We start from the raw sequence: 144,179 nt of genomic DNA, 5'->3' as shown, positions 1-144,179 counted from the left end.
CACTGGATGCAGTGGCAGCAGTGTGGAAGTGGCAGCAAGCCCTCCTGCCTGCAAGGCCTGGCAGCAGGCAAAAGGATCCTGCGGGGACCAGCCCTGCTGTGCTCCTCCAGCTGGGAAAGGAGTGGCCTGTGCTTCTAAAAGCTGTAAAAAGAGCTTTCCTGCCCATGCCAACTTGTGTGGTGTGTATTTGACAAGTCTGGGTAGCTGTGCTATTCCTGTACCCCAGGTCTACCAGGTGGTGCTACCAGTTCTCTAGTACAACTTAATTGGCTAGGCCGCTATCAAGGCCAAAATAACTGTGTGATGGGTTGAAATTAGAAATTCTGCTATCCTGGTGAATAACAGCCTTATGTGAACCTGCTGAGGTGGCACCAGCACCTGAGACCACTGGCACAGCACCTTTTCTTTGCTGAGCTGGTGTGAAGTCAGCTCTCAAGGGCTCGACAGTGCCAATCAGCAGAGGCCTCTAAGCTTGTGGGATCAGCTCTTTATTCACATGAAAGACCTGATGCCTTTGATTCAGTACTTCTTTCTTTCCAGGATGATGACAACAAAGCAAAGGTCTCTGTGATCTCACCTTCTCAGCAGCTTTCATGTGTGAGGTTGATACACAGAGAGCTGCCTCTCTGGCAGCTGTACTCAGTGGAAAGGGAGCAAAGAGGCACAGACTTGCCCAGAGTGGCACAGTAGAGGTGTTGCCAACTCCTCATGTTGCATTGTTTATTGCATTTAAAATCTTATTTTAGATTTCATTTTCAGACTCAGTTCTTGCTGTTCTGTGATAATCTGAGCTTTCATTTAAAAGAGAATCCAAAGATCCTGTAATGCAAAACTGGTGAAGAAAAATGACAAAATGTAAAGATAAAGGACTAGAAGAATCACAATACAAATAAGAACCTGTGTGATCTGAAGAACAAGTGTTCTTTTCTCCATTTCCTGACCTTATTGGAGAGGGGAGTCATAGTTTTAGCACTGTTGTTAGCAGAGATGGTGATGATTGTGCTTTGAAGTCCTCTAACATCCTGAAGGTGCTCTTGTTCATGTTCAGTTCTGAGGGTTGCCCTGGCCAACACTACAAGGGGACAATGATGTGCATGGAGGCACCCAAAGAAACTCAGAAACCAAGGACAGAAAGAACTCTCCTGACTTGTCAAATTTAGTCTTATTTTCTCACAGGCTTCTCCTTATGTAGATCACTGGAGGGGGTGAAAGGAACTGCATTAAAGTCATGCAGCTACTTTTTCCACCCCTTGTCCTCTGCAATTTCCCACACAATCCTGAGGCTGAACTGAAGTATCTCTGCTCTGCTTAAGAGTCTTCTACTGCCAACCTAGACATGCTTATGGCCACTTAAAACTGTCACTCTTTTACGCATCAGCACTATCTTCTTCTTTAAAAACTTGTTTTCTCCTCTCATCATTTATCCTTCTGGTTTATTTATCAAGGAACAATTGCACTCTGGCCCTGCCAAGACCATGCGCAGATCTTCCAGGCTTCTCTTTTCCCTAATCTCAGATGTACTGTTGACATCAGAATGATTTTTCACGAGGTAGAAAGTAGCAGGACATACTCCCATGGTGTATACAGCTGCTGGTGGCATACTTATTAGCTGACAGGCCAACATATTCATATTGGCTGTCCAGTGTGTTATTTACTCAACTACCAATTAGATATGGCAAGAGCAGCACCAAAACAAAAACAAAAACCAAGTCTCTATTTACTCACCTAACAGAGCAAAATAGCAAATGAAATAACCTGACTAGGATGAGATCTTCAGAAGTATTTAGAATTGATTAACCACATCCACCAAACCTCAGAATAAACTTCTTTGTCCAGTGTTGAACAAAGCCATCACTGCCTGCTCCTGGAAATGTGTGGAACATCAGTGATATCTAATTCCTGTTATAGCACAGCTCAGTCTTCTAGTCAGAAAATCAAAGGAAGAGACATTCCTTGAGAGACAAATTGCAAGACTTAAATTAAGATTATAATCTCAGGAATACTCAGAAACAGTAAAGTGGCTGTTGGTCTGTTTTACAGATCTCATTTAAAAATAAATGAATAAAAATCAAAAACACACATTCAGATTTGTCCATGCTGTAAAGTCAACTGCTTAATGAAGAGGAGTTATTTTTACTTTGCTTTACTTAGTAAACACTGAGAGACATTGCTACCCACATGCCGTTATCTTGTAAATGCTTACTGTTCAGACAGACAGACACCTGGAAGGACTGAGAAACAGACACAATTGTGTACTTACAATCTTAGGCTGAAAAAAATGAAATAAAACACATTGGTTTTGTTGCATGGTGAGGTCTAGCAGTCTTATGATATGGCATAAAATACCTCAAAAGACTATAGATTGAAACCTACAGGTAGAATTTCTGCTGAATTTCATTCTGTTGATATTAGATGGTACTTATTCAGACCAGGAATTAGGGTGAATAGCTATGTAAGGTGTACAGAGCAATGGAAATTACCATCTTTGTACAAGTACAAAAATTTACCATGTTTGATACAGGATTCTAAAGACTTTCCTTAACCTTTCCAGCCAGAGCAGAAATTCTTTTGCTGTTCTACTAAAGCATATAAAATAAAGTGAATTTAATGACTACATTTAAGATACTAATACCTACTAAAATTCTGGGAAAGCAGTGAATATGTTTTGTTTACATTCAATGTCAGACTCAATCCTGTTCAGATGAGTTGGATAACTGTGTTAAACAGTGGCTTGGAAGAGGAAGATGTTATGGTCTTTAAACCCATTATGAAACATCACTAATACCAATTTTGTATTGGTTTAAAATTAGAGACGTATAATGATAGCACTTCACAATAGTATGTGCAAGGTCACAACCATGTACCCTAGAAAACAAAATTGCTAAATATACAATGCAGATGAAATAGAGTATCTATTAATTTCTTCATGTTGCAGCATAGAGAAAGGAAAAGCTAAGTTTAATAAAGTTACAAACCCCATGATTTCTTAGAAATCATGGTCTGAATTCTGTCTCAGGAAATGACAAACCTACTACTCACCTACCATGAACAAAAATAAGAAACACCTGTTCTCTCTTTGTTCTTACTTAATTTACTTCCTCCCAGCCACTTCACTTCTTTGTCTTCGTTCTGAAGTCATGAGATGAGCTGTAGTGAGGTCCTTGTTGTCTTTTAACATTTATGGTTAAAGACATAGGTAAGTGAACACAGTTGTAAGAAACTGTTTTAACTTGCCTTTTTATTTAATTGTTGTTTTGTTCTTACTATTTTTTCATTATCTACCATAGCAGATATCTGCTAGAGGATACTTGCTTATGTGATTTTTTCGGTATTTACTACACTTGGTAATATGCCCATTTTTATTTCTCAGGTTATTTTTCTCTTACAAGAATATAAAGCCCAATCACTTAGGGAAACTTAACTTACTTTAATTTGAAACAAACAAACAGGGAAAGAAAAAAAAAAAACTTAATTTGATGACTCAAACTTCTTTTAACTCTTGAGTCAAACCATGTCATGCAGATTCTCTGTAATTCTTGGGGCAGGAAAATCAAAGTCCTATATTCCTGCAACTGAACGTGTTTCAGCTGGCAGACACATTAGTTTATTCTCCTGAAAAATCTATTCAAAACTATGAAATAAAAAAGGGGGAAATGTTCTGTCCACTGCTTGTCTGAGTTTTTGAAAAATAATTCAACATCAAATTTAGAATGAGTAACACTTCCTGTTATGATACAACTGGCTTAAGAAAAATGGAGCTAGTGTGTATCTGTTTGTCTTTTCTGTCTGGGGGGGGGGAGGGGGGGGGAACAATGCAAAAATCCCATTTTATTTGGATGCTTTTCTTTTTTTTAAAGAATATTCACACATCCTAGCAGTGCTCCTTGTGGTCATGTAAAAATCACTATAATTGTGTAAAACTATATATCCTCTAAGCAAGAAGAACAAAAGCTTCTATACGTGCTAAATATTGTTTCATTCAGGAAGTTGTTCTTATGTGTATGTTTCCACAACTATTATCAGTAGAACTGAACGGTAGCAGCAATATCCACAAGTTGTCTGATTTCCTTCCCACACTATCAAAGATTGAAAGAGCAGAGATGAAAACACTTGGGGAAATGCCTGTAACTATGACATAAATGACTTTCCAGCAAAGATTTAAGGAAGCTGCCTTTAATATATTGTTTATGGTATGTAGGAGGCACTCCTACCTGAAGCAGTCTGGTTGTGATAGATCTTTTAAGTGTTCCCTAGGTCTGGCCTCAGGATGCTCTTCAGAGGGTTATATTAAAGTCTTAGTTACAGTTGTGGAAGTATGAAGCTCCTCCATTGTTTCTAGGAATTTTTTTTAATTAGTTTTATTTTTTTTTCCCCTGCATTTGTGCTAATGCATCTGAAATCAGGCTGTAACAAATGTCTGTAAAAGTTTCAGTTCAAGCAGCTCAGGAAAATTCAGAGGGTAAAATCACATTTGAAATTATTACTCCTCTGGTATGTTTTCATTTTATAGGATTCCATGATTAATACATATTCTGTTGTGAGTTCTCTCCCAATGTTTGCTAGTGTGTGTTAAGTCATACCTGTGCAGGGGGAAGATTAATGAAAGGGCAGCTGCTAACCTCTGTGACAAGATGTTGGAGCCCCAGTTTCCAGCTCCTGTTCCTGTCTGGGAAAAGTCCTCTGAACATGTGTCACTTCCAACAGAAGTTCATGCTTGGTGAATGGTTTTAACATTGCTCAGCTCCCTTTTATGGCCTTATTTTGTCTAAATGTCATGGGTCAGTTTAAAGCATGTCCTGGTATAGGAATTGAGAGGAAGCAGTTGGCATGGCAGTTGGTTGGGAAAGGTATTAAACTGGATATCCAGATGTTTCCTTGATTAGGATCTCTAGACTGGTGTTCCCTTGGAGACTAGGAAGCAATGAAGAACTGAACTGATGTCTGCCCAGGCCACTGTTCTCCTCCAGAAAGCTTGTCCCATTCTTGTCACTGCTGCACACCCAGTTGCTTCTCCTGGGGCTCTGCTGAGGCAGAGCAGGACTGACCACAGAGCTACGTGCCCCCCCTATGAGTTCCTCTGCATGAGCTGAACGCAGCGACCTTGGTACAAAGGCTTTGTCAGAGCCTGCATACCTGTCCTGCAGGATCATCCCTGTCCTCCTCTGCAACTGCCACTGCTGTTGCCCTGCCGTGTCCTCCTCACAGAGAGCCTCTTGACTTCCTGGCTCAATAAAACAGCTCCTCTGTTAGTGGTCGGAAATGCTTTTGGGGAGGGGGGGGAAAAAAAGCCTTTGTATATCATTGGCTAGATAATTAGCAAGGCCAGATACTTAAGATGTCTTTAGGCAGGTGATGGGCCCTTAAGTGCTTGTGTTGGGCACTTTCATGCATAGCAAGTGGTAAATGCCAGGGAAATTAAATCACTCAAGATACACCCCAAGTGTGAGGGGAAAGAGTTGGATGGCAACTCTTGGATTTAATTGCCTCAGTTCAGCCCAAGTCTCTCTTGTATGTGATCATTTTTTTGAAGCGAGTAGTAGAAATTGCTTAAAGTCTTCAGCAGTGAAACCTGGCTCATTGGAAGCTTCCTGAAGGAAGAGGTTGAACCTCTTAAAAACTAAGTGTATGTTATAAATAATTGGATTACAGCTGGAAATCTTGGTGAGGTGAAAATAGTTTAGTACTCTCAAGGTAGAGATGACTTCTCTTTAAAACAAACAAAAATTTATAATCACTATTATTAATACGTAAGATAGGTGAAAATGAGTCAGTACACACCAAATCTTACTTGGTAGACCCATCTGCTGTGTGTTCATCAGATCTTGCTACCTCAGAGGGCCATGTTAACTCTTCAGTCTTCGTAGTTTCAAGGACAGAGGCTCTTTGTTCATTTGTTGTAGTGGTGGCTATAAAACCACAAGTTAAAAATACTTAACAGCCAACTAGCCTCTGCAGTGTAAACAGATGAGGTTTGAATATCCATTGTCCACAGCTTGTGCCATCATTTGTGTCAATCCAGAGTGATAGAAAAGAAAGTCAGAAGTGCAAGCTTAGAAACTATGCTAAGTTGTGTGTTATTCTGATTTTTAGTACTCAATACAAGGAAGTAGAACATCACTTTCTCCATAAAGCTCAAGAGAACAACTTACATAATGTGTGTTTTAAAAACAGAATAAAATAAAATACCTCTTCCACATCCAATAATGTTTTAGTTGGCTGCTGTTCTCCCTTCCTTCAGCTGGGAGTGATATAACTTAGTAGTAGGCACATGGGGCAAAGCGTGCTCTTCTTGACTTGCTAAGGACCACAGGACAGTTGGTGGCTCCCTCCTATATCTCATAACCAGCAAGATCCTGTGCAGGGTCATGAACACCCCTCACCCACAAAAGCTACTGTTAAAATCTGCTGGTTTTTTGTCCGTGGCTAATTCCTAGTTTGTGTTTCTCCTGAGTTGCTTACCCTTGTCTATTACTGCCTTGTTCTCTCCAGGCTTACAGGCCACCCACCCCAGCATGATACGCAGTCCTGCTGGTCCCACTCCCGTACAGTGTGCTGTTTTCTCTGTGCAGCCATGCGAGCACTGATGTGGCTACACAGCTGTTCATTTGCCTAATTTGCTAGCAAATGCTCAGGGGGACATTTCTTAATGTTCTGCATGTTGGTCACGATTGATTTATTAATTAACATAGAGGTGAGAATCAAGGATCTGTGTTTATTTTATCTGTATCTTCCACTAACATGCTTTTTCATTCACATAAATGACTGAAGCTGACCATTTCTTCATTCCTGTAAAACAGGAATGATAATACCTACAAAAGAGCTTGTCGTAAGCTTTGCTGAGCTCTTTAGCCTCCTCAGTAGGAGGCAGCACAGAAGCATATGGCCAACACACTATTTCTAAACAGTCCAGTTTAAAATTCTTGCAAACGCTCCTACTAGCCTGTGGTAGCTCACAGTCCCCTTCCAATGGTTCTGCCATCACTTTAAGACAGGTTGCAGCCAAGAGGGTTTTTTTTCTGGCCCTTCTTTCCCCAGACACCGTTCCCATATGCTTTGTGAAAACTCATGCTAGTGAAAACTAACCACTTTATTTGTATTTTTGAGGTTAATTTTCAGCTGAAGTTCCCTGAACTAACTGGCCACATGTTTTCATAACTGCTCATGCTCAGAGGAGCAGTGCAGTTGGAGTACACCTCTGAGTAGCAGCAGGGCTGCTCCTTTCAGTCATGGCATGTATTTATGTTGCCTAAAGTTTATTGGGAAACCTAAGTTTCAGCAATGCTCCTCCGGTAGTGGTAAGTAACATCAGTGAGCCCTTTGAGGCACGGAACTTCATGTTGTTTCAGTTAACCACATGCCTTAACACCAAACTTTTATCTGTGATGAAGGTTAGGGGTTACCTGAAAATCAGTGACTCACCATGTTCAGGACACAATGATTTGCAGAAATTGCAGAGTCAATCTTTTGCTGGTGAAGTGCTTAAGCTAGCAGAAGGGAAATACGCTCAGTTCATACTCTGACATGGTCACCTTTGTATCCAGGCCTGAGTAATGGCCTTTCAGGGGAGGAGCAAGCTTGGCACCTCATCCCTGTGCTCTGCATGAACTCATTAAGTGCTGTGGCTCAGCTGAGGTCTTCTGTAATTCCCAAGTGAACTGGAAGGTAATGGGGATATATATATTTGTGAAAACCATGGAGTTAAAGAACTTTTCTGGGATAGTGACAGACTTCACTTAACACCCTGGTGACATAGTAAAGTAAGTCAAACACAGCCTGAAGAATGTCTCACATAGTCTTCTCTACTGTTGAGGACCCCAATCCCAGATAACAGGGGTAATACATGCTAAATACTTGAGTCAGCATTGCTGGCTGCAGAAGTACAAGTCTCATATTAGCTCCAATTACACGAAGTAACATTTTTGTCATAAAATGTGAAAAGCATTACACTGTCTTTTTTATTACTGAACTACTTTATGTTTTCTTATTTTGATTTTGAAAAATATAAAACCCATCAGTAACAGGCAACATGCATCATAAAGTAATGCATCATTAAACACATGCAAATGTGAATAAAAAATTGTACAAATGTTAAGAAATTTCTGAAAATGAAATGGATATTTTGTTTTTAATAAGAAAGTGTCCAAATCCAAACAAGTTGTTAATGGACATTTTGAAATGAAGTAAGAGTAAGCCCTAAGGTTTTTTTCTTCCAAATGTGTCAAATAGTTCCCTTAAAGCATTTTGTCACAAAACACGTATCCTTTAGGTGCCTGTTTGTAAGTGTGGTGCCTGCTGCCTTTTGTTCAGCATTCGACTCTAAATACACCTATCTACAATAATCAGAGCCAGAAAGAGAAACAGGTCCATGTCTGATTTAAAAAAAACTATCGTGGTTGCCACTGCAGCTAAAACAGTTCCTGGGTAATGGTGGGTGTTTTTTCATAGTTAAGTGCATCCATTAGTCTGTATAAGGAACAGCTAAAGGCATTCAATTACATTGTTGAGGGACTAACCTTCTGTGACTGGGCTAATGTGGTGCTTGAATCAGAATTGATTTGGTTCAGGTCTTGGGGGGGGCGCCCCCCCCCGGTGTTGGGAGTAAAAACTACTAGAAGATGCCTCTCATAGCAACACTTGGTAGCTTTTTGTCAAACTTTAAATAAATGATACCTGACAGATCAATGTCCAGAGGATCCATAATGTTTCAAATAGTCATTAAAATAACCCCTGCTGCTGCTTCGGTTGTATCAGAGCAAGTCTGTAGTAACACTATCAAAATCACTGCTTATGAATTGTAGACAATTGAATTGGTCTTGGAGAATGCTTTTCCACTGTGCTGAGTGACTCTTCTAAAACTGCATGATTCCAGGTGACTAGTTTACTTCAAAGAATGTTTAAAAAACTGTCTTACTTTGTAGCTATAAAAGTACACGGATCTTTCTCAAACTTATTTTTGTAATTTATTATGTTTTCTGTACATATATGATAAAAAGAAAGTACAATCAATTTGAAGGTTATTTTAAAATTACATTTGGAAAAGGGTAAGATTTTCCTCTTTCTTTGGAATGATATAATCAGGTTAAGCTTTCATCCTGAATGAAGATATGACGATACTGGAGAGCCAGGTTGTACCACAGTTCTTAGTGTTGTTATTATTATTATTATTTTCTTGATGGTTTGCTTTAGGAAATAGAGTATCTCCTCTGGGAGCTTCAGATGGAAAGTGCTCTGATAGAAAAATACACTGAATCCTGTAGATGCTAGTTATTTGCACAGGTAAAATGGGTGGAGAGGTGAATCACTAGAGTAGCTGATCATAACTTTCTTTAACAAGTTATACATAAGGCACAGTTAGGGTTTCAGTCTTTTTTTTTTTTTTTCTTTTTTTTTTTTTTAAAGCAGCTTATTCAGCTGTGAAGATTTGGGGTTGCTGTTTAATTAGCTGTTTAGAATTGTACACTTTGCATAATCGTTATTTGACTAGGCTCCAAAAAAAAAAAAAAAAAGGAAGTGCAGTCTATTCGTTACTCAACTAAAACAATATAAAATGCGAATCATCCTTTCTGATTTCTTTTTGTTGCTTTGAATTTTTGAGAGAACGAATTATTCCAGGGAAAGATATTGTGACTTCTGCTTGATCAGTTATTGTTTCAGTCTTATGCATAGTCTCATCTTTAGGTAAAATGTCTTATAGGTACAAGACGGCATATTTCAAGTTCCTTTGACAGAAATAATTTATTTGACTTGAGACTCAGTGGTGAAAATAGTTGATGATAAATATATATATATATATATATTTTAAATCTCAGATGTGGAGAAACTCATACACATATATTAATTTCCCATACAGATACATAGACATGTATGTGGATGTATTTATGTATGTTAAAAACCTCTTTAAAATGTTTTGTACCAGTTATTTTTCACAGTATATTAGGACCTGAGCACCCTTGTAGAAATTCTTACTCTACATATTAGAACAGAAAATAAATAATATTTTCCAAAAGATTTAAATACATGAAAACCTTCTGTAGCTGATAACATAGCTGGCTTTGTATTATTAGCATTTCTCCCACATTCTCTAGGGCTCTGAAATGTGCCATTAAGATCAGTGGGACAGATCTCACAGTTCATTCTAAAATTCTCAGTCAGGCTATATCCAAAGGAAAAAGCATTCCTAACTATGAATGCTGACCAAAATGGCCAGAGACATGAGACAGGAGTTTCAAGATAATTCCTAGCAGAGCCCTTCTCCACCTGTCCTTCCACCTCAGGTCCCTCTTTGCACTCTCCTCCCTGTCTCTCTTTGGCCTGCCACATTCAGACTTGTGCAGTACCTCCTGCTTGGCTCTTGTCTCTTCCCAGGTGGGCAGTATTGGGATTTGGGCCCCATTGCCCTTTTGTTTCCCTCTTTGTAGGATATAAGGTACCAGAACATGCTGAGGATGTGGATAGAGAGGGGGATGTAGGGGTGGTACTGAGACACAAGCATTTACAGGTAGGACCTTTGTGAAGTTTGCAGCAGTATTCACAAATTCCTGTTTTGACTGTTGTCTACAGATATTGATGAAAAGCTCCTTTGACAACAAAGGCAGGAAGCTTTTAACATGAAAATGGTCAAACTTGTCACAATTCAAAGCAACTATGAGGCCTGGATAGAAACACAATGTAAACATTCCCAGGAGAAGCTTCTTGAGGCTTGTTGTGCGGAGCAAAGTTGGCACAGTGTCCCATTTGCAATGTTAAAAAAAAAAAAATCAAATAGTTTTTTGTTTGTTTTTTTTACACTATTTAAGTGACATTTTATTTGTTTTAAGAATTGGTTGCTGACGCACAAGACTTTTCTGTCCACTGAATCACATCAGATGAGCACTCTTTGTATAGTCACAAGTGTCTGCTTTGTAGGCTTGTTTTTGCAGTTGAAAAATCAATAATTAATTCATAGAGAAGATAAAGAGCTCAAGCCCATTATGAGATTACTGCCACTGTGAAGAATTTCAATTGTATTTATGTTAAAAGAGGAGGAGACTGAGAGCATTTGCTACTTTTAGTTTGGTCTACTACCTACTCTAGTTTTTTCTAAGCTGCCTATCACTGAGCTATCTTGGTAACTAAAAACTACTCACTTAAATGTTGTACTAAGTTATCTTGAAAGCAGTATTTACCTTAATGAGACTGAAGCTTGTTCTGATTATTATAAAAATGTTTTTTCAATAACTTTGTACCATAATTCCCACATGAACATTTAGCCCATGCGTTCATGAAGTAATGGTTATTGAGTAACTTACAGCTGAAAAATACAAATTACTAACTTGATCACTATCTAACTGATTACATTAGTTTATCTGCAGGAAGAGTCACTCTAAGGGGTGAGAATGTACAAGTGCTCAAAGTAAAATTAGCAAATGTATTAGGTTAAAGGGAAAGCAATCAATTTTGAATTACTTTACAAGTGATCATGTCTGAATTCTCAAGGTATTGTAGAAACAATGGAAGTAGGAAAAAATTGGCAAAATGTACTTATTTTTTCATTCATTTAAACCTCTTTTCCCTACCTCTTGCTGTCATCATAGCAGTTATTTTCTCTCAAAGCATAAGAAGCCCATGGTAATCCATAGCACTTGGTGTTTTGCTCAAGTGCAAAGAGGCTATCCAGAAAAATAATAATCTCCTGTTATGGTTAATCTACTGTGCATGTGAAAGACCACAGTTTCAGGCCTGGTATTTTCTGCAATAAGTTACTCTGACTGCATAGTCATCAGCAATCTCTGGGCTGTGTTTTCATTTACTGTTTCTTCAGAGAGAAATCTGATTCTCCTCTTCTCCTTCCTGCCTCGCACACAGATTGCTGCTGTGGTCGTGCTCTAACCCAGACTTGTAAAATGATCCAATTAAGACTGCTAAAAAGAGGTTTGACTTATTTTCTTAATTATTATTATTTTTTATTTGTTTTAAATTTGTGTTTCACAGACTAAATCCGAGCGCTATGTAGCTGTGGCTTGGTTTGCCCTGGGTTCAGCACAGACATGCTAATGACATCTGCAACACAGCCCTGATCGTAAACTCACTGCATGGTTCACACTCATGTTTAGGTCTGATCTGCAATATGTGGGGTCCAAAAGGACTGGAAGAAATGTTCATGTTAGGGCTCTATATGTGTTAAGAAACACAATGCAGGACAAATCTCTGAGACTATAACCACAGAACTGGTATGTTTGTTAAATCTGTTATTATGTTTCCCCTATAACTTCATAAATTTGCAACAGAAGCAGAAGTTTTAGAACTCTTCAACAATTGGTAGCACTTGGTTGCTTTTTAATGTACTGCAATTGCTTCTCTCCTGATTGCTGTTTTCAAAAAAAAAAAAAGTGTTTTTCAAAAAGAATGTAAGCTGAAAATAAAGCAAGACATGCACAGAACAAAATGTGAGAGGGAGAGTCATGGTTCCAAGGGAAAAGTTCACAGAGACTCTTTTCTTACCAAATCAGGTTGAAATGTCATGAGCCTGGAGGCCTTCTGGTTTCAGAACAAGGATGCAGAGTCAGGGCTGGTTCAAGAACACCACTGCATGAGGTTGAAGTCTGCATAGTAGGTGAGCCATTGTAGAAGTCCCTATGGAATCTTTCCAAGGCTTTAGTGTTTTTTTTTTTTTTTTTTTTTTTTTTTTCAATGAGCAAGTCTATTTTGCAAGTGCTATTCTTTTTTTCTCTTATGAATTACTGATGTTTAAAAATTGCGTGTGTTATGCACCTTTAACTTTCATGGTTTATTTTGTCAGTCAGCTTATGTATGGAGAAACATTATAATATTTAAAAATATGTTGAATTCTAATTCAAGAAGGCTTTTGATGCATGTAAAGTACTCACATTTGAAGCTCACTTCCCCACAAGTTCTACTGGGAGGAAAATTTGACTTCTCAAATATTCACCAAGTAATCTCAAAATAACTTAAACTCCTAGCAATGTAATATATTTTGAGTTAATGTTGATGAAAAATTGAAAGGAAATTCCATGAGAAGGAACTAGTTATGTTTTCTATAGGATTTTTCTCTCATTGCAGGCAATATAGTCTTATTCTTCCATTTGACTAAATATTTTGTGTTTAGATTTCTTTAGAATTTCTTTTAAAAATGGAAGTAAAACCATTGCTAGCTGGAAGGTTTACGAGTTGCATTTCTCTGGCTGCAGCATAAAAGACTTCAGGAGCATACGTCTCTGAAGAGCAAAGAATTTGTTGTAGTTCCTCAAATAATCATTTCAGAAATATGTGAATAGCATCGCTTTACTGCTTACTGAATCTTAGTCACTTGTGCTTAGGCTTTTGCAATAGCCACGTGAAAAAGAAAGGGTTATTTATTAAGAGCAGAACAGTTCCCTTTTAGTTCTGTAGCAATCATGTCTCTTTTTTTCCAGTCCATGGAAAGTGTTATCTCAGGCAGCTTTGTGCAGGAAGTTCTGTTTATCACTTCCTCACAGTTGCAGTTTGTCTAGGACTTAAATATATGATATCAGATTGCATCAAAATGTGGGCCTTTGTGTGCTTAACTCATCAAAGGAGTGGACCCTCAGGACTTGATATCACTTCGCTGCATATGCAGTCATGTAGCAAAACAAAGTCTATCTAAACAGGACAGAACTATTTCTGTTGGTAGTGTAGCAAAGCTAGCAGAATTGGTGTAGTTTCAGGTATCTGCACAGTTTCACTTCTTGTTTTTAAATTTATCACTTTTTAAAAAGTGACATGGTTTGCCTGTTTTTACTATGTAAACCATGATGAAAAACAAAATATTACTCGTACTACCGAAAAAAACAAAAACCAAACCCAACTGGGACTCACTATGTGTAAACTATTCTGATGCCTGCTTGCGTTACAAAAACACTAAAAAAATTGAATCTGTATGCTTTAGCCTGGTAGCTGTTATGAGCAAATCTGAAGTGATAGATAGTTATCTAGACAATCATGTGTTAAATAAGCTTAAGGTATGGTGTCCAAGACTGTAGTAAGTAAGATCAGCAGTTCTTGTAAGATGTTGGCTAGGGCTTATGAACCTGCTTTCCCACCTTTGTGGTGGTTTCTATTTTCTGTAACCTTGATAAAGGAGTTCCCTCTTCAGTATAACAGGCTGCATCGCCAGATGTTAGTCTTCGTGGGCAGCCACAGGAAGCCTATTCAAACTGTGCAGTAATACTTCTCCTCTGCGCTGACTCTGGTTTTCAATACGACCCTCTTCCATGCACCACACAGTATCTAACTTACCTGTATTGGTCCTTTTACTCAATACAAGCTGGTTTCATGGTGGCTGATAAATGTCCGTCCATTGCAGAGCCGAGACCCACTTGCCAGTCAGGGAAGCTGCAGCTTTGGGTGTATTTCTGCCCCTTCCCACGTGCTTCTGGTGCATGTTTTAACCACGTGACTGATGCAAAACTGAGAATAATAAGTTTATGCCAGTACCCGCCCTCAAATCCATGCTGTAACATGTTCTCTGTTTACTAAAATCTGCTAGTACTATTAAAAAAAATTATTCAGCGGTAAAATGTGTCTGTCTTGTCTCCTGGTGAAATAACGTGTTATTAATAGAACATGGCCAGAAACTGCTTGCATTTTTTTTCTCATTATTTTAACTGCTGTATGGGCCAATGAACAAGATTAAGAGATTACTCCAAATCCCATCAAACAACTCCTGGGGCAGCCAGTCAGTGCTGTGACCTGAGCAGAGCCCTCGAGCTGAAGGAAGGGGCCCCTGAGGCCAAACCTGTAGGGATGGATGACTGGAGCTTCTGGCAGACCGCTTCCTGTCAGTCCTTCAGAGAGATAAAATAATCCAGTTCTTATTCCACTGTTTTCCAGCCTGTCTTGGTATGCTAAGGAAACCCTGAGAGGCATTTTGTTGTGCCTTCCTGTTTGTCAGTTCCTGCCTCCCACCACATTTTCCACATGAGAGGTTGTATAGGCCCTACCAATCACTTATTAGAGCTAAGGAAAATTTTGAAAGGTATAGGACATACTGCTCTGTTATATTTTTGAACATTTTTCAGAGCTTTGTTGTGAACAAACTGTTGTTGCCAGCTGGAAAACAATAAATCTCTCAAAACTTATTAAAGAAGCTGAACTTTCCTCCCTTTCTCTTTCAGTTTGATTATATTCCAAAAGTGAAAGTTGGGAATCTACCTCAAAAATTGTCATGCTGCTACAACCTTTGAAAATAACAGTATTTTGCAGTAAGCAAATGCATGCTGTTACATTAGGAAGAATGATTCTGTTTTCACTGTGGTGGTGGTGGGAAACTGGCTTTTGTTAGTCAACTAAATAGTCAGTGCTCTGAATCAAGTTTATAGATACTAATCAGCCATATAGCATTTCAAATGTATGTATTTGTGCTGCAAAAACTGGAAGTTTTGCATAGTTCTGCTTTGTGGAACCTCACACCCCCCTTAAAATGCACTCAACTGCCTTTTTGGGAAGGGCGGTGGGTGAAATGGGTGAAAATGGGGTGTTAGCAGTTAGTGTCTAGATAGGGTTGATATTTTCTTGCTGTTTGTAACTATAGATGTTGTTCTTGTCTATAGCTATTTATATATTGTATATATGTACAAAATCTTAGATGTTCAAGTAGGTGATGGTACTGTACGTGCCACTGGAGATGCCTGACAGGTCCACCTCTCTTGACAGTCTGTGGCTTACGGATTCCAGGGAGCGTGAAAATTCTTATCACTTGAATGAAAAGATTCACTTTTCCAATTAAGGTGAGACTTTTAAATAGAATTATTTCTGTCCATTCTTTTTCTTTTTTCCCAGACCCCCACTCTTCACACACACATGTTGTGTCCCTGCTAAGGAAAACAAGTAACATGGTGTCACCTTTAAAGTTTTGCTTAAATCCAGCTAAAATCACCCAGGCTGAAGAACCACCAATTTAACAGTTTCTTGGCTTGGGGTTGCTCTAGGACTCCCAGGGATGCTAATGCATGTTAATTTAAACTTCTTATCAGCAGACTAGCAAGACCGTTCACACATTTTCCAGAGACACCACAGGATTTAGGCTGTTGTCCTAATTGCTATTGTTCAGGCTGCCAGCTATTATATTTACCACAAGCTGTTTTCATCTTGTTGGGAGCCTGGTGCTAAACTGAAAAACAACACCTACCTTGGCAAATTGTTGCCTTCTGGAAGGTGAAGCAATTACACTGTAGGATGCAGACAAGCTTCTATACAAAGTGTGTAAATTTTTGGCTGTGGTTTCAATAGGTGGTAAACCTGTTTTTAGGGGATCTTTTACCTGATTGGAAATGCAGGGCTCCATGACACAAAACACTACAAACAGTCTTTCTTCAAGTTATTACTGTTTTATTATTATTATTATTTGAAGGATAAACATAGGTGATTAGCCAAGATGTTTCTATGCCTGATCAGGTCTGAATTTATCCTGCCCTAAATTTATCCTGAATTTATCCTAGCCTAATATCCCTCCTGAATTTATCCTAGCCTAATAGTGGAACCACAGTCTCACTCTTCATGCCTGATTTACATTTATGATTCTGTCAGAGATGAGTTGCTCTATCCCATAGACGTTTTAATACCAGTCACACAGCCGTGATGATACCAGCCTGGAAAACTTTTCCAGGCAAGTATGAGCAAAGGAGAGAGATCGTTCTTCCTCTCTACAGTCCAAAAAAAAAAAGGGGGGGGGGGGGAGGAGGGGGGCAGCTACCTTAATCAGTGTCCAAATTTTCCTCTTTTAATGTGGTTTGGCATTAGATTATTTTTACTGTAACAGGTATCTGATGCTGAGAAGCACAGTCCCTCTCTTTGTTCTCTGCCATAGTTTCATGCCCCTTTTACTGCACGAGGAGCTGTGGTTGTCTGACCTGGTAATTAGACAGTTCAGAGAGTGTCAAACCGGAAGACGCATAGCACTATCAAGAAAAACAATTCATTTTCTTCCCTTGTCGTTCCTTGGTCCACTTTAGGGAAGGGCCAGGAAACTTGTGTCCTGGTCATCCAGTCCAAATTCTTGGGCAATAAGTTCTTCATAAAACTATGTTTAACCGTAAGATTGAACCTGTAAGTGTCTGACTTCTAAAATTGCTTTCTCTTTTCTATTTTTAGGTATAGTTATTAACCTGCATAATTTAAAGGAAATTCAGATCACATCACACATTTTTATACAAATATTGATTTGGTTTGAAAAAATATTTTAGAGACTTGTCCTCAATTTAAACCAAGGTTGAGGCTGTAAAGAAGTTTGATTAGTCTTGTATTTGTTTTATTTAAAAAAATAAAAAAAATCTGCTTCCTTTTTTGGTTGGAATACTTTCAGCCCCATCAGAATCTGGAAGTACCAGAAATAAACCAGAGGCACTCATTTCTGCAAAGGATGGGTGTTACTGCGTTGAAGGTTCTGAGCTGTGATTTGGGAAATCTGTAATCAGTTTTCTGCTTTACCTCTAGTTTAACATTGGGTAAACTATTTAATAAAATAAGTGTATGCTTCAATATCCCACCCGTGAAATAGTTGATATTTCTTTATTGAAGGCGGTAGCAGTACGTTCATTCATAGTTCTGTGTAGCTCAGAAGGTATGGTGATCATTTGAGTAATCTGTGAACACAGGTTCTTCCAGAGTAACAACAAAAAGCAGTCATGTTTAAATAAACACAGGATTTGTTTTTGTTTCCCAAATCAATATCTTGTTTTAACCTGCTGGAAACTTGTTTGTTTCTGGATACATATATTGTCCCAGTCCTCAAAAGCACTGGGTGTGTTACTCCTGACCTGCTAACGTGGAAAGTGATGTGTGGAATAGTCTGTCTTCAGTGGTGATTTTACAAGGAGCTACTGAAGGTTTACTCTTTTCATTAAGACATTCATATTATTATTATTATTATTCCCTTTGAGACCTACAAGTTAGCAGATTTTGTGCAATAAAGGTCGTGCTTTTATTTAGCAGTGTGGCTGACTGGGCAAGTGTGATTATGTATCATACATCTGGCTCTGTATTTCAGCAGGGAAGGAAGGATTTGACTCTGATCACTCCAAAGATATCCTGGCCCTGTGAATCAGTTTAGCATCTCACATGTTCAGTTCCTGGTGACCCATTCGGATTCTTCACCACATACAGAACTGTTATTACCAGATGCACAAGAGCAAGGTGTATTTGAGAGAGGGATTATGGCTCTATCTGAAGGGCAGCCACAGGTCTAATCAACTCCAGTTAACAATTTGAAGATTATGCTTGTTAGGCTAGGGAATGGTCAATCAATTCACTTGCCAGTTTTAAGTAAGGATTTTTCCTCTTTAGACCCTTTATGTATGAAAATGAGTAAGTGTAGCACAGGACCAGGTGTTGATGATTCTTCAATGTTACAAGAACCCTAATTGTGCATTGCATAAAGGCTACATCAAGTTCTGTGGTGCCCGTTATAGATAGTAAGTATGGATAAAAAGTTCATAACACATTATTCTTCTTCATCACTTGGCACTTGGAATGTGTTGCAAGATTTCAGGAGCCAAATTTTTGAAGGGGCTAAATAAGCATGCTAAATAAAACATTTAATACTGTATTTGGCATGCTTGCTGTTAGAGATGGAAACCATACAAATAAAGCTATTTGCAGCATAGTAGTCAACAAAATACTCTGTAAAAAAAAGCTTTGCAAGTAATTGGATTCACAGGAGAAAATTCATCGCAGCTGCCTGAGCAGCTGTCAGATGCCAGTTTAAAAAAGTGAAAACTTCACTTGTATCAATTATATTGCAGTTCTTTTATGTATTGGCTTCTTGATCGTGCTTAACAGAACTTCAGTCTTTTAAAATTATCCTTAAGGAAGTGACAGCTCGTTCTTAAGTAACTTTGTACTCACTGAAAGGCAGTCATTTTTCTTTGTTATTACACAAGTTGTCTTTTGAATCATAACTACTTACCTATGTAAATACATTATGGTGATACAGATACTTTGCTATTCTACTTTTAATTTTTTCCATGATACTTAGTTCTTTTATATTAAGTGGTCTTCAAAAAGACCATATACAACAAGAAAGAACATCTGAAGTTGAACTCAAAGGCATTTTCATTACAATATGTTTTAAGAATCAATGATTAATTACTTTGAACTTAAAGATATTTGGACATTAAAAATGTATTTTTTTTTTTTATTATATAAGCAGAAACTAGGAACTGCAATCATTTCTGGCTGCTTTGGAATTTCTAAGAAATCTGTCAGCTGAGTAAGAAGATGCTTACAGTGCTTGGCACATTTATAGTTCTTAAAAGAATGTTTGCCAAAGGCAGGTATGATAACCAGTTACTGTGTTGTTATGACATTGTATTTAATTGACACTAGGCTTTTGAAAACATGCAAGCTGTAGTTGGTTGTGATAAGATATATTATCTAGGCACAGTTGTCAAAATAGCTGCATTGGATTAACTAATGAATGTGTTTCTAAAACTGGATTCAATATTGAACATAGAACAGCTTTGAGTAGTTCAAAGTTAGCTGCACAGTTTTACAAAACTTGATAGTAATCCTGATCAGAGTAAATTCATGTCTTTATGTCTTGGTGAACTATGTATTTTGTTTATATTGGCCAGTTCTGTTCTTAAGGACTAATATAAAAAACGATGTCTATGCCCTGTATGTGTAAAATCTGATGTGTGAAAACACTTTTTTTATGGTAAAAGTTTCTGTTGGTAGCACGCATGTTCTTCACCTTAACCATAGTTTCAAAATCTTTTAGAGCTGTTTTGAGGGATTGAGGTAGAAGGCTGGTTGGTTGGTTTTGGTCTGGTTTTGGGGGAAAGATAGGGAGTGGTGTTCTCACATTGCAGTAGGTCTCTGTACTTCTAGCTTGTAAGTAGGATGCTTCTGACTCTCTAAAAACTATACACTCCTTTCTTTACAGCCTGTCCAGACCTCTAGGAATTGGGAGTGTCTAGTGACCTCTTACCTCTCAGCACTTTAAATATGAGTGACTAGGTGAATGGGTTAGCCTTGGTTAACTGCATAAATGTTGCAGGGAGAGATGACTAATTATAGCTATCTCTGAATTCTTGACACTTGTCAATGAGTGATTGACTAGATTGACTCTTAAATTAACCAGCAAATTCAATGGGGAATATCTCATCAGGTCTGCTTTACCGTGCCCTTAGCAGAAAGAAGATGCAAAGTGTAACAGCCTGAAAGATCTAATTGTTTTTTGTTATGCTTCATTATATTCAGTATAGGACTCTTTCTCCCTCCAGGAATGAGATACCAGCTGTGTCCCCTTGCACACCTCTGCTCAAGTATGATATTGAAGGTGTTTAAAATACGCACCTACCTTACCTGTAAGGGAGTTTAGCAGACTGCAATAGTTCTGGTCTTGTTTAAAAGAGGTCTGATTCATGTACATACCCTAACCTGGTTGCTAAAATCCACTCCTTCTAACCTGTGGAAAGTTGAACAGATTATTTCTTAACAACAGTTGCTTTAATGAATTTGAAAATGTGTACTTCTGTTTTTGGAGTTTGTGAATTAAGATTCTATGTACTGTGGCATATAGGGGGAAAGAATTATCCTGAAAAAAATGGAATCTGTAGTCATGACTTCATGGTTGCATCAATCATTGCTAGCATATCACTGATTCAGCTGTCATAAAACTAGGTAGACTTCTATTTTTATAAATATTATTATGCAAAAAAAAAGGGGGGGGGATTTTAAATAGGTAAGGAGTGGTACGGGCTATCAGATATATTACTAATGCAATCTGAATATTTTTCTCTAGAGCGTATTTCTGTATTTGTGAAATGCTTTGGATGAATTTTAACACTCATTCACCAGTTTTCAGAAATGTTGCTACATGTTTTTGGCAGAGAAGATTGTTGCTGCAGCCTAATATAGGTGGAGTTGTCACAAGAGATCATAAGGGGAGTGAAGATCAGAAATATGACATTTCTACTTTCCTAACCAGGCATTTCAGAATTTCATAGAAAGCTTCCATGTTGCCTTCCTGAGAAACTTAAGAATTAACAAGAACGAACCAAATTAGATCATTGGCTTACAAATGTGAATTTCACTGTCTCAAAATCTGTAAATTTGAATAAGGGAGAAGCAAATGAGATCATTTCCCAAAAGAAGGAAGGAATGATGAATGCTTTTATATTTACCTGGTGTCTTAATACTTATGAATTTGCATGTTAACTTTAGGGAATGTAAGAAGTGAGAATGCACACTTCTAAAGGCATCCAAAAGTTGTTCAGCAGCTTACTGGAAGTCACAAAAAATCAGAAGGCATTACATCATTGTTCCTCATGATAGAAATCAGAAGTGACCAATTTTTTTTTTTTTTCTCAATATGGAAAACAAGAACTTGTCCTCATGTACAAAATGAGAACTTCTAGGAAGAGACGCAACAGGAAGAACCACACAATTCCCAAGCTCTTCCCTGAGTCACCCCCTGCCCAGGCTTGGGGTTCTGCAGTGGTGGCCACTGTGGAGGCCTGGCTTCTCCAGCGGGAGAGCAAGAAGCTGCACTGCCACTGCTGCTCCACTTTCCCACTGCCTGCCTCACAGGCTTCTCTCTCTGCGATGAGGGGTTTTTAAATATAAGTGAGAAAAACTTTTGCATGACTGACTCTGCAGTGTTTTTGAGGGAGGAGAGCCCCATTGCTTTGTGCTGGGACCTTGTGAAAGCTCTTGACCTGGTAGGATAGTTAGGGCAAAGGGTTGTGAGGGTACATCCTCAGCAAATCCTCCCTGCATTGCCCTTTGGCAAATGGTGCCTGTCAGTGGGTTTCTATGGCCTTCAGATCTTTTGAAAACTTTGTTGTGATGGGGGCCAGTGGTCATGCTGCCATCTCAGGTGCAGTTTGGTCTCCAAGCCAGTCACAGCACCCATGGGTGGACACCCGTCTGGCTGCATCTGTATGGACAAAACCAGGGAGAGGGCATGTGGCAACAAAGTCTTTATTGTCTGTCATCTCTCAAAAGTGATTTGCCTGTAACAACCAGCCATCCTCGTTGCAATGCCTGGGCATATCTCAGGGCATGGCAGAGACCACCAGCTGGTTCCTATCCTGTTACACAACGGGTTTGTCTGGCCATGTGGATGGGAGCTGTGCTGTGCCATTTGCCCACATAGCCCCAGAAGAGGTTCCAGGCCTGCTGTGTGTAGCCAGGTATATAGGTGTAGCCTCTGATGTCTTAGAGGAATAGATGTCACTGTACTCTGACTGTGAAGTAAATAAAATGTACAAAAATAAGGTTCCAGAATTCAGTAGCTGAAAGCAGCAAATGTTAACCCAGTATCATTTGTCTCTTTAATTCCCTCTCCCCTCCCAAAAGGCATACTTACCTAAAGGATAGGTTGTGCTGAGAGGTGTGGCGTGCTCACCCTATCGGGAATTTGGCCTGCAAATGGTGCTGCAATGACCCCTGGAGCCAAGGAAAGAGAAGTGAAAGGCACAGCAAAAGTGCTCCCGAGCCCATCCCAAAGATGTTGACTACTACCTGTGGCATGGGGCTTTAAGAGACTCTAACCATAAGAAGCAGTGGGTTGTACCGAACTATTTAGAGTGGTTTAAAAATGCTTGTCATCTTGGAACCGGTAGGAATGATGAAGTAACAAGCAGGGAACCTGGGTCGGGTCAGTTATTTTTCTGGAAGATTAGGAATTGTTTGGGCTCTGACAAAACACATCACATTGTGAAGCATAAGCTTTCTTCAACTCTTCTTGAAGAGTTTCAGAAGAGTTGAATTCATCCCAGACCTTAGGGGTAATCCTGTCTCTGACTCCTTGCTAAGGTTGCTGTGCTTCAGTCCATTCACAAAAATAGTTCATCAACCTAATAATAAAAAAATGTAAGAGGCATTTTAGACACTAAACTGACCGGATATGAACTAGTTACTTAGGGGCCAAGGGATTTTTTTTTTCTTTACAAATTTTAATCCTATTGATGCTGAAGTGTTTTAAGCAGTACTGGTTAATGTCTTCTTTCTTCTTAGAACATTAAGTAGCAATATCCTTTTGTCTTCACCGCTTCCCCCCCTTCACTTCACGCATTATATTTACTGAGAACAGCTAGTAACAAGGCAGGCCTGGTGTCTGACCAATAAGATTTTTGAGCTGGTGATTCATTAGTGTGTATAAAAATAGCTAACCTTGTTTAAAGGCACTTCTTACACAAAAAGAAAGGGGTTGAATTACCATAGCTCATTCAAAGTGAAGATTAAACATCTTTACCAGGACAGTGCACTAATCCCATGAACCCTGTTTATGTTGAAATGTAGTGCTATTGGCAATAAACAGCAATTTGAGAAGTCATAACCCAAGAAAATCATTGTTAAGTGACTTTAGAGCTCCCTATAAATTTCCCCTTGATGACTTCATCAGTAGTGTTCAACAACAGAGTTAAATATTTGTATTAGGTGCTCCTGCCTTTAACAGACTCGTTAAAAAGATGGAATTCTTTGATTCAATCTCAAATAATTTTAGTTCTAATCTCTCTCAGACAAAGTCAGCTCTATAAATTGAGCTAAATGTATGTATTTTTTTTTTATTTTTTTTCTGAATAGAGACTTTACAGTGAAGCAATAAATTCAAACACTGGGAAAGTAAATGTAACTGAAGTGCCTTTAATGATGCTATTGTGTAGCTGTTATGGTTATAATCCCATTACACAGACCTTTACCTTGAAGGTTATAAATTCTTTGAGAAATTATTCTAATGGGAAAGGGCACTACTTGAAGCATTGTGTTAAAATACAAACAAATAAGGGAGGATTTCAGTTTGAAGAACCAAGATACACAAACTACCTTCTAATCTGTATTTCCTAAGAAAAAATGCAGTGGAATAACAATTAATGAGAGAAATCTATACTATAATGAGAGAAATCTATACTAAAATTATCCTTGGGATACAGTTCCAGGTGAATGAATGTTTGTGAGGATAAAAATGTAGTAACCCTCCCCAGGAGGGGTGCTGTTATTTGCATCACAGGCATGTCTGGAAATTGTCAGTTAGGATCAGGACCTCATTCTGCTCTACACCTACAAACTTGAGAAACAGTACCTGCATCGAGAATTATCAGTCTAGAAATCTGACCCCAAACCCAGTGAAGTCAAGGGGAGACTTTCCATTGATTTTAATTATTTGGTTCAGAAGCTAAGTAAGTGTTTCTAAGACAAAAATCAATATCGTCCCACAGTGGTAATGTTTTCATGTGTTTCTATTGATTCTTTTGTCATAGATTTCAGGATACCTTTGCACTGTCAAACATGCAAGGTTTTAACAAACTGATTTATTAACACAATTTGATTAACATCTGCAGTAGCAAGTATTTAGCAAATGTCAGCAAACAGAAGTTCACTAAAAGGGTCACCATAGAAAATGACTTGTTGCACAATGAGAGTCGAAATCTAACAGGAACTGCTTTTTTTCTTAAAACCAGTCTATGTCAGAACCCTACGTTATGGGTTCAGCATGACCTGTGTATTCAGAATTTTTTTTTCTTAACCAGCTAGTACATCAGGTCTAAGAAAAGCCTCACTTCCCCTGAAGGACTTTAACTTGCTTCCTTTCTGGACCATAGTTAAAAACAACAACATTTCCATGACAGTGTGGTTATAAAAAAGATGTCAAATTTCACAAATTAAATTGAACTTGCTCAGCTTGTCAGTTAAACTTTAATTCAATAGTGGATCTCCTTTTTAATAATTAAATGAAATACATCATTCTATTTCAGAAATACACTGCTGTATTTATAATTTTTGACTTACAAATGCTAGTCTTGGGATGTTGTTAGCAGGACTGCTTACCAGGGTAATAGTTACAGACATGGATTGTTCAGTTGACAGCCCTGTCATTTGGCTTTGTCACTTCTTAAAACCAATCAAAACACTTCAGTCATTTCTTGAGAATGTCTCTGAATTTTGGGCCTCTAATTCAACTTTATTTCAAAGTTATTTGAAAAATAAGCAGTTCGTACAAATTAAAAACTATGTAACAGTAGTCTAGTGGCATACAGCTTTCCTAGTACATGCCTATCATGTACTGTTTTAGTACTTCAAGCTCCTTCATGCAATATTTTTTCTTGTTCATGAATAGTAACAACAAAATTCCCAAGTGTAGAATATAATTTCCTTCCTTTTGGAGGATCTTGTTCCTGGAAGAAAATTTGAAGCATTTCTCAGAATTTTTCTGATCCAAGCCCAAAACTACAAGTTGCATCTGATATAGGCCAGGATGAGTCACATTCATTTGAGTTTTCCAAGTGTAAAGCTTAATTTGTTAATTGAATTTGTAATCATTTGTCACAAAACCTGTTACAATAACAATATCTCTAACTTTTCAATCAATCATAACAAAAATGCAGATATCAAGTAAATCTTATCAGGATCACTAAAATAATGGGATTTTTGTTTACAAGGTGTCGATTGGTTTTGGGAGCTTTGATAATGACTCCAGACAGTCAATAAATACGGAGACTTTCACGTTGCCAGTAGGAGCCGAACTAAACTATCTAATCTTTTTAAAATGACAGACAACACAATGAACTCTGAACTTAATCCCCTCCAAACACGAAGGAGACAGTTTAGTACTTAAAGTACTATTCAAACTCAAAACCTGCATTTAAAAAATCATTAAGTGTCTGACTTAAACACACAAAACCAGGGAATTCAGAGTTAAGGCTGCAGTAGCTCTGGGGTGGTTTTCCTTCCCATGGTGCCTGGGCAGCAGTCTGTGGTGGGCTGCAAGCTGCCAGTGGCTAGTACAAGGCAAGGAAAACACCTGTGTGCCTTTTGAAAGCAAATTTGTAATCAAAGTATTTTTATTTTGTAATCAAAAAAAAAAAAAAAAAAAAAAAAAAAACTTTAAGTTTCAGTTGACAAAATTCAAAATTTACCCAGTTGGGTTCGTAACCTCTGAAAAAAACACATGGCCTTTGGGAGAAAAAGGGAACCATAAATGCAAAGCTTATGTAGATGGGGGAGAGGGGTGGCAGGCCATGGCTAATGTAAAAGTCTTCCCACTTTCCTTGAGGCAGCATCTCCAGGCACTGCTACTCACTAAGAAAATTAATTATGGAAGACACATTTCTCCTTTACTGGAAATCTATGTAGCAAGTCAAGTTTTGTATTAGAAAGTGACACCCACCACAGTTAAACATTTCTCTAATGCCTGGTAATAGTTTAAAACAAACAAACAAACAAAAAAAACAAAACATAAAATTATGAATATACCATACATATAGAATCACCATTTATTTCACTTCAACTTTTTAAAAAACAAATATTATGCCCTGATTCTAGAACTGTATTTTCCACTAGTAATGAAGTAATAGGTGAGAAAATATAAGTAATCTTAATTAATTATTATCTATGCTAAGTCATATAATTGTTTGCCTTCTAATTTCTTTACCATCACTGCGTGCAGCGCAAATGTGAATTTGTCCAGTACTGGTGAATTTTTATTATTATATAATAATATATAATATTATATAATATCATATAATCATATATATATATTATAATCATTATTATACAATTAGTATTTGTTTTAAAATTGCATTTGTAGCTAATGAATGGAGGAATTAATGCCTACCAACATTTTCAATATGTTCCTCTTGCTGTCTAATGTAATGCCTGAATTGACAAATGCTTTGCTTTCACTCTTAGCATGGCCCACAAATCTTTTTCATCTTTCCTGGGTAAATGGAGATAAGGAGTTGTTATATCTCTGCATCTGTCATTAATTAATTTCACTGAATACATATTTTCTGAGATACATATAAAGGGAAAAATAACATTTAAATAATCATTTGGACTTAAAATAATAGTTTTCAGTTATCAAAATCTGTTTACAATGTTGAATGTAATTTGTCGCTCTACAGTTTTGTATATTTTATTTCTATATAGGTATCCTCAGTGTCACGGTAAGTCACAGTATTTACATGTGAATGGACTCGAATATTTTATGTTATTAACAACTGTTTCTCAAGTCAGGAATTTCTGAGGCTCCCGCTGTCTGCTTTTTGCCATGATTAATTAGTCAGGCTCATAATTCTTGTAGTGCTGGTTAGGCAGACTGTAGCTTCGTGTTGGTTAATCTGTCATTTGGATGAGCTATGTTATCAGGACAGCCAAAATCTTACGATGTATTTTTCTGAGAGATATGATGTCTGTGCTCTCATGATGAGATCAGCTGGCAGAGGTGAAAGTGTGTTTATTTGACATCACTGTCTGGTGCTTTAAACCTTTTTCTGAAGCCTATATTTACATTAATCACATGATCTATATCTTGATTTTAGGATCTCGTTATTTTAATTAACTTTGCTGACTTATCACAACATTTCAAGATGCTGTAAAATTAATCTTAAAGTGTTTCCCTTGGATTTTTTAAAGTAAATTTGAATGATAGAATTTTGATTATCAGTACTTTCTCAGGTGGTCCTTTGTTGTAAAATTGGTGGAGTTCTGTATTTCATGGCACTTTTGCTTTGCGATACTATATTTTCATATTGCCTTATAATTGTTTCCTGAGTCAGAGGAGAGCTATGTGTTTTATAATGAAAAAAAAAAAATGCTGCTCCTAAACCCTGCAAGGTGCTGTGCCAAATCAAAACCTATGGTTGCTAACTTGGAATTTATTTTTTCCTTCTTAGTTTTTATAAATATTTATTACTCTCTCTGATAATGATTGCTTCCTAAATATTCCCCTGTTTAGTTACTATGAATTTAGGACAAGTACTGTAGAAAATCTAATAGCAGGGAAGTCTGCTAGATACAAATTGTCATGGATAACATCTAATTGTTATCCCGCAAGAGCAGAACCTATAACAAGCACATCTGCTTTTTTTTTCTTTTTTTTTTTTTTTTTTTCCTCAGCCCAGTGACTTAAAAACAAAATTAGCTATAAAGACTAGTTAGGTTTCTATATGTTTTTTCCCTTTAAAGATTTTCCTGTGAAAGCAGGGGAGACTGATCACCTGTTAGATACTGCACCACCTTGTACCCTAGTAGGCTCCTTGGCACATGCACTCTCTCCCCCATCTTCTCTTCTTCACCACGTGCTCCTGTGTGATTTCTGGGGGAGGACTGAGTTACAGCTGCTTCCTGGATCAGTCCACCACACATCAAGCTATAATTAAGATACTAAGATTCATTATAGGCATTTTTTTTTGTTTACATTGGTGGTAGCTATGAAAGAGTTTATGAAAGCCAAATGACTACTGCTGGCATCATGGGCAAAACCTCCTTTGCATGGGCTGGATTGCACGGGACTTTTGGACTCAGCACGTTGACCTCTGCAGACTTGCTAGAATGCAATATTCAAACTATTGGGCTTCACTGTCCTTTATAACAGCCTCCCTGTGTGCTACAAGCCCCCCTCCCGGGGTCAGCTCTGGTGTGCACAGAGATCCTGCTGTCCTGTACGGAAACCAAGCCCGGCTTTCCAGAGTAAATCCCAGCCATGCTGTGTCCAGTGAGCTTCCTAATGAGAAGGTAGATAACGGGACAGACTTTTTTCCTTGGAAAAGAATAGCATTTACTGTATTATTAATTTCCAACTGTGCAGTGATTTCACAGGGAGCATTTACCAGCTTTCCAATTCCTGAATTGATCAGACCCTCATCTTACTTTGCCAGGCTGTGTGTGTATTTTTAGCCATGTAACACTAAACCAGATCTGCCTTTGTTTTTGTGATTTATGGTTTTTTCTTAAACAGGAAAGCATTCATTATCAAATGTTGTGAGAACAATACAGTAACTGGAGGTTATTTTATATGAAAATATTGTTGATTGTTCCTTCCCTAGAAATCTCTCTTGGCAGCTCACTTCCTGCCAAATGAATCAGCAAAAGCTGCTCATGAAAGTTGTTAATATATAATACAATCATCCAGCACCGCACTTGTTCCTTATCTATAAAGTCCTTTTGTGATCAATGATTCACATCACCTTTTGATTAGTCTCTGAGCACAAACAGTTTCTTAATATAAATTAATGGCCTTGGAATTTCTAAATAAACGTTCCCTTTTGTTTAGCATCATTTCCTATTTTCTTACCAAAACAGAGTCTTATTGTAATTGTTCAGTTTTCACTGGAAAAAGTGTTTGCAGACTGGAATGTTCTTAAAAAAACAAGTCGTCCTTTTCAGAGCTAATATTGTTGATTTACAAGGTTTAACCTTCCATGTTAATTGAATATAACTAGGAGATAATACCAGTATGCTGCTACTATTGTCTGATACTGTAAGGAATTATTCCTGCCCCTCATTTACTAGAAAAAAATATTCTCTGTAGCATAATACTAGTTATGCAGTTTTTATTTTTTTTTTCACAGTAATAAAAAACATGTTAGCTACATGGGAGATACAGTTAACTTAAGACACTTCCTCCAACGTTTCTCATTGATCATTGCTAACTCTAGCAGTAGCCATGTTGTGATCACTGGTGTAACTAGGCTCTTCAGTAAACAGTAGTTCTGAAGTTGTCTTCTGGCCAGGTCTGACTAATAGGGTAATTAAAATACCAAACATCATGTAGTGGTTGGCTAATGGTAATTATCCACTCTTGCAAATGGCAGTGAAGCAAGAGTGGAGAACACAGAAGAAGCAGAAGAAGCCTGACCCACAGAGAACTGGTGTGTTCTTTGTGATCATTTTTTTTTTTTTTTTTTAAGGAAATTATTTCACTTAAATGACTTAGGTGGAATTCTTAACTAAACTGAAATAGGAACCTGAGAGATGGAAAATGCCTGAGAGACATCTAGTTTAATTAACTGTTAGCTAAAGTGATCCAAGAGTTCAGACAAGGGATTTCTTTTCCCCAAAGCACTCAAGGAATATAGGCCATGATAAAAATGCTCAAACTTCTGAGTGGGTTGTTCCCGGTGGTTCCAGTTGCAGTGCTTTGCTTTGCAGTGAGGACAGGCACAGCAGAGGCACAGTGTCATTGCTGCCCGGCCGACAGAGCACCTTGCCAAGCAGAGGTCACTTGGTCACCTCCAGTGATGTGTCCACCAGGCACCAGGTCCTAACCTCAAATATCAGTTCAATTTTTAACTCTGTGTCACTAACACAGCTGGTGACTGCCTATGAGGAAGCAAGGCTTCCCGTGATTCTGGGGGCAGCCGTTGGCTCAGGGTTTTAGCCAACGGCTGCTCCTTAAAGGCACTGGTAAGTGCCATAAGTATGATGAAGCTGATGCTCCTCTTGCTGTCAGTCAGAGCTGCCTCTAGTAAAACAATAGTCTCTATGGCTCTATTGTCTTTCACAAAGATAACATCAGCACCAGATAAGGATCTTTCTTGACATTTTTAGGCACTTGTAAGATGTCAATGAAATGTCAGAAGTACTTAGTGATGCACGGCCCTCATAGCAAGAGAGATGTATTGTTTTGAGTAATTTTCTATAAAAATACAGATATAAATGTGCAATAGAATATTTCCAAACTCTTTAAGTGAAAATTTTTATATACACCATCCAATTTTAAAATCAATTGGAATTTAAACAAAAAGCAATGTATTTACAGATTTTTGCTATAATTAGGGACACAAAATTCACTTAAGTATTCTGAAAAAACAGTCATTTCCCTGCTGGCATGTAATACATTGGCAGTATCCAGTGATTGGGAAGGTCAGCAACTGTAAAGGAACATATTTTATCAGATGCTTGCTTAAGAAATCTCATATGTAGAGACACCATGCCAATTCAGTTTCAGTGATGTCAGATTTTCAGTCCACAGTGCTTCTAGCACACAAAGACTTTTCTCTTGGCCTAGGTAAATTTCACCTAGTACAAGTATGATGTCCCAGAAATAGTAATTCCCACTCTCACTTCCAGCATGGTGGGTGAAGTCCATTAAAATAATAATAATAAAATACTTAGCACTGTCTTTACTGACAGTCTCTTTAACTGCACCTTCTGTGCACATTGCGTATAGTTGTGAAATAAAGATACACTGATCACCTTCTAGCAAATGGTGTATCAGCTTGTGCCAGGTCACAGTACTGAATTTTATGTATTTATTTTTTACAATAAAGAAAACCACGACAACAAGCAGTGTATTTCAGTTTATTTCATTGGACAAGAAAGTTTCCTAAATCCTTTTGAGAATGGCCCAGAACTCAGCTACAAAAAAGAAAAGGTCTTGTATGACTGAAATCAATTGACTCTGGGCATCTCCAAGCAACAGCTGGCTTCTGAGAGAGAGATGGGGAGCAGCAGTAGCCAGAAATGGAGAGAGGGCAGTAGGCTAGACAGCTGGCAGAGGCAGGATCACCTGCAGCAGGACAAGCTTGTGCAGGTATTGGCCTTTCTGGACTCCTGCCCATGGGTCTGTGGCCAGCTACAGATCCACCACTACGTGTGATATCCTTCTCCATATTTCATCATCTAACAATTGTTCTATGTGGGTGTAAATCACTCCAGAGAGCCAAGCAGCTAGGCCAGGGGTGATTCTATTTTATTGCTAATAAACTTATATATTTACAGGCAGCTGTGGTACCTACGGCATTGGCACAACAGAATGAGTACTATTTATTTTAGTTGATTTGCTTTTAAAGTAAGCTTCTGTGTGAGTTTTTGGGAAAGAAGGGAGAAGAAAAAGTACCCAAAGCCTATGCAAGTATCAAACTCACTTAAAATCACACAAAATGTTCACAAAACCACTCTGTATCATGCTCCCATTGCTGCATCTTGTTTTTCTTGCAAGTCGTGGAGTATGATGGCTGGGTGTAGGTGTCCAAGGTATTGTGGATTTACCTGGCTTTCCTGTGGTCTGCCACAGTGGCTGCAGATGTACTTTCTTGTATCCCATGCCGTGTTATGAGCCACTGTAACAGGGAATAAACAGTGTTAATCCAGATAAAAATGAGTAGGCACACTGTAATAATAGCCATATTCTTTGAAAAGGACAATATTCTTAGAAGTCTGTTATTGAAATGTATAGAAATTATTGAAAATCTTGACCCCAAATAAACTTTGGCACCAGTAGATAAATGTTAAATGTCCTCACCATCCAACTCTGTGCTTCCTTCTGGGACATCTGACCTGGAATTAGTTAACCTATTTAGTTGACCAAGCTTTGCAAAATAATTGCATACATATTGGCAACAGTTCAATTGCCCCTTGGGGGAAACAATGTAATTGGTCACATTTTGTGTTAAAGGGAACCGAACTGAAGATGAGTGATCAGGCTCCTGTGGAACAAAAGTTAGTGCACAGATTAATCTGGATGACGTACCTTGCTCTTTGGAGGACCTCGTCTTTCTCCTCTCTCTACAGGCAGAATCTAGAGAGCCTGGTCAGATACATGAGGTGCCAAGAGCTTGGTGCCATTGCCCCACACTGTGCTTTTCAGAAGACAGCTGATGGCTTGTAGAATGTCTACGGTAAGTCTACAGCACAGACTGATAAAGCACCACTGCAGCAGGCTGTTCTTTTTCATGAATATTGATTATATCACATGCAGGAAATTAATTCACTGGTAATTAGTAACTTTACTTCAGGTATAACCAGTAACCTGCTCTTAGCTGCAAAAACAAGATGGTCACAAGGAAGCTCCTAAAAATAGCCGGTATTTAGTTTTGGTGACAAGACTGGTAAGTATGGGGTAAAACCCAGAGGAAGTCGTAGTACTATGATTTCTTTCAGAACTTCTTAGCTTTCAGTCAGAAATATAGCATGAATGGCAGAACATGAACAAGCGAGTATACAAGTCAGATACCAAGCTTATTAAATGTTATAATTCTTGCAGTTATTAAATTTATTTTCACGTGGTCACCCCCAAATTGATAGATTAATTTCTAACCTGGTGTCTGTTAAGATTAGGCTGAATAGTTACAGTGTGCTTTCATCTGCATTTGTGTGACATCCAGTGGCTGGATGGGTCAACCACAGGCACCTGTTTCTTGCTAAAGGTGTAAAACTGGCTCGTACCTCCTTTTAGAACACAAAAGATATAGAAGTATTGGCCATTAATGCCAACAGAATAATTGCTTAAATTATGTTTAAAAATAAACAGTTGATTAAAGAAGCTTGTTCCAGGGAATGCCTTTCAGATTTGTCCACACATAATTCATTGCAGTCTTCAGAGCTCCCTGCCACCTGCTACTGAAGTGAACTCACCTCACAATACATTGCCCCAGTCAGGAATGAGTAATTTCTGTTTTCATGCATTTAACTCTTGACTGAACCCTTAGTGTTAAGACTCATACTGATTTTGTCAGGCACTCTACTGAGATACTGTTGATTAAATCTTTTGAAATATCAAAAATAATCTAACATAGTAATACTGACTATACCACATGCTGAAGAATTTGGCTTCCAAAAATGTTGTTTAAATTGAAAGCTCTAGAACTCTGGACTCATGTTTGAAATAACTGCCTGAAATTAAAATATTTGGTGGCAGTTTTACAAAGTATTATCTTTACCATTATCATGATTTGAGCCCAGCACTGCTCTGAACATTTGTAGGAGTTTCTCCACACTCTTTCTTTCAGGTTTCCAAGCAGCTAATGTGTAGTAATGGTTTGGTTTATTGCATAATGGCACACACTCATAAAATCTATGGTTATCTCAAAATATTTTTACATGCTGATATTATAAATAGCATCTGATAATGCTAAGAATGAAAAAGGTGAGAACATAAAAGTTTCTCTCATTTTCCAGTCTGCTTAACAAGGTCCATAAGCCTGCTTCAAGGTCAGCAAATTTCTTAAACGTGCAAGCTTTTTATACAACAAATGGAAAAATACATTTTTTTTTTTAAGAATACATTTTTTTATCTCATAATACTTAGAAGAGAAATTGAGCATTTATACCTAGTAGGTGAAATAACTTTAAAATTATGTTTTCAAACTGGCTAGATTTCAGGCTTAATACTTATTACTGGTGAACTGTTACAACGATGTAGAAATATTATTTTTCCAGAAATTTTCCTATTAAGACACATGCATAAAGATGACTGTAGTGGCCTGGTTACTGCATACGAAGCAAATGTTACCAGCAGAGACAGGAAAACAGCAGCTGTGCACCATTCTTGGACGCAAAGTCCTCAAGAGTCACGAGGTTAGCGCAGGATCTGTTTTTTCATGCCTCGTTCTGCTGACTGCAGAGTGACTTAGTCAACGATAACAATCAGAATAAAAGTCCTCTCCTAAAGTTAGAGTGGTTTAATGCTAATTTATGGCAAGGAAAAGCAAGTCAAATATGTCAGAGCAGTATCTGGAAGAAAACAAAGATCAGATATATGAAAATGCCCTTGCTGAGATCCAGTCCTTTGAGCTGCCTCTTGGAACCACCCTAAGGTATGCATCATTTAGATACTACTATATTGTTCATGATGGATTTCTTCCATTCTTTAGCTATTCTTTCACTCAGCCTGATATATCAGCAACTTTGTTATCCTGACACCGAAATCTACAGGACAGTGGACTTTAATTTTGGTGTTATTGTCTCTAAATGAAAAAATACAAAACAAGGGCATCTATGCAAGTCTTTACTGGTACAAAGCTTTTGTCTACAGAAGGCTGGCTGTGGATTCTCTATAAAGAAAAAAATTACACTTACACATGAAAATGAGGGGAAAAAATCTCTCTTTTTTTGTAAGCATTTTTTTTAACAGCTACTTTTAAAAAGAATTAATTGCTTATTATTCTTAATTTGTAATAAATGTGACTTTCTTTTCAATCACTCAAGATACTACTTAGAGTGAACCTTTACTATTGACGTTTGTAAATATCTGAAGATTTTATTTTTTTTTCTTTTACAGCTTATGGAAACAACCTTATTAAAAAGTGATTGATTGATTGATTAAATCAATAAAAAGTGCAACTGAAAAAAAAAACTTTTGCATATTAATTCCTACAAAAAGTAACATATAAAAGATTATGATGTAATGTGCCTAAGTATGTTGTTAGTAGCTGTAGATGAGTTTTAAAAATAGCCTGCCTGAGACTGTAGGCATCAGGTTGCAGTGACTATCAGGCTAAAGAAAGAAAATTTAATTTACCCTGAAAAAATGTGTGTGTCAATCTCTTAAGTAATTTGATAACTGAAAAAAAAGGGGGGGAGGGGAGGGGGCTTACTGCATTTGGATAATTTCTTGAAGGAAATTCTGTGCAGTAGTAGCCTGTGGGATTTTTCCTCTTTTTTTTTCTGCAGCACACACTTTGTAGGTACTTGTCTGTATTTTGAACACTTCTTGTTTTAGTAGGTATCACCAATAAATTCAGCTGAATCAACATTGTACATGTTAAAACCACGAGCACAGACAAGATGTACACAGCCTCCAGTGCCCTTTGTTAACTAGCATCCAGGTGTAGTCACACTAGGGCAGGGGGAATGATGAGTTTGATTACAGTAATTGAAAAGGTGGCAAACACCATTGTAGCTGGCTGGTGTCTAGACTTAGATGCACTCGTGGCTGTGAACGGTTGTCAGTTTCTCACTGGCGAAGCAGCCATATGTCACCCTGGAGTTTTACACTTTGGGCCTATTTATTTCAGTTGGCTTCCCGCTCGCGTGCAGATAACTTTGCCCAGAAAGCAGGTGTATCCTGTCTCCTGAGCATGCAAAACTCAAGGACTCGCTCATCTTCGGCCACAAACCACAAAGTGCATAATTTAAATAGAAGATGAGCTATTCCCACTTCATTGAAAAACGAGGCTTTATTGTACACGTGCCCAAGGACACCAGAAGACAGAGGTACCAATGCAGGAAACCATGTGCCATCTCCTAGCGAAGCAGAACAGCGAGTGAAAGGCAGCAAGGCGCTGCACCAGAAGCTCACTCGGGGGAGCATTTGGAAGCTCAGAGAACCAAAGAAGTACATAAAGAAATAGACCAGCCCCTGAGAAACAGACCAGAGCTAGCCCACAAGGAAATAAAAATAAAAATAAATAAATAAATAAATAAAAAGCCTTTCTTGAGCCTGCAAGGCTTCAACTCCAGCACCCCACAGCGAGGGCAGCTCCTGGCGAGGTAGAGCCCCAGGCAGGTCCCTCCGTGAGGGGCTGCGGCTGGGCGGAGGCCGGAGCCGCCCAGCACCGCCGGGCGAGCCCGGGGGAAGGGGGGGGGGGCTCTGCAGGACTCTGAGAGCGCTCTCGGCGGTGCCCTTCCCCTGGCGAGGGCTGCGGGGCACCGAGGAGCCGTGCCGGGCGGCGGGGAGCAGGAGGCGGGTCGTGGATACCGGTGCCCCCTGCCCGGCTCCGCGGCCGCCTCCGCCCTCGGTCCCTCCCCGGCGCCTCCCGCAGCGGCGCGGCCGGCGGGTCCCTCCCATCCAAGATGGCGGACAGCCTCCCCGAGCATGATCGGATCCTGCAGGAGATCGAGAGCACCGACACGGCCTGCGTGGGACCCACCCTGAGGTGAGGGGCGGCGGGGGCCGCGGCAACACCGCCGGCCGAGGGCCCTCAGCTCGCCCCACACCGCCCGGCGAGCCACGGCCCGGCTCGGCGAGGCCCGGCTCTGACAGCTCCTCCCCAGAGACCCCGCGGGGTCGCCCGCAGCGCCTCCGCCGAGAGCGGCGGCTCAAGGCGAGGGGGCCGCGGAGCGGGCAGGGAGCGGCGCTGGGGCGGCCGCGGGCGGCCCGGGCGGGCTGCGCTGACAGGAGGGCGGCGGGCAGGGCCGAGGCAGCCGCCGTGCCCCCGCCCCCGGCCGGTGTCTCCGGCAGGGGCCGGGACTGGGGCGGCCCCGCCGTGGGCTGGGGTCTTCCGGGGTAGGGAGGTGCGGGTCGCTCCTCCGTGTGCGGGTCTGCGCTAGGAGCCGGGCCGAGCCCTCGGTTTGGGTGGTGTCTGTGTTGCTGCGAGGCACCTCTGTGTGCAGCCCTTTCTAATTCGGCTCAGACGGAAACCGCCGCCTGAAATCTGCCACCCTGGACAGTTTCCGCGTCCTGGGGATTTGACAGCGTCCAGAGCGCTTTCCAAGTGCCACGACCTCGATGGCTTGTCCCTTCTCGATGCCACACTGGCAAATGGCGTGGAATGCATGTCGAGGAAGAGGTTTAGCTGTGTCCTGTGGGAGAGAAGCTCGCTGGTGCCAGGCCTGGAGGGAGTGAAGCAGGTTATGGGGAAGGTGCAGGGGGCAGAGGGGGTTTCACGCTGCAGCTGTGCTGGCAGCCCGCTGGTCAGAGTCTGGTCTGAAGTGAAAGAGCCCGGACATCAGCCAAACAAGGAAAAGATGGCTCCGAGTTTGCACATTATCTCTTTGGGAAGATATGGCGATCCTGTGCGCAGGGAACTGGAAAAAACAGTTTGTGGTGTCAGCGTGCGCAGGGCGGTGAGCACACGTCGCTGATTCTCCCTGGAGAGCGTGTACTGGAGAGTGCAGGAGAGGGCAGACGGGGTGGGAGGCAGGGAAAACTTTTGTGAAGAACTTAGGGGAGGAAAATGTCCGTTGCCCATGAAACGGGTCATTTTGTGCTTCACAGCGAATGATGTTGTGGCCTGTCTGCAGCGGTTCCTCCAGCAACGAGGGGTCCAGGGGAGTTTGCAGTCAGGAAACTGATGTGGGGTTGGGGCTAATCTGCCCCTGAGCAGCCCAGCTGGGGCGTGTGGTGGAGCAGCCCAGACATCACCAGAGCTGCTCTGGTCTCCCCTTACTGTTCCTTCAACACAGCCAGTACAGGGGGTGCACGTGGGGCACTGAAGCTGGGCGTCACACGGAGCTTTGTCTGTGAGCTCAGGCTGAGAGACAGCAGCCGAGATGTCCTCAGACTTGAGTTGGCCCTGGAGGCGATCTAGCCATGTTTGAGCTAACAAGCCCAGGCACATTGAAGCTGATGTCTGCAAAAAAATCCACACCAAAACAACAACAACAACAAAAACTTAGCAACAAAATATTACATGTAATTGCAGTTTCACTACAATCTCCAATGCAAAGCTTATTTCAGATGTGCTATGTGTCCTTATGCAAAGGACACACAGAGAATCGGGCTGAACAGTGGAAGAAGGCACATTTGGGAACCATAAGCATGGAAAGTGGAGAGACATGAAATGGGGAAGGAACGATATGAATCTCTTATTTTGTGTTATACATCTAAAATATTGCTCAAGTTTTTATAAATATTTAGAACCTTGATTTTTTAACATGTTCCTGTTCTTCCTGTTTATTTATATATATATATATATATAATATGTGCATATAGATGTAAATACACCATGTTATCTTACTGGCTTTTCAGAAATGTAGCTTTGCATTGTTGACTTTCAGAATTTTTGGAGAAGTGCACATTGGTCTGATTTAGCAGCTAGTGCTTATTTACAAACCCATAAATCAAGCTAAAGAACATTTACATCTGGCTGAGTGTTTTGAAAGAAGTTCAGCTGACATCACAGAAATATTCTGCTTTTTTATAGAAAGAGAAATGTTTAAAATCAAAACTGTCTGTCTGTTCAGCCGTCTGTTAAAATTTGTGAGTTGCTGTGTGAAACTGAGAAGTCTAAAAAATCTCAAATCTAATTTCAAGACCTATTTCAATGAACAAAAGCTTGAACATGAAATAGAGCATTATTTTCTGCACAAGATACAGCTTTTACTTGTTAAACAATATAAATCAGAAAAATGAGTTTAGTAATTTCACGTGCAGTTGCCTAAGCCTACCACATCAAGTGATTCATTGATTTCCAGTCGTGGAATTCATTCATACCAGTTGTGTCACGTAATGACTGAAGTTATGTTCGTTTCATTGTGTGAAATGGAACATTTTAGTAATCTTTGGTCTGTAATGCTGGGAGAATATTTATAGCATTGTGACATGAAATGAAGCACCAACATACCTTTTAAAATAGTAGAACAAAAGAGGTGAGCGCTTTGGATAAGCAGCGTGAGGTAATACTTAATGCTGAAGATCATAGGATGTGCAAGATCTGACTTATCCTGAATTGTTCCTATCGCAATCTTAATATCTTCCTAGTGCTCTACAAGGAAGTGTATTTTTTTATTATTTTTTTTGTGGGCCATATGTGGGTTCCATGGAAACGTGCTTCTGCTCCTATTTTTCTTCAGGGTTTTGTTTGCGAGCTTGGCGTAGATGTCTCCACTAGTGTAGCATTTCCTGTCCTGCTGGAACAGCAGCAGCACTTGTACGTAGCGTACTGATGTATCTATTGATGAAGGTATTTTATGCCTTACTGACAGATAAGGAACAGCACGCGCATTGATCCTGCAGGTGATTTATAGGAATGAGATGCGCCCGTGTACAGGAATGGGAAACACAGGTCCTTCACAGAAGGAACAAAGGGACAGCTGGGAAAGCTGTGATTACTTACTGTTTAGGAACATTAGCTTCTAAAAATTGTGCAACTTTTTTAGATACCAAATGCAGAGATTGTTTTTAATTTATTTTAAGTATTAAGTGGATGAACTTACAGCTTTCAAATTGCTGGTATTTAACTTGTATCTCTAAATATAGCGGCATACACAGTGTCCTTACAAATGAGATGTAAATCAACTGTACAACATACTTTTCATTAAATAGGTAAACTGTGTATATAGCAGGCCAGGATTTTTTTTTTTGTTTTTCCTCCTGCAGACTTGGTGACTGCTTTATCAACATCTTAACATCTTTCTAGCTTTAAAGGCTAACTAACGTGGTTAATGACAACACCTGTTAAAGGCTTGTCACTCTCACATTTTTATATAATGTGTTAATATCTTATAATTCGTTTTGTATACATACTGTTGGGCTTTGCAAAACCAGGAAGAGAAGAGATGTCAGTGAATATTTGATCTTTACAAAGGTGAAAAACAAGGTGAAAAGCGATACCCCTATTCCCCTCAAAAAAAAATAATCAAAAAGTTAATAACAAAAATGTTTCAGGCCCTTATTGAACTTCATAGAAATACATATTAAAATTTCAACAGCCAGTTTTTAAGAGTCTCTTCGTACTTCTTGAATACTCTGTTGGACATGCCAGGGTAATTAATAAGATAAATTCTATTCAGAAGAAAATAACTGACCTTATCTACTGGTTAGTAATATGTAGGTCCACAAAGGTCAAACAGAGAAGAAGATGCTGTTCTAGCAATGTCCTGATGTACTGTACTTAGGAGTCTTTTTCAGCTTGTGGTAATGTGTAATATTTCAAAGTCTTTTTCCAAAAACTCTATGAATTAACTCTTAAACTCTGGCTTGGCAATGTCTAGCATAAGCAGAAATCAGGCTTATTTTTTCATCTCATGACCTTCACATCACTGAGTTTGTGTTGTTCTGGGAGCCCCATGTGCAACCTGTCAAGGGAGTACCTCCAGACCTGCAATCAGTAGGACAAACAACTAATGCAAAAGTAAAATAAAATAAAAATTAAAAATTACAGGGGAATCAGTGATGGGAATTTTGTAGGTAAGGTGAAGTTGGTAAGGAGGTGCCATGTCATTGCTATATGGGATGTAAGCAGGATGTTCTCTGTGGCTTTCACCCATAATTGCAGCTCAGAAGTACTCTTCCGAAGTCAGTGTGAAAATGCTTGCAAGCGACTTTTCTCTCGCCCTCTTCCTGAAATCCATCATCGCAAAGCTGTTGCCTCAGTAGATCTCAGTTGCTGTAAATGGTGCTGGCCATGAAACTTCTTGACTGAGTTACTGGGGGGCTTTGTAGGAAGACGTTGCTGGCATGTTATCTGAGGCTCCAGGCATGGCACTGACAACCGTTACATTGCTGCTTTTCTGCCTGGTGTTGCAAGAGGCTGTGGCGACCTTCCACAGGCCTAACACTGCCTTGCTCTGATAAAGGCAATGGAGCTGCCTAGCTGTAAAGCAAAATCACTTCTGCCTGGTGCTGCTTTGCTGCTTTTTTTTTTTTTTTTTTTTTTTTTTTGTATGGGTTGAACAGAGTTTGGAGGTAGAATGTAGGTTTGTTACAAGCTTTGTAAAAGAATATGGGTGGAGCGTTAGAAGCCATTGATGAAAAAAAACTACTCACCCTGAACTTCTGTTTTTGTTTTGCAGGAAAGCTAAAGCAAAAAAAAAAAACAACAACAACCATGCTCCAGTAAGGCAGTAAGGCATCATTAGAGGAATAAATCAAGAAAGCAAGAGTAGCAAAGTGGTGCAAGCAAGACTGTTTTGTCCTTCCTTGATTAATATTTCTAAGAAAATTTAGAGGTAGAAATATGAAGAGAAACTAATTGTTCTGCTTTTGCTAAGTCGTGGTACACAGTACAACTGCAGACACTTTGCCCAGACTGGAGTCTGTAATTTGTATTTCAGAGATATTCCTATATCCATTGAGGGGCCAAGTAAATGAAGTGCCTAAATACTTTCTAGGGTATGACAGGATGCTCTGAAGCCTCAACATGATTTACTGAGAGCGTGCATGATTTACTGGTAGGTATAGTTTAGTTATGTGACTCTGTGTCTTTAGCAGTACAGTTAGCAGTAGCATAGGCAGTATTAATGATTTTTCTAAATGTGGGAAGACAGAACAACATCAACACAGTTGCAGGCTGGGAAATATTTTTTCTGAGTGCTTACCTACAGACTGCTGGGGATTTGTGATGTGGTTATCCAATGGCAAAATGTGGTTGCCCTCATTTTTGCCTTGTGGTCATATTTGTTAGGTATGATTATCTAAAGGCATTTTTCTGTGTCCTCATAATTTGGTTTTGGACTATGAGGCAGCAATTCACATCTATTCCTTGCCAATAGCTTAGTCTTCATTTAAGGGCAGAGTAAACATATTGGTTGATGATCTCTGAGTCCTTTGTTTTGAAACAGAACTTAAATGGTTTAATAATATATTTCAATTTAAAATAATATGATAATTAATATTTTAGAATATTATAAGCTATTTTTATGGTTCAAAAATCACTCTGTAACTTTGTTAATAGTCTGTCTGCAAATTGTGCTCTATTTGCAGGTTAATTTGTTTCATTTCTCTTCAAAATGAAGTTGCACAGTAGCCCAAAGGAACTAGCAATTCCTTCTGTGTCAGCTGTGGGGATTTCTGGATCAGGTCATAGGATGTTCTCTGATGTATATGTATATATCAATTTATCTTTATTATAATAGCTATCTTGTATGTTGCAACTGGGTGCTGTAGAGCAAGGAGAATAGCCTGCTCATTGAGAACAGCGTATCCTGAAAAACCGGTGGCTTGCTTGTAACCTGTCTGTTGCAGGTTTTGTCACTTGGTGCAGGATTTGATGATATTCCAAATATTCAAATTGAAAGGCAAGAGTCAGATAAAACCACTGTCTATGTGAACAAGTCTATAGCCATGTGTATTTTTAGAAAGGAACAATATATATATATATTTTATCACTAGCCCACTATATAGCATCAAAACAGTGTAAGAATACTGTATGCAGTAGGCTAATTAATTTGACATTTATATATTCAGTGGTAGTACTGCATTTTTTTTTTTTTTTTCCCTGTAAGCTAGCCTGATATTTCAGAAATTCTTCAGATTTGCCACTGGTGGCAAAAAAAAAGATCTTAGAAAAACATGAGGATTTGCTTCCATTGTTGCAAGTTACAGCACAGTACCTCACTTTTTACAAAGGCTGAAGCTGTTTGTGGGTAATATCTGCCTTGCATTGCATTGCATTTGTACAAAAATCTTTAGGGTTGATGCTGATCAAGTCTGTCATGAAAAATGTCTGCAAGTCAGGCTATCTTGATCTTTTTAAATGTTTATGCATCAGCTTCTGACTCAGTTCTTGCAGTGGTTTCCAAATGGACAACTGCCAAATGAAGCTTTAACCTAACTAGTAACCTGTGTGGAGAATACTTCTGACACAGCTCTCTGCAATTTCATGAGCATTACCAAAGAGCTTGAAATTGTTCCCATGTTTAGGAGACATGTTTCAAAATACATGAAAGCTTTTAAAATAAAGGCATCATCTGCTGAGAGATCCAGAATGGTGTACTTACTAGGTGGTTGATGTAGTTTGTATCATGTCGCATCTAAATGTAACCTTCCCATCATACAAATGACTTACCTGCTGTAATATCAGGTACATTCAGGAAAGCCAACTGTTGTTCAGGTAGTTTCTTCATATTCCTCAAGCTGAGGTCCGTTGACCCAGATTTTAGACCTGTCCTATGCATAGGAAATGCATCAATTTTACATCCTGCACAAATGTCAGTCAGGTGGGTACTCTCCTGCATTTTTTTCCCAGAAGCCAGTGGCATACACTGTACCCTAGCTTTCTGTGTGCATTTCTGAACCATTGATCTGTGACTTTGCAATTTCCTCAGTACAGATGTCTGCCTCAGGAGTGCTAGCATAATTCAGTTAAACACAAGCCTATTTTTGACCAGTAAGTTCTAGACCATTTGGACATATAAGTTAGTGCAACTGCAGTTAAGCAAGTTTTGTCATGTTGTGTTTTACAGATTATACTACTAAAAAAAGTTCATAAAAATCTGTGAGGACTAGTCTTTCTTAAATAATGCCAAGGGTAGATTTGCAAATAGGAAACTATTTCTATGGGCTGTAATAAAATATTCAGTACTAACTTGTTCAAAAACATCAAGCTAGTTTTGCATCAGCATCAAGCAATCAAATTAGATTTTATCTTACTTAAGGGCTTGCTATGGCTAGTTAAAAAACCCAGTTGTTGCCAGTCTTTCTGGCTATTATCTGACAGCGGATGAAATGGCCAAGCCTAATCCCTGTCACCACAGACTTTGGTAAAACAATGACATCATGTTCAATTTGATGTTCATCTTCAGGTGTGTTCAGCAACTCATCTTTTCCTCATCTTGTCCACGTCTGCTAAGGAATTGCTTGTATACCTGGCCAGTTGTGTCCTGCATGGGAAGGAGTTAATGATCTGTGCTGGAGGCTGGCTGTGCCTCAGACTTTGCCAGTCATACCAAACTGGCAGGGAATATAATCGCTGATGGAGGTGTTAAGAAGGAAAGAAGCAGGTTTTGGGGTGCATTAGCGCTGGTGGGAAGACTTGGGTTTGACACAGAGGACCTAAAAGATGTCTTTCAATAGTTCTGTACTGGGAGCCTGCAGAGAGGGCAAGGACAGGGAGTTTTCTTTTCTTTTTTCCCCTGTTCATAGCATCAGGTTTTAAGAAGGGTGTTCAGCTCTAAAACTGAGTGGGATTTCCATTGTCTCAGAGAAAGTAATTTACTTGCAAAACTACAAGTGAGTGTAATTCTTGCAATTGTCCCATGAATCAGAGCAATACAAAACTAAGAATGCATATACTGTAATACATATATCTAGGGGGATACTCTTGGGACACTTCAATTTCAAAAAGAAGTGTTCACACTTCCAAGTATCACATACTTGAATATTAATACCCTCTGTTCTCCTTTCTATTACAGAACATTGGATGTTTCTGTTGGTGGCAGCTGTCGCTGGGACTTTCAGTTTGCCAACTTCCTTATGCTCAGGGTGCCTTTGAACTATCTCTACCCCACTGATATCAGTGAGGCAGTGTTTTCTTTTCAGTTTTGTTTTTAGGTTAATTTCAACCTAAAGTTAACATAGTTATTTTACATTATGTTTGTTTTGTTTTATAACCTTAAGGAATTGTAAGCAGGCAGCCAATATGCACTCTCTCCTTTTGAAATGTGTCATCAGTGAGTTGTTAGCTTCATCTTTCCCAAAGGAATGGACATTTTTTTTCTGCCATTTAGTCTGTTTATCAAGCAGATGGAGTATTGGAGTAAGTTTCATAGAATCAATTTAACAAATACTAGTACAAGTCAGTTAACACATGCTTTTACTTGCTACTCAACAGAGAGAAACCCTGTTTTAGTTGGGCTTTTGAATTAAACTGAGACTTAAAAGTCATCTTCCATTTTCTTCGGTGATCCTGGGAGACAAGAATATGTAGTACAGACTGGATTTGTGTGAGAAAAATCATTTTATTTTTATAGAAAGAATGCAGCCTTAGAGAGTTACCTGGTTTTGTCTGTACTGAAAAGAATAAATTCTTAACCCAATTGTGTATAAAACTTCAATTATTGGATATTTTATTAAATCTGAAACTTCTTGATTCCTAAAATAATATATTTACATCTGTGTGGTGGTGGTATACAAAGCCAATTGAAGTAAATAACCTGGACGTCTTAGTTATGTCCGTGGGCCTTTGTTACCCTAAATGTTCCGTTGAACCATCATGTTATCTCATGAGGGCTGTACAGAAACAATTTATCTTGAAGGTTATGTCTAAAGTGTCCCAGATAAAGAAAGCAGATTAGCTATAGATGGTAATTAATGGCTAACTATTTTAGGACCATACAGAATAGAAGTCTGACCAGATCTTTAAAAACAACTTAGAAGTTCAAATTTTCATTTCTAGACGAATCTCGGTTTGTGCCTAAAATGGATCAATTTATGTTACAGTCTGGGGAAATAAGGAGGGAAAACAGGCATATTGCTTTATGGACTTGAGTTACCTATTTTATTTGCTATGGAATAGCATTGGTTCCACCTATGTCTGCAGTATTCGTTTAGGCACATGAAGCAGATGTCCAGACTTGGCATTTTGTTACGTGTCAATAGCTATTAGCAAAGTGAGTGGGGCTGGCACTTCCTTTGCTGTTTTTTAATCTACTATTACAACACAAATTTGAAAAAAAAAAATAGTAGTACAGCACTTGTTTTTCAGTTTCTTGCTTCATACATCAGTAAGTAGCACAAAGGCTTAGCAGGAAGAGGCATCTCCTTGGTCAGCAGTGTAAAAACAGGAAGGAGGAAGTCTATTGCAAATCTGGGTTTGCTGATTATCAGTTCATGTTTCACTGCAGAGGATGTCCATTAACAGCCATCAGCGTGCTACATTGCTTATCCAGAATGAACAATGACTGCTGTAGTGTTGCTACTACAGAATATGGACCCTGGTTATAGGAAGTAATGTTAACTAACAAACTGTACTCAGCCCTTTCCTGCCCATAGAAACAGGATACTATTAGTGAGAACAATTCACAGAAACTGCACATACAGGAAAACCAGGCAAGTAAAGCATACCAGCTAAACTAAGATTAATAAAATCTTTTCTCTGATTAGGCCATAGCTTTGGTTGTGCATTGTTCTGGCATGTAACATGATCTTTTATATAGAGTGGTGAGAGGTAGTTATAAATAAGGATGGCAGAGCGGGACCCTAGGTAGTGTCTGGCATAGAAAGTCTGCTTAGGTTTTAAGAAATGTGCTTATTACTATAACTCTAGTTGAATTACAGGAAACACCTGGACATTATTTTATAAAGCTTTTTAAGGGTGTATGCAGCAACCTATATGAAATTACTCCATGGAAAAATCCATACAAAGTTTGCAGTTTGTGTAAACAGAAATTATCTTTGTATATTGCAGGACAAAGGAAATTTCTGCAGTGTTTCCTGTGAAATTGCAGCTTAAATCGAATATGTGATACAATATTGTGCTTAGGGATGCCATGGTTAGAGTCAAAATGACAGTTCTATTCTAAGGGCAGAATCTTAATTTGCATGGTCGGTTTTTTGCACTTGCATAGATTCCACTGAACTCATCATGCAAATTTGACTTTTAAGTATTATTATATATCTTTATTCAATTTCTCTCTTTCTCATCTACTTGAATGCTTCTTGCAATGCGTATGTGGGAATTAGTTGGGAACTTATCTGGCCTCCATTCAAAATTAGCTTTGGTAGCAAAATATTACTTCTAAAAGCATGATTTTTCACAAGCACAGTTTGTTCATTTGAGGGCTTTTTTTTTTTTTTTTTTTTTTTGTGACTTGGCTTAACTACTCATTTTGATCAGTTCAAAATTTATTTTTCCCCTTCCCTTGTAAGTCTGAAACTCTACAAATGAACGTTTTTCTGTTGCATCCTTTGCAGTTCTAGAAGTTGCATGATTACATTCCCTGTCAAACATGCATGCCTATTGTGCAGATGTGTGTAATTCCCATTATTGTCACAGCACTCACGGGGATGTAGCACCTACTTAATCGTTATCAGTACACAGAAAGGAACGTGTGTATACAGTTTTTAATTGCTTCATGTGTCTTGTGTAATCAGGAAATGAAAGACTTTGTGGCAATGCAGGCAGGGGTGGGGAACCTGCAATTCTTCCCAGAAATGGGACAGGACGGGATGGGCTGGAGAGTGTGAAAATGGTGGAAGGAGGCACGTCATCGGCAAGGGGCTGCTGCCTTCCAAACTGCCCTACTGCCCCCGCCGGGGAACTTCAGTCACATCTTCCTCACGTTTACCCCAACTTTATGAATTATTACTATCATCAGCTTTTCCAGTTGGCATCCTCACTGCCTTAAAACTGAATGGTACGGAAATAGAGTGCAGAAAACTTGGTGTCTTGAGAAACAACTGTCGTTTTCTCTTTGCTGCTACCTGCTCGCCTGGGTATTTCAGCTCGCAACGCCAGATGGAGAAGTGAGGGAGAGCTTCATGCTTCTGTTGGGGTGGGCTGGTCATAGGTCAAAATAAGAACTGAAAATGTTTCAGAGTCCCAATGCATTTCATACTTGAGCACTTGTAATGAGTGCAGATGTGTTTTGGCCTTTGGTTTGCTCCCAGAGCTCTGTTGCCCATCAAACTCATCCATACATTTTCATAGTCTATACTTTATCCTGTAAAAAAATAGGTGAGATTTTCTCTCCTTTCTGACATGTGTTTTTGCTACTTTTTAAATAAACCATCCCTTTTGAGAATCTTTGCTGCTGTTAGAGCATGTTATTGTAAGTAATTTCATTACTAGGAAGAGAATTGTGCGCTCGAAAAACTTCCGGTAGTGCTGCGTAAGTTCAGAGATCTTTCCTCCTGAATATAGGTTGTAATTAAAAATCAAATCGTTACCCGTTTAAAGGAAACCAACCAACCAACAATAAAAAAAACCCACAAAATAATGATTTTTTTTTTTTTAAATTGTAACCCGAGGTGGATGTTGTTTGTCTAGTAGACTGTGTTAATAATGATTTTTCATAGACAATTATTTACCACCAACCAGGAAGTCACATTGTCTTCTGAATCATTATTTACTTATGAATGACTGGAACATCTTCTTCTCTCTTTTTTTTTTTTGTTAACCTGTTTTTCCTTTTCAAGTTCATTTTTGCCTGAAGACTGAGTAGCTGAGCAGTTCTCGCTACCATTTTAAAGTTACGTTATTGCCATAGATATATAGGACAAAACTACTTCATTTCTCCTTCTGATTACTCTTGCAATTCACTCTTGCAAGCTAAACTCCCACCAGGTAGATGACAGTGGAAGTTGTGTTCAGGTTTCTGTTTATCTTTATATTCTAGTAGGAAGATGGCATAGAAGTGAAAACTGAACATGAGGGGTGAAAAGGATATTTGGCGTATTGGCTGAACTCTCTGAAATATTTTTAATCTCCTCTCTTTTTAGACTTACTAGTCTATTTGCCTACCTTTCCAGTAGTCCAGTCAATGTATTAAATTGATTATGAATTTTCATTGGCCTGTAGCTTAGCTGTTTTTTTTTTTTTCTTCTTTTTTTCCTTCCGGCATTAGTGAAATTCTGACTTTCTTTTAATCCACTTTGCAGTTGGGCATTTAATGGCTTGCATCCTGGTTGCACCCACAGAAATTATCTATATGCATCTGTAGCCAAAATGGGTGTTAAAAGCTGTTCTGTAACCATCTGTGAAGAGATCTGTGATAGCTGCTCAGAGTGACAATGCATATGATGGAAATTGTCATTATAATGGAACAGATAATATGAGGGTTATTTATTATAAAGGGTTAGGTGGAATTCATGGCAGGTTGGATTTTATCGTTCTTTGCTGAATTTATCTCCCTGGAGATTACCCTTTTTGCTTACTCAGCAGGTGGTATTTTTGTGTGTAGAATGGTGCCCTCTGGTGTTGCAGTAGATTTTTGCAGGTAAACAAAAATTAATAAAAGATGTACTAAATTACATATTTTTCATAGTGTGCTTCAGTTTGAAAATAAAATTAAGAAGCTGTTTTATGGTTACTATTAAGGTGTCCAGTAACCTTATTTGATTTTCTTCAATAGTGAATGGTTGCATATCTGAAAATCTTCCATCATTTATTTATTGAGACCTCAGTTCAAGTATGTTTTTGCTCATCTTTCTTCCTTCAGTCCAGCTGGTAAGAAAAGACCTGGGCAAAAATAAACCTATAACATAGATAACATGGAGCCAGTGAGGGAGAGAGAGATCTTTTTGCATATTTCTTTAATCTTTGTGAGCATTGAACTATTAAAGTAAGCTTTACTACTGTATTGTACTAAGCTCTGCCTAGATATAATATTTAAAATCAAAATGGCTTAAGCTGCCTTCCAGGCCTGACTTTCCCTGGTTTATTATTATTATTATTATTATTTCTTTTTTTTTTTTCCTCTTCTTTTGAGTACTTTCTGCACTACCTTGTATTTACCTGTAGTCAAATAGATATGACTCATATTGTCCAGTTGTTGGGATGAGTCAGAAATAATTTCTGTCTATTGACAGAGTTCTGGGAACAAATAACCTGCTGCACTCATTAACAGAGCATCCTTTGCCTCTGCTTGTGCTCTTCATGGGTTCCCAGCTTGCCCCATCTGTTGAGAGTGAGGGTAGCACCTGCCCCTGTCCTGGCAGCTTGCACATTGCCCAAATTCATGCGACGATTGCTCTGCCTGAGAGTTGAACAGAAAAGCACAGAATTATTATTGGGATCGCTAGTGGTGCCATTATTTTCAAATAATTATTCAAAGTACATCATTATTTAGCTACATCAAGGTCAGTTTTGAAATGTGTGTGCAGAAAATAAACTTCAGGAGTGAAAATAAACCACGCTGTAGTAGAGGTGACATTACCTAACAGGTAAATCAGGCACGCATTCCTCAGTTCTATTTCATTTTGAGAAAAAGTGTAACTTCTGTCTGTGGGCAGAGGTGGCACAGGGGCTCTCTCAAGTACCCTTCTTAAACACCACTGCTTTAGGTCAGATGTCTTTCTAAGCCTCTGAAGTAGCATGTGTATAGTGTCCTAAGAGTGCAGAGTACTGAGAAAATTATGGAGCACGTTAATTGTTTTTCTTTCTTCTCATGGATATCAGGGAGTTGTGACACAAAGTGTGAATTTCTTCTCAATACTGTGATTTATTTCTTTAAAGGTAGGCAGTTCTCAGGATTTTTTTTCCCTCGTGTGCTGAAGAGGGTTGATTTGTTACTGTTCCCACAAGGTGGAGCTCTTTACATATGGAATTAGTACGGAATTTATACCATTAGTGAATCTTAAGGGGCTCCGTCAAACTATTGGTTTAGATCCACAGATCATCATTTAGATCGTAATTTTGTTAGTATCCTTCCAGTAAGCAGTATAATGTAGAGCATAAAATAGTAATTGTTATTTTAATAAGGTATGGTAATCTTGTGGTTAAGGCAGTGTATTGGTATTGTTTCCTGACTTTAAACACTTACTCACTGTATGGTTTTGAATTAAATATTGTGATAATACCCCTGACCGTTTATTTATTAACATGATGCACTGCAGCTGCTGGATACCTCGAAGTCACAAGGCAGTAAATCCAAAAAGACAGTGCATTGCTGCCACCACAAGCAGAAACTGTGGTGGTACAAACCCAGCTGTGGAGTTCCCCAAACCCAGCTGTGGAGTTCCCCTTCCTCCATCTTTTTACCATCTTGTTCTTGTTTTAGGTATATTTAGTCTACTGTGTTTTGCTGTTTTCACTTACAAATATGTTGAAGAGTGTGAGTACACAGTGCTAGAGAGAAGTCCCCTACTTTGGTGATAATGATACCTCTTTTTTGCCTTTTTTTTTTTTTTTTTTTTGAGAACACTGGAAAGAGACCTAAACTTTGAGACTCCTCCAGCTCTTAAAAGGCTTAAGGCAGCAGTAATAAATAGAGCTTTTTGCTTGTTTTGCTTTAGCACGTTCCGGGGGAGCTCATGCACGCACAGTATCTGTGAGGGCACTATCCGATTCCTCTGGTCCTCTAAGTCTTTTTATTTCTTCTCCAGAAATGGTGCTCTGCAGGCAGGCAGATGTCCCTCTCTGCCCACCCTGCAGGTTTCAACGCCTCTCACCCTTTTCTTGTAGAGCCAGAGCAGAGCTCACATAGCCAGCTTGTGCTATTTTGGAGCACTCCAACATCAGTTGTTGAACCTTTTCCTCACCCCTTTCCTATATCTTTAGAGGTGATGCAGTCCATGTGTTTCCCCCAGTTTCTCCAGATGCAAAACATCAGCTTGCCCAGTGAGGGTTCACCCACTGCCATGCATCTTGCAGCTTTCTCCCCCTGCCAGGCTGCTGCCTCCCTCCAGCCGGCAGCAGGCCGCAGGTGCGGGTCGCTTCCATCTTCCAGCCCAGCCCTTCGCACGGTGGCAGCCTGGGCAGCCCCGAGGTGTTCCTGTCAGGCAGCCTGCCAGGAGCCTCGGGGAGCGAGGCTGGCTGTCACCCTTTTGCTCCTTCCAGCTGTCATTTCAAACTGCAGCATAAGAAAGGGTGAGGAACATTTTTTTTCCCTTTGTGATCCATTTCATGGGTCAACAACTTTGGATTTTCCGCTGGTGCTCTTAGGAGGAAAGAGCCTGCCTTTCAGCGTGCTAGCCTTCTTTTCCTATCAGAAGCAAAGGAGGATAATCCTTGCAGCTTTTAGGGGTTGATTTATCAGACAAACCGGAATACTTTATTGTGTGGATTTTACTCTGAGAAAATATTTAGAGCAAGCAGGCTCTCAGGAACTGGCTTTCTTCCTTCACCATGTGGGACAGTGTATTACCTTTCTTACTTCTCTAACTTCAATTGCTTCTCTCAATATGTTGCCCAAGGTCAAAAGGAGCTGAAAAAAATCAAGAATCTAGTTACAGTCTCCTTTCAGTCTTCCTTGAAAGGTCAAGTTCTTACCAGCCACTCAGCTATAGGTTTGTTGAACCAGGTGGTGGTTACCCCAGACCTTGGTGGAGCCCAGCTGTCTGGTTAGAAAAGAAGATCTTGACTATGGGAAGTCATACTTCTGCAAGAAGAGCAGGAGGGAAACCCTTTCCCTCTACTTGAGAGTTTTAGAGGCTTTTGCTCACTGTTGCCTGGTTCTGGAACTTTACACTTGAGTCTCCCACAAGCAGCAAAGAGACTGTTGGAACTTCAGCCTTTTTTTCCTGTTTTATTCCTGAAGATTGCTGTTTATTTATTTATTTTAAATAGCCTCGCCTTACAAATTTATGGAGAAACCTTTGCAATTATGCAGAGGAATTAAAGGCTAGACTTCATACCTTTGATTTCCAGGTTAGCAGGTTAGGATTATGGTTAAAGTTAGGGGTTACTGTGACTGTTTTGGTTAGTGATTGTGTTAGGGTTAGGATTATGTTTAGGAGTTAGTGTTAGAGTTAGCATTTGGTTAGGGTTAGGGATATGGTTTGGTGTTCAGGTTCAATTGTTCCTTCTCGGGGAAGGGTTAGGTATATGGTTAGGGGTTGCGGTCAGGGAATGCAGCTCTCTGTAATACCCCTTTTTTGCTTCCTCTCCTAAGTCTAAAGCTTTAAATTGCCCATGGTCATCTTTGCTCACTCTCATGCTTGAGTATTTTTCCATGCAGCTTTCTATTTCAGATGCAGCTCAACAAGCTACGGTGGTTACTTCTGGAGTCACATTTCCCACTTGAGGTTTCTATGTTTAGCACTCAACAAATTAGTAAAATAAACCAAAAGACCTAATTTTAGCCATTCCTAAAAGTTAGATGCCATATAGGTAGCAGCCTTAGGCATGTGCTTATTATGGTTTTGCCTTAGGACATGTTTTGAGGGGGCTGGAGGATGGGAGGGCAACAGGGTGGCCGGGCATCTGGCCCCAGCAGCACACTGCTCAGGTCACGCTTGCTGCGAGCACCTAACACTGGCGCCGCTGGATAACTGCTGTTAGGAATAATAGAAAAGGAAATTTTTATGTTTGCACTTTTTTATACTTAGGGAATAGTGAATTTTGATGGAAAAGTGATCCGTACTATTTGAAGTGGCGAGAGAAACCGAATCTTTTGTACCCATATTTGAGCATTAGGGCATAAACAACAGACCAGTGAGGCTCAGGTCAACCATGATGTAACTGGTTAAGCACCTGGATTAATGCCATAAGGCTGGGTTCAGTTCTCAATTTTGCACTATCTGTTTGTTTTAATGCTGATTTTGGTGGAGTGCATCACAAATGGTGGTACCATGACATCAAGTTTACATGCTTTTGTTTATTTTAGAGATATTTCAATAAAGATTGTTGCATACTACATTTAACTGGTGGATAGGAAAGTAAACTTTGATTTTCTTATTTGTATTTAACAGGTCTGTATATGATGACCAGCCAAATGCACATCAGAGGTTTATGGAAAAACTAGATGCCTGCATACGTAACCATGACAGGGAGATAGAAAAGATGTGCAATTTTCACCATCAGGGCTTTGTGGATGCTATTACAGAACTTCTTAAAGTTAGGGCTGATGCAGAAAAATTAAAGGTAAGGAACTAGTTTTCCAGAGTTTCATATCATTGTCTTTGAATTCAAGGAAAAGGGACTCGACTTTTCTACTGAAGAATAGTATTTTCCTGACTATCACATACACCTTGATATTTGCAACAGTTTTGTTTGTTTTTAAAGTGGATTACTTAGGATTTGTGACAAGGACTGTGTTGTCTGATCCAGTAATACATTTATAAAGCTGAATATGTTGTTAGGTCCATTTTTTTTTAATGTATGTTTTCAGAAGATCTTACCAAAATTATGTTTGCCATTTCTTAAAGGCTTTCTCACATGGTAAAGCACAACAAATGCTGAAGTATTGACAAAACCAGTATTTCTTGTGTAGGTCCACTTTTTCTAATTGTACGTTTATATGTCAGACCTTAGAAGGTTTCAAATCTTGATTAGAAAAATAAGAACACTGCAATTATTCATGAAAAATAAATTTTATTTACTGTGGAAATGAGTAGGAGGGTAGGTGGAGTTAGCAGTTTTCTTTAGAAATGAGAACTAACATTTACTCACAAATCAGAATGCAGGATAGTGAATTATGAGATCCGTCCCTTTTAGCTCTCTTTACACTTTTGAGAGCAAAATATGCACACCAGACAGAATGAGCATAGTTCATCAGAGGTTATGATTAGAAGAGCATTATATAAAGGATATTCAGATAACAAGAGACCAAATACAGCGTCAATGAGGTCATTGAGCATCTTTGTTCAGAAATTAATGAGATTTTTAATAAACTAGAATGTGCTTCCTTATTATGATGACCTAATGAGTCACTTACTATGTGGGAAAATCTGAGGTCGAGCTTTGCCTGCACCTGCAGCATTAAAATGTTGCTGTGGTTTGGAGATTTCCACGTTTGATGTTAATCAACCACCCAGTGTTTGCATTCAGCAAAGTATGAATGTTTAATTACCATAAAATGCAATCACCATTTCTTACAGACAATGAATGGCCCATAGAGCTCATTGAGGTTATCAAAAAGGGACCAGTGGTCAATTGGGTCAATGATTTGAATTGTTTGACAGACCTACAGAAACAAGGAAAGTTCAAAAATCCCAAGTAAATTTGAGAAGTTTGCCACAGAATCTGTTAGAAAGAACTGTCATAAGTAATTGAAGTTAACAAAAGCCCTTTGCGATCAAAAGTTCAAGTTCAAGCTGTAGAGTTAATTTGAATTTGCATTTCTTTGTTCTAAGTTTCTCATGAAGCATGATCTGATTACAAGGGTGAGCAGTCACATCAGGGCAATATATGCATATTTGTCTAACAAAGGTGAAATTATTTTTAAGGTCCAAGTTACTGATACCAACCGAAGGCTTCAGGATGCTGGGAAAGAGGTGAGAAAATAGTGCTTCCTATATGGGCATTATGAATATTTGTAGCAAATTAAATTTGTTTGCATAATTTAATTGTAATTTTCTTTTTAAAAAAACAACACTCCAAGGTGATAGCCCAAACAGAGGAAATCATCCGATGTAGAGTTCAACAGCGGAATATTACGACAGTTGTGGAAAAACTACAGTTGTGTCTTCCAGGTGAGTGCAAGATAGCTGAATATGATGGCAAAAAATAAGTCACAATAGCCAGAATGGAAAATAATTTTATTTTTTTTTTTTAAGTTGTGTTCTTGCAACATCCAGTTTAGCAGAAGGATTGCTGGGTTTTAGAAAGCTGTCTGCATGTAGATTCCGCAACTTTACAGTGTTTGACATAGGGTAATTATGTCACTTGGTGAGAAGACATTGAGACAGATATAAACAATGCAAACAATGGAGCCACATAGAGCTTTAAATGTAGTCATACTTTTAATATGGTAAATAAGAAATTTGTTGCTTAATTATTTTACTGTTTGAATTATGTGAAAAATACTGATAAATCCATTTGAACATCTTTTAGCTTTGTCATTGCAATCTTTTTTTTTAATAAACCGTAAGGGCTCTAAAAAGTGTTTTAGAAGGTGATATTGTAGGGTTGCATACAGCTCTATAATGTTTGTAATGTTAGCATAAAACAGATTTGAGAACTTTACAAAGAAAAGTCTTACTGCTGACTTGTTATGATTACAGTAGATGGTACTGTTGCCATTTAATGGAGACTGGACATATACTTGTAATACAGATAAAGTTATGGTGCATAATAAGTGAACAAATAATCAAAGTGTAGTGTCTACTATTCCGTTTAATCTTAATTGTTTTTTTCATTTAAAAGCTTTTAAGAGGTTGGCACTTTCTTTCTTTGCCTTAGCTGCTTTCTAGAATCTTTTTTCTTTTTTGCTAGTTTTACTACATTTCTGTTGTAGTAGGAATTGACTAAGGCAAATTTAGCGTATCATTTTCTGTGGTTTATTTTGTCCTTTACAGTATATGTTGCCTTTTTTAATAACTAAAACCACAATAAGATCCATGTGTTAATCTGCTTGTTTTTTATGCAGTGCTGGAAATGTACAGCAAATTAAAAGAACAAATGAATGTAAAAAGGTGAGTGAATTTATTTTTCTTACAAAAATACAACTTTTGTAAATAAACAGGTAGATTAGCAAAAACTAGTGTGGACAAGTAAAGTTTCTAAGTCCTGTAGTGTGGTACATATAGTCTTTTTTTCATATCTTGTCTGTGTTTCAAGAATGTCAGTACAAGTGAACAAATGTTATACTAACTATAAGTACTTCTGGGAGCTTAACGATTGCCATGAAAAGTAATGTTTACTTAAACACTGCATTTAATCCTTTTAAACTAAGTTTATAAAATGTGAAATAGAAGGTATTTTTTTTAATACTTGAAACAGTTTAAAATGCAGGAATAACACAACTGTTAGGGAGTAAAGATCTTTGCAGTGTACCTTAGTATCTACTTAATTTATCATAATATATTTAAATCAAAATTAGAATCCAAGAAAAATGGACATTTCACTCCATATGTCTTTCCTCAGATCTGTCTGATATCTCTGTGCTAATCTTTTGTGTATGTAGGCCTATGAGAGTGAAGTGCAGAAAATATTGTGTTGTGTTTTTTCATTTGTGTTGAAAAGAAAAAAAAGCAAACAAAACCATAATGAAAAAAAATCTATAATAAAAATAAAGTTCTATTATACTTTTTTTTTTTTGACTGGTACCCCACCAGTTGCTCCTTCCTCTGTTGTGTCTTCATTTTCCGTTTTCTAACTCGTTGCAGCTGTACCCCCAGTATTCCCAGTTCTCTCTCTACAGTTGCTTGGCTGCCCCTGCACTCCTGCAGCTGTCATCCTGCCCCACAGGGCTGCTGCTGCTGCCTTGTACCTCATGCACACCCACCCCAGGAATACTGCTGCTATTTTCTTCTTCCTGCTTTCTACAGGATCATTGCTCTCTTGTCCCTTGGTGCGCTTCATGCAGCCTCAGTCACACTGATCGCTCTTTCTCTTCCCTGCTGGATATGCAGTCATTGTCATTGCCTCTGTGTGCTCCTGGCACTGCTGCAGGGAGCTCCTGCTAACAAGTCTGTCTGGACCTAACTGCCTCCATTTGGAACCGTCTGTTCATACTCAAATGTATGCAGTATAATCTGGAAGTACTTTTTGACTGTGTCTGGATTTCTGTTGTCTCTATAGGCAACACCTCTTGTCATACTGTTGGACACCTGAACATCCTAAACAGTTTATTCTGTGTATGAGTAAATAAAGCATCTCTAAAGCCTCTGTGCAGACATGTCCAAAATGGATCAGATCTACGCACCAGATTAATCAGCAACACTGTAGCATATCTGATGCATCTTCATTGTTGATGGCACTTGCTGTATCGCATTACAATCAAAACTTGCTGGATAGGACCCATTGTGGTAGATCTCATCAGCTTGACTGCTATACACAGGTTCTTCTGAGCAAAACACTGGCTTGACATTTGCTTAAAGTAGCTGGCAGTATGCTGTTGCAGTGATTTTGGAGCAGCTCAGCAAAAGGATGTAAGCAGCCCAATGCCCTTGCTAGTCTGTTCAGAGAATGTAGTGCAGGGTGTGCTGCCTGAGCTGCACCACTTTCTGCAGACCACCTTACACAAAGCAGCAGGAAGTGCTACTTCTTGCATGTTGAAAATTTGGAAACACTAGGATCAAGGTCTACATTCTACCATTCCCCTGATCTATCGGGCAAAATAAACAACATTCTGGCTTTAAAATTGTGAGGGAAATGATAATTCCCAACATCATCGTGGAGTGATCACTTACAAAATAGTTTTGTAGTTAGAGTTCACTGATGGTTGATGGGCTTTCTGAAAAAACATCAGTATTCTTTAAATCTAAAACTAAATTTCCATTATTTAAAAGATTTATTCATAATTTTCCTGTGGAACGAGTTGCTAGACAGGAAATCTTAAATGTTGCAAGCCAATGATGATATACTGAATTGAGGGGTTTGGACATGTCCTTGTCATGCCATAAAAAGATCTAAGGGAAAGGGGAGATACCATAGCTTTGATGTACCATACCTTGAAATCACATGGAGTACAGAAGGTTTAGATTCTGCTGCAGGCTACTGCTCCAGCTCAAATATATCTCATTAGCTATGCTATGGTTACTACTTTGCCTGTGACTTAAGACTTAAAATTCTCTGTAATACAGCCTAGAGGTGGATATTTCATAGAACTTGCAATTAATTCAAGTGATAATTTCCTTGTGGCTTCCCAGGCAACAAATCCAAAGGGTGAGTGTGTCCTAGTCTTTATCACTAAGTGGTTCAGCAGTGACAAGGACATGCAGAGCATCAGCGCTAAGATCTCATAGCTGATGTGTATAGGTACAAGGAATTTCAAAACTGACCTTCCTAAGTTTTGCTGTGAGGCTTTCTTGGAAGAGTCAGAGATAAGCATTCACAATGCGTGTCTTAACAAAATGATAGGAGTGTTTATTTTGGGCAAAGATAATTTTTCACATAAGCCTTCACTGAGGTTTGTGAATGCAGCAAAGCTTTCATTGGTTTTGAAAAAAAAAAAGGGGGGGGGGGGGGGGGAGAGAAGACCTCTTTTCTTTTGAGTTTGAGCCTTTTAGAATATAATTTCATTATTCCATTGTCTTTAAATCTTGCAATATGAGTCAAACTAGCCTTTCTAATATTTGAAAAAAGGGAAGAAGAAAGTGTGAATGTTCTATATTATGGGGAATTGTTTTACGATAAAAATTGGAATTCCATTTCTTTTTTCTGTGATGGTCACCTTTAAGATAATGTGGGATTTGGGTCTAGAACACATTCTGCTTTATGCAGTCAGAATGAAGTTTTACTGAGGAGTCCAAAAAGTCATCGATTGGTAGCAACTTCTGGTCACTACCAACATGGGCTATGTTTGAACTGATGACCTAGAGGTGAAAGGCTCTGTATCCTATTTATCAGTTTCCTGAGCCATGCATAACACAAGTTGACAAGAACTGTAGTTGTGAGAGGAAATAATTGAGGAATCTGCTCTAAACAGACACAGTTGGCTGCAAAGATTTATGGAGGGTTTAAAGTCTTAGAGGAGGAAGCACAAGGGAGAGGTGTGGTTTCTCCGCTGCTCTTCAGAACACCTAGTGAACTTCCTTTAGTTTTAAGTCACTGATAAGATCATTACATGTTTCATATAGCTCTGTTGGCATGGCCTGTGTGTTTGGGTTTTGATATGTTTCTCTGGAAAGAGCTCCCAGCTGCTTCAAGTGAATGTGTATGACCAGTCTAATTGGAATTGTTAAAACTGGTGTTTTTGCAAAAATTCTTTCACAGTATTACTAAAAACAACACACAAACAAACAAAAAATGACCCCCAACATAAAATGAAAATAATTAAATGATTAAATCTGCAAAGGTTGTTGCTGAATCTCCTTCAGTCTCTTTTGGGAAGGACTAAAGAAAGATTATGGTCTTTCAGACTGAGCTTTTTGCCCTGAAAAACTTGGGTTTATTTTCTGACCTTGCTATACCTTCTTCTGAACTGTGGAAAAGACAGAGTTATTTAGTCTTTAAGGTTACTAAGGCTCACTAAGAGAGTCATGCTACCTTTCTCTGCATAAGCATTCCATGCATTCAAATAAATGTTAAGACATGGAGAATACAAATAGGGAAACTTCCAAGTTTATATAACTCGGTTCTCATATCTGTATGAGAAGGGAAGATAGAGCAGATAAAAAGTGATGCTAATTTGATTTTCTGTGTTGTTTTGGAATGATGTCAAAATGAAGCACTGGACTTCACTAACTGCATATCAATACTTCCCAGTGGCATCCTGCTTCTGGGAACCCTCTTCCCCACAACAAAACAATAACTACAGCAACAACAACAAAAGAAACACCCTAAAAATAGGCATTTGTTACTGTGCTGATAGCTGCTTTCTTTCTCACCATCTTCACAACGTTATTTGTTTGATAATTTTGGTTTTAAAGAATGGACACCTACCACATCATTATGGATAAAAAAGGTATTCCATAGAACTTGTTTTTTTCATGCAGGAACTCATATTCAGAAATACTGAACTTTTGACTCACTATCCAGAAGTTTCAGAATAGTGGTGCCTTGATCTTCTCATTTGCTAGTCCTTTGGGCATCTGTTAACATTAGTATGCTGGAGAACCTTAAAATCAGGTGTTGAACTATAAAGACAACTCTAAGGCAACTAGATATAAAAAAGTTGTTTGTGTAGTGAAAAGTGACACATTTTCAATTGCATTTTCAATGTGTGAATTTGGCTCTTATTATTGAAAAATTCTAATCAACTCCCTTAAATTTATTTTGTTTTGATAGAGAACAAAATTTTAGAGTATTTAATCAATAGAAATGTAATAAGAGGGATATATAGTATTTGCTTCAGAAGGAAGCACGCAATTCAGATAACATTTTTTTCTTTGTAAATCTTTCTGTTTCTTAATATAATTAAAATTTTGAGATTATATATATATATATTTTTTTTTTCAATGGGGAGTTTTAGTTACATGACTGTACATTTCTGTACACAAATACTTGCATGCAAATGCTTTCTACTCAGTAAAATACACAGCCTTTGAATTAATCTTGCTCCTATTCTGTGTCAGTTCTTGACTGCTCTATTTTAACTTGGAGCTTTTTTATTAAGTTACAGTTCTCATATCTGCCTCAAATGACACTCCACTGTTAAAAAATCTTCTGTTTTTTTTTGTTTGATTTCCAGTCCCACTTTTTGCTGATTTTAGATGTTTCCATTTTTATAGTGGAGATATATATATAGTGGAGGTCTGATCAATCCATTTTACAGTGTTCTGGCAGTAATGACAAGAGGATCAGTTCAGTATAGTCTTATTGAATGACCTCCACTGGTGATTCAAATTTCTGTCTTTGCTTTCAAAACTTACAAGATTTGTTTTGGAAAACATATTTTTACAAGATTAGCTCAGAAGAATAGATAGTTGACTGCTACATTTATATGACAAAAATAACACTGAAAATGCTTCTTTAACTCATTTATATTTAAATGGGCAATCTTCACATTTATATGATAATGTATGATATAATGTTGTAAAAATCTTCAGCTGTGAGTTAAATCTATGGAATGTTTTTAAAGGAAAATATACAAATAGATCATTCCATGAAATGATATGCAAAACTTTTTAGTCTAAATCCTGACCTGCAAGTGACCTTCAAATTAATAAGACTTCAGTCCTTTATCTGAACAGATGCTAAAAGGGCAAGGTCCTGAGCTCCATATATATATAATTAGTAAGCGACTCTAGAATGGATTTAAAATGGATTATGTTAATTCTGATCTTGGAGACAGCAGTCAAAAACCTTCCAGATGAACTAACAGTGTTCTGATAAGCTGATCTGTATAATTTAAATACAAACCTTTTATACGATTTTGATGCTATTATGGTTTTATTCCCCAGAAATCTCACCATGTAGCCCCTCTTGGTCATTTGCTATTAGAAAAAAGAAAAAAAAAAAATCAAAACCCACACACATAATACCCCCAGACCCATTCTTATCTGCAACATTCCTGTTGCCTTATGTATATTTTATATAAACCAAGCATATAATAAACAAAAGCGCCTAATTTACACTTGAAACCTCTTTATTTGCAGTCTCCTGAAAGCAGTTGTGTTCTAGAATAAAAGAGAAGGTTTTGCCTATCCTCTGCTGAATTGTTAGCTTAGCTTAGAAATGCATTGATTGAGAAAATTAAAAAAGTGTTTATTTCAGAATGAACCACTAAGTTACAACTAAACTATTAACAACTTACAATTGCTTGTCTGCGGAAGGGAAGGTATCAGTTTGAATGTTATTTCAGTTTGAACATGAAGACCTATTCTGTCTATAAAGTAATACCCAGAAGAACCACAAGTGAAAAAGTACACATTTCTAGTTTTTCTTTAACATTTTCAATGGATGTTGCAGGTATTCTGCTTTCCCCTTTCAAAATGATTCAGTAATTTTACATTGCTGATTTTTTTGGACTTCAAAAAGAAAAAGGAGCCAAGGTTGTAAAACAAAAAGCTAAAAATGGGCTAAAGAGATTGCTTTGCATTTTTGGAAAGGTTTGGAACTAAATAGCAAGGTTTGATCTGAGTTTGAATCTGAGTTTGATCTCAGATTTTCTCCTTTTCCTATTCAATACCAAGCTAGAAGGCATTGGTTCACTTTAGTCCATTATAATAGGCCAAAATAAATGCATTTTTATAAAAGCCTCCTGGACTGAGTGGATGGTAAGAATGCTGTGTAAAGGAAAATTCACATCTACAGATAATTGCTGTCCTATTACATATTAAACTGTCTGTACTAAAAGTAATAATCTTGTGCAATATTCATATAAAATGCAACAATTTACTGGGAGTTCAGATCCTGTTGTCAGTACAGCATTTTCAATATCATTTATTTTATATGATGGATACAAGTTATTTTCATTTTTCCTGAAATGCCCCATAATTTCATTTAAATAACTTTATCATGAAAAAGATTAATGAAAAAATACTTTATCGTGATATTTTGTGCGTAGACAACCAATTTCAGTATAGCCTGTTTCAATCCTTCCCCTACAGTTACCTATCTTCATAACTTACGGACTTGAGAAGAAATATTTCTTGGTGTTTTCTTTTTTTCCCCCTTTCAGGCCATGTCTTCTGTATTTCTGCTAGAAATAGTCTGTAGGCTAACAGAACACTGAAGAACACTGCAAATTATACAATCTTTGTTGTTTTTTTGTTTGGAAAACCTTTTGACCTTAAAGCTTATTCAAAGCAGTCATTTTGTTGGTGGGGTATACTGTACTTTGTTAGAACAGTAAATTAGATGCATGACTTACAGGAAAATATGTTAGACCGCTGGAAAAAATGTTGCTCAAATAAGTTTATGCATGTCTTTTCTAGCTACAGATGGTGGAAGGAGAGCGGGTATGGATGTGTGTGTGTGTTCACGTACACCTAAAGAAACCACATATGTGCAGGCACACTTTTCCAAGATTGTTTTTATTGTTTGGTACATATACTGCAGTGTTGAATGATTGGCAATTTGTGTTTCAAAACCAAAAATTAATTTAAACAACAACAACAACAACAAAATCAATCTAGAAGGAGAGAGAGTTGTTAAAATTTTAATGCCTCTGTTCCACAAGCTTTTACGTGTGGTATTAGGAATATATTGATCAGAAGAGCTACTTACAATCTTGACTTGACTGAGTTGCTCTGACAGTTCACTGTTTTTTTTTTCCAAATGAAAGCTGTGTATGGATGACCTTTTTTCACATTACTCATTTTTCTAAGAACATAGTAATTCAATTAGATAGTGATTGATTGCATGTATGATATTGATATCCTGTATCTAATAAACAATGTATTAAAATTTGAGAAGAAAGTTATATAATTTGCTTTTAATCTCTTTGTAGGTACTACTCTGCTTTAAAGACAATGGAACAGCTAGAAAATCTGTATCTTCCTAGAGTTAGCCAATACCGTTTTTGCCAGATAATGATAGAAAATCTTCCAAAACTACGTGAAGAAATAAAAGAAATTTCTATGTCAGATCTCAAGGATTTCTTAGAGAGTATTCGAAAGCATTCTGACAGAATTGGGGAAACTGCAATGAAGCAGGTAAGTCTACCTAACAAGATGACTTGAAAACTGACCTAAAGCTGCAAAACAAAGATGCTAACATCTAATGTAGTTTCTTCCTCTGGATGTGAAGTTGACAATTCCAACAGTCTGTCTAGGCAGCAGCATTACCCCTCAGTAGCATTCAGTTTTTCCTTTCAGATTTGTATCTGTGTACTAGACAAGAAGTATTTTCCTCCCTGGGAATGGAAGGGAAAGTGCTGTGTATCTTAAGTTGCAATAATTAAATAATTAAACAATAAAATCGTGACATGCTTAGTCAGCTCCTACGTAGTCTGTAACTCAGCTACTGCACCAAAACAGAGCAGTGCATCTGGCCAGCTTGCAAGGATGAATAAGACTAAAAGATGTGTTGAGATTACTGCCCAGTTCTTTCTGAAGTGCTACTAATACAGGGTATATTATTGGCATATTACCCTCCAGAGGCATGCTAAGAGGGATGAGAACTAAGGAGAGAGCCAGGATGAGATTTGAACAGATGGAGCCCTTGCCTAATCTATCACAAAATATTCTACCACTTCAAAGCACTGGTGCAGGGCAAGTTCAGGGCAAACAGTTAATGCTTTTAAAAATTATTTGGAGAGCAAGTGAAGTTTTAACTTGACTTCTTGCTGAGCAGAGTTCATGTTGGGTTGTCATTTTGTCATCTAAAGTTTTTAGAATTTTGTCTTTCAGAAACAAAATTCTTGTAAAATGTAGTGTTGATTAGTATAAATGAAACTTAATTGTGTCTCTCAACAAGGGTTCTTTGGATACTGGATATTGTATTGTCCTGTGTCATACCTGAGGAAAACAGCATCTCTCCACACTTAAACACAAGATTATACAGTGATACCTTGGTGCATTTCTTTCAACAATATGGCAACATAGTGCATTTGACTTCTGCAGCTGACTGTTTGCTAGGGCTTAACTGAAAACAGCAAATAGCTGGAGAATTTTGTTATGATAACTGTACTTCAGTACTTCATTTAAATGTTGATTCTGTGCTTGCAGTTTGATAGGGAAAATTGGGAAGATGACTTTTTTTAATATTTTTTTTTCTACTGCATTCTGGAGATTTGGGAAAAACTGTGCAAAAACTCTCTGTTTTGATGAATTCTGAACTAGAATTCATCACCCCAAACTGATTAAGGACAAAATAATCAGTATGGGTTGAGAGCACACATCCTGCAGTTAGCCTGATTTGTATTTAATATCACCACCTGTTTTTCATGGCATAGCATATACTTATCAATTATGAAATTTACATGACATCCCTCTCAATTGGTACTACTTTTAAAACAGGCACAACAGCAGAAAACCTTTAGTACCACTCTTCAGAAGCAGAATAACGTAAACTATGGTCGGAATATGCATTTAGGTAGAAGCAGAATTTTGGAATCCAAGAACGAAATTACATTGAAGCGAACGTTTGAAGAAGATGATGAACATGAAGAAGAGGTGATGTTTTACTAAATCAATACATCTTATTTAAAGTGGATTTTGTAGTTTATTGAAAAAACTTGGAGTACACTGTCTATAGATGGAACAATGTTAGAAGGGGCAAGGGAACACTTTCAAGGGACACCAGACAGGATCAGCATTTTTGGGGGAAAACAAAGTGAAAAATATCAATTGTATGAATGATAGCTTTAGTATCATGTTGGGGGGACATTCAATTGAATAGAAATTGTAATTATTCAGGAATTCAATTGCAAGTTACATTATATAGTACCTGCCCACTGCAAATGTTATTGGACATAGTGGAATATTCCTCTGTTGTTAAAGCCAGCATTTATTTGTTGAGGACTTCAGCTTGTGTTAGAAGCCTTTCAGCTATTGAACACTTAGTATCCATAAATTGAAAAAAATGGTAAATATTTAGACCATTAAATCTAAGGTCTAAATGGTGGAAAACCCTGTGAAAAGAATGTTTTCATAACACAAAATCTAATACTGTAAGACAGAAAGAGGAGAAAGTGAAGCAGTTAATTTACTCTTCTTCTGTGTTAAAACAGTCTCTTTTTGGGTTCTGAACTACTGGCAAAAAGACTGATGCAGTTGCTCTTCAAGACATTAATGCAAACTAATTCTACCACTTTGTGTCAAAACAGCAGCTTTTATAGCCATAAAACCTGTCAACGCGGTTAATTTTGCTGGACCCAATTTGGTCTGGCTTTTGTCAACCCCAATGTATTTCCATATTCACCTGAAACTTATATTTATCAGTCTCTTAACTTCTCACCCTACTAAATGATTAGTTCTTCCTTAAATATTTCCAAATATTTAAGAAGCCAAATTGAGCAGTTTTAAAGATGAGGGCACTAAGACTGAATTTGAAAGTTAGGGACATTTCCTATCAAGTAAGATGTCTTACCAAGTATGTATTAAATGGGCAAGTTCTGCTGGTATTGTGTCACATTTTGCAGATTATATGCTTTTTAAGATTTATAACTTCTTCCTTTCCTCAGGTTTTAACTGCTCAAGATCTTGTAGACTTTTCTCCAGTCTACAGGTGTTTGCACATTTACTCTGTTTTGGTATGTATTAAGGTGACTTTAAAAGATCTTTTACTTTTTTTCAAGTTGAACGTTCTTTTTTATTATTATTTTTTGCAAGGAAGCATATTTCTTCTAGTAGTTGTAGTTCTGGATGAACCAGATGAAACGTATATACCATGGACACAGGACGTGACTGTATATTTTATTTGATATGAATTATAAAGGACACACAGCAAGACTTACTAATTATGTAAGTGGTTTTAAGAATATGGCAAAATGTATGTCTGTTTCAATATTGATACCACCATTTTTGTGGTTCCCCCCTAGTGTTCCATGTTACCTGAATGACTGGGGGGAGATGATCAGTATTGCAAAACATAGGAATATTCATTCTAATTCTTGTGTATCAGAATGGCAGAGAAAAATAGCAAGTGAAACCTGGAGATTGTGACAGACTGTACTCAAACAGATTAGATTAGATTCAATGGTGGAGACACGATAGCCCCATTTCAGCTTCTGTGGAAGAAGAATACACTAGCTAACAAGATGAAAACTTTTTGGGGGAAACTCAGTAGCAAATGATTTATTATTTTCTCACCTTTCTTATGTCTCAGTTACATTTGAATTCAGATTACATACAGAAAAAATGTTAAGGGTGTATAGATGAAATACTTTTGAGTATTGCTAATCCTGCAATTTCAGTTGGATCTGGCTTTGACCATTCAGGCTGGGTTACATTCTTCCTGTGGAACACTTGCAGCTGTATAACATGAAATTTTGTATCTTGAAGTAATTTTTAGTGTTATTTCACTGTTAATTTTTCTTAAAGAAAGAATCCAGACAAAAGCATCTGTAATTACATCAGTTATTATTCATCTCAGTGAAAAGGAACAGAAAGACAGGCTGCCAGAACTGTTATAAAAGAGTAGACCATTTCTTTCTACAGAGGAAATAAGTATGAAGTAACATGAGTAATATAAAGTATACCAGCTGACTTCTGCGTATTCTTCCTTTAGTGTAAAAAAGGAATGGGAAATAAAATTGATAGATGACATTTAAAGGTAATATATGATTATGGTCTTCATTGTGTCAAGGATCCTGATGTTGGGTCCTTGATTTAAGGATATGCTCTTTGGGTTTGCACAGAAGGAACGTTTGCCAGCTTACAAATTTACTGGAGGCAGAAAACAACGTGGGAGTGCTCTCTGATGTTAAAAGCCTTGAGCCCCTTAGAAAAAAGGCTTGTTGATGTCTTCAGAACGGGGCTTCTGTCTTTCCTGCCAACATCATTCAATTAATAAGCCATGGTAACAATATCAAGAAATGTACATTAACCACTTCTTGGATTCCTTCTCTTTTACCTCCTATTGTAAAACACTTTTTTTTTTTTGGAGTTTACAAAACTTCATGATGACAGCAAAGGAGAGGAGTTTATACAAAAATCATTACACTAGTATATTGAAGACTTAGCTCACATCAGACATCACCTTCTTGGTGAATTCTCTCTCTCGTACAAAGCTGTAGAAAATACTCTCTTTTAACATAGAACAAACGTTTTCTACTCTTTTTTATATCTCCAAATGAGTACCTACAATTTTTTGCAAGATACATACACACCAAAAATGAACTTGTATTTATTGACAACTAAGCTTTCTTGCTTAACCTCTAGACAGTAGAATGATGAGGTTATTAAAAAATATTTAAAAGGTGAATCACTTATATAGAAAAAAAAATCATAGTTAAATAAGACTGACTAAAATATTTGCTAGCTGTTCAGATGGGAAGAAACTTTTATTTCAGGGCAGCTTATATTGTACTTACTAATTTTGATTTTCTTGCAACTTCCTGTGATGTGTCTGAGAAGCATAAAGTGAGAGACAGTTCATATAGCCCATTATGACTGTACATTTCTGTGTTTTAAATGTGAGAGACATCCCATATAATTTCAGTTTTATACTTGTCACTCTCATTATTATGAGGTTCAGTCTCTTCATTACACCTTTTTCTCCATTACTCCTTTTGGTGGTGGAAGGAGTCATATTTTTGATAGTGTAGTCTTTACACTGAGACTGTATATTTAAGCAATGTACAATTATATATAACAATGTCATTATGTGAGATGCTGTATATTTAATTTTTACTGAGAACGCCCTTTTGTATGCAATACCACCTTTTAACTAAATGCTATGTTAGTATAAAATAAATGTAACTATGGTGTGAAACATTTGATACATGAGCAGTATTCTTACAATTTATAACCTAGCATTAACTGATTTATTATTTCTGTTAATATAAACTCATAAACTTTTGGAAGCTGGGCAAAAGAAATACATTATTTAGGTATATTTTATCTTGGCTTTCCTTTGCTTATTTAGTGCATAAATCACCAGAATAGTTGCTGTACTCTACTGATTGCTTTGGAGCATATGTTTAAAATAGTTGTTATGCCTGAATTGCTGATCTTGATTGCATAAGATAGCATAGTGTATAATTATTCATGAGATATTTTACATCTCAGTATTTGGTGTGGATTTGAGAAGAACACCTAGTCTTTTTTGCTTGAGAAGCTTCTGTCAGGACTAAGAGATTTGGCATTGGGAGTAGAATTAAATAATGGCTTTCTGCATCTGAAAACTATTTTGAATATTTGGGCTGGAGATGACTGCTCAGCATGTCTGATAAGTATGTGTTAGTATGAATTACAGCAGACTGTAAACTTCTTCTGTAGTAGAAAGAGTCCTGTAAAATACGCATCTTATTTACAAGTGGGTTTATTTTTAAACAGTTTCTTTTTTTTACTTCTGTATTTTGCTAGGTTTTCATTAGTTCTAAATATGACAAAATACTCATTATGAACTTAAAATATTAAAATCAAATTTTCTTTTTTACATCTTATAAAAGAGGTAAGTAATGCTGTAGCATTACAGTAGCATGCAGTCTTATTTTGATTATATTTTGATTCTTTTTTTTTTTTTTTTAAGATTTTTTGGAAGTCTAAGTAATGGAATTCTAAATAGCACAGGCGTAATAATAGGCTCATGATGTAAAAAACAACCTTAAAAATGCTAAGCTGACTTATTCTGCTTGCATACAAATTACATTGCATTCAGTAGGTAGATAAGTGAATATAACACTGATTTTAAATGGACAGATGGTTTCTACTGAATGGTCATCTTAACGAGATGGCTTGGATGTCACTTGAATTCCTCACAATGTAATTATTAGGCACAGAGGGTGTTGTATTTTGAGGACTGTGATAGGAAAAAAAATCCACATCCATTGTCAGTATATTTAGCAATTCCAAAGAAAATAAGCAAATACTCAACTCTGTTGTGCTCTGTCAAAGCTCTTGCATTCAGATGTATCATATAAACACAGAAACAGCATTGTAACTTAACTTTGCAATGCAGACAGTTTCTTGAATAACCTAAAGAACCATTTTAAGAGGCATAAAGTTTCAGTTATAGAACAACAGGTAATATACCTATCTATAAGTATTAATATAGTCTGAAGGCTATAGTTTAAAACATAAATGTTGCTTAAAATGTCTAATATTGTATGATGAAATACAGTAGATATGAGCTTTTTTTTTTCTTTATGGTACGTTGTGTAGGCTTTTTTTAAGCAATCTGTTTATTTCATGCATGCAAAACTTCACTGATATCAGCTGTAAGTCTCTATGTGGAACAAATGCAAAATATGTGGCTTAGTTTAAAACAGAGAATTCTACCCTTATTTTTAATAAGTGTCTTGTAATACTGAGAAAATGTTTTTGTTTTAACTATTTTTGTCCTCCTTTAGGGTGATGGAGAAATATTTGAAAATTACTACAGAAAGCAAAGAAGGAAACAAGCAAGATTAGTTCTGCAGCCGCAATCAAGCATGGTAAGCATGGCAACCAATACTTTACTTTTTGCATTGAATTACGTTGTACCTAGTAATTAATGTTATTTTTATTCTTCTTTTCTTTTTCACTGCAAGCATGAAACAGTAGAAGGCTATAGAAGATACTTCAGTCAGATTGTAGGGTAAGTTTTCTAAATGGAGGTTTATTTCAGTTTTACTATAGTGATGCTTAATTTACCCTTTTTTCTTCCATTGTCCAGAAACCTCAGCAAGATTCAGTTTCTGCACAAATCATGTGGGTGTTGGTAGCTGAATCTGAGCAATGAAAAGCATTCATATCCTACCAGTACAGTGCCCCACAAAGACCCTCCAGCACCCTGGTGTACCAGGGGGCACAAAGCAAGCTTTTCACAGTTTGACTTTGTGCTGGGCAAAGCAGAACACCAAAACTACCAAAGTGTTACTGCTCCAGTGGGAAAGGTTTTGACTATACTTGTGCGCGAAAGAGTTTGCTCTAATGTTAAAAGACAATTTAATTTAAGTATTGCTTTATTTTAGTTTCTTTGTAGTAGAAGACCACATTTTACACGTAACCCAAGGACTGGTAACCAGAACATACACTGATGAACTCTGGAACATGGCCCTTTCAAAGATCATTGCTGTTCTTAGAACGCATTCAGTAAGTGAAAAGATTTATCAGTATTTCAGTTTAAAACCTTTTACCCAAGAGTTCTGTGTGTATAAAACTGAGATAATAAAAAAGTGAAAAAATACACCCCTCTCATGTTTTCTTCTCCTTGTGATTAAAAATTTCTCAGATATGGGAGGGAGCCTGCCAAGCTTTTGTTTTTTCCCAACAGTATCAGGCTGTGATCCACAGCCATGGGCTATTTGCATAATCCTCCACTGATTTACAACTCACTGGGTCTTCCAAACGTTCTCTTAGTCCAGCAGTTTAGAATATGCAGAGTTAATCTGCTGTTATTATTGCAATCCTTCCTCATTAGTCTCAACTGACCTCTTCATTAGATCAGATTGAATAGTTCAGCACTGAAAGCACCACCAGGAAATAGTTCCTAATTATCATTCCAAATGCTGTGTTTCCAAAATAAACTCCACCAGCAAAACCCTTGGAGCTATCTCTTCAGTGCTATACTAGCAATATATTTATGTTGAAGTAAAGGTATTAAAAAAATCTTCAGGATGTTAGAATGTAATTCCATATCAGCTGAGTATTTCAGTATACTCATAAGGTACCTCCTAAAGGTACATTTCTATTCCAGCTCAAATTGTACTGTGTGCTACTTCTTATTCCTCAGTGAAAATCAGTGGAATACCATTGTTCACTGAGACTGGCTGATAGCAAATTATTTGAGTTTACCAGTAAGGGTTGGTTTGGCATAATATTTGCTATCAGAAAAAGTAGAAAACTTTTATCTTTCTCTTTTTTAATGTTTGCCAGTAGTGGTTTCTTTATAGAATGTTATTTTTAGTACAATTGGACTTTAATTTTAGGAATATTTTACTATCTATATATACTTAGAAAAACTGGGGAAAAATTCAGATTGCAGCTATAGTTTTATCACAGGAACTTTACTGATCAGTGTTATATGAGATGGTCTAATGACTTTTTAATTCATTTCAGAGAATTGGGATAAATTAAGAGATACGTATTTTTTTAAAACTAAATACTTTGCATGTTTGTTGGCTGTATATAGATTTATACACCTATTTAAGAGTACAGTACTTTAAGAAGTAATGTAATCTCTAATTTAAAGAACTCTTCCATGTAATGTCATTGATGTAGTTGATCGTTATTTCTTCTTAAAATGCATAACTCCTATCAAAACCAATTCTATGACAGTCTCTTTCTAACATCATCCTAGTACAGAATAATGTTTAGATAAATAGTATTGTCTTATGAGGTGTTGCAAACCAAGCCCTTACTTTATTTAAGTAGACTCAGAGCAAAAATTAAAGAAAGCTGAAACAGTCAAATATAGTCTCTAACCAATTTTACACTACCATGCTGCTTTAAATTATATAAATACAAGTATTTTTGTAATTTATCCACTATTGAAAATAATGAAGTTAAGGTAAAAATCAAATTTCAGTCATTTAGTCAACTAAAGAATTTAAGGCTGACCTTTTTTCATCAAATCTGTAATTTGAGTAAATATTGAGAAGGTATTTTCATAGGGTTTTTCCCTTACGTCTGAGGTGGTACAGTGTTAGCACTAGTTAGACCCAGGCTTAGTGTTCAACAGAAATTCCTGTGGAAATCTCTGATATTAACTTAGCAAAGCATTTTGATATATGCTTATATTTCATTAAAATAAATGTAATTTGCTGATTTTTGAATCTCAGTTCAACACTAATTTTTATTGCATCTCATATTTTAGTTTACTTTTCTGAGCTTTGTACTACTGATACATACTTTCACATAAGACATTGAGCAAAGGCTTTTATATAACTACACTAGGTAAAGATAAGTGAGTATAAGTTGTTTTTTACCAAGGCAGTCAGTTAGGTAAATGGGTAAGGCTGGAGAATTTAACCTTCTGTGCTAATGTTCTTTGAAAACATATGTCCACTATTTAAAACCATTTTAACAAAACCAGAATTTCTCACTTTCAGTCATATTGCAGTGATCCTGATCTTGTTCTGGAACTAAAGAATCTCATTGTAGTATTTGCTGATACTTTGCAGGTAGGTATTATATTAGTAATTTAACTGAAATTCATAGAGTCAAGTTTTTCCTTTAGATGAGTAAACACAGTGCTTTCGATCTCTGTCACATATATGAATCAAGTACAAAATAACACAATATTTTAAATAATTAATTATAATTTTATATTTCTTGCCCTTGTTCCACCTCTTCAGTATTACTAACTTAGTGTATGCATTCTGAGCTATCCAGCTAGCATGTAGTTATTCATATCTATGCAAAATCATTGTTAGCTTTGTAATTTTTGTACATTTTTGTCTTTTGACAACGTTTTACTTCTGATCTTAAGCAAGAATTAGCATTCCAGCTACTGTTAACTGTGTAACTAGGAGACCAGGTAAACATCATTAAAAAGTATTCTTGCAGTGTTTAACAGACTGATGAAAAAGATAGATTTTTGCATAAATAGCAGCCTAAATATTACAGAAAAATGGGACAAATTTCTGCTTGAAAACTGAAAGCATGGCATCAAATATTTATTAAAAAATGAATATGTAATCTTCTAATTGTAATGGTGTATTTACAGTAGTATAATTTGTTTTATAGAAGGGATAAGACTGAATAATCAGTCTCATCTCAGAGTTTTGAAGTGATATGATAAGAATGAATGTATTATTTCTTGAATTATCCATATTTTTATTTATTTATTTATTTTTTACCTCAGGGCTACGGTTTTCCTGTGAATCGACTCTTTGATCTTTTATTTGAGATAAGAGACCAGTACAATGAAACACTTCTTAAAAAGTGGTCTGGATTGTTCAGGTTAGTATTTCAAAGTAATTAATTGTGCTTTTCATATTGCATCTATTGTTTTTGTCTTGAAGTTTTCTTGATAGAGTTTTAATTCTGGAAGAATTGATTAAGTCTATATGAACTAATTAAGTCTATTTGTAGCTAATCTTTAGGGAGGAACCATTGAGGACTGTTTTTATGGTTAATGGGGAGAAGGAACCCTCCTTAATTGGGACTTTATTGGAGAGTCACCAAAGAGAAGGACACCTGTTTTTCTTCATTAGGAACCTAATCACCCTAGCTAGGCAATCACTATAGGTCATTTCGTTCCTAATTTAGGTTATCTTAATGTTTAAAGTTAGCTGATATGTATATCTCCCTGACAAGAGTTCTGACATTGCCAGTACATCATCATGTTCTTTTAATGCACATAGGTTTCCACCTCTTCCTTGGAATCGCTTGGTTGACCAAATTGTAAGCCTGGGAATAGAGTAGCCTGGAACTGTATTCAAAAGCCTGTTTGATAGGGTATGATATCTAAATATGCAGATGTTGTTTACCATAAAAGGTGTTATATCATATTGCAGAAAACGTTAAAATGAACTTGACCACTTAAGATTCTCAAGCTCTCTAGACACCTAATATAGTCAATGTACCAGTAGAGAAGTCCAGAGGATACTTCAGTAAAGCTGTGTCCATTTGTGTAAAGTTCTCTAAATCATCCATGTTGACTCTATGTAGCTGTGGTACTGAAGAGAGATGTTCTGGATATCTCCTTTAGTGTAGGCTAAGTGTAGGCTATCATAATTAACAAACGTCTCACTATGGTTTTCCTTGAAGTTGACTAGTTGATCTAAAGTTCCTTTATTGTATTAATTTTTTGAGACACACATAGTAAAATGTTTTCAGCTATTTTTGCTCTGTGATAATACATGGTTTAAAGAGTTAGCGTATAAAAGATACTTTCAAATTACTCTAAAAATAGTTTGGATTTCTGATATTAGAATGATCCCAATTCATAACATTTTGTGGTAATAAAATTTATATTCATTTACATATTTTTAGTACTTTCTGGATTTAAAATAAATTACACATCCCATTTTTTTTTTCACTTTATCAACAAATTCACCAGGGATATTTTTGAAGCAGACAACTACAGCCCTATTCCTGTAGCAAATGAAGAGGAATACAAAATAGTTATAAGCAAATTTCCCTTTCAAGATCCAGAACTTGATAAGGTAAGGAAAAGTTTTATGTTATTAAAGTTTGCCAAAATCAAATTAGGGACTCATAAGACAGTAATGATATTTATAATTAAAAAGTAATTAAAATTTGAAAAGTTAGGTAGATTAAGAGGCTAAATCACCTTCTCTGAATGTAATTATCTAGTAATAAATAAATATGAAAATTAAAGCTTTAGTCATTTGTTCTGATGCTTGAATGAATAATGAAACCCATTGTTTTGTAAACAAATTAATAATATGGTTTAATTAATACAATCTGTCTTTAATTAGTTAACTTAAATTTTGTTGCAAGACATTGAGTTTTGTAACCCAACAGTATATTATATATTGTAACATTGTAAAAGTACAAGTAATGATAAACAAGGATCTATTAGAGACAGCAACTTCTTTATTTCACTTTGTAAATTAATTATTTGTGTTTGGGCATGTGGGACAAAGCAGACACAAGGGAACTGTAAATAATTCTGCTCTACTGGCACCCCAGTAGGATATTCTTTCATAGCATCAGCCATTCTTTCACTAAAATATGCTTTCACAGAATGATGGCTAGTAAGTTCTGCTTTCTAAATATGGTTTTGGTAGTACTTATCAAGTAGTATTAGACATGTGGTGGAGTCTGCAGAGGAGAACTAAATCTAAGAACCACATGACAATTGGAGTAACAAGTGTAGAGGGAAATTGGTTTGTTCAAGATCCATCACTACAGATTATCTGCAAAACTAAAAAGAGATTAATTCTGTGATTCAGCAGTTCATAGAAAAGAATAGATACCCCAGAGGACTGATTCCATTTTGATGCATCTGTGATGCCTATTACAGTTTAAAATGAATTTCACCTCTGAAAATGTGTATTTCTCTACAATTAGTATAAAAAGAGATGAAATGTCTAATATTGCATTATAGATTAGGATGAACGAAATTCACAGTTTTACAAGTTAGTTTATCATAGGAGTTGCTTGCAGCACATTAAGCAGAACTGAAACCAGAACATGAGTAAATATTTAATATACCAAATCCAATCTGACTAGACAAAACATTCTTTTCTGCACTCTACTGTTCAGGAATATAAAGATGGAATGTGCCAAACTCTCATGATTTGATGATATAATTTAATGTCTGCGCTTTACTCCCTGTCCATATTCAGAAATTAAACTATTGGTTTTTCTTTCTTTTTTATTTTCTTGCTGGTTACTATAAGATTCTGTTGACAGAAAGAATGTTGTGTTCTTCTGTATTGACCAGACACCAGATACAGGATTGCACAACAAATTCCTTCTCCTAGACTGTTGAGTGTACGAAGGTTGATACTCAAGCACTGCTGTTAGAACATTGCGAAGATCTTTATAGTTGAATTACAATTGCTCTTGTTTTATCATAAAAATTGATTGCTTGAATCAGATGAACATATATTTGAAATAAATTTTATAATTAAAAATGTTTTCTATCACTGTTGAATGACACAAATGCATGGCACTTATACCACATACATTTCACATCAAATAATCTTAAATAAGGAGCTCTGGTTAGAAGGGTGGAAAGGTAATCTGTTTTGTCTTTTAATATAAAAACATTGAGCTGCTCTTGATTTACGCCTTATTTAGAGAAATTGAATTCTTCTGGGATGATACAGGTTGTTAATTATTTTTCTCTTGGATTAGGATCTTTCTGCAATAAACAGGAAATTGTTTTTCAGATTTCAAAAAAGTATATATTCAATGAGGAAATACCTGTTTTTTTGTGTGTAAATATAGTTGAACTTTTTTTTTGTCCATCCAAATACCATATCAACTTTAAAAATGAAATGAGAAGTGTAATTTTATTCTTGCAGATGACTAGTACTTCCCATGTATTCATCTACATTAATGAGAAGAATCCAAACTATGTTAAAATTTTGTGAATGATCTAGAGGTAAATACGCAATAGTAAATATATGTCTAAACATTCTCAAGATGCTTTGAGTATCTCAGACACATTGGACAACTTCTGATTTTTTTTTCTATTTCCCTTGTCAAACAGTAAGCATTTTTTTGAGCCTCTCATCACACTTAATTCTATATCTCGTCTATTCAGATTGTTTTCTAACGTGTTTGTAAAATGCTTTCTACAAAGGGAGCTTAAACTGCCTAATGTCTCTAAACTTTATTGTAATTAAAATAAGTGATAATGTTATATTTTGCTTCTAAGCTATTTAAAAGATTCAGAAGTCAGCTCAACACATACCACTGTTTATATTTGATGTAAAACATAAAAGTGTAAGAGATTAAAACACTGATAGCGTTAAGTGGTTTTCCAGTTGTTGTGTTTAATGCCTATCTCTTCTTAGAATAAGAACTTGAAGTATAAGATAGCATTGTCTTTTATTTTTACAGCAATCCTTTCCAAAGAAGCTCCCAATGTCTCAGTCAGTGCCTCAGATTTATATCCAGGTTAAGGAATTTATTTATGCAAGCCTTAAATTTTCAGAGTCACTTCACCGCAGGTGAGCTTTAAGTCTGAAGAATGTGAATGGGTATAAAGTAACCTATAACTTCCAGGTGAACTAACAATATATATTAAATTGAAAATACATTTTCTTGGGTACTTTCTTGTTGTGCTTGTTTAATAATTTACATATATAAGTTTATATACTTAACCTGATTTCCAATGCTATAACATATTTTATGTGTACATGTGTGTGTATGTATGCTGTGTGTGTAGGTGAAGGTAGCTTGGCATGGTGAATACTCTAAAGCAGTGCTGGGGCTTTTCAAACAGTATTGACTAATTCAAATAATCTGGAGATTTTTTGTTTAACAAACCCTGTAAGATTTCAAAAATATGCTTTTATACTGATCATTTCAGAAATAATTGTGTAGAACCCCCAATTACTTCAGTCTAGCTTTCCCGCTTTAGGGCTTTGAGTTTTCTTAGTGATGATTTCTCTTGCAATAAACTGCTGTCTGCATGCTAATTCCCTCTTCTTTCCCACCTTTTTCTGAAGGAAAACATCACAATTCTCCCATCTTGTTTACTCTTGTGCGTCTCAGAAGCTCAGTTTTAATTACATAAAATAACATTGTAGATCTGAAATCTGTGTGGTATTTGTGGCTGCTCACCCACTTCTGCACTGTTAAAGATGTAAATGACTCGCTTTCACACATTCTTAATTGATTCAGTTTATAATTTACACATACTAATTGGCACATGTTGACCTCTGTGGTAACTCATTAAAAAACACAAATTACTCTGTCCTAACTGCTGTGTCAATAAACATGTCCAAAATCTAAAAATAACAAGTTTTGCTTCAACATTGAAATTAAGTTAATGGATAATTTGGTAAGTGAAAGAAGTTTTTTGTGTGTTAGAACACAGACGATTTGAAGCAACCAAATATTCAATGCATATAGGTAATTCCGAACATGAAAACTTCTCTTTACAAGGAAGAAAATAAGTTTTACTTACAAGTATTGTCATGTACAGCACAGTTATACTGCATTTTTTTTTCAGCTCAACGGAAATAGATGACATGCTCAGAAAATCTACAAATTTGCTGCTAACCAGAACTCTAAGTAGTTGTTTACAGAACCTAATTAAGAAGCCTCATATAGGTTTAACAGAGGTAAGTTTAAAATACATACTCAAAACTGTACTTTTCTAAGAAAATTAGTCCTAAAACTATTCTTGTGAATTGTATTATAATATAGTATTAAGATTGTGTAATAAAAGAAAATTGTGTTTTCTTTAATGTTGACATTTTAAAAAGGTGAGAGAGGTATGAAGAATTGTCAATACCTACTATATAGATAAATAAAAAAAATACAGCGTTGGGTCTAGTCGGAAGTATATTTACATAAGGATGCTTACTGAGAGATAGGTGACAATGAAAGAGCTTTGTCTCCTGTATGATAAACAGGGGGTTGCAAGAAATTACCTGAAAACGCTTACTACTTTTCTTGCGTACAGGGCACAATTCTTGTATTCTGCTTCTGTCTAGCACTTAGCAGGATATTGCCAAGTTTAATTTTCCTTTAAAAAAAAGATAGGGAGAAATAGCAAATCACTCTATGAACATTCACTGCAGGCACATAGAAGGTCAGGAGAGAGAAGGTGACTGAAAGATGATGCATGATACTGCTGAAAAGGCATTAGACTGCTGCCATTACTGCAGTGTTATGTCATATTGAATGTTGCTTTTAAACTGCAAGAATCCCTTTTATAGATGAAATTTAAAAAAGATGATGAGGAGAAAAGCTCTAAAATCATATATGGCCATGTTAGTAAGACAAGCCATGCAATTTTTCTGAGATAGTTTTCTGAATTCTAATTATCACAAGAATATATTAAAGGATATACAAAAAACACTGATGTATTTGAGGTATTTAATTATCAAGACAATATTTTTATGAGAAAAATGTTCAAAAGAGAAAACTGTTATTTTACCAAGCATTATGGTAAGGTTCACTGAAATGTGTTGGAGCCAGGCAGTGTAGTGAGGATGGCACTCTTACACTATTATGTCAGTTACTATGCATAATCTGTGTTATCAGTGTTATATAATATTTGTTTGTTTCTTGTAGCTTGTTCAAATCATCATAAACACAACCCACCTGGAACAAGCCTGTAAATACCTTGAGGATTTTATATCTAACATTACAAACATTTCACAAGTGACTGTTCACACTGCAAGACTTTATGGACTTTCTACATTTAAGGTATCGTTTGTCTTCTGTTACATGACCACATGAAAAGTTAATTCATTTATTGTGATTTTAATGTTAAATGAAAGGGAATGAGGGGAAAGCTGCACATTTTCTCATTTTGACTCTGTAAAAAATCAGAACTGTTAAGAATTGATATATAACACTGAGCAGATAAACACTTTTTATGCTATTAGTATTATCTGAAATTTGTCATTATATGAGATAATTTTTATTTTACAATAGAAATATTTGTGGTATATTTTCAGATTGTGTAATCATAATATAAAAGCAGCATTAAGAATGTGATACAAAGCATAAAATACTCTTTTTAGAATTCAAATTTTATTTACATGGCCTTTAAATTTATATGTGCAGTAATGGTCATTGAAATGGAATATATAGGGCTAAATATAAGTAATTGTATCAATGTATAATTATCTAAAAAAAAGCCTTAGTATTTTTTTATCTTTAAATAGTAATAGCTATCCTAAGTAGGAAGGGGAAGAAATTGAAGATTAAAAAAAAAAGTTAGAAGGGATTCCAAAGCAGCTATAACTTAAACTTTAGGTATGTGTTGTTGTCCCCCTCCCCCCTTTGTTTTTTTGTTTTATTTTTGTTTTACACTGTACACTGAAATGAAGGAAGGTGGGATAAGGAGAATTAATCCTATTTAGAGTAATTCTGTTTTCTGCATCTAATTTTTTTTCCCCTTGGTACAATATGTAACGTATCCTATTATAATATCCCCTCTGGCATACATTTTAAAGATGGGTTAGGTGGCATCAACATTGCAATACAGTTAATATTTCCACTTATTATCCAATAATTTTCCCATTAACTTTTTTTTTTTTTTTTTTTTTTTTTCCAAAGGTTTTAATGAATAAAGCAAGGCAGAAAGGTTCTGACTTAGCAGCTGTAGCTGGGTTACCATTGTCCTGCTAGTATGGTTTTGACCTATCGTGTTAGATACAGGCTGAGTAGTTTGTTTGTTATATACCAGTAGTGTACATGTGTATTTTAATTTGCATATGGCACAATACAGAGTGAACAGTGACAAACATAAGAATTTTTTTCTGGTTTCTCTCCCATCTCTTTCCCTGGAGACATTCTTAGAACATTCTTTTCTCATTAATCCCTCTTTTTTTTTCCCCTTTTCTATCTTAATGAAAAACTACATGTGGTTCCGCAACTGGGCCCTCATGGAGTTTGGTATGTTCTACAGTTATTAAATTCATCTCCTGGTGGCAAGTCATGTCATGTCCATTCTTTCTGAATGATCAAAAATCTCCTTTTATTAGCAGTGTTGATCACATTTACATTCCATGAGATGATCTTACAAATACATCTACACTGTATATTTTAATAGAAACCTTCAGACCTATTTAATTGCTACTATATTAGAGAACTGTTTTTCCCATTTTATATTGTATATAAATTGTCATTTTAAAATACCATTCAAATTCCCGAAGCATTGTTTCATGTGGCTAGAAGGAAAAATAAATAAATAAGTAAAGCTAGTTTCATTTTATCAAATTAAACAGTTGTCTAGCTTTCAGTATTTACAGCTATACTTTCCAGCTTTGGATGACTGACTGCAGATGTAGATACCATTGTATTTCTTTGTCTCTTGAAATCAGTTTTTGATGCAATTCTGTCATCAAGTTAAGAGATGGAATACTTCCTCTGCATCTGCCTCTTGGAGTCATCTGCTACTGCTAATTCATTCTTTATCGTGCATGGGATTCACAGTGCTGCTTTTCAGAAGTAATTTTTGGGTTTCTAATCTGTTCACAGTTTTCTCGGCGAACAGTGTACAACAGTCCTTGCTTAAAGTGTTGGCTGCACACTGCTGCTGTTGTAACCCAATAGGCAAAGCAAAATAAAAAGTAGCCAAAACCAGGCTTCCAGAAACAAAAACGGATGGGCTGGTCTTGTCGTTGCCATTTAGTAGAATCAATTAACTGTTGAAGATGATACAGCCACTCCATAAATGACTTGGGTTTTGTTTGTTTTATAAACCAAGTAATCTCACTAAATTTAAGCAGATGTATTTGCTAGCCTAGTTCGTACAGATTGTTGAAGCTGAGGTCTCATCATTAATTAGAACCTGTAAACAAAGAATTAACTTTAATTGAAGCTGTTACATTAATAGCCATCTACAAAACTGAATGTCAACATACTCCTTTGTTTGAGACGTTTACAGGTTCACAGATTGTTATGTGTTAGATGAGAGCTGTTTAGTGGAAGCTTTTATAAGTTGGTTTGGCAGTTAAAATGACATTTTTAGTGAACCATACCTTGAAATTGCTACATGGCAGGACCATATGCTTGCTCACTTCCTCCTGAAATGCCTCACAGCCTGGAGCCTGGCTGAAAATTGAATTTGATGCACACATTTGGTGCCACCTTTAGGCTCAGGGCCTTTTTATTTATTTTATTTTTTATTTTTTTCCCCCTTTTTACTTTCTTATTTACACCTTGTCTGAACTGCCATGATTTTGGGATGGTTTATCTTAGAGGAAACTTGCAATGGGAATTTTATCCACTTTTATGTTGCTCCAGTGTACCCAATGTATTTTTCCTCTGTAAAACCCTCAGCAACTGACCAGTTCATTTAAAATTAAACTTCTTTATTGATTTGTTTCTCAAGATCATTGAATAGTTTCATCTTGAGCTTGGATCAGTGTATGGAATTTTTTCAGTATCATTAAATTCCAGTCTGGCAAAAGCATGCCTTTTCAGCAAGATACACTTTATTGAGCATCTGTAAGTAGATCCTGTTGCTTCTATGAGGATCTGTCCTAAACAAGTAAGGCAGATAGAATCATAAACTTGCTTCACAGTAAATGCTAGATGTTATCTCTGATCAGATCATTTCTAGGTCGACTGGCCCAAAAGCAGGGTCTAGATGGTGGCAGAACAAAAAGGAGTTTGAGGAACTAGGGGAGTGCTCTGCATCAGTGTGTTATGATTAGGATATGTAAGGGAGGGTGCAAAATGATGCATATTCTTCAGATGTACAGCATTAAATTAATTATATAAAATTCCTATGATTGCTGGAGCTCCTGCTGTAACCGATAAAATTACATTCTTTTGTTATTCTCTTTTTTAGAGAGGGTAAGTAAACATTGTATCAGAGAAAAACACAAGACTTCAGTTTAATTGATCAAAACTATTTACCTATGTTCTAGTAGTATTTTAGAATTCTGACAATTGTGCACTATTTATTTTCAGGATGCAAGGCATGCTGCAGAAGGAGAAATATATACAAAACTTAACCAAAAAATAGATGAATTTATTCAAATTGCTGACTATGATTGGACAATGTCTGAATCAGATGGAAGAGCCAGTGGATACTTAATGGACCTTATTAACTTTTTAAGAAGCACATTTCAAGTTTTTACTCATTTACCTGTAAGTGTTGAAAATTATGTTTAATTTCAAGCCATTGTAGCTTTATTTTATTTTAAAATACTGACATTTTGAATAAATATGTGATTTGTGAATTGCATACATGCTAGCAGATTAATTTTTCTGGTATTTTCAATACAGATGTGTTTTCAGATTTTTCAGTATGTTGATGATGCTTATCTATCATAATAATTAGAAAAATGCTTTTGAATACTTTAGTAATAATTATAACAACAGCTAATTTACAAATTGTGTAAGAACGTAGGTGTTTTTCTAGAGCAGGCTAGTCCTCAAATGGCCTTCTGTATACAGTTCTGTATATACATTAATTGATTCAAAGGACACCAAATTGGTGCAAGTCCTGCAATTGTGCAGAATATTCTGGAGGCCTCAGGTTCTCCAAAGTTGTTTTTAGTTAAATAGTCATTTGATTCTTGTTAAATTAGCTTCATTGAATCAAGTCCTTGTTCTTATTCAAATATATTCTTTGTCACTTTGTTCTAGGTAAAAGGGCATTGGCAACCTGTTTTGTGTGCTCATTGTTATATTCTGTTGTCTGATTTCTCCTTGCTTTAAGATAAAAAAAAAATACAATTTCTAATTTGAGTTATCATCATAATAGTTTATACCTTTGTAAGTATGGAGTAACTTCAGTAAGTCTTTTGAACTGCATCTGCTTTTCATCAGCTTGTCCTTGGCTGCTGCCGTCACACTGATGTCCGATTGCTTTACCCACATGCAATGCCTATCAGGAATTAGTTCCCAATGCATAGAATGTTTTGAGGCTCCAGAGTGGAAGTAAAAGATAATTTATTTATGTGCACAGCAAAGTTTGAAGTTGCTGGCATAGCAGGCTTCTCAGGTCTTCTAAATCATGTTAAGTGGTTGTGATTCTTCAGTCTATTTTTTTTAATTACTCAAAGCTATAACCAACTCAAGATGTATCACATAATGTTTATGTGAATGGAAGTATGAGGCATGTGCTTCCATGCCAAGTAAGTCAAGTGTTTTATTTAATAAAGAATAACATGTTTGTTAGTTAATTTCACTGTCACTTTTTGTCACTCTGAACAAATGGCACTGCTCCTCAATGGCCATGTGCATATAGCAGCTGTGAGCAATGATGTACAGCTTCTAGAGAAAGATGTAAAGAGGTTTATCATGACTGTATGTTGTGATATACCTGTTCTAAAATGGGGCACAGACAGAAACTTAAACAATGTTCTTCTATAAGCTGAAATGAAAATGTGGTTTCCTTGAATGAGATAGTTTGTTAGGAGGATTGTAAAGATGCTGCTATGGCATTAGGACTTGAAAAGCGTGAAGGGATTATAAATAAGCGCCTGGGGGCACAAGCCAAGCTTTGGAGAAAACTAGTTCCTATGAGGAGGTTATTCTGTAATTTCAAAGTCTGGCCAGGTAACAGGCTGGGGCTGTATGATTGACTAGTCTGCTCTGGCAAGAGAGTTCTAACTTGGCTTATCCTGTGCATCACTCACTGTTCTGGCTTGGCAGATTGTAGAAACATAAAGTCCTATAAATGTTGTTGTGCATGAGCTGTGGAGATTACGTGAAAACGTGTATACAGCTAAATTTTGGTGATTCTAGTTAGATACATAGTAGTAAGTTATTTTCATTAAGAAAAAAATCTGTGGTAAAGATACTTTCTATGGCAAGTTCAGAACTAGGTTCCATAACTCAGTAAAACGGTGAGTTCTGTGGAGTCATAGGCAAAACTAGATTAGCATATGGCACAGTTAAAGTTTAGAATAATTTTAGTATTCATTTTCATTAACAGAATTGGAATGTCTCAGTGTCATTTCTATAACAATTTTTGTATTGCTGCCAGAAACATCCTACTGTGCAAAATAGTTCTTCAGAACCATGCCTGTAATCAGAAATCAAAGAACAGAAGTTCTGACCACTGGTGGTAATTTTACTAAGGAAAAGAGTGGGACAAGTAGAGGAACCTCTTCTCTTACTACCATAGTGGATCCAATTGTGCTATAGTGCTAGGGCCTGGGGCACTACTCTGCTGCATTCATTCTCCATAGTCTCATTCAAGGGTCAGTGACCTTCTCTTTGATGCTGTTTCAAAATCTAGTCTTCTGGTAAAAGCGTTATGCTATGTTCTTTAACAATTTTTTGGCTGTTGTCGGATTCCTGCCATTAGAGTCCTGTCTTGTTTTAGATGTATGTGTAAGCTGTGTAAACACATGGGGACGTCTCCTTTTGTGATCCCACATGGGCCTATACAGAATTATTTCTGTAGAAATGTAGACACATGGAATTGCTAGAAACATCTTACATCTCTGAATGTTTTTTCTCTCAAGTTTTATATTATAGTCTTCTCGGTATTTATGAACTGTGCTTTAGTGTCAGTTTGGGGAAATAAAATATATTTATTTCATGTTCTGGTTATAGTACATTTAGTTTTATGTTAAAAAGTATTAATGCATGGTGTTACATTTAGATTAGCACTGTCCTAAGCCATTCTAAATTTTGTGTGAATTAAGTTAATAATGTGCAGTTAGCCTCTATAGGCCATGACAGTAAGCATGGCATTTATTTTAAAACCAAAGTATTTTCGAATCGATTATTTGTTATAATGAAAACTTTCTGGAAAGGCATATCAACAGATGTTTCCTAATTTGAAGGTTTGCTAATTCGATATTTTGGCATACTTGTCCTTATTACAGAAACACATTTTGTTGTTGAATTAGTATTACTTCAATTATAATCTTTGTTGGGCCTTGACAAAATACTATAGAAGTTCACAGTTTTTTTCCCTTTTTTTTTTTAAAAAAAAGGAATTATGTAGATATAATTGTTACTTTTTGAAACTTTTCCTTACCTTTTATTGCTACCATTTTTTTATTCTTTTTTTTTTTTTTTTTGATGTTGACAGTACATCTTAATTTTTTTGTTTTGATTGCCTTACTGGTTTCCTTCTCAGAATAACAACAATGACCATGCAGCTATGTCGGTAAGTAGATGAAAGATGAAGAAAAAGCATGTGAACTGAAAAACTATGAACTGCCTGCAGGCTTATTGCTTCAATTTTTAATCATTTAATAAAAAGATCATTCTATTTTGCTGATGACTTGCTGTGTACCTTGTGTGATTGCATGCAGGAATCAGGTTAATGACTAACACTGGGTTTTCATGCACTTGAAGGGCAGGAGCTCTAAAAACCTTGCAGAAGGGTGGTGGGGTGTGCATTGCATCCCAAATTATATCATTTAGAGGAGGCTGAGACCTTTTCGAAGTGAGGTTTCAGGTATCAAAATGCAGCTATAAGGCATGCATACAGAATAGGGGTGGAGTGATAAAATAAAGAATCAGTAGAAGTTCCATTGTCCCTCTGCTATATCTGTCAGAGGTCAGGGGAATGTGTATGCCCAAATATATATTTATTTAGAAGATGATGAATTACATTTACAAATTCTTCTGAGTTCTTATTATTTTCGGGTCATCAATTCATTTGGCATAAGCATTTCTGTTATAACAAAAAAGTTGAAATTCATGTAGTTACTTTTAGTAGTTTTCTGAGAATATAGAGTTCTGGTTTATCAACTCTAACGTGTTTGAATCTTATTGCTGTATGCTGCTTAACTGAACAAGTGTGCACTGTGCCATTCACTATTTAAGTGAATAAATGCATAAGACATTACCGTACACAGTGTGGGGATTCATATTTTCAAAGATGTAATTTTTACAGTTAAAAATATATCTCCTCAGGGAAAAAATAATTAACTCAAGACGTTGTGTGTTTTAGATTAAGGATAAAGACTGGAGCAAAAGCTTTGAAACTCAGTATCTAACTGTTCCACAGATATATTCTCATAGTCCTGCATTCAGTAAAGCACACACTTTAAATACACATGTAAGAGGTGGGCAAATATGAAGCAGTCATTTTATCCTATTTGTTAAAACCTTCAATTTATGTTAAAACAATTTAGAAATAAAATGTATCAGTCAAAAGGGGGAAAAAAACGGTAGTACCAGTGTTATGTCTAGGAGTCCTTACTGTATTTTTCAGTAATTTTCAACAGTAGCATTAGAAAACTTCAGTTATTATTTGTCTGTAGTGTACATTAGAATTTTGTATTAATGGCAGCTGGACATCTGGACTATCTTCTAACAGGACAGCACTCTTAGACTAGATGCCAAAAACAGTAGAGGGAATCTTGGTGTCTTGATTCCCAAGGAAGCTGGAGGTGGATCCCAAGTACCTTGTGTTAGAGTGTGTAGAGAATGTCTGTAAAGCTGACTAGCATCCATTAAATAGCAAATTCTATTCCTGACTGCCAAGAAAATACATTGGATGTATATAAAATTATATTACGTTTGCTCTTTTTCCTTTTAATTTTGGATGGTTATAATGTTTTCTCAGGATTTTTAGTTTGCACCTAAATTTACCCTGGTATTTTACATCAGATAAAACCAAAGCTTAATTCAGTTACTCAGCCTAGATAGAAGCTATCGCACCCAACTAGCATGCTTCCTCTACAATGTCAGCAAAAGAGTGTGCTTTAAAGAAAGTTGTTAGAAATTAAGGATCAATTGTCAACATTAAAGGTCCTTAGTAGTGTGCTCAGTTCTCATTTATTTCTGATGGGGAGGTCTTAAGATTGGTGATCTCGTTAGAAAGCTAGCAGCACCTTGAGGAATGTGTATCCATGTCTTACAGAGGGTGGGACACTGGAGCTGATGTGCTGTGGTTGGGAGTCACAGCTGAAGCAGTCTCAGTATGTGACACAGTAAGAGTGAATTCCAGCTATAGTTTTATTTTAGAGTCTTTCTGTCTGTGCCCCTAGGGCTGTTCTCATCTCTTTCCAGTTAATTTACCACTCCAAATAATAGAGAGGATGTAGGTTCCATACAGTAGCTTCTTTAAAGCTAGTTCCTGTGTCACCTTCCCTGGCAGGAAAAGTTTGGCTGTCTTTATTGAAAGACATTGTGGTACATGTGTTTCACTAATCAAAGGAGAGAGACTCAGTTCAGTGAGTAGCATATGATTTTTTTTTCATAAAATCACACAGCTGCTTTAGTAGATTATGGGAAATTACACCTGTCTCATCATCACCGCGGTGAAAATCCATATTAGGCAGAGTTCTTCTGAGAATAGGAAAAAAGATGAACCTTCACATTTCAAAACCTTTTCTGGCTCAGAAACAAACAAACAAACAAAAAAACTGAACTAGTAAACAGCTAAAGAGTAATCATACCTCTTGTTTTAGATAAGTTAATTTGAAATTATAGAGGGTATGTAAGGGTTTTTAATCTAAGTTTAGAATTATCTGAACTTTTATTCCTATCACAATTCTACCTGCTTTGTCGGTACAAAGTTAGTGTTGGACAACCCTTTGCAAAAGAATGACCAGTGAAGAGTTAAAATTACAAATTACATTCAATTAGGTATTTTTGACTATTTTCATTAGAATTTGGAGAAGAGACTGGAAGTAAAATTGAGTCTTAAAACTCTGTTTGTGTTTTTGAATATACCCGTTTTTTATCAATAGTTCAAAAGTTGTATTTTATTCTTGCTTTAGTCATAGAATCATTTAGGTTGGGAAAGACCTTTAAGATCAAGTCCAACTATCATATGCATATGCTGTGTGTGGACTGCTATAAGCAGCAAAGAAGCAGATAAATCAAAGAGTACAAAATCTATGCACTTACCGGTTACTATAACTAATGAAATCTGTATGTTTAAGAGTTGGGTGTTTTTTTTTTCATTTTCAGAAAGTTTTGTTTTTTAATTATTTGTCATTTCATAATGTTAAATTAATTCCTAAGCTTAATTTCTTAATTTTAAGATAAGTTTTGTTATCTCCTTTTATGCTGAGGAAGGCAGTTCGTGTTATTTTATTGTTTCTGTGATTGACAGCAAAGGCCTAATTTCACAGCTTGCAGTGAGGGTAAAGGGGTGGTGGTTTTCTGCAGCTATATTCAAAAACTGTCAATCAAAAGCCTCCATAGGCTACTTAGAGAATGGTGTTTTTTTCCCTGATTTCTCCAAATGCCGCTTCATGCTGTCTTTGATTGGCACAGCCTGGCAGGGAGGATGGATGAATCTGTCACTGGACGGTTAATTGTGTTGCTGCTCTCAGCCTGACATCAGGTCTTTGACTCGTAAGTGGCTCAATACAAAACAAATTAGCAGATTGTAGTCATATTTCTCATTCTATATGCTTTGACTTTGTTGAATGCAGTCCATAAATCATATTGACTGACACCATAGTGAATGATGAAAGCTGCTTTTGAGATGGCTAGCATAGGTCTTAGAAAGCAGCACCATGAAGGTGCCATGGAAGGATGCATATGGCTGACCCTTTGGGAATTTCCTAGGAGCCAAATGTCTCTTTACTGCAATTGTTCTTAGGATAAAAGCTTTTGGGTCCTATAAAAAAGGATTTAATATGTCAGCAGATTCTCTTTACAAACTCCTTTGAAATATAAGCAGTTTGTCTAAGGGGTTTCTCTTTTTACAAACTTGTATTTCAGCAAAATGTGAAGACAGGGTTAAAAAACAGTTGCCTTTAATACTGTTCGCAGGTGTTTTTGCTTATAGAATAGGGTCCTTGTTTCTTAAACTTTACATTGGTTGAGTGGAAGAATAGGTTTTGTAGATAGCAGCAATTAACATAGGCAGAGCAGAGATAATAGTAGTGTTTCCCAAATGGGAGGCAAAACTGAGATGAATGTGAGAAGCCTCCTGAATCTCTGCATGCTACTGAATATAGGTATTTAATTGCTTGATACAGTAGCCACAGCAACCCCCTCTTAAAAATAAAAAAAAAAATATTATGAGTGTTTAAAAACTGAGATTTGTTTCATTCTGGAAAAGAAATGTGTTATTTTTATGTTCATAGATCATTACATTTCCTGCATTATGAAAATGAATGCATTATGAAAAATGGCAAGTAATTGATTAATTGGGGAATGATGGAAATTTTGAAAGAGATTTTAACTGGAACCCATTTGTCAACCAAATTTGAATTTAATTATTTTCAGTATGTTGTACATCCAACATATTTTGCGCTGGGAAGCACTGAATTTCGAAGAGGATAACAGTAAAGTTTGTATTTTTCTGAGTTTAAATTCAGCATTAAGGTTGATATGTTTAGCTTAATTTTTTCCTCTAGTCTTACAAAAATCAAGTGATATATTAAGTATAAACTATGCGTAGTAAACTTCTATCATTTGTTGATATACCATGTGAACAATAAGCCTGTAGTTCAAGTTGCATAGTTGGAAATAGTTTAAATGTTAGGATGTTTCCATCTTATGAAATTTTAAAAGAAGCATTAAATGTTCATGTATTGATACTTCTTTGAAGTCCAAGTGACTTTTACCATGTCATTTCTGTATTGTAACCATTATTTCTTGTGCTCCAGTACTATTGATAATTGCCAGATTGTAGAAATCACCACAGATGTTTGTCAGAAAGATAAAATTCTGTCTTTTACTTATAATAACAGGGGAGAGAGTAAACATCATTTGCATATAAAACAAATTAAATGTTAAATTTTTTCTTGACAACCTATTAATCTGGTTGAACTTTTATTACATTATAGTGGCAGCATAAATAGGACATGGAGCTGATTTGATGGAGCAGTACATTAAACAGAGATGCACTAGTTGTTCCATTAAATCAAAATGACATTTCCATTAAATATTTCAAACCTACTACATTGTAATTAAATGAACTGTGGCCCATTAATTCCCCTCTTCACCCCCTTTTTCTCTCTCTCCCACTTTTTTTTGGTCCTTTTTTTTTCCATTCATATTGATATTGTTCTGCTTGGGGAATAGAGCTGCATGTCTCCCAGTGTAATTAACATTGGGTTTGGGAGACTTTTAAGCATGCTGTTCTTGCATTGTTTCTTACATTCCTTGTTGTCAGTTCATCTATTTTGGTGAAAAATGTTATTTGCTTTTCTGAGATGTTCAATTAAGAAACTGACATCTCATTTTGGATATAAAGCTCCTAACAGTTGAAGGTGTCTTAATGCCAGAGGTATTAGCAAAAGTCCTTTAATGTTTCTGTTTGACATATGAAGAGAATGAACATTTTACATTGTATTGTCTAAATTTTATTATGTTTTAACAAAGCATGGATTTTTAAAGTACACAATATTTATGGACAAATGTGCTTTCTGCAGCAATATGTATACATGAAAATACAATGCTATGTACAAGTTGTCTTATTAAGGGGAAAATCTGGCTCTTCAGATGTTAGAGCAGAACTTTGCAAACTTTTGGAAAAGTGAACTGCTGTCAGTCCTTTCCATTTTTCATTGCTTATATGTGTTTCTGTGAGTCAACAGTGAATTGACCATCCTGACCTTGCAGAAAACAGTTGGGGAACCATTGCTTTAGAGAATAGGTGTCATCACTTTGCTGATGGATATAAGTAAAACAGTAGTGGTTTGTAGCCCAGTAGGTGGATTACATAATTATGATTTCTTTCATATAAACACGTTAAAGTTACCTTTGTTTCAATATATAGTGTAACATATAAGTCAGTTGAAAAAGCATGGCTTAAGTACATAAAACGACAGAGACAGAAATTCATATAATTGCATTTGAAAACCAAGGTGTCTCTGCTCTTAAAGATTGCAGTGCTATGAATTGAATGTTGCTATGTAATCAGGTATCTGCTCTTAACTGATTTTCCTTCTCTGGTAGAATTTCCATATTTTTCTGATTTTCTGTATGAAATTGCTAATAATTTATCAAATTAACATCTGATTTGGGGGATTTGTTTTATTGGTTTCTGGTTTGGACAATTATTTGTCACGATTACATATACATTGTAAAGAGATGAAAAATGTCACTTGCTAAACTGTGATTAGAGATTTATTTCTATTTTGTACAGCAGAGGGCTGCATTTCGTTTTGCAAGTCGTTGATTACTGACAGCACTGATTTATTAAGCACCTGAAAGATGATGGATAAGCATGAATATTTTAAATAATTTAGCAATAACCTTTGAGATGGAATTCACGTAATTAATTAGCACAAGCTGTAATGATAAATGCCCCAGCTGAAAGCAATGGTTTTGGTTTATATATATATACACATTTATTTATTTATTCATTTATTTATAACTGTTGTTAAAAATATGTGGCATGTTGATTTACATTCTTCCTTTCATTCTGTTTGGGTTTAAAAAAAAAAAGAATCCACACTCATGCTTCTGCAGCTTACATTGTTATTATGCTATTCCATGTTGGGAAATGTCCTTGTATTCTTCAAGACTGTTGGAATTCTGGAAGAAGTATCAGTGATTGATTGTTTAACATACATTTAATTTAGTTCTCTAATTGATTTAATAGAAACGAAGCTAATGGGCCAAAGAAATAACAAAAAGTGTGATCATTCTTCTTCTAACCTAAGTCCTGCATCATTAAGACTTTGACTGTATAAGAAATTCAAATCAGATAAGACGTTCTTTACTGATAAAACATTTGTTTCTGCCTTAAAACCTGTTGCTCTTTCTACTAGGGAAAAGTGGCACAGACAGCTTGCATGTCAGCCTGCCAGCATCTTTCAACATCCCTAATGCAGATGCTACTGGACAGTGAATTAAAACAGATAAGCATGGGAGCAATTCAGCAGTTTAATTTAGATGTGATACAGTGTGAATGTAAGTAGATATTCCCATATTCCTATCTATGTCTGTCTTAGCATTGCAAAAAAAATCTTCAACATAAGCTATGTAGTGATCTTTTTCCATTATCTGCTAAAGCTTTTCTATTTTTTCTTTTAATAGTATTGCATTGCAGCCTCCTGTAAAAGTATTTATGATTAATTATGTTAACATTTCTGGGAAAAAAAAAAAAATATATATATATATATTTTAAACTTTAGTATCTGATTGAAATGTCCATCTGTTGTTACTGCTAATGGCATCATAATCAGTACATCCCGTAAACAGACCATAGTCTAGCACAGAATTGCCCCAAACCACTATATAAATATTATGGTTTTATAGTTGCACACCAAAAGGTCAAAAGTCTGTGAAATTTAGTTTTTCCTCCGGGGAGTATTTATTACAATGCAAGTTTTAATTGTGTTGTTACATAGGTTTTTGTCTCTCCTAAAACTATTGCCTTACTCACTGTAAGTAGTGGTACTCACTAGAGTACTAGTACTCATTTAATAAATGTCAGATATTGTTTTATTCTCACTATTCAAAATACAGCGTCAGAATTATTTCATAAAACTTGTTGAACCCGTCACGGAAAGCAGGACTAATTTTATCGTGTTTTACATGGAACTCGCCACCGTAGGGTGAGCTCTTACGCTGTATTAAGGAAGTTACTTTCATAACATTGTGGTATTAATAGGTCTTATGTCTGTTTTTTGGTTTATGACTGAGATGCAGCAAAAAGGCTGACTAAGGCTTTTTAAATTCATATCTTTAGTTTCTTATGCTTTTTTTTTCCTGTTTATTTATTTATTTCTGAAGTATCATTCCTCATATGTTTGAGACAGAGACCTCAATGATTTTGGTGACTGCTGAAAACGTGGCAGTTTTGCAAATCCTCAGGTGTTTAGTGTGGGCATATGAGAAAACTGATGACTTCTCAATTAGCAGCCACCATGGGAAATTGGAAATCTGTTTTCAAGTAATTTAGTGAGCATCCTAAATGATTCTTGTGGGACTAGAGTTAAAGAGCATTTGTGACTTTTTCACTACAAGTATATCCTCCTGCCCTGTTTGTTACATTCCATCTAAACTCCATAACAAGGCAGGCATCTTTCTGACAGTCCTTCCTCGTGCAGCCTTGAGGCCTTTCAGTGCAATGGGAGGACCTGACAGAATTATCAGAGTCTGTTTTGAAAAAAAATATTTTTGATTGTGATGTTAAAGTTTGTTTCATGATGTGATTGCACAAGTTGGCCAAATAGAGGTACACAGATGATGTTTTGACATTTTTAGTACAAATTTATACATTTTTATATTGCAAATTTGATAGAGTTCTTTTCAAGTAGATGGAAATGGGGTATGTATATGCACATCTGTGTGGTTTCTTAGTTTAAAAAAAAAAAAAAGAAAAAGATCCCAGATGCAGAACAAATTCCATACATTGATAATGCTGATACCATAATCATTCATCTAGACAAGTCCAACTGGTGCGTCCACTACACAGTCATCTGCCTTCTGAACTAATAGCATAACAGCAGAGGAAGCTTGTTACCACCATGTTATTTTGTTGCTAGTGTCTGAAATATGTACAACTGCAAATAGAATAAACTTCAATTCTTTCTACAATGCTTTTAAAGCATGTTAGAAAAAAAATGTTTTTTGCACAGAAACCTTTTGAGTAGTTTAAAGATGGCAGCTTGGCAGAATAATATGTTGCAGCAAATGATGCTTTACAATCTGTGGAATAAGGGATTGTCAGAAGATGTTGTTCAGAGACCGCTTTGCTGTTGCAGTTCATTCATAAGGTCTGTCACAAGCACATTCCAGGCCTGGCTGAGACGCCTGTGATTTATGTTCTTGCTCATCACCCTCCCCCAGCTTTATTCTTTGACACTTCGGGTGTAATGGATACAACAATGACATTTCAATTAGTGCTTAGTGTGCAAATAATTTACAAACATTCAGTAATTTTCTACAGTATTTTACACACGGATATGACACTTTAGCTATAGACAGGGTGCAGTCTGAACTAATAAGTTGTGTGAATATTTGAAGATACATTTTTAAACGTTGTTGGCAATATTCTAGATATTTATTCTAATTTTTAACATTGCATTTTTATTCTTTCTAGTATGAAATGGAGGAGACCTAATAAAAGCAGGAAAATGTGATTACTAGTCAGAAAAGGCAATGAGCAGTCCAACAAACAGCCCAACAGTCTGTTACTGAGCTGTTAAGTCAGTAAGTGCTGAAGTTCTTGAGTCATAGCAACCAGGTAGAATGATGAGTGGAATTCCAAGAAATGGAGGTGGAAGGGAAAGAGTTTATCTTATGGTGAATGCTGAGATTTCAGTTTCCTGTGCTGCATTTCTATGCAAAGTACCTAACTCTAAGAAGCAGAACAGAAAATCTGGGAGTATCTGATACTTTTCCTTGAGAATAGTATGAGGTGGTCTTCTCTTATGATTTTAAAAAAGAATAGTGATGATCGTCTTGCTCTGCTCTTCAGTTTCATGCGTTCATTCCAAATGTTCCAAAAGCTTTGTTTGATTTCAGGATGTCCTGTTTTATTTGTAATATTTTCCACTCTCGCTACATATTTTCACCAAAGTGTTTCACCTTTGGTTTTTACACCATTCTTTCTCAATGATGATCTTTCACTATGATGACTGGGTTTCTTACAGCAGTATTCAGGAAAATAGCATGTACTAGGTTCCATTGAACAAAAGATGAAGAATGGCCTTTTGTTTGCACATTGCGTTTCAGTATCCCAAGGAGGAAAATGGATTGGGGAGGAGAGGTATTTGCCATTTCTTGAAGATGAAATTCAGGTGTGGGTTTCTGTATCTCACTTTATGAGAAGCAAGGTGTAAATAATAGCACACTGGCTTTTTCAGAGATTGAGATGACTTTGGGAATGTGTACTGGTTGTGTTAGGGAATCAAACATTCACTGCCAACAAACCTCTGAATTTCAGTATTTTTGAACTGCAAATTTAGTTTTATCTTTCTGATCTTCACAGAAACGCATTGCTGTAAGCCACTTAATATAGTTTTTAAATGAGGAAATTTTTATATAAAATTTTGTATTACATAGTAATTGTATATTTTTCTCTGGATCAGTCAAAATGATTTACAGCTGCAGTTTCAACAAGTTGTTTTGCTGAAGAGATCCAACCATACAAAAGTATGTGGCTCTTCCTCAGTACAAATATTTTATACCTGTTTTCATCTGTCACAGAAAAAAAAATATTTTTTGTGTGAAGCTGACATATGAATACAAATGTAGACTTCTTATATTTGTTTTAATCCTTAAAGTTCACGCTATGAGGTTAAGTGGACATAGAACTTTAATTTAGAACACCATCCAGATCTAGATACCTTACATCAGCTTTTTATTAATTAAGTAGAACTGATCAAAAATTCTGATTGCTGGAAAAGTTATTGTTAATAATAGTATTGTAATTCATGTCTGTTTTAATGTAATTAAATTGTGAGACAGCATTAATTTGCAGAAGGAGGTACGGTTGAGTAGTCATTCTTCATCCAGCTGTGAATCTGTGCAAGGATGGAAAGGTTTTGAGCCATGCCAATAGGTGAGGGTGAAAGAAATCCTGAAACAGCATCAGCAAGCAGAAAACTAGTACAAAGCAAATTGTAATTTACCTTCCTGGCCAGCCCCACTTGGGGATTTCTGCCAGTCCCTCCTTTCTCACACACTGTGTTGAGAACTGCAAGAGAGAATCTTGACCCATGTGCGCTCTGTTGAGGAGGCCCCTTGCTTTACCTGCCTTGTCTCCTTTCTGGGAAGTCAGGTTAACTTGGCTCACTTGAGACCATCCTTCAGCCCATGGTCACATATGGCAGCACAGGGTTGAGGGGAAGCTGCAAGTCCTGGGCAGGGCTGGGGGCTGCTGCCCTGCCAGCTGGCAGCTCCCTCAGCAAGGCTCCTCTCCAGGCGTGTTTGAACAGCTGGAGCCTCCAGCAGAGCTGCAAAGTGGCTAAAGGCTGCTGTGATGGTCACCTGGCTCCCTGCTCCTCATTCCAAAATACATCTGCAGCTTTGCTGTCCTGCCTTTGAATCGAGAATTGATACTATGAGGCTAAAGGAAAAGCTGCCCTAATTTAGCTTTTGATCCAAAGTTTGGACTCTGATTGTAATTCTTGCAATTGAACTGCAACTATCTGTCAGAAAATAAGTAAATGAGTACTGAATTCCCAGACAAGCACAGGCACACACAGATTGTGTGTATCTAAAGTCTGGGTTTTGAGAGAATAAAATGAAGAGACTGGTTAATAAATTTAGAATTGCCTAGAAATTCAATGCAACCTACAGATGTCTTTAATTCCATTTTAGCAGATGCCAAGCTTTTTCTTAAGATAGCCATCAACACATACATACATCAGTTCACATATATCCTGTATACAAAATGTAATGAAAGGACCAAAATGAAGTACTCAAAAATGGAGTGAAGTCATCTTTCCAATATTTATATTTATCATTCTTATGTATGTGTTACCTCAGAGCCCATTGTGGTTTTGTTACATGTTGTTTTCATTGGATCCTACCTCTTGTAAATTCCCAAACTGGCTGTTACAGGAAGCACATTTTTGTGCTTAATAGTAATGAGATTTGGTATACCCAATACATTCTGCCAGAGATCCTGTACTGTATACACAGAAAAGAACTAAACAGTATTAATGAAGTGCAGGGGAAAATGTTATTAAAAAACTTTTGAACACCAGTCATCTAATGCCTATTTTCAGTTTATTTTCCTGAAAACATTGAGGTTTGTAATTCAGACTGCTGAGCAGTTAGTTATTTGCCCTTATATGTGATAGTTTTATAGTAATCTTTGCATTTTCACTCTCAGGTGTTATAAAATTCCTGAATGTCCTTATGCATACTAAAATAAACAATCAAGTAGCCCCCTATCCTTCCAAATCCACTTTAAGCCTAGAATGAATGTAGGGGGGAAATATTTTAAAAGATGTTTATATGACAATGTTTCATTACTATCTGGAAAGGGACCCCTAGGACACAGACATTAAGAATGTTAATCCTGTTCTTATAATATCTTCCTAAAATGCTGTGCAGCAGAAAACATTTAATTAGCTTTGTAAAATTGTTAGCAAAACTTAAAAGCCCTGAGCTGAGGGGGTTGAACTGTCTGACCATTACCATAAGTAGATTATCTTTTTGCCCTTTGAACTCATGAAATTGTAATAATGAAACAAATCCTACTGTAGGCACCTGTCAAAAATGACCAAAATGTGAGAATAAATGCTTATGCTATAATAAATTTCCCCGGTATTGTAAATTTATTTATAATAGGAAATTGTAGTTAAAGAGAAAGGAGCATATACAATAATTCAGTTTGGTGCCTTGTGTGCTCCTTTTTCTATAGCTGCCATGGCAGTAGGTGCTTTGCAGGGAAGCAAACTAATACTGCATTATTAAATGCATTAGGATAATTTCCAGACTATGTTAACCTGATGAGTGATATCTATTTTGTTAAGTGCACAAAATGAAGATCCATAGAAAAAATCACTTAAACTCTTTTAAAGGATATCTCATTTGAGTGGAAAAGTGAGTCAATGGGTGTTTCTGCTTATGTCTCTGTTATAAATGCGTGACTGGGGCAAGAACATGAGAACTACTGAGTGAGGCTAAACCTTCCTTTAGCCAAATGTCCTGTCTCCAGTGGTGGTCAATGGCAGGTATTTAGAGAACAGTGTAAAACACCGGGCTGTCTGTTGAGTGGTCTTTGGCATTGCAGATCATCTTCCATAGCTTAGGGATTTAAGGAACAGACGAATTTAGACTGTTGTTTAATCACTGTTGAAGGTCCTGTATTTCAAGTTTTTTTTTTTTTTTTCTTTCATTTATATTTTCTGCCTCATTTATACTTTGGCCATGCACAACTTGCCACGAGAATGAGTCCTATAATTAATTCTATTGTGTTATATGAACAAGTACTCGATTTTGGTTTGTAAAATTCTGCTTTCTGCTGATTTATTTAATTGCCCATTATTTCTTATATTATGTGAAACAGTAAATCAATAATAGTTTCCTTTCCATCTTTTTCATGCAATTAATGACTTCCTAGAGTTTGGTTATTAGGCTTCTGCAGTGCTGCTGTCTGGAGGGCTCAAATGAGTCCATGAGTAAGTCCTCTGATTGTCTAATAGAGTCTATTGATTATGTACTGTGTGCTCCACTGCACCTGATCTAAAGTGTTGTCATCATGTATTCTATTTTACTTACTCCCCCCTTTACATTTAAGAAGAGACAGTGTCTGGAAATAGATTCATTTGGACACGTGGGCATATTGCATCCCAGCAGTAGTAAGTGCTGCTTTTGACTACATCCTGAAGTCATCTGAAATGTCTAGGACATTTTGCTGAGCTTGTGTTCATGTGTTTTTAAAAGAAGAATGTAGAAAATTGCTCAAGTCTTGATTTAATGGTGCTCTGTGATGTGGACAAAGGGAGGGGGCTGCTGGAAAGCCTGTTGACTCCTCTTTCCTGGAGGTGCTGGCCTTCTCTATAGTACAGTTTTTTAAGTTTGCATCATTGCTTCCTGATATTTCCTGGTTGATAGGTTCAACTATGACATAGTGTATTGGAGCTTTATAGTTTTATTGAATTTCCAGTTTCATTGTTTTTACCTAATGATAACAGAAATCTGTGACATTACTCTGCTTTTGTAGATGATTTTATTTTCTTTAGTTGCCATCGAGTTGTATATGACCTTATTTTTTTAATTAGTTTTGACAATTATTGATAGTTTCCCAACTTAAATGAGTAGCTAACTTGTTTTGTTAATATTTTACAGTTTTTTGTATTTTGAAGATAGTTTTCCCTTCCTATTTTGGCAGTCTATTTTGGGGTTCCAGAAGAGCTTGATCAACAAGCTAGCTAAAAGGCATGAACAGGCATTTCAATTCTGTTCAGACTGTAGCACTTTGAGCTTTCCACCTGTCATCTGCACATTAAACTAACTCCCACCTTAGTGTCTGTTTTTTATTGCTATTTGGCTAGAGGTGGGGTTTTATAGAGCAGATGCTATAACAAAAGCAGATGTTTGAAAATATGTTGACAGCCGTGGGATTGGTATTATTTCAAAATACTTCAGTAATCATTTACGTTAGGCTGAAAATGTAAATGTGTTGGCTTTCACAGTTGTAACATTATTACTGGTTTAGAATTTTAAGCCAAATTCATAAATGTACACCTAAAGGTAATGTTCCTGGGAGGTTTTGTTTGTTGGTTTGTTTTAAATCAGAGTGGGTTAATCAGTTGTAATGTGATTGTTTCAAGCTAGTTTCATTTTCATGCTAGCTAGCATTTATAATGCATGCATTGATTTTCTGTTAGATTTTAAACAATATAAAATCTGCATCCATAATATTTTTAACCTTTCCTTGCAGTGTTTGCTAGTTCTGAGCCTGTGCCAGGATTCCAGGGAGACACCCTGCAGTTAGCTTTCATCGACCTCAGACAAGTAAGACACTAGTTGTTTTTTATCCTACTAATTTCCCCTTTTGACCAATGCTGGAGTTATTAAATTCAAGAACCTTTCATGTTTTAGAATTCCCATGTAATTAGTTTTGAAAAGCAGTCATTTGAAGTGTTATTAGTGGCACTATTCCCTGTAACTTAGTATAAAAGTTTTCTGCAGTGTGATGTTAGGGGGCACTATGCTACTGGTGGTACTATTGCATGTATATAACATTGAATTTTGGTCCAAACAATGTGTTGTAAAGATCCTGTGATGCTTTTTTTTTTTTTTTTTTTTTTCTCTCTCTCTCTCTCAAGAATATACACATTACCCTGGTGTGCTGTTATCCTGATTTCATTTTGAGCAATTGCTCCTTTCTAGAAAGCTGCTCCCTAGAGAGTAGAATTGGGCATAGTGGTATCTAGCATTTCTTTTCCTTAACTTGTTACATAAATTTATTTTAAACAGTTAGAAAGCAGCTTTATTCCAGCCTGCTGATCTTTACTCTCTGTAAAATATAATTTTAAATGCCCTAATATTGGAAGCACTTCTCCACAGTTCTTGACAAAAGGAAGGTTTTTCTAGACTGAAATCCGCCTATCTTAATTTCATGTAGTTATTTCTATGCCCTGCTCTCTAAATTCTGACACTATATCCAACAATAGCAATCCATTTTCATAAACTTTTAATACTTTTCATAAACTTTTAATACTTGAAGTAAGCTTTTAAAAGGATTTATTATTTCACAAAATTGCAATTACAAGTGTCATTTAAATAGTGAAATGAATCATTAACTGCACATGGAAGGTCTTTAGCTTTCCACAGATGTTGATAATATTTTTCAACACCATTATGAGTCTGCCAAAGTCATCAGAAAAGAAAAGAAATGCAGAAAGAATTAAATATCAAATTATTTATATAGCAAGAATATTTTTGCTTTTGATAGTTTAGTATGTTTCTTCACAGTAAGATAATTAAAAGGCATTTCAGAATGGAAAATTCCTGTAGCAACAGTATTCCAGTTTCTCCTAATAGAAAGGATTTAATTAAACTCTATTTTTAAATGAGAAAGTTAAAAGGTAGAGTTGTATCTTATATTCTCACAGCAATATAACATAATGAACAGTATCTACAACAGGATAAGCTTGGTCTGCATGAGGAAGGTACAGGATTGTGGCCATAAGATTCATTAATGTAATAACTACAGAGCAGTAGTTCTAAAATTCAATACGTAAAGATGTACTTTGCCAGATTTAAACTACCACAAATCTTGCCTTGACTAGCAGCCACCTTCTTTTAGATTTTGTTTTATTCTCCTTTTATTGCCAGTGTTAGAACTGACTAAACATCTTCCAATTTGTACTACAACAATTTAGTTGAAGGGAAAGAACGCTGAGAGATTTTTGGCATCTTTTCTTTCATCCACCTGAGTGCTATAAATCCTTGTGGAGCTTGTTTGTTTCAAGGAAAAACATGATTTCCAGCTATGCAGGAAGGCAGGGTGTGTACGTACTTGCTACAGGAAATAAATAATATTTTTTTTGTGTTTAAAGTACCAGCTGCTGAGCATGTCACGTAAATAAGGATTATGTTGCTTATGATAGTAGTCAGTTTATGTTAGCAACTTATATTTAGAATTCTCTTGATGCAAGTAACACTTCATAGAGAATGCTCTGTATGCCATGTGAATCTGATTGATTTCAGGTAATTTATAAACAGCAAAAGTCTGGGCAGCTCTCTGTATCAGGTCGTAATGTGAGCTTGTGCATGTAAAGAGATCTACTATATTTGCTTTTTTTTTCTTTGTTTTTACTATATATTTTAATGCTTTGCCAAAAAGTGCATACATATTGCAAGAACACATTAAAAATAACACTTACCATTTAGTATGGATTTGCAGTGTTTTTCCTCTCTTCCTTATTTGTGATCCATTTCTATCTTAATAGGGTGGATGACAGTTCTTTTCAAGAATACTTAGAAAGGCAACAGAGCCTTTTTCAGAAAGTTCTTATAAAAGGTCATGCTTCTGTTTTTTAGTTTGAATTTGATACTTCTTCATGAATTGCAGGATATGAAAGATAAGGAAGTAGGTCCAGTGGTCAGGTTTTACCTGCCCACCCGGACTGTGCCCCGAGGTCAAACTCCTGATATTGGCTGTTTGGTACAGAGGAGCTGATGACAGGTAGGGGCTGATACAAGGGGGAAAGCTTGAACCGTATCAAAGCTAAAAGGCAGGAGATTTGGGACCCAGTGAGAGACTGTAGCTAAAAGATGGATCAGCAGGATTGCCCTCTTCTTAAAAAGCAGCTGACCTGCAAGGGAAAAGACTTTATCGTCCTGCCAATCACATGCTTGCTAATGGAAGCCAGTTATCTCAACAACAGCTTACTCTCTCTGTGTTGTACCAGGACAATGTGTAAGATTAATGAGGATTGGGTGGTAGAATACTGTAGCACATTTTCTGAAAGAACTAAAGTGACTTATGAGGAACCACCAGCTTGGAAGAAACAGAGGGAAGAGCTACACTTGGTTGTACCACAGAGAGAGAAGCAGCTTTGAAAAGAATCACCATAGGTATTTTCATCCTGATGGTTCCTGGAGGCAATGTATGAACAGTATGTTGTTTCTTGCAAGCCCAGTTCCTTCTTTTTTCCTCCCACAAATGCAGAAGAGCCAACAGAAACAGTTCAAGTGAGAAAGAGTTGCTTCTAAGAAGAGAACAGTGGTCAGTAGCAGAAAGCTGTAAGAGTCTGGGAATGATGAAGGGGCAATCACTTCTTAGTGTCCCATTTAACGAGCCACCTCTTTCTCCTTATATTATCCCCTTTTATGCTCTTGTAATACTTAACATACTCCTTAAAGAAGCTTAGTAATCTGTAGAAACACTAGTGAATAAAGATTTTTACTCTATTCCCATAACTATAGTATCTTGGCATCTTACATATATGACGTATCTGTTGCAGTTGGTTAATCACACATGGTCCATTTGTTCTCAATTCTGTTTTCTGCTGCCAGGAGGAAGACTTTTATGTGCATAGACTTCTTTCTAATTTTTATGTTTTGACTGTGCTCTGCTATATGTTTTTGGCAGGCAAAACAAAAAATGTTGGGGGGGGGCACAATTTCTGAAGAACTTGAAAGCTTCTATATCACATGAGGTAATCTAGAAAAAATGAATCCAGGATAAGTTTATATTCAGACTCTCTGCTCTGTTCAAGTGAATTACTTCAAATGGCAGAGTCCATTATATTTGCATCATGCTGACTGGTATGTAACGAGCATAGCCAAAAACATGATTGGCTTTTGCATCACTGTAAATCTTTACATGGCAGCCAAAAGATACATGTAGCTATGTAGTGTCATCCCTCTGCTGTTAAGATGGGTTTGTAGTTCAGACTTGGGAATACAGGCAGTGGCTGTAGAACCATAGAATAACATACAGCAATTTCTTAGAGTTACCTCAAGTTCAGTACAGGGAGAATACCAATATACAATTCCCTGTACTACTTAAGAATCACATGGCCATGATCATCTAGAAATTTGCAGCTCTAGCTAGTTTAGCAGGTACTAAAGCAGCCAGCAGCTGCTAAGAAAATGGGGATAAATTCATGGTACTGTACAGCTGCTGTAATTGTGTCATGTCTTCTGCCACATGTCTTACCATATGACTTGAGCTCATACTTGGGTGCACCCTTTCACCCCACTTAACACCACTGAGGTACAAGCCAGCTCACCAAGGTAATTATCAAAGTGGCAAGTGATGTTTTTTAAAAAAACTGGTCTTTGGCATCTCTTGAAGATGATCCATCTCTCAGGTGATCTGCCTTGCTCTCTGAAGATAAGCTCTTGCTACTGACTATATAGGGAGCCTGGGTAAATAGCGTACTAGCCCAACAGGAGGTGAAATGAACTTTGGGGAATTTACTCCCATTTCAAATCCTAGGTCAACTGGAATTAAACTTCAAAAGTGAACAGATCTTAGTTTGTCCTACCTGAATTAGTCTCCGAGGAAGCTCAGTCTCCTATATGAATTAGTTTTGTCCCAGTTACGATCTGTTCTTTAGTGTCTAAACACTAGGAATTTCTATCTAAGCTTGTTCTGTAATGTGAGGCAGTTTCTTGGATGTCCTGGACAGTTAAACGCTGTGAGGAAAAGACCTGAATATTACAATGTGTGCTTTATTCTTTGCAGAGCCAGTGTAGTGTGTAGTAGACAATAACGATAACCTAATGGTAGCCTTAGAGGTCCTGTTGTATTGTGTCAATAGTTGCTTTCCCAGGGCAAATTTCATGCTTCTTAACCAACTGGGAGGTAATAAATGCTTGTTCTTGAAATAAAATTATTGCCTGCAGACTTGCAACTTAAGCTGCCAATTTAGTTTGACTTTTTTTTTTTTTTTTTTTTTTTACCTTAGACTTCACAGGTGATTTCTAGTGTTTCTCTCTGCCATGAGCACTACTTCAGATTCAAACAGGCCTTCTTCCTCTTCTGTCTAATCTCAGACAAGTACTCAGCTAGTTTGATTGTGGAATTTTCTTATTTTTTCTTATTTTCTTCTTTTGGTGAACAGAACTGACTCATCTGTGTTCTTTTTGCACTTAAGCGTATGATTTTAATATTCTCCAGTTGCTCTCAGTGCTGGTCCTGTGACAGGGACAGCATTCTGAAGTGAAGCAGAACCATGTGCTGTTGGTAACCCCCGAGTTAAGTGACTGCCACAGCAATATCTCCACCCGTATGGTAATACAGAGTTTGCAGTCTGTGAAACTGTTTAAAGACTGAATGATAGGGTCCATAAATTCAGCAGAGGTAATGAGAGAAAACACTCAATGTTTTGCAGCAATTTCTGTTAACATTTTGATAGAATTAGACATTAATTTTATATAAAGCTGTAATACAATCAATGCAATCAATATACAGAATAATGTACCATAGAAACATTAGCACATAGATCTTTCTTAGATTTCTGTTTATGATGTGTGTAAATAAGCATGTGTATAAGCGTTTCCAATACACAGTATGTATTTCTTCTAAAAAATTATATCTGATAATTAAAAGTATAGTATATTTCCCTCTGATTCCAAAGCATAATGGAAACTGGATTGCTAGTTTCTTGGGTTGCTTTTCCACTTAATTTTTAATACATTTTCTGGTGTACTGTTGATGAGAAATATGGCTAACCTTCTGAAATGTGGTGTTACATGCAACAGATGTAAATTTATTTCAAAGAGAAAATTCTTACTAGTATCTTGATATTGTCCTTCCTTTTCTTCTGCTGCACACCTTTGCTTCTCATTCATCACTGGGAAATGTTACTGTCCTGATAACTCAGTAGCAACTCATAGGTAGAAACTGTGAAACAGATCGCTGGAGTTCAATCCCAGCCACTGAGGTGTCTGCCACTAAAGGCAGACTGACAGCTTGGTCTTCCCCACTGTTTTGTTTGCAGTGTTTAATTTGATTTAATTTCCTGTGGTAGTACAGCTCTACATTTCAGCTCTGGCTTCTCTCTGACTCCCCCAATGTGCAGTGTGCCAAAGCTCCTGTCATCTGTGAGGAAAATGCTCTCAAGCTCTCAAATAAGCATCAGAGAATAAGTTGTAGGCTGTTGCCAAAATGCTCCACCATGACTCTTGGATGGCATGAGCTCTAAAGGCATCCTGCACAATCTGCCAGTCCATGCAGTGCCTAGGTGTTGAAAGGAGTCAGGTACCCCCACCCCTGGTCCCTGCTTCATGAAAGTGTCTTGACCAGAAGGACCATCAGGGTTTTCCAAGAGGAAGAATTCCCTAACAGTATGTTTAGAAATAAGTCTTAAAACTTCAGAGTTTAAAGATGAAAGTAAGCTTCTCTTTTTATAAGACAGCAGTTTGAATTTTTAATTAGCAGGTATTACAGAATATTTCATCTTTCCCTTCCTGAGGGAAATGGTTGTTGAGACTTTCATCTTCACAGAGCCTCTTTCACAATGCTTACTGATCCCTTTCTCCCCCCATCCATTCTCCAGCTTCTCTGAACAAGCAGAGGAGCATGTTACATCTGTAACATGAAGCCCAGCCTCAGGGTGCGATGTAATGGGATTTGCGCTTCTCTGAGTTTTCAGTGCAATGCTGCTTATTCAGCTAAAGAAAAGAGCTCAGATTTCAGACAGCAACAAAACAGGAGTTGCACTTCTCTGGATTTCAGGTCACAGATCTTCACTTTGCTGGGGAAGGAACCAACTCCCTTGCTGACCTTCCCCCTTTCCATAAATCGACCCAACACTAAAGCAGGAGGAGGACTTGAGCCATGCAGTGAGCAGAACTGCAAGGCTCAATTTCTCACCAGTTTGTGTTATACTGGGGTAACATGCATATATATATATATACCTGTGTTCAAAATAACACAGTTACAGGTATGACTGTATGGTAAATGTGTGTTATCCAACTTGCAGAGAGCACACAATGCCTTCTCTGAGTACTGTAGTCTTACAAATAAATGGGGATTCTTCCCACAAACGTGACAATTTGTATGCACTTATATTCCCCAGTGGAAACTCCCGGTTTTGACTTTTCCTTTTCACCTAGATTCTGTAAAGCCAATAGGTAATTGTGGTAGGCTCAGATCACAAGATGTGTGTGTAGAAATTCATGAGGAAGATCTCAATCAGTGCTCTGTACACAGAAACCAGCTCATTACTTAGATGGGATTTATAGTTGCCAGCTGGTAAGAATTAGGAAGCTTTGGAAACAAATACATGGTAATTAGCAGTGGGGATGGTCAAAACTAAGCATGGCTTTGAATCACTATCTTGATAAGGATTTTCAGAATCAAAGCAGGATGGCATGTCAGTCATTTCCTGGCAGTAGGTGTTCTTACCCTGTACTGCCAGGAACTAAGAGACACGTGTCAGTTATTAGATCTGTGTTCTTCGGGACATTGAATCATTTATCAAATTCAGTGCAAAACAGTCTGTATCCAGGTCAGCTTCTCAATGCCCCTTTTTCATCAGAGAAATGCAAATAACATGGTGATATTGCACCAAGTTTTCATTCTACATCCTGGATTATTGACAATGAGGGGATATAACTGAAAAACAGATTTAAAAACTCAGTGTACAAATACTGTTAATTTACTTCAGTAGCCCTATCAATAGCTTACCTAACCAAAACAATATACATATGGCCATTTATCTGCATGATACATTATTCCACCTCTAGCAAAAACCATAACAGTTTCTCCAGAGGAACGTACAAAGATTATACACAGAAGATTATGTGGTGACGACTATAATGCTTAAAATGAATGGCATCTCCTAAATGACAGTAAAGAATACTGTAGGTACATGTAACCATGGAAGTTATCAAAAATAAAAACATTTATTATTGTTTTTTTAAGCTAGTACATTTAAGGGATACAATTCTCTTAGTCCTCCGCTGAACCAGAAATATGCAAGAATTAGTTGAGCTGCCAAGAAATCTGCACTGTGTATTTAGAAAATGACAGAATTCATGAAGCTTGACATAGAGACCTGCAGATAAAACCTCTGCATAGGAACATAAGTTTTTCTTGAACAAGAGGGGGTTGCTGTTGTTGTTGAGTGAATTTATAGTTTTTAGAATTGAGACAGGAAATGGCTTTTGTTCATCTCATCATATGCAGGTGAAGCACTTGACTTCTTAGAGCAGTGCAGTGGAGCTTCTAAATACTACCATCATAGAAATCCATAAAAGCTTCACTGGAGAGGCTGATCAAAGCAGATATTACAAAAATAAAATTAAAAAGGGCAAAAGCTCCTGTCAAGACTCTTTAGATGGGCATATCTCAGTCACTGTCTGAATACTACCGTCACAATTAATCAGTTTTCAGCTCTTCTTCTTAGTCATCGGTACTTTCAGATGACATGGTTTAGAAGGAGTCAGTTAATTCACTCAAAACGTACAGGGCTGTTGTTATGATGAAAGCTCCGTATCTCTGGAAAACCTTTCTCTCCAAGAAAGTTAATCTCTTAGTTACAGAGGAATTCTCTGCAAGATCATAATGTAAATGAAACTGAAACTGTATGCTTGGTAGTTGAAGTACATATGCCAGTTATGCCCTGTCCATAATGGCAGAACCAAGAGGTCTCAGTTTTCTCAAATGAAGTACTAGATTTCTTCAGTAACTGGTATGCTGTGTGTCTGGGAAACTATTTATGAAGCGGTCAAGTTTTAATTTGTAATGTCTCCAAGGACATTATGAAAGAAAGCACAAAATAAGCCTTATCTGAAAAAGGTTTCCATTCTTTTGCAGAAGTACCTTTTAGTAGAAAGTTGCAACTGAGTTGACTTTCAGATAATTTCTCAATTAACAAATCCCTTGTTTGAATTAGAAGAAATTGATCCATGTGCCTATTGTATTTATTAACTCACACTTTCTTTGAGTCACTGATATACATCCCATTCAGTGGAAGTTATTTAGTAGAATGAGGAGTTTCTTTCTGATAGTTTTCTGCTGGCAGTTTTGCTCCCCAGCTGATTCTTGCCTTTATCTTTATCCCATAAGAAATGACATAAATGCAAACTGAAGGCTTTGCTTACGGGAAGATTTGGGTGCCTGACTTTCCTGAAGTTTAGGAATACATTATATCAAGCTGTTGTCTTCCTGCTGACAGCCAGTTACTGCAGGATCTCTGCCTTTGTGTAGCCCTGAGCTGATGGATGGAGTTCAGTTTTGGAGCCCCCCAGCTCCACAGGACTTCCTCTGAATCCCGTGGGTGGTATTTGGTTCCTATGACTAATGAAGGAGAATTGTTAATTGAACAACGCTAGAGAAGAAAGCTGTTGTTTTCCTTCAAGTTACTTGTTATTTATATTCTTTTAACATCTATGAGCCCTAGTCACCCATCAGGGAGCTGTGGGGCTGCTAGCTGCTTCAGTGGGTTCAATAACTTCCGCTCCCAAACTCCTTACATCCTCCAGCCTTAGCTAAGCAGGTAGTATCACTGATATGTAGTGCTATATACTGGGCTACACTACTAACCCCTTAACCCTGCCTAGAGTTGCCTTCAATATTTTTTCAGTTGCATCTATCAACATATTTGGTTTCCATTCCTTCCCTAAATTATCTGTCAAGCACAGGCAGCAGGCAGAATATCGCCCCCTTTTTTTTTTCCTTTTGCTGCAGTTTGTTCTGTGAAAAAGGAAGTTAATCAGTTCTACATCAATTATTTGGCCATCACTATAAGGGCAATGTAAAATTCTGAAAAATCAAGATAATTGTTTACAGCAAGGATTCAAGGACCGTCCTCTACTTCAGAACAATAGCAATGTATGGAAGAAAGTGGGGAGCTTTTGTTCTGTTTTGTTTTTAAGCACAAAATACCTTCATAAGTAAAAGGCTTCCAAAGCTTTGCATAGATGTAGTGTATTCATTAGGAACTCCACAATGACAAGAAGTGCTGGGGGGGCATAGAATGAGTAAGACCAGAAATGTGAATAAATGGGGGAGAATATGAAATGTCAGAAGGTAAGTAGATGAAAGTAGTAGATGACTGAGGGGGTGGGGAGGACAACTTAAAGATACAGGTTGAATGACGAGAAAAAAATTAGAATAAGTTCCTATCTACAAATGCACTTTGTTGTCCTTATTCTTTTTTCTTTCTGAGTTTATCATTTTGTATGGTTTTATGCTGAGACACGTTAAGAACAGTTTTGTTTTTTTAAAAAAATAGTAGAAGTTTGAAGAGGCGTTTTTACCCAAAGGAAAGAAAGGACTTTCAGTACACAGTTAATGGTGTATAAAGCCCATGAAGCCATCAGGTTGCCTTATTCCCTAGAGAACGCCAGCTTTCCCAGTTTCAGTGGCATGCCTCCAGGAAATCGTTCCAGAAGGACACACAATTAGCCCATGCTCTTCCAGAGTGCACGGTGTAACATGATGCAGTTAAACCAGAAGACAGTTTTCATCTTTTGACCCTGTGTCAAACATGTCAATTGAGCAGCTTACCTGAGATCTCTAAGAGCACATAGGCCATCAGTGGCTTTCCCATAGAAAGGAACGTGCAGTAGATGCACAAAAAAATGCAGTTTTAAAAATTGACTTATTCACTAAGTAACAGAGAAAGTGCTGAACCAGCCTTTGCAAGTGGCATGACTCAGTGCTTTCAGATACTCCTTTCTTTTTGCTGGTCTGAATTTTAAATTAAAACAAACAAACAAAAGCTTTGCCCTTTCTCAACATGTATGAGGACAGTAAAAGTTGCTCATACATTTTAAGTGCTAACAGGATATTGAGTCCTGTGGAGGTACAGATATGATCCTAATTTTGCTAATATCATTGCAATGCGTATCCAGATGATAGTTTGGGGAAAGGTTATCTGTTCAGTGTAGTGCCTAAGTCTTGCATCCATTCACACAGAGGACAGTTTTAAAAGTTCCTAGTGAAACAGAGTAAAGTAGACTAATTCCTAGATGGAAATAGGCAGGCAATGGAGGAAAGCTACCTAGCTGGTAGGTTGAAAAGACAAGCTGAAAACTCAAAACAAATGACAGTGTAAAACAGTCTCCATAGCTTAATTAAATAAAACCAATAATGCGATTTAAACTTCTTTGGGTTAAAATTACTTTAATAAGGGTGTTAATTACTAGAGGATTAACACTGCTTACATGTGATAATAGATGTGGTCAGTCAATAAAGGGTGAGAATAACGTTCATTTAAGAAGCAGAGGAATCTAGCACAGGATTACTCACCAGAAAGGGATAACATTTCAAAGTGGCAAGTAAGATCAGGGGAAGAGTTTTTCAGATTGTAGGAGGTATTAGAGGCTGAATTGTGCCATCACTGCCCAGCAAGGTTCCATGTGTATTGGGATCTACTGGGGCTAATACATGAAGAGTAATTGTTACAAATTACATACTATATATAGTTCGGAAATCTTCTCTCTTCCAGAGCAACTATAAAAATAACTTTTCAGATTAAAAATTTTCAGAAAATGTTGTCATCTGAGAATTGATGAGAAAAGGTATATTATAAGGAAAAAGATCAACTTCTAATAATAAATTCTGGAAGATGTGTTTCTTAGAAATGAAGTGATATTAGGGTATTGACATTGAGCAGAAAGGGGTTTTCCTAAAACATTTGTAAATATAACAACAGGAAAAGAAGGTTCTTTTGCAAAAAGACAACAAAAACAAATTCTGAGTTATCTAGGTTTCTTGTTACTGCAGCTTACTAGACTCAAAGACCTTTGCTAAACCAAGTTATTTAGACAAGAAAAACAACAACAATAACAACAACAACAAAAAACAAATACTGGGATTTTATATAGGTTGCAGTGTTTGCAAAATGTTTTGAGAGTCATTTGACAGATATAAATGTGGAAGTAAACTACTTCTGGTAGCTGAAGAAGAAAGTGAAGGTTGTCCAGGAAAGAATAGGAAACTTTAGTCTAGTGATTTTGGCTTTGCTTTTAACTTGTCTATATTTACATTCCTGAGCTACTCCTTGTGGAATTCCTTGTCCAGTGGTTCCCATGTCTAGTATAGCTTTCCCTAAGGGATGTAACTTCATCTGCTGTGAAGGGTGGGTATGCAAGCATACTCTGAATGCACTACTTTGGAAGAAATAATTATCTGTTTACAGTAAAGTCATGGTGAGCACATCTATAAGTGTCTGTGCCTTATTGGATTTTTGTTTGTTCCTGGATGCAAACAAAAAAGATGCTGTTTTCTGGCCTGTTATGTCTTAGATTTCAGTTCCGGTTGAAACTTATTTGTGCTACTGCTGATAATTATTTTTTTTCACTTACAAATACCATTAGTATGCTATACATGTTCTTTGAGGTGTAGACCTTATGTAACATGGAAGGTATGATGGTGGTGCTCTGAGACAGAGTCACTGAAAGAGACCAAAGGTAGAGCAAATACAGCCTCAGTGGAATATTATATTAACTTGGATGTGAAATGCTGGAGGCTTTGTTGGCCACCTAAGAGAAGAGTCCTGAGCACTATGATTTTTAAATTTAGATTTGTAGCTTTTCAAGAACTGTGCAAATCTTTTAAATAAAACAAATTATAGATTCAAAAATGATTAAAGCTGTTGCATTGGAACAATTTGTCTGTACCTGCTGTAGAAGCTGCAGTTACCTTTGTGGAGGTGATACGTGCACACTGGAGATCACTGAACTCTGTGGAGACCATGTGCTGCACAGTCGGGAGATGCTCATAAACTTTATAGACCTGATATATATCCTCCTATTATGTTGAAAGCTTCAGTCTCTTTAACAATGTAATTTCAGTATTTTCCTGAGATGTTATTCGATCTGGTGTTTTGGTCTGAGTGTGAATATGGCAAGGAATAACTTGACAGCTAGGAAAAGGAAATATTCTGTCCTGCCACTAAATAGCTAACTTCCAGTAGCTAGGTTAGCTGCTTCCTGAGTCAGTTTTGTGAGCTGAAGCTTCATACAAAGAGCAAACGTGTTTCATCTTTGCATCGTTGTGAATGCAAGACTGATATTGTGGCTCTGTGCCATGCTTACTTGTCTACCTGTAGGCATCCATTTACATTGGTGGGCCACGACTGTGTTTTTATAACTCCTTCCTTCAAGCCTAGAAGTAATCAGACTGAAATTTAAACGTGAAGATACAATTATACTTGGACAGACCACTACAGATGTTTAGTTCCAGAGTATAACAGCTTCACTTTATGCATTAGATGTACAGGTATGTAAGGACAGTTTGGATTAGTTAGGTCAAAACAGCAGCTGTCAGGAAATGACTGTCTATGGCACAGTATGTATCCTGATGTATGGTGAGATTGTCAACATCTAGGGGTACTCACATGGATACTGCTAAATTTTAAATGTGACAGATAGGACAAGTGCGTTCACTTCCACAACACATTGTGGAAGATGTTTTGTGTTTAAATTTTATTCCAGCTACATTGTTAAATTATTTTAAGTAGTCCTACTGTCTCTAAATCAGTTAACTTTGACATTACATTTAAAAATTTTTGAATATACTTCAAATGTAGTTGTACAGGAAGGACTGAGATAAATTACACGGTTTAAGTCCTCAGGAAATGTATTTAAAGTACTGTGCCATGTAACATCCCATTCAAGGCCTTATTTCATAGATAACCAAATAGTTGAAAGCAAGACTGTTATAAGTTTCATGCAGTTAAAAAAGCTGTTTATTGATAATTTAAGTTTAAATAAACTGTGCTGCAAAAACTCCCTCATCAGTTACTAGTGTTCCTGGTAAGTTTTAGTGTTTAAGCACTACTTACACACCTGTCTGTGTTTAAAAAAAAGAAAAATGGAAATTACAGCTTTAAATTTAACTGTGATATATCAAAGGCTTCATGATTCTAACAACTGAAATTATATTTTCAAACTCCTGTTCAGATCAGAGGCTGAAACTCTGTTTTGGAGGCTGCACTTGTTGCTCCCTGCGTGCTGTTGGTGGAAGTACTCCTTAGCGTCAGGAGCTCAAAAACAAAAAATTGGTGAAGGACCCAAACATTGCATAATACACAATTTTTAATCCACACAAATTTTACCACTGACATAGTTTTATGCTTTGTCTAAAGGGACTGCGTGTACAGGCTGATGGGCTTGACAGGAGCAATTTGGCCAGAGCCCGTGCCCTCTGAAGCCTGACTGTCTGCCAGGCTTCTGCTTTTCAAACACTTGCCTGTTTCTGGGCTCAAAAGACAGTTCTTTTGCTACTGGTCCAGTTTATTCGTTAATGATGAAGAAGAACACACTTCATAATAAACATTCACAGCGTAATCAAACGAGTCTTCTTTGAATATCTATTACTTGTTTCTATATTCTGTATTCCTTAGGACTTAGCTATTTATATTTGCCTCAATGACAGTATTTGAGTGACTTTCCTGGGACATTACATCTTTGGTTGCTTGAAGTCTTGATGTTTTTTTTGGTCGTGATAACAGCAACAAGCTTGTTCACATATCCTCAACAGTATGCATTTCATTTTGCAGGCAAGACTATGTTCATTTGAAGTGCCAAAAAATATTAATGTACATAACAAGATCAGGCATCTGTCAGAGTGTACCTGAAGGTCCAGATTTTAGGAAAGTATTCTGCCCTTTGGGAGAACTTAGGTTGTAAAGGATATATTTGAAAACAAGTAACTTCTCATTTTTTCTTAGCATAACAACAATTCCCAGCAGTTCGGCTGTCATAACTGCTGAGTTTACATGTTACACACATGTGTTAAAGATTGTAACCCAACATTCAAGATAGTGACAGATATGATTTTCACTTATAAATTTAAAACAGATGTAAGCATTTAAATATAAAACTGTTTCATTCTTGTAAACATTTAAATGTCCCCAGTTTAAACAGAATTTATAAACGCATAGTACTTAGGAACAAAAAAAAAAAAAAAAAAAAAAAAAAAAAAAAAAAGGAACGTTTTAATGCAGTGGCTTAAAAACTGAAAGAAACTGCCTTTCTAACACAAGCTATCCTCCCTTTGAAAATCCGGGGCTCAGTTTTCAAAGCATTGCCTAGGAATTTAGCCTGCGACCCCCATTGACACTAATGGGAATTGCATAGCTAAGTCCCCATACCATCACTTTGAAAATGCATTTGCTCTACCAATCCAGAAAAAAAGGTAGCATAAACTATAGGGAGACATTCACAGATCAATAGATCAATTTACACTTTGAAATACAAGACCAAAGTGTGTTATTCCAGTTATGTGATCAGTAGGGGGGGATTTTAAAATTCACCACGTTCACAAAATTAGTCACCAGGAGTAAATAAAACAAAATATTTTGGCAAGTGGCAGGCAGACTTGCTAACCAGGCTAACAAGATATTTGTCAGCAGTAAAGATCACCGACTGATGAAGTGATAATTGCATTCGGTTGGTGCAGTGTTATTCTACAGTTAGCAAATGCTGTCTTTTTTTTTTTTCCTTGTAAGCCAGGTTTTGATACCTATATTATAAATACTTCTGTTGTTCTTTTGCAACCAGGAAATGTTTAAAGTGAACAAGCTTTGTCTTTGTCCAGTTCTGATTCTGATTCTTAACATTTTAGTTCCACTCTAGTAAGAGTTTTTGTGGAGTGCATGCTTTTAAAAACAAGGAGCTAACATTTTGTGAACCAATCGGGATGTTACCTTACTATTCATGCAGGGTTGTTTGTTAATTCATTGGAAATAAGTGTATACCTGTGTAATGTATCTTTGTGTGTACTTGTGCATGAAACAGAGACTAAAAAGAAAACAACTTTGTTTTGTAGCTGTCTTACTGGAGACTGAGTCCCTGTCATAACCCATGGCTCCATTATGCTGGGCAGAGTATAAATAAGTGTTTTAACAAAGGGAAGACAGTGTTGCCTTTGAGTTCACAAGCAGATGAGATTATAGCTCCACTGAAAGGTTAATACTATGTCAGAAGTTATGAAGCAACAATTTTGATTGACATGCTTCCTCTTCGGTCAGCAAACTCATTTGTTCTTCTGAACAGAAGGTGCCTATAAGTACAATGTGAGCTCTTTGCGGGGGAATTTTGAGGAGTGGGATGTTTGTGAATGGTTTCCATGAGTTTGCTGTCTTTAAAATGAAAAAGTCCCATTCATCTTTGGGACAATTTAGTTCCCAGTTCCAATACAAATACTAATAATAGTATTGTTAACATACTTGCTATTATTTTATCTCAATAGTGTAAATGATACATAGCTAGCAATCACGGGGCTTTTTTCTAGCTATGCATCCTCAAGGAAAAATTTGTAACGTTATTTTGGTATTCTGTCTTAAAAAAAAAGATTTGGCATAGCTTGTAGTTGTATATGGTTGGCATCACTCCTTTCCTATCAGAGCTCACCAGTGTCCTAGGCTTTGGGATTTTTTTAATTAAAGAGGTCAAAATCCATTATATCTAAATTTCAAAGAATTTACCAATTAGCTGTAGTCTGCAATGCCCAGCAGGTGGCTTTTACATTATTAAAGGGAGATTGTTTCCTTCTCTGATCAAAGCAAAAAGAAAACAAAGGAAAATATAGAATATTTTTCTATAGACAATGCAAACCACAGGCGGTGTAAATTATAGGTGAAAACTGTATGTAGGAGACTGCTCAGCTGTACCGCTTCAAGCAAAACTCACTATATTTTCATGCTGTTCCCCATTAGGATTTTAATGGCAGTGTCTAAATCTGTTTAGGTTAGAGATTAGCTGAGAAGATTAGACAGCTTGCTATTTCCTAAAATTAAGATTTTAGCTTTTGCTTATTTATAAGTAAAAGTAAAAATGCACAATTAGGTAGATTAATGAATGCGATAGAAGTAAAATTAGAGAAAGCTGCCTGTGCTGGAATGCCGCAGGATTCAGGAAAGTTCCAATTTGCACTTTTCAACGAAACTAAACTTCCCAGATTTTTACCTACTTAAAAGAATGTTTGTGACCTTTTGACCCTTTTGTTATCCCTTACTCAGAAAGGCTTTTATTCTGTAAGGCTTAGGTATAAAAAAATAAAAAGAGCGTTAATGGCATAACAGTCCTTTCTGATCACCCTGTGTAAGATGTTTATGCAAAGTGTCAATAGAAGCAATTGGCCTAACAGTGTGACAACCTGCTTTGCTTGGAAATGGGCTAATCTCCTGTTTGGGTTATCCAGAGGTCAGGTAAGGATTTCTTTTTTGGCATTCCCCATAGTGTGTGGGTGCATAACCTGCAAACACTATAGGGAGCAACTGAGCCCACAAATGCCACAAAGATATGGAAAAAAAATAAGCCTGCCCTCTTTGCTTTTCCTGAATTTTCATTTGGATCTGCTTTTGATTTTTCCTTTACTGGTCCCATCCCAGAAGTCTACGTGAGCGTGCAGACAGGACCCAATATCAGTATCTGCGGCTTCACTTTGTTTTTTTTTTTTTTTTTTTTTTTTCCTGACCCCAAACAGGCATCATCCTTTTTTTTTTTTTTTTTTTGAAGTTCATGTGGAAACGTGCTTTAAATCCCCGTTTTTCAGGGCTGCCCCCGTTGCCCTGTCACAGCAGGCTGAACTCAATGAGCGCTCAGGCAAGCGGAGCGGCCACGAAATAGGCCTTGGCTGCGGCCTGCTGGGAGCTCCTGCCGGGGTGAATCAGCTTCTGTGTGTTTTTATAACTGCCTTTTTTTTTTTTCCCCCTGTTAATTATGCCCCAAGGCTGTGGAAAGACAGCATTTATCTGTTTCAACAGACGAAGCAGCAAGTGTTCTGACATGTTTATCAGGCAAATTGTACCTGACAAAAGGTAATTACACATGCAATCAAATCCAGAAGTAACTGGGTGATTAGGGGTTAATAAAGTGTTTAGCATAAGAAATATTCTGCTTTTGAGCAAGGAGAGGGGGCCAGAAGGGCATAATCAAGAATTATATGTTACAAGAATTACTTTTATTTTGATGGAATATTGGGATTTACAGGAAGGTAAGCAGGATGCTGAGTGCACAACTTCTCATTTTTATCTCCATCTGTTGGGTCGCCAGTGCCTACTTGTACAACCAAAGCGATTTGCTGACACTCTTGATAGTTCAGAAGAGATAACAGCACCATTCTGCCTTGTACTAAGCTACCTTGATATTTTTAAATCAGACAACACCAATAGTGATGGTTATACTAGAAAAATTTGAATGCACACTGACCCCATTTCCTTCTGCAAAGCCCCCGTTGTTGTCTTGTGTCAATGTTGACTCTGTGGACAGCTAGTTCCCAAAGTTGCATTCTCTCCCAAGATTATTCCTGACAGTTGCCTGAAAGTAAAAAGGAAAGGGCATCTGTATGATAGCCAAGGATGTGACAGAGGTTCAAACAGCATTGAAAGGGCCGGATGGTTGATTCCAACAGTTCCCAGTGCATAAAATTCGCAAGTAATTACAAGATGGCCTAAATACAGGAATACGGATGAGCTACTCAGGACTTAAGGTAATATTAAGACAAAGCTTTACCGAGCCATGATTACCGTTAATTTCTACACAAACATAGCCATATCACTTAGATGTTGGGGAAAGCAAGAGTTCTGAACTTGAAGAATAGATGCAAGTGCCCCATTTGAAACAGAATTATTTCCCTAAAATCATAAGATCTTTTTATACCCATTGCATCAGTATTGTAATGCATTTTGTCAAAAAAAGTCAGCTATCAAGTCCTTGAAGTAGGACTTATTTTGACTGAAAAGTAGTTTAGTATGTCTTATAATAATATTGTTGTGTTTAAAATTAAAGTTTTACAATTAAAAATAGCAATTTTATCTGCATAATGTAAGAGATTACTAGAGTGCTTTATGTAAGTATATTTAAACAACTTTTTTTCCAAGTGGTACTTATTTCAAGCAGAGAAAGCTTACATTAGACATGCAAAAGGTATTTAGAAAATACATAGGCAAGTACAGAAAATTAGAAAATCCAAGTGTTTTAGGGTATCACTCAAAATGCAAATGTAACACGGCAACCTCAAGCTATATCTACCTTGTCAGTGTCAGTAAGTGGACAGTCTATTGGACACTCCATCTGGTCTACTGTAGAGGATAGAGCTTTGCTCATGTTCCTTTCTTTCTTGGTGAAGATTCACACACACACTTCTCTGCAAACTCTTGTTAGTTGTTCCCAGTCAGAAGGGCTTGAAAATCAGTTCCCATGCTCCTAGGGAAACAGATTCTGCTTCATTATAAAATTCTCAGGTATAACGTTGCCTGTCTTAGCTTATTCTTATCTTCCATGGTTGTTATGGGATAAAGAGACTGCAAGAACACCATTGTTCCTGCACAGCAGAATAAATGTATCTAGCTTATTAGGTGCTTCTCTGTGTTTCAGCCACATAAGTTGGTTCTGACAGAGCACAATCAGGTGGCTCCTTGGGTTTGAGTGTCTGGCTGGCTAACAGCTAATGGGTTGCACTGCTTCCAGACTCTGAGAGTAAAGGGAAAGCTTTTTGTCCAGTTTGAAGTATTTCCTGGACACGTTAAGTTTGGAAAGATACATGTACAAAATAAACATTTTTTCCTATTGTAATTTAAATGCAATAAATGCACATTCTAACTTGGAAGAAATAGCAGCCAGCAGTGCAACTGTGATGTGCTACGCTATGGACTTTGTCTAGTTTTTAAGGCAGGAATATATTTATTGCCAGGATTTGCTCTGTCTGTGTATTTCTCTTAATACAGTGCATGTCACTGTGGATTATTCCTTGCTGGCTAGTACATCATGTTTTCATTTCTTGTGACAGTAGTAACAGCTTTAGTGGATAAAATAGCAGTAGGGAAATGCTGCTTTAATTTGGCCTCTAACAGGTTGATTTTAGTTGCCACAATAAGGACTATCACAGGACCAGCAAATTCTCCTGTACCTTATACCTCACAACTGAGAAAACATGCAACAAGCTCACCTGAATTTATATCCCCAAAATATTTTGTTTTTTTTTTGTAGCCAATATGAATTTCGGCAAAGCTAATATTTATGCAATTAGACTTGCCCTTGATACAATTTTTATTTTTCTGCATGAGAAGTAATCACAATATTTAAAACCTCAGAAATTTACAACCTTCTTTTATTTCAATGGAACTTAACATATCCCTCATACTACATCTCTGTAGTATGAGTCATGTCAACATGTCAAGCCAAATCCACAAAGTATTTCCATTATATCTTTACCTTGAATACCGTGTAATATTACCAAAGGCTGCTCCCTTTCCTTGTGGTTTTGTCCACGCCCAGGCCCTGACACGTTGTAAGATTATTTTAATATATGTCTATTTTGAATGAAAATACAGTAAAAATATAGAGAAAACCTTGTTTGTTTGTTTGTTTATCCTCTGTTGAAGAGTTGGCCAGGTGTTAGTTTTCTTGATAAATTTAATGCAGCTATTTGTTTGCATGATTTTTTTTTAAAAAAAGATTTTTTGCTTCTTCATGTTCTTCTTTTATTTTCAAGAGTCTTTGTACATTAAGTTTAAGATAGCTTTATCCTTTACTAAAATCATATTAATCTACCAAAGAATTAGGTAGGCCAGTGCTTTATTATGTTCAAATTATATGTAGTAGTCCAAATACTTGTCTGTATATTTGAATGGATGGGTTGTTTTCCAGATCATATGCCTGTGATCAAGACAGTCACAGCTTACTAGGGGTCTTTCTGTTTTTATCTAAAAGAAAGATTCTTTATTTAAATAAGGCACACATTTTTTGTAGAAGACAGTGTAAATGAGCAAAGCAGCAGAAGTTGAAGCAGACTGTGGAGTTGATGCCTCTGCAGCATGGCTGCAAGACTGAAGGTAAATTTGTGGCCGCACTAAAGAGAAGCGTTGTATGGGAGGACTGAAGTTATTTCCCATACATGTGGTGGTCCAGGAACCATCATTTCTGCTAGACAATCCTGGCTGCTGGTGGCTGCTTGCCAGCCCAGTCCTCTCGCAAAGTGCCTGCATTGACTGTACATCTGCCAAGTGCCAAGTTAGATGCAGGTGATATGAATGGCCAGGACACAGATCCGAAGAGCTGCACTCCAGGCAGCTCTTGCCCACCCACAGTGTACAGTATATGCTGTCAAAGCCCATTACACACAGCAATATGCTGCAGTGCAGAACTGCAGCTGTGAGGGGGACAAAACACACAGTACGTAATTGTGCACAGCAGCAGTCCAATCTTCAGCAATGTCTGCGGTCCTCTGTCACATTTACTGCAGCAGCAGGACACACTGATCGTGCTGTAGCCCCTGAACATGTGCGCAGGAGGGAAGGGCGTTATGATAGGGCATGTGTCAATTGATTATGTGTCCCTGGTCCTTCACATGGCCTGCCACATGTCACGACAGCTGCTTTAACTTAGGAGACTTAGTAGCATGAGGCTGGTTGTGTGCAGCTCTTTGACCACGTGTGAAGAAAGGAGGGAGCTGTGTTAGTGCTGGGCACATCCCTCTTGCTGATAGCATTTCCAGTGCTCACTCTTCGGAGCCAGGACTGCCTTGGAGCACACAGAATGTACTTCGTGTTCTCCTGGGACATTGTTTTAACTCATGAGTTGAAAAGCAGCAGATTGCATAGTCCATTTAGAGCCCTATATGCCTATCTGTGTTTGATCAGGTGACAAATTAGGTCTAATCTTCCACCACCACCATCAGTAGCACTAAGATGTCCCAGAGCCACAAGACAATCAGATGGCTGATTCAGATGCTGAAAGGGTGGTATGACAATCACTCATGCAGTATTGGCAGGAAAATTTCTTTGAACTTGTCAACGCTATCAGTGATCAGTGGCTTTGTTGCTGAAGGGGCACAGAAAAGTTTGTTTAGGATGTATCCAGAGTCCTCAATATCAATGTTACAATGGGATTAAGAAATGAAATCTTTCACCTTTGATTTGCTGAGAACATCGGTGTTCTCCCATGTGGAGCCCATGACAAATGGCGTTGTAGTTGGAAGTAATTTCTTAATACATTCCATTAGCTTCTCTGTGAAGGAGAACATGAAGGCTCCAGATTACAAGGTCTGTGTTCCTGTGGCTGTCAGCTTTGTCTTCTCCAGCTTGTGTTGCACATCTGATTGTCCTACTTTCTGCTCTTTTGATCATGCTTTGGAATATAGTGCACAGCCTCTGTGGCTGGGCACTACTGACTGGTGTAACACAGGTAATAAGTGATGAGTAACATGCAGCAGCAAGTGAGGCCATGGGTTTCACAAATGCCACTAATTCCTGAGTTATCAGAGCGTGATAGCTCAGGCCAAGTCTGTTTGCTTAGTGACTAAAGGCATATTCTCTTCTCTCCAGATCAATAGGTGAATTGATGGTGACCGTCCTGAGAAAGGACTGTATGAGAAAGAACTGCTTGTATTTGACCTTGACAGCTATCATGGATATGTCGTCAGTAGAGAATGAAATGGGCTCCTTGCCTTGTATATGCTTTTCACTCAAATGGGGTATTAAAACGTAAAGCTAGGGGTGTCACTGAGGTTTTTAATGGTCTTTGGTGGTCTTTGGAAGGACTGAGCATTAACTATGTCAGAGGTCTTTTATAAAGCCAGGAAATGTTACTGCGTGTTCATAAAAGATTTTATTACGTATATGGGAGGATTAATTAATTATCAAATAATTCATTTAAATTAGATGCTTTATTTGAAAAGAACATAAGAGGGGGGTTAGAAAGTGGACACAGTTAGAAAGCATGTAAATTTGAAGCTGCAGAGTGTGTCCTTGCTGTAACAGTTCTGGTTTGGCTTAGAGGCAGCAGAAGCAAATGTTTGAAGAGGCAAGGATTCTTTATTTAAACAACGAAATGATACAACCAGCAGTAGTCTGTTATGTTTCTTAGAGTGGTTTTGTCGCGGGCAGTCCTTTTCCACCTCACTGTTCCAGGCACCAGCAATGCCACAAGGCCTCCGGGCAAGCAGGGGCTCCAGGCTGCCCTGAGGCCCCAGCTCAGCCGGGCAGCCCTGGGTCCCTGGAGCCGGGACGTAGTGCTGCTAATGGCTCCCTGCACTCGGTGTAGCAGCAGCTTTGGCTAACACAGGGCAGCCTGAGAACAAACCCATGTTAGCCCTCAGCAGCAGCAGGATGAGGCTGGACACCAGATGCAGGGAGGAAGGTTGGGGGTGCCCCACTGTTGATATTCGTGGGAGCAGGGCCCCAGCCCGCCAGCCCACGGGTAGCTGTGGGAAAGGCTCTACCGAGCAGGGCCGCCTGCACCCATCAGTGCCTGGCCTGCTTGCCTCACAGCCGTCCTGGGGGAGTCAGGGGTTTGGGCTGGCTGAGGGGTGATTCAGCTTGGAGGGCTGCTGGAGGTGAGGCATTGTGTCTGCTCATAACAGTGAGCTTCTGTGCTGAATGGCAGCTCTGAGATCGCAAGTGAAAGGCCCGGTCTGAAACTGCAGCCAGACGGCCAGACGCGGGGCTGTGCTTGGAGGTTTTTTGATTCCCCTACCCCCCAGCTTAAGTGTTTTGGGTTTGTTTGAGCCAGAAGTGTGCCCAATGCTCGGGGCTGAGTCATGGGGATCAGTCACCATGGCGAGTCCAGCAGGGGTTGTTTAATTCACTTAATTGAGACTACCTGCCCCCCTGGTTTAAATTACTGAGAGCAGCACCAGCCACAAGTGTCCCCTTCTACCTGCCCACAGTGTATTGAGCCCCCGGACCACCACAGATGGGAGCCATGAGCATCCCCTCCCAGGGCTGAACCCTTGCAGCCATCTTCTGACACACAGAGGGAGAGGGAAAGGCGCTCAGAAGAGAAACGTGTGTGGGATGCAGGGGTTGAAGGGTCCAGCCCGGTGCCTCTGCCCACAGAGCGGGGGCCCCAGGCTGCAGCTACACACTGGCTTCACTCACCTGCCGCTTCTCCCCCAGCTCCTGGACCTCTTCATGGTGTGGGACTGGTCCACCTACCTGGCTGACTACGGGCAGGCCACCTCCAAATACCTGCGGGTCAACCCGAGCACAGCCCTCACGCTGCTGGAGAAGTAAGTGTGGGGATATGGGGCCGGAGCCGGGGCCACCCTCCCCAGCATCTGAAAGCCCACGGCAATGCTTCCCGATGCTTAGGGCCCTGCAGAACTGCTGGCGGAGCCTGAGCGCTGGTCGGAGCCATGGCTTCCCAAGCTGCCGCTCCACGGGCGAGAAATGCAGGAGCTGTCGCTGTCATGGAGCCAGGGCAAGCTTTCAGCTGCCCCCCGCGAGTGGGCTGGGGCAAGGGACGGCGCGGTTCCACCAGCCGAGCATCAGCCCATTTAATACGGCTGGATCCGCGTGCTGGGACTCAAAGGCATTTTCTAACGGTGTTTTCTTTCCTCTCCGGCCTGCCACGAATGTGTGTTTTGCAGGGTTCACAGAGGGTACGTATCACCTCTATCATTACAAAGTATTGTCGCGTCAATTTATTTTATTTCACAAATTTCGTTTTAAACTCCTTTGATGCTGGAGATTAGCAATAGCAGTATCGGGTAATTTGATGATGACTAAAGGACTCCTGTTCACTGAGTCTGAACTTAATCTGGAGACAGATGATTCGTACAAATTTTGTTTTGCTTCCCTCCTAGTGCAATTGGTAGACTCTGTTTCCTGCTAAAGTGATATTTGATAAAAAGATATTTGCTTAGTACTCACATGTGAATTGTGAAGTAATACTTGTTAAAATGACTTCTGTATGGTGGAAGTTTAATTTAAGAACACAAATAACAGGGTTTGTAACCTTTTGGTTCTTATTAGCACAAAGATCAAAAAAGAAACAGAAATAAACCTACTAAGTAGTTTGATTTTTCCTTTTCAAATTATATTTCTAACATGTCTGTATCTTTTGCTTTTTATTTCTTCAGAATGAGAGACTCAAGCAAAAAGAACAACATTTTTGCTCAGTTCAGGAAGAATGATCGTGACAAGCAGAAGCTGATAGAGACTGTAGTAAAGCAACTTAGGAGTTTAGTGAATGGTATGTCCCAGCATACATAGGCCTGCTATATCAACTGTATCTCATCATGCCAAGAGGTATTTCTTAGCCACTATTTCTACTAAGCAAAGAGTGGTATCAATTAGGACATTTGTTTGGCCAAGTAAAGGAAAAATGCAGTAGATTGGTTGTACACAGAGTCCTCAGTAAACAGTTCTTTGTATGTATTTTTAATGGATCGAATACTATTTTATATATTGTAAACAAATGGTGAAAAATGAGACTGTACAATAAAAACCAGCTCAGTCACACTGTACATGGAACAGCTGAACTGTAAATACATTATTTAAATGTCTGTAGACACGATATTCAAAATTTTGCTCCGGGGAGGAATTATTTGAGAAATGATCCTTTAGTTGCTGTTTTCAGGATGACTCCTAATTAAATGTTGTTTTTTTTTAGGCATTGAGATGCTTTCATTTCAGATACTGCCTGTCATTTTCCTGCATTTAATGTATACTAGCCTTAAAGTGATTGGACATAATTTTGTATACCACATTTTGTAGTCTGGAGGTATGAAAAAATCTTCTGATTTTTAGTACCTTTGAAAACTACCTGAGAATTAGACTTGATATTTATTTAGCGTTAGGACTTATAGGCTTTGTTCTCTGAAAGGGTTTAATCTTGAGTTGTGAATGTAAATAACTATTTGAGTTCTTTATAATGTGACTTTTTTTTGTTTCTGTTCCTCAGGGTTACCATTTCTAACTGTACTTTTTTAAGACCCCGGGTTCTTTCCCCAGGCTGCAGTAAGGAGTAGACTTGCCACTGTTGGTTTTGTGCCGCATCTGTTTGTCAGAATGGGCTTCCTAGAGCCAGCCCCATCCCAGCAAATAGCGCTTGTCCCACAGCCAGTCTCTTTGCACCGTCCCCTCCTGGCTATTTTAGACACGAAGAGAATGTCTAGCAAGTACAAACCAAATTGAACGTGTAAAAATACTGTACATTTCGCTGTATTTTTAAGTTATTGACGGTCTAAATACAGTAATATAAACCTTACCCGTGTTCGTGTTTAATTTCACGCCTTAAAACGCGCCTCAGGACTGCTTTTCGCTGGGACCTGCCCGGGTCCCGGTTTCGTTGCTGATTTACCTCGGGGCGGGCAGGGGCCGGGACCGGGACCGGGACCGGGGCCGGGGCCGGGGCCGGGCCGGGGCTGGGGGGCGGCGTGCTGAGCCGTGCCGAGCCGTGCCGAGCCGTGCCGAGCCAAGCCGTCGGGGGGGGCGCCCCTCGGGGCCGGGCGGGAGGCGGGAGAGGGGCTCCGGGGGGAGCTGCCCCGGCCGCCCCCGCTCGCCCTCCGCTGCCGTCCCCGCGCCCCCTCGATCGATCCCCCCGGCTCTCCCGCTCCAATCACCGCACTTGGCCGCGCTGCTTAAATATGCAGCGGAGACGTCATCTCCGAAGGTGGATCGGGCGCAAGTGGCCAATATCTATATAAATGTGGCCGAGGGGCGAACCGGCAGCAGGAGGCGAGCGGGGCCGGGCGGGCCAGCAGCCGGCAGGGGCCCATCGGCGGAGCGCCCGGCCGCTCGCTGCCTCCCCCGGTGCTCGCCTGGCGGCGGGGCAGGGACCGGGCGGCCCCCGCAGGAGGATGCCGGCGGGGCTCTCCTGGCCCGCGGCGGCGGCTCTGGCGCTGCCGGCCCTTGGGCTGCTGCTCGCCCTGTGCCGGCACCTGTGGGCGCTGCGCTGGAGCCTCAGCAGGGACCGCGCCAGCGCCCTGCCCCTGCCCAAGGGCTCCATGGGCTGGCCCTTCTTCGGAGAGACCCTGCACTGGCTGCTCCAGGTGAGGCGGGGGCGCGGGGACCGGACGGGGATGGAGAGCTGGGAGCCCGGGGCTGACCCACGGCTCGTCCCCAGGGCTCCCGCTTCCACAGCTCCCGGCGGGAGCGGTACGGAAACGTGTTCAAGACCCACCTGCTGGGCCGCCCGGTGGTCCGGGTGACAGGCGCCGAGAACATCCGCAAGATCCTGCTGGGCGAGCACACGCTGGTCAGCGCGCAGTGGCCCCAGAGCACCCAGATCATCCTGGGCTCCCACACCCTGCTCGGCTCCATCGGCGACCTGCACCGCCAGCGCCGCAAGGTGAGCCTCACAGGGCACACGGCCCAGGCGGCACCTCCTGCCCAGGCTCAGGCCTTGGCGGCACGTGAGCCCCCCGCTTTAACCACCTGCCTCTCTTCCCCCTCCTTCTGCTCCTAGATCCTGGCCAGAGTGTTCTGCCGCGCCGCCCTGGAGAGCTACCTGCCGCGGATCCAGAAGGTTGTGAGCTGGGAGCTGCGGGGCTGGTGCATGGAGCCGGGCTCCATCGCAGTTTATTCCTCCGCTAAAACCTTAACTTTCCGCATTGCAGCTCAGATTCTGCTGGGACTCCGCCTGGAGGAAAAGCAGTTCAAGGACCTGGCCAAAACTTTTGAACAGCTGGTGGAGAACCTCTTCTCCCTGCCCCTCAACATACCCTTCAGCGGGCTGCGCAAGGTACTGCCGCCTGCCCCACGCCCTCTTGCCTGGGGGCCGGGGCTGGGCTGTGGCAGCACAGAGCCCCCGTTCCCAGGCCTGCCAAGGGGACCCACAAAGGGCCAAGACCCCTGCAGCACCCGTGCCGAGCTGAGGGCATGGTGTGTTGCTCGCTCTGCTCCTGGTTTGCTTCCAGCACCTCCCTGCATGGGCTCCAGTACAACGCAGGGCTGCTGTGCACATTGCTGGAACCTTTTCTCCAGGTTGGGTTTCAGCTCCCCTGAACCTCTGTTTTCTGCTGCTATCCATCTGTTGGCTTGTCAGATCCCTTCTCGGGAGGTTGCCAGCGTGCCCCTTGTCTCTTCTCACTCGCCAGATACTATTGTTGGCTTTGGCTAGCCCATCACACCTCATCCTGACCCATCGCATCCCACCTGGACTCATGCAGAGGCATCTTTGGGCATGAGGAAAAAGGGCACAGCAGGGACCTCCCCGCGCAGCTCAGGCAGGCTGAGGACTTGAGACCCACTTACAGTCCTTGGTCCCTTGTTCACCAGCAGCAGACAGCGAGGAGTCCTGGAGGGGAGCATGGCAGAGTGACAGCCTCCTCTGCCTCTTACAACCCCCAGCTTCTTCCCTGCTTACCTGCCCCTTCCTGCCTGCCTCCCCACACTCCCACTCTAGGTATCGGTCCCATGTCCCACCCCTCCTATCCCATTTCAATCTGCTGTCCCTCCTCTGGCTTTGGGCCATTCACCCTGCTGGGCCCCCAGCCCAAGTCTCCTGCCTCTTCTAGCAAGGTCTTGTCCAATCTCTTATTTCCACTGGGAGTTCTACCCCACTGGATCACCTTACCTGGCCAGCCCCAGCTCTCCCCCAGCTTCCCTGCAGCTCTTCTCACCAGATCAAAGTTCTTGTTCCCCTTGTCCTGCAGGTTGTTACCAGTGTGAGCTTTCAGCATCCATCCCGTCTCAGGTCAGCCACAGCCTGTCTGGCCCCAGACTGTCTTTAACTTGCTTTTATCTCCTCTTGTCTTTCCTCTTGCTTTCCCTTTTCCTTTGTCCATTTCTTCCCAACTCAAATCTCATCTTCTTCCCAGCTTCTGGTCATGGCCACTTCTCATCCTAACTATCCAATCCAGGCTCTTGCTACAGATCCACACTCTGTGGCTCCATCCATCCCCACTTTGCAGCAGGTTGCTTTTCATTTGGCTCATGAAGGTCTTCCTAATGTTTTGCTGCACAGGAGTGCAACACAGCCGGAGATCAGCTGGGTGTGGTTAACATGTATCTGGAAAAGCCACTCGTTTTTTTTACTGTCGGATATGCCTTGCCTCCTGGACTCCATTTTATTAAGTTATTGCTTCCCCTCCTGTCGGACAACCTTCCTTTGGACCTGAAAAGACCATGAGTTGTCACTGCAGGCCCCTCTGGATTCAGTGCCATGGGCTTGCTGCTGTCGTTCCCTCTCCAAGTGTTTCCTAGGACTTGTATTTGATTCACAACAGAAAGCAGAAAGAACTTGCAGCAGTTCTCACCAAGCTGCTACCTCTTGTGAGGCTTTGGTGCTGGGCAACAGGTTAAACAATTTTTGCTGTTGCAGATCCTGGGATTAAAGACGACCACAGAAGGGGTCCCCTGGTCTCTCTGGAGAGGGGGCAGTTCCTAGGACTCCCCTGACCTGTGTCTGCCTCCCACAGGGAATCAAAGCACGGGACATGCTACATGAGTTCATGGAGAAGGCTATACAGGAAAAACTGAAGAGAACCAACTCAGAAGACCATAGCGATGCTCTGGATTTCATAATAAACAGTGCCAAGGAGCACGGCAAAGAATTCACCATGCAGGAGCTGAAGGTAACCAGAACCCTTCTGACTGGGTGTCTGTGAGAGCCTTGGGCTGAGTGGTAGGAGAAAGAAGGAGGGCTGTGGTGGGACAAGGAGGGCTATGGAGGGACTGCTGTGAGCTGCTGGCTCCCTCCTGCCTCTTTCCAACCCCAACGAGCCCATCCCCAGTGTGAGCAAGACAGCCTGGGCCCAGCGAGCTCAGCTGTGTGCTTGCCCCTAAGTGTCAGCATGCGTGAAAAGCAGCTCCTCTTGTCTCCAGAGTGAAGAGTGCTGGGGAGGATGGGAGCCTCACCTGGAGTGGGTGCTGGGGCGGGCAGGTGTGCAAACAGCCCCTAGCGCTGACACCAGCACAGAGGTGGTGGGCGGTGCACTACTCAGATGGTCTCATAGGGTTGTGTCTCTTTGCATTATAACAGAGCTAGTATTTAAAGAGGAAACAAACGCCTCTTTTGCCTTTCCTCTTTGTGGCCGTCTGGCTTCAGCCTGCCTTAACATGTGTTTAGGGTTATGTGGCTGTGCTCAGGCTCTGCACTTGGTAACTTCCCAGATGAAGTCTTGGATATATGTAGGGCTAGCTGTGTGTTCCTCAGGTAACCCCTGACATCTAGCACGGTGTGGCGTGCAGATCATGTCACTGTATTCCTCAGGGCTGGGAGCCCAGAAATCACTGAGACAGTACATCAAAATGGGTCCAGGGATGGAACGATGAGTTCTGGGTCATTCCCTATCACCTCATTAATTATATCACATAGCTCGGGGATTGCTGTGATGCAACATGACTCGTCGCTTTGGCTTAGGGATGAACCCAGCAGTCCTCACTGAGACAAAACCCAGTGAAAAGTACTTTGCCAAAGATCTTGGGGAAAAAAATGTCATTAGCACTGCATCATTCATACCTCCAGGTCATTCTGTGTCGGTCAACAACACATGACGCTGCATTTATATAACAAGTTTTGAAGTCGTTTTGCATGGGTACAGCAGCTGAATATAGTTTAAAAGTAAGGGACACACAGTTTTACTGTTTATTTACATATTTAAGGAAAATCATCTAAAGACAAATATTTTGTATGTATTTTGTAAAAGTGTAATCTCTAAATTCTGAAGTATTTGGAAGACATTACAGAGACTATCAGGTGCAATTAGAAATAGCATATATTCTTAAAATGGCTTCGTTATATTTATTTATATTATTTATTATAATTAGTTTTATTATAATATAATTATGAAAAATATTTTCCAGATTCAAAATGTGATTGATTAGACTTGATTAATCTCTGTTAGTATTCACATGTATATTGCACAAGGATAATTACAGGATCTCTCATCCTGGCTCTGGCTCTGACCAGAAGTGAGACAGTAACAGTAGGAATAAAGGGATATTAGACATAGCGTGGAATGACATGGCAGTGACCTAGGGCCAGCTGGTTCAAGTGATAGTATATTTATATGTGGTCTGCTACTTTTACAGTTAGAAACTTTCTACCTTGCTTACATTTAACAAAATGACTTGCAAACCAAATGCCTATGCTTCCAAATATGCACTATTATCCGCTATTGTAAAGTTCTTATCCATTGAAGATGTAATTGGGTAGAAAGTTTAAAGCTGTCCTAGAGTCATGAATATATCCAACTCTGAGAGACACCACAAAACTTGTGACACTAGTTATTAACTTGCCTTTTTTTTTCCCCCTGTATGGTTTGGGAGGACATTTTTCTCAAAAACTTTCCTAAATATGCCGTGGTTTGCACTAGTGACATGAACTCAGCAAGAGCCTTGAAATGTAAAGGTCATTGCAAATATATCATTTTGCCAAAAGTACTTTTTTAGAAAGTTTTAAATCTTAGAAGGATAGAAAAAAGCATCCTGAGACCGTGCTGTCACTGGCTGTGTGGCTGAGCAGCAATGCTGTTGGTCCTGCATCATAGGACGGGGAGCTGGGCTGCAGCGCAGGGACCAAACAGACTGTGGGAGGGTACAGCCTCACTGTCACGGCTCATGTTGGCATTGTGACAGCCGGGAGAGAAAGTAAGCAGCTCAGTGTCATATCTGGGGTGGCAGCACTGTCAGAGGTTGATGCAGAGAATTGTAAGGGCTATAATTTCAAAATGCAGAATCTCACATTGTATTGTGGTGTCTTTTAATTGCAAGCTGTGGGACTCAGAGATTTATTTTCATCTGTGTGTGCTGTCTTTTGGACGTAAAAATTCCTCCTGATGCCTGCAGGAGGTGCGATGGGGTCGGTAGGGACCTGTTATTTCAGAGGCTTCAGTTCAGCTGAAAGATGCCTTTGCATGCTACACTTTGGCAAAAACCTGTAGTTCAGCCAATATATGGTGCTGGGGACAGTAGCAAAGACCCGTTCTTGTTACATGACCCTTGACCTTGCCAGACTTTTTTCCAGGTACCTTAAAATATGAGGTGTCCCTTCCACTGCTTTTGGCTTCTCCCTCCAGACCCAGCTGTGGGTAACTTAACTTTCTGCTCTTGAGTGTTGGTTTGAGTCACCTTCCACATAAGCAAATGGTCAATTATAACTGGAGATGGATTAAATGCAGCCCATTTTAGCTGCTAGTGCATCTGTGATCTATACATAATCATGCTTCATAACACCTGCTGGCCAGAGAGGCAAAAGCTGGGCACAAAGGGGAATTGGCAGATGAAGGTAAAACCCATAGTGCTTAAAGTGAATGTCACTGTATGATAAAATGTATGTTAAAATTCTTGTTAGGGTTTGTAAATCATGGGAGGAGAGCTGGGAAGAGGGTGAGCAGGTCTGTGGAGAGCAGGGGCAAGGGCAGGGTCCTCTGCCCAGGGACAGAGCCTGTGAAGGGAGAGAACAGTTGGGCAATTCAATCACAACCAGCCTAGAGTGGCATTCAAACTTGTCACCTTCCTTTCCTCCCAGGAATCAGCCATTGAGCTCATATTTGCTGCTTTTTTCACCACGGCCAGTGCCAGCACCTCTCTCATCCTCCTGCTACTGAAGCACCCCTCAGCAATCAAAAAAATCAGGCAGGAGCTGATGTCCCATGAGCTGTACCCACAGTGCCAGTGCTGCCCTGCGGGACCCAGCCCAGACACCTTGCCCATGCAGGGCAGGGACAGCAAGAAGCAGCTCCCCACTGTGGCCAGAGATGCTCCTGAGGACCAGCCCCAGCCCCTGGGGCCCCCAGAGGAGGCAGAGCCCAGTGGTGGCCTCTTCCCACAGCTCCCAGCCCCACTGGAGCCCGCACATCCCCAGAGCAGTCCCCAGCCCCAGGCCTGTCACTGCCCCTCAGACATCAGCCTGGAGAAGCTGAGCCGCCTGCGCTACCTGGACTGTGTGATCAAGGAGGTGCTGCGGGTGCTGCCCCCCGTCTCCGGAGGCTACAGGACAGCGCTGCAGACTTTCGAGCTGGATGTAAGTGCTATGCACATAAAGGAAAAGGAGGGAGGGCTGTCCCCGAGTGCCACCATTTGCCTCTGCTGGGCAGGGTTCCTAACGTTCCTCTCCTCTGCCCCCACAGGGCTACCAGATCCCCAAGGGCTGGAGTGTGATGTACAGCATCCGCGACACACACGAGACAGCCGCTGTCTACCAGAGCCCTCCCGGTGGCTTTGACCCCGACCGCTTCAGTGCTGCCCGGCCGGAGGCCGCCAGCCGTTTCCACTACATCCCCTTTGGTGGCGGGGCGCGGAGCTGCATTGGCAAGGAGCTGGCGCAGGCCATCCTCAAGCTGCTGGCCATTGAGCTAGTCACCACAGCCCGCTGGGAGCTGGCCACCCCCACCTACCCCGCCATGCAGACCGTGCCCATTGTGCACCCCGTGGACGGGCTGCAGCTCTACTTCCACCCTTTGTGGCCCAGCCGTGGCAGTGAGGCATAAGCCAGGGTGCTGCCCCCAGCCCTGGCTGTGGTACTGCTCTGTGGACGGCTGGGTCACTGCAGAGCAAGGCCCCAAAGGTCTTTTTATATATATATATATATATAAAACCCTACTGCAGAGTAGGGTCCCACAGAGTCCCACAGACAACCCTGAGCACCACCGGGGCAAACCTCTCCTGCCCCAGGGGCAAAACAGGAGCTGCCAGCAGGGAGCATCCCCCATGGGGGCTCAGCCAGCTCCTGCCACACAAAAGTCCCTGGGGAGAAAAACCCCAGGCCCATAGCTAAGGCTCCCAGAGCTTTTCTCTCTCATGGCTTTCTCCTGTGGGTGTGCTGTAGGAGAAGCAGGAGGAACATCCTGCACACCAGGGCTTTTGGAGGTGTAAAATAGGGGGAAGAAGGGGAGCTCTGTAGGAAAACACAAACCAGGTCTGCCCAATCCACAGCATCAGCTGTAGCTAGAATAATACTTTGTAATGTTTTTTATTGTAAATATTTCATCTCTTTCCTGCACTTCCCATTAGAGCCAGCACAAACAGGACATTTGTTCACCAGATCGTAGTAGCTGTGGCTGTTATGACTGAGCACCATGCTGCTGCTCGGGGTCTGCCATGAAGCCCCCTGTGGGGTCCCTGCAGGATGCGTCCCCCAGCCAGGGAGCGGCCTGCAGCAGGGGAGGGACCAGACCTGTGGGGAATAAACATTTGGGAAACAGACATTTCTGAGTATGCCTGCTTCGTGGTGGCATGTCCCATGATCTTGCTTTTATGGCTCAAGTGGTAGAGGGGACATTTGCACGGTAGCAGAGTGGTTGTGAGCCTGTGGTGGCTGTCCAGCTGAGTGACCACCGTGTCCCTCCTGCCTGGCCCTGCTGGGGAAGTGCCGAGATGGGCGCTCCTGGGCCTGTCTGCGGGTGGTCCCCAGGGGCTGAGGGCATCTTCCCAGGCACTGCTGAGGCACAGGGTGTTTCTCTCCCATATAAAATGAGGTGAGTGCTGTCACCTGTGCTTTGAATGTCCCACTTCAGTGCCAGGCCAAATCCCACCCTGCCCAGGCCAGTCAGTCCCTGCTGTAGGCCTGTGCCAGGGCACTGCAGCAGGGCATGCACTGCCTCTTGCCATCAGGGCTGCACAGCGAGCACAGTGCTACCTGGGCCAGAAATGTGGCTCCCAAATGTGTCAGGTCAAATCTGGAAGAGGTTGAACCACAGGGCTGAGTTAAGTGCTGTTGGCAGCTCGACCCTGTTGTGAACCGGAGCCTCTGCCCCTTCTGACCTTGTCCTGAGAGGTGAATCGCTCCGGCTATCGGAGGTGAAATCAGTAGGCGGTGGCTGCAAGTGGCAATGACTAACTGATGAGCAGGCACTGCTGGCGTGGCCGTGACCCGCGGGAGATGAGGGGTCCCACCGTGGGCAGGGCTGGGCCAGCAGCACCGGCTGCAGGAGTGTGGGCGCTCCTCTGGCAGCATGCTTAAAAATTACCCCGGGCACTAACGAGCCCCGCAGCCACCCGCTGAAAAACGTAACGTGAATCTCCTTTAAAAAAAAAAAAAAAAAAAAAAAAAAAAAAAGGACTTGAAACTGATTTTGTTTTCAGATAAACACGAGCATTTACAAATGAAGTGTCATAATTGTTACTTGTAATCAAAGTTTGTTCATATTAGGCTGTTAATTTCTTGACCTCCTTCCAAGATGTTTTTAATTATCCCTTTCACTCTTTACCATTTGATTCTTTTTGAGCCGATGGCTGCGGAATACACAGCTGGGGAGATAATAAAGCCTTCCTGCGGCAATTATCGGTGCTCAGGCCACCGTATCTCGTTATTTTGATAGACAGTGAACTTGGCGCGGTTGCCGGCCGGGTTCACGCAGATGTCACGGTCCGTGTTGTAGGTCACAAGCGGGTCAGCGCCCGGCAAGGGGAGGGCGCCGGGTCAGGGCGCGGCCGCCGCTCCCAGGCAGCGCCGCCGGGCCCCGGGTGCCACGGAAATGCCCCCGGGGGGCTCCCTCCGGGGCTGGGGACTGCGGGGACCGGGCAGCGCCGCGAAGCATCGCAGGAGGAGGGAGGGTCCCGTCCGATGCGTTCTTTGTCGGAAAAGTAGTAATTAAAAATGACACCTCATCCCCCCAAAATAAACACACGCACAGCTTCCAGCGTTTATTGAGTTTGTGGTAGGAGGGAAAAAAAAAAAAAAAAAAAGGGAATGGAGAGGAAGAAAGAGGGTTAAAAAAAAGGAAAAAGCATAAAAAGCGGGCACGCCAGTTTATTGGTAACAGCGGAACGGAGCAGTCCGCGGCTCCGTCCCTCTCCCCGCAGGGACCGGCGATCGCATCCCTCGGACAGCGCATCCTGCAACGGGACCCGGAGCTCCCGCAGCGCTCCCGCTGCCCGGCCCCGCCGCTGTCCCCCCGCCGAACGGACTCCGAGACCTGCCACCGGCTCCGGGAGGGGATTGCGGGGCTCGGCCGGGCTCGGTGTCGTGGCTGCAGGCGGGGTCCCGGCCGCGGCAGCCCCGACGGCCCCAGGCGAAGGCGGGCAGCGGAGCCGGGCGCAGGGCAGGGTGTTCCCTTTCCGCGCTCACCTCCCTTTCCCTCGGTGACCCGCGGGTGAACCTGCACCAGGAGGCTGAGACGGACTGCTGCCCGCTGCTCCTTCCTCCGCAGCCAGGCAGAAACACAAGCCGGCCCTTTCGAGGTGAAGCAGAGGACAGCGGAGGAGGCTCCTCCGCCGACGCGGCGGTTCCGCTGCAGCTCTGCCCGGAGCTCCGCGTCCCATCCAGGGGCACCCGCCGACCCCGCTACCCCCGGCCCTGGCTTCTCGCTCCCCCGCCGTCCCCGGCCATCTACGAGAAGACGGGCGAGGGGGTCCTGCAGCTGGCAGCGAGCGGTGGCACCGGGCTGGCAGCGCCCGGGGGTGGCTGCCTCCGGAGCGGCGCATTTCTCTGCCAGGCGCAGCCTGCGGAGCTCCAGCGAGCATCGGCGATAAATCCGAGGAGGCGGCGACCGGACCCAGCCGTCGGCTGTCAACAGCGTCCCTCGGCCCGCTCCCACTGGCACCGCTCGTCCCTTCCCTCCCTTCCTCGGCGGCTGTCTGCGGCGGGCAGGATGCACCGCGCCGAGCAAACGGTTAAAGATTTCGGGGGTGGAGCCAGGCCCCAATCCGCAATTAAAGATGAACTTTGGGTGAACTAATTTATCGGACCAAGGTAGGGTGGGCAGCAACCTGGGAAGGGTATAAAAGGCGGCCCGCGGCGAGCTCGGCCCACGTACTCGGAGCTCCCGGGGCGCCAGGCTGGACTCGCTCCCCAGCCATGGGCTTCTCTGCCCTGCTCGCCAGCGCCCTGTGCACCTTCCTGCTGCCCCTGCTGCTCTTCTTGGCTGCCGTCAAGCTGTGGGACCTGTACTGCGTGAGCAGCCGCGACCCCAGCTGCCCGCTCCCGCTGCCCCCGGGCACCATGGGGCTCCCCTTCTTCGGGGAGACGCTGCAGATGGTGCTGCAGGTAAGGCGAGGCGATGCCGCGGGGAGCGGAGCAGCGCCCCGGCTCCTCCTCCTCGTCCTGCTGCTGCCGCCAGGGACGGGGGCAAGCAGTGGCTTTGCCGAACTCCCGTGCCCAGGTGGGGATGAGCCGCTGCCCCGCCTCTTTTTTCTTTTTTTTTTTTCCCCTCTCCAATATATTTATTTTCGCACCCCTCCCGTCCACCAGCGTCGGAAATTCCTGCAAATGAAGCGCAGGAAATACGGCTTCATCTATAAGACTCACCTCTTCGGGCGGCCCACGGTGCGGGTGATGGGCGCCGAGAACGTGCGGCACATCCTGCTGGGCGAGCACCGCCTGGTCTCCGTGCAGTGGCCGGCCTCGGTGCGCACCATCCTGGGCTCGGGCTGCCTCTCCAACCTCCACAACGGGCAGCACAAGCACCGCAAAAAGGTACGGTCCCGCCGGCGGGCGGGGAGCGGGGGCGGCTGCCCCGCACAAGGTGGCTGAGCCCGTGTCCCCTTCCCCCCCCTCCTCCTCCTCCTCGTTCCCCCGGGCAGGTGATCATGCGAGCCTTCTCCCGGGACGCCCTGCAGCACTACGTGCCTGTCATCCAGGAGGAGGTGAGCGCCTGCCTGGCGCGGTGGCTGGGTGCCGCCGGGCCCTGCCTCCTGGTGTACCCCGAGGTAAAGCGCCTCATGTTTCGCATCGCCATGAGGATCCTGCTGGGCTTTCAGCCCCGCCAGGCCGGCCCCGATGGCGAGCAGCAGCTGGTGGAGGCCTTCGAGGAGATGATCCGCAACCTCTTCTCCCTGCCTATCGACGTGCCCTTCAGCGGGCTCTACAGGGTAAGGCTCCCCGCCGGCTGGGAGCGCTCCCCGGGGCAACGGGGAGTGTGTGGGAGGGATGGTGGCATGACACAAAGACCACCTTCACCCTCCCCCTCCCCCCCGGCCGCTCGCCCAGGGTTTGCGGGCACGCAACATCATCCATGCCAAGATTGAGGAGAACATCCGTGCCAAGATGGCCCGCAAGGAGCCTGAGGGTGGCTATAAGGATGCGCTGCAGCTGCTGATGGAGCACACACAGGGCAATGGGGAGCAGCTCAACATGCAGGTGAGGTTCCCTGGGACCAGATCCATCCCCTTCCCACCTGCCTGTCTCCCTAGTCAGCAGCATGTTTATCTTGTGAGGCCAGAAGGAGAGAGCAGGAGGTGCAGCCCCCTTCCTGGGCAATAAACTAGCTTATGTGGTGTACTGGGGTCCTCTGGGTGGAGGATGCAGCCAGGCTGTTGGATGGGGTGTGCAGGACCAAGGCCGTGCCCATAGGGAGCATCCCCCACCCTGGCTCCAGCCTGGGTGCAATTACAGCATTGGTAGTGGGGTGGGTCTGGTGGAGATAGCATGTTTGGGGCCTGTTTTATCACTCCTCTGTCCTGTGCAACAAGGAACTGAAGGAGTCTGCCACGGAGCTGCTGTTCGGGGGCCATGAAACCACTGCTAGCGCTGCCACATCGTTGATTGCCTTCCTTGGGCTCCATCACGATGTCCTGCAGAAAGTGAGGAAAGAGCTGCAAGTGAAGGTGTGTGTCTTCCACCGGAGGCATTTCACAAGGGTGGGCAGTGGGAAGCCCCCCCCAGAAGAGGTGTCCCAGACAGGGCTTGTCCTGACTGAGTAGGTTCCCTCCTTTTTAGGGGTGACAGGAGAATGCCACTAGTGGGGGGCAGCCATTTTGCAGTGCTGGGAGCATCTTCCAAAAAACGTGATGGCAGCATCTTCTGTTCTAGGGGTTACTATGCAGTCCCAACCAAGAGAAGCAGTTGGACATGGAGGTCTTGGAGCAGCTGAAGTACACAGGCTGTGTCATCAAAGAGACCCTCAGACTGAGCCCTCCTGTTCCTGGAGGATTTCGAATTGCACTCAAGACCCTTGAATTAAATGTAAGTAGGCCTTGGGTTCACTCCTCAAATCACCTGCAAAATTATGAGCACACTGACATAGCATACCCAGCCTCAGAGTGACCTGCAGGTGTAAGGTGCACCAGCGTGTCCCACACTGATATTTCAGCCCCTTTAACACAGCAAGGCATTTCATGTCTTCTCTCTCTTCTTTTGGTAGGGTTACCAGATCCCAAAAGGCTGGAATGTTATTTACAGTATCTGTGATACCCACGATGTGGCAGATCTATTTACCAACAAGGATGAATTTAATCCAGATCGCTTCATGTCTCCATCTCCGGAGGACACCTCTAGGTTCAGTTTCATTCCTTTTGGTGGGGGCTTGAGAAGTTGCGTGGGCAAAGAGTTTGCAAAAGTCCTTCTGAAAATATTTACAGTGGAGCTGGCTCGGAGCTGTGACTGGCAGCTGCTGAATGGACCCCCTACAATGAAAACGGGACCCATAGTGTACCCTGTGGACAATCTGCCTACCAAATTCACAGGTTTCAGTGGCCAAATCTGAGAGTTCAACACTTGCCTCTGGATGGATTTCTATATAATGTCTAATATGTGTATAATAATTTTTATAGTAACAAAGGCCTTTAAATATTTAAACTTGTAAATGTACAATAGTTATTTATGTCTTCTAAGTATTTTAAATGGCTATATTTTCCCCAAGCACTACAATTATGGATCTCTGGTTCATAATTAGATAATGTTATTTCTATAGAAATAAATTTTCCCCTATTTAAAAACTTATTGAAAGCTGGCCAGATAAGTGTTTGAAGACATTTCACAATGATGTATGTATTAACTATTCTCAAAGGAATCTGATAAAATGGTAACTAGCTATTCATCCAAATTACCTAAATGGTTATTGTTTGAGAATGTTTTCAGTATTATTTGTGTCTAGATCTTATGTTTAATGTGTGAATTTTAAGTTTGATAATAAAGTTTATTTTTGAAGATCCTCTGTATGAAGATATGCCTGTATACTAGAGAGTAGCGTAACCAGCTCACACATGTCTGAAGTGTTTGGATGTGAAGTCGGATCTGCTTTTGTGAATGAGCTGTTTCCTATTTCTGCTGTCCTCATACCTCTGTCTTACCCTCCCACCCGCCTTCTGTGCTTTTAACTTGTGCATAGTAAATTGTTGTAACAAGGGGGAAAGATAGCAAGTGTCAGAGGTCTCTCTTTGCCAGGCACATAATTTTGAGAAATAGTAAATATGAAAGTAAAGGGAAGAAGAAGAATAATGTGTAACATAAACTTTTCTCTGGAACTAGAGAAAATAGGTTGAGGGGGAAAAAAAAAAAAAAAAAAGGTTATCTTCTCCTGTATTCCTACTGACTTGTATAAACAGACCACTGGATTTTGTTCTGTGTTGAGTCTACAGTCTATGCATCTTTACTTACGAAGGTGTCTCTTATCAGCTGTTAGAGCAAATAAAATCTGCTGTGATTTCTTGTTAAAATGCAACAGTTCTGCATAGGGCAGAGATAGAGCATGCATTTGGTTTAAAAACTTTCCTGGAATTCAGCAAAGTGAGAACTAAAAGGCAGGCACTAATGTGAATTGATTAACATTGATTACAACTGTTGAGATGTAATTCCCCAGGGGTGTGTAAGCAGGGCAGATAAAATGCCCTAGGCATGACCCCTGTTTTGGCTTAACCATAAGTTGTTTTTTTTTTTTTTTTTTTTTTTTTTTGTACACACCACGCCCCCACCCCTGTCCCCATTACTACACCTATTAGTCTTCCCTCAAAAGTCAAACATAGGGTGGCTCTGTAAACATTTACAAAGTAAACTCATGTAATTTGGTGTCATGATCACTTATAGAAGTATATAGATTAATTTTTTGTTTGTTTGTTTCTGGAAAAGTCACTTTTTCATTATTTTCTCCCAAGATCAGAATTAAGGATGATGATAAGATGATCAAAATCACTGCAGGTGTTTAGTAACACGTAAGATGTCTAGATGTCTGTGGATTTTTTAGGGACTTGTTCTATAACGTGTTTGATACGTACTTAAATGCTAACTGGAAAAAAACTTCTCATGTAATACCTTAGACATGACTTACACACAAAAATGAGTGTAGCTATCAAGACTTTTTCATAGTTTTTTTTTTGTTGTTGTTGTTTTGTTGTTGTTGTTGTTTTTTAGTCTTTAAATACAAGATACATTCATTTTAGATTGTTCTTGGGTCTTCTTGGCAAGATTTAGGATCTTAAATAATTTTTATTATAATAACCTCCTGTACCATTATGCTCTTCAGTGATTTGATCAATAATCTCAGCTTAAGACCCCTTTATTAGCAATGCAGTAGCAGAAAATTGCAAACTCATCCTGATTTGGAGGTGATACTGGAGTCTGGAGAGCATCGAGACTCTTGTTTTGGTATTCCTTGTTAACATTTTCCTCATTAACATTACAACACCCTACAAACCCTGATAGATGCTGATATCCTAGAAATGTTTTATTTATTCTTAATTGAAGTTCTTCATATGTGGAAACTTTTTGCATGTTGTTATTTGCATTATTTTAGTTTATACTGGCTTTTTATAAAGAGTGGGAATCTAAGTGGTGCTTCGAGAATATATACTTAATTCACTGCGTAAGCCTAAGATAATATACACATTTCTGTTTCCTTATTTATTTATTTATTTATCTATCTATTAATTTATTTATTTTTTAATTCAGGTTTACATGGCTTTTATGTTTGTAGAAGAAAAAATCATACACTTAATTTTATTTTGTCTTGACATCTGGGGACGTATCCTCAGCTGTTGTAAATCGTGACAACATAGCCTATGTTAGGCACTGCCCCCATATAATTTATCTCTGCAGTTAAATGGTCTGTCACTACTGTATAATTTAGGCATTGTGGAGCTACGAGCTATCCCAAAAAATGGTAGCAGTGTAGCTGCAGTAATATGGAGCTCAGCGTGGGTTAATTGCTAAAATATTTGCCCGACATCTTGAGCAGGTTTTACAACCCCTGCTAATCTCCTTTATGCAGCTGTATCTCCAGAACGTGGATGCTGGCTGTGGCCCAGTTTCAGGTGAGCTCTGGACAAGTTATGCAGCTCTGCCTGCTCAGCAGCAGCTGGTGTGGGTACAGGCTAGGACTGTGGCTGCTGTTCAGGGGCAGACCTGCTCATCCACCCTCAGCCCTCGCTCCTCTTCTTATGCTGGATACAGGAACTGATCCTGCTGAAAAATTGCAAAAAGCTATGACTTGTATTTTTTCTAGCCAGACCAGATCCTCAGCTGACTGCAGGAGCTGCTGTTTGTGCTGGGATGTTACAGCTGGAAGAGGAGGTAGGAAGAGGAAGCAGCTGCTTCAGCCTGCATTGATGCTAACAGGTAGCTTCTGGAGCCTTGCTCTAGCTCCTTTTGCAAATGTGGCCATGTGTTGCTGCATGTGCCCAGTGCTCCAAGACTCACAGACTGAAACGCACCAAAGGGCTGGATCTGGTGAGGAGTGCTTACTCTTGTTGTGTAATTGGGCCTTTTGGGGATATTTCATATTCCTTCTCTTCAGTAGTCTGTCATTTAAAATATTATTATTATTATTATTATTATTTTTAATAGTGTCTCTCTCATTCAGGAAAAAAAAGGTGCACGGCTCAGTACTACGTTTTGGACCTGGAGCAAAAAGCCATACCTTACTTGTAGTGTACTAATTCTCTGAGGCTACTGTGACCCATGCCTCTCCTGAACCCAAGTAACAGCAGCTCCTGCCAGCCTGCAGCAGCCCAGCACTTAGAATTTCTGAAGCTACATGCAATGCTTAATGTGTGGTTTGTGTTAATAACACACATTTATATCCATTCTTGAACCAAAATGACATCAAAGAATGATTTTGGTGTGAACTGACATTGAGGAATGTTACGGGTAAATAAATTCCTCATTGAAAGGCAATAGTATTTCCAATTCAGGCCAGAACCAGGTAACGCTTACTTTTGAGAACTGTTACATAAGCAAGAAAAAAAATTGCAATCAAATGCCGCAGGTTTATTGGAAATAAGAGTATATAGTTTGGATAATACTTGTTTGATCAAATAAATTATTATTTATATATAAATAAAAATAATGTTACTTTTAGCAGTTGAGCCAAGAAATGATATATATATATATTTCTCTTCAGTTCTTAAAAGCACCTATTGAAGGAACATTATAACTTTAAGCCTTTTTAAAGTTATAATACTTGAGGTTTTGCACTTTCCTGATGCTTTTAGTTTGTTATGTTGTTTTATGTCTTTTCTTCGGGAGTCTTTTCCTGGACCTTGTAAAATGAGAGGGTGACAATCAGGTTGCTCTTCTTTCTAACTCATTTCAAACACTTCTATTTTCTTATTTTATTCTGGTCACTGATTTGGAATAAACTTTGGAGGGTTACCAAGAAGAATACTCAAAAATATGTAAAATATTATATCCTTGACTTCCAAGTGGCAATTACCTAAGAGCTATAGGAAGTTTTTAAATCAGTTTTTGTTGTTGATGATGTTTGTTTGTTTTTACAAACCAGCATCTAGTTATATTTGAAAAAAGAATACTACTCTGTTTGTTAATACATTGACAGAAGTTTTCAGTGTAGATGCTGATGAAAGAGTTAAAACCAATTGATTAAAAGCCAATGTGCATAAAATTGGACCCTATGGCTCACACCTTGATATTTTTATTTCTTTGGAATTAAAATTGCTTTTGTGAGGTGTAAGTATTAAAGAAAAAAAAAAAAAAAAAAAAAGCTATCTGTCTCAAAGAGAGCTGCACTGCTGAGGATCCCTGAAAATCCAACTACTTTTGACTTAGTCCCAGATTAAGCAGCCTAAATGCAAGCCACCCATTTCAGAAGTTTTTTATCTTCAAAATGTTACATAGCATCTTTGCTAGGACATTCTCATAGAATCCTATGCAAGATGATGTCTCTGCTGAACATTTACAGAAACTAAAGATCAATCTATCGATTTTTGGTAATGTTTCCAAAGTTACAAAAGGCAGTCACAGTTCTTGTGTTTTGGACATACTGCTCAGTAGGATATGTTCCAGTCCCACATTAGTTACTTTTATTTACAGCTAAAAGGTACTGTGTTACATGTAGTTATCTTCTCTAGTGTAACAAAATAGAGTGGCTAGGTTTGGATGCTATTTGTTAATGCAGATAGTTTTGTTTGCCAGGTGGTTTGTATTGTAAATTCTCTGTCAAGTTATACATCCAGCATGCAATGCAAAACATATACAGATTAGCAGCAAAGATTCGAGAAGTTTATTAGTTGCAACCATTAGAGTGATAGATTAGGAGAAAGGAAATATAACTGGCAGCAAGTTTAGAGAAGGCTCATTACTAGACTGGCTTGCTTCACTTGTTTAATAATGTCTTATGAAAAATGTTATATGAGAAGTTCAATGAATAATGCAGCTTTCATTAAGTTATGTAAATGAATGTAACTTCGTGGGTGGGTTAGAAATAAAATATTTAACATATCTGTTTATATTCAAAGAGTAAGAGCAGCAGAGACAGCTTTTAATGAATCTCAAATTAAAATATTTAAAAGGTGACAGACGAGAACTTTGGTAGTACAGCATAGTAGTGCTGTTTTAATAGATTGTTACAGATTGTCTTTCAGTTGTAACATAGGCAGGGCAATATTTTAAGTATTTTCAGTTAAAGTGTTATTTGTTCCTTTATCGGCAGTCCCAATGACTCTTTTTCACTTGTGGATGTTGCTAGTACCCCAAAGCTACATGCACAACTTGGGTGATTTGCAAGGATCACTTTAGCAAAAGTGACTTATTATGTACTTGTTTGCAAGGTCATTTTGTTCACAAACATGCAATCATTCACAGATGGGTTGATTTCAATGTATTTTTGTTTTTCAATTTATGACCATTTAAGAAAGCATAAGTCTCCACTGGCTAAGTTTACACTGCCATACTGGAAAACTGCCATAACACAAGAAAATTATAAACCAAGAACTAAATCAGCTGTTGACAATATGCTTTCCTACCACACCCACAAATGCCAACTTTTCTTATGTCTCTCCCTGCACAAATCCTTGGATTTGGGCCTCACAGCTTACTCAGAAGGTCAAAGATTAAGGGAAGCTGTTTTTGAGCAAAGTGGGGAATAAATTCCAGAGTTGAGGGCCCCTCGCAGGATCTTTCAAGAGATAAAAGTAACCAAAAGGCAGTCCCGTTTGCACACGTTAGGGTAGGAGGCGGGTCAGTAACTTTTTGCAGTGGCTGGGAGCTGAAAAGATCGGTATCAACACAGAGATCTAGGTCCTGAGCAGTGGTCTAGCTACAGCTTAGACAGTTCAAGATGTGCAAAGAAAATACATACACTTGTGCCAAGGTTGTGCTGTCGCTGTTGTTAATGCTACTTAAAATAAAAGAGCTTCCTCCAGGAAACAACATTTTGAGGGAGAAACACCAACTTGGTTGTTTTATT

At 39.0% G+C, this 144,179-nt stretch overlaps 3 protein-coding genes and 1 long non-coding RNA gene across 10 annotated transcripts; all 4 read left to right on the top strand.

Moving 5' to 3' along the window:
* The first annotated feature begins 13,180 nt into the window (after positions 1-13,180).
* LOC118168995 lies at positions 13,181-14,521 on the top strand. Its single transcript, XR_004751881.1, has 2 exons — positions 13,181-13,266; positions 14,324-14,521. It is a non-coding gene; the product is annotated as an uncharacterized LOC118168995 (long non-coding RNA).
* A 19,385-nt stretch (positions 14,522-33,906) lies between these two features.
* EXOC6 (exocyst complex component 6) lies at positions 33,907-125,143 on the top strand. Of its 7 annotated transcripts, none has more exons than XM_035329863.1 (24): positions 33,907-34,283; positions 53,201-53,372; positions 54,677-54,724; positions 54,832-54,922; positions 55,819-55,864; positions 63,229-63,433; positions 64,739-64,894; positions 65,905-65,973; positions 69,736-69,819; positions 69,916-69,962; positions 70,339-70,459; positions 72,418-72,489; positions 73,173-73,270; positions 74,373-74,478; positions 76,853-76,962; positions 77,970-78,081; positions 79,040-79,174; positions 82,397-82,576; positions 85,530-85,559; positions 92,089-92,230; positions 99,669-99,742; positions 123,049-123,161; positions 123,522-123,533; positions 124,014-125,143. In XM_035329863.1, the coding sequence occupies exons 1-24, from the start codon at positions 34,162-34,164 to the stop codon at positions 124,144-124,146; spliced, it is 2,478 nt and encodes an 825-aa protein (XP_035185754.1). In that variant the 5' UTR covers positions 33,907-34,161; the 3' UTR covers positions 124,147-125,143. The 7 variants fall into 7 exon arrangements, 5 of the variants coding, with proteins under 5 accessions (XP_035185754.1, XP_035185755.1, XP_035185760.1 ...); XM_035329867.1 differs by lacking the exon at positions 33,907-34,283 and adding an exon at positions 35,913-36,344; XM_035329864.1 differs by lacking the exon at positions 85,530-85,559.
* A 369-nt stretch (positions 125,144-125,512) lies between these two features.
* On the top strand, positions 125,513-132,344 carry LOC118168994 (cytochrome P450 26C1). The gene is made up of 6 exons (XM_035329870.1): positions 125,513-125,927; positions 126,002-126,226; positions 126,344-126,619; positions 128,298-128,453; positions 131,351-131,845; positions 131,952-132,344. The coding sequence occupies exons 1-6, from the start codon at positions 125,583-125,585 to the stop codon at positions 132,309-132,311; spliced, it is 1,857 nt and encodes a 618-aa protein (XP_035185761.1). The 5' UTR covers positions 125,513-125,582; the 3' UTR covers positions 132,312-132,344.
* Positions 132,345-135,308: 2,964 nt separating this feature from the next.
* LOC118169373 (cytochrome P450 26A1) lies at positions 135,309-138,692 on the top strand. Its single transcript, XM_035330658.1, has 7 exons — positions 135,309-135,808; positions 136,013-136,237; positions 136,345-136,632; positions 136,751-136,900; positions 137,233-137,367; positions 137,573-137,725; positions 137,904-138,692. Exons 1-7 carry the CDS (start codon positions 135,620-135,622, stop codon positions 138,243-138,245), a joined length of 1,482 nt encoding a protein of 493 aa, XP_035186549.1. The 5' UTR covers positions 135,309-135,619; the 3' UTR covers positions 138,246-138,692.
* Positions 138,693-144,179: the final 5,487 nt, after the last annotated feature.

Source organism: Oxyura jamaicensis, chromosome 6 (genome assembly GCF_011077185.1).
Source record: "Oxyura jamaicensis isolate SHBP4307 breed ruddy duck chromosome 6, BPBGC_Ojam_1.0, whole genome shotgun sequence".
Lineage (NCBI taxonomy): Eukaryota > Metazoa > Chordata > Aves > Anseriformes > Anatidae > Oxyura > Oxyura jamaicensis.
The sequence above is the reverse complement of the archived record's forward strand: the minus strand, read 5'-3'. Positions and strand labels throughout refer to the sequence as shown.

What these genes read in the sequence shown, in the direction of transcription:
- EXOC6 (XM_035329863.1), top strand. Translation starts at nt 34,162, where the DNA reads ATGGCAAGGAAAAGCAAGTCAAATATGTCAGAGCAGTATCTGGAAGAA. An exon ending in TACTTCAGTCAGATTGTAGG is followed by an intron (nt 69,963 to 70,338) that starts GTAAGTTTTCTA and finishes GCTTTATTTTAG; the next exon opens with TTTCTTTGTAGTAGAAGACC. An exon ending in CTGTTCTTAGAACGCATTCA is followed by an intron (nt 70,460 to 72,417) that starts GTAAGTGAAAAG and finishes TCTCACTTTCAG; the next exon opens with TCATATTGCAGTGATCCTGA.
- LOC118168994 (XM_035329870.1), top strand. Translation starts at nt 125,583, where the DNA reads ATGTGGCCGAGGGGCGAACCGGCAGCAGGAGGCGAGCGGGGCCGGGCG. An exon ending in CCCTGCACTGGCTGCTCCAG is followed by an intron (nt 125,928 to 126,001) that starts GTGAGGCGGGGG and finishes GCTCGTCCCCAG; the next exon opens with GGCTCCCGCTTCCACAGCTC. An exon ending in TGCACCGCCAGCGCCGCAAG is followed by an intron (nt 126,227 to 126,343) that starts GTGAGCCTCACA and finishes TTCTGCTCCTAG; the next exon opens with ATCCTGGCCAGAGTGTTCTG.
- LOC118169373 (XM_035330658.1), top strand. Translation starts at nt 135,620, where the DNA reads ATGGGCTTCTCTGCCCTGCTCGCCAGCGCCCTGTGCACCTTCCTGCTG. An exon ending in CGCTGCAGATGGTGCTGCAG is followed by an intron (nt 135,809 to 136,012) that starts GTAAGGCGAGGC and finishes CCCGTCCACCAG; the next exon opens with CGTCGGAAATTCCTGCAAAT. An exon ending in CCTTCAGCGGGCTCTACAGG is followed by an intron (nt 136,633 to 136,750) that starts GTAAGGCTCCCC and finishes CCGCTCGCCCAG; the next exon opens with GGTTTGCGGGCACGCAACAT.